Source organism: Mytilus californianus, unplaced genomic scaffold (genome assembly GCF_021869535.1).
Source record: "Mytilus californianus isolate M0D057914Y unplaced genomic scaffold, xbMytCali1.0.p SCAF_2, whole genome shotgun sequence".
NCBI lineage: Eukaryota > Metazoa > Mollusca > Bivalvia > Mytilida > Mytilidae > Mytilus > Mytilus californianus.
In genome coordinates, this window is record NW_026262668.1 from 65,907,405 (window position 1) to 66,051,583 (window position 144,179).

Here is a 144,179-nt window from a genome sequence, read left to right on the forward strand (position 1 = left end):
TGTTCTGCCAAGCAGGCAACATCTATGAGTGGTAGGAAAGACTAATCGACTCGGTTTCAGAATAATGAATAGGATGTGATATGCCAACTGCGAACTGATACACGAGTATCTTGTAAGGTAGCACGTAAAACTAGAGGATCTAAAGAGCCTGTGACCCTCATCTAGGTCTATAAGCATCTATTTAACAATGGACTCTCTCCAACATTGTGGACTAGAATAGAATTCATGAAAAAAAAAAATTTTTGTGTTGATTTTGTAATGCTGGTCATTTTTTCTGTTTACAGTTACTATTTTCTTTAGTTTTTGCCAAAAACAAAATAAAAACGGTAAAAAAATATCAATTAAGGCAATCACCCCTATAAAGAGTAAACCAACAATTTCTGCAAAGTTTTACTTATTTGTAGATCTTGTTTTGCTGATCATTTTTGCTATTTAAAGTGTCTATCTATTTTTTATAGTTTTCAAGATAGTAGTCAGAAACCATAAAATAATGGTAAAAATCGTCATTAAAGAGAAGTACTCCTTCAAGGAGTTGATTGATGATTTCGGCTATTTGACTTATTTGTAGATCAAGTCTTGCTGATCATTTTTGCTTATTTAAGTTTCTATCTACCAGATATTAAGCAAAAACGCAAAAGGTGGTAAAAATCTTGATCAAATGGCAATGACTCCAATAAAGGGTCGTCAGACGATTTCAAGATTGTTAACGTATTTGTAGATCTCGTCTTGCTGGACACTTTTGCTACTTAAGTTTTTATCTATCTATAATAGTTTTTTTTCAGATATTAGGCCAAAATTAAAAATAATGATAAAATCGTCATTAAAGGGCATGAATTCAAATAAGGAGTCGTCTGACGATTTCGACCATTGAACTTACTTGTAGTTCTTGTCTTTTTGGTCACTTTTGGTATATAAAGTTTCTTTCTATCTGTTATAGTTTTTCAGATATTAGGCAAACATGAAAAAAAATCGGTCAAATTCGTCATTTAAGGGCTATAACTCCTATAAGAAATCGTCTGACGGTTTTGATGTTAACAGACAATATGTAGATCTCATCATTCTGAACAGTTTTGCTAATGACAGATTTTCTTAATTCATAGCGGTTTTCAAGATAATAGACCAAACATGCATTTTATATTTACCCCTATGTTCTATTTTTAGCCATATCGGCCATGTTGGTTGGCAGGCGGAGTCATCGGACACATTTGTTAAACTAGATACCCTAATGATGATTGTGGCCAAGTTAAATTTGTCCCAGTAGTTTCAGAGGAGAAGATTTTTGTAAACGACGACGGACGCCAAGTGATGAGAAAAGGTCATTTGGCTAAAAATTCATACTTATCGTGTCGGTCTAGTACAAAACAGGATTTTTTCTTTCAAATTATTTCATATTTATTTCATGCCGGAATTTTTTTATAGCTTACTAGACGATATGGTTTTGTTCATTGTTTAAGACCGTACGGTGACCAGTAGTTGCTCTAGTTCTGATGAAAAGTTGTATTATTGGCAATCATACCACATCTCCTTATTTTTACATTAAAAAAAAGTTTATTCATATCTCAGCATTACGTTATCGGTTTGTATTCAATGTTTTCCACTATAGACGATAAGCGGCTATGATAAACCAATTTGGTTGTTGTACCCAGTCTTATGTCTTTTAAGCATCTGTCCAACTTTAATTCGGTAAAGATAAAATTATGTGTGAATTCAGTAAGGGCATATTCAACTGTTCTGTAGCATTATATGAAATTATCTTTAGTTAATCATTATTTGGCATAGTTTGGTATCAAACATAAATACCGTCATGATTGCTTAACTATAACAAATCTACACCTGCTGAATACTCTCTGGTTCCCGTAGATTATATTCTCTACATCAAAGAGCTTTACGTCATCAAATCTGGCAATTTAAATGTATATTTGTATTCTAAGACAAATTGAATAATTTTTATATTTAAGTTGCTGTTGCGAAACGACTACTGCAAGCTTTTAGAATCACGGCAGTTCACATGCTGTTATCTTAGTACGTTATTGTAAATTGAAAATATTTCTTTTAAATATTCTGCGAACAAAAATATTACATCAAGGAAACACTTATTATTTGAAAAAAATCAAATAGCTACGAATATGCTCAAATTCTTTCAGAAACGTTTTTTCCTATACATGAGGTTAAAAGGGATCTACAATAACTGCCTTGTAAAACATAAATTATTGGCATTATTCACACGTGAATTGAAATGAACTCAAATGATCTCGTGAACTTGACACAGTAATTACTCTTAAAATCAACTTTGAAAACTTAATTCTTCCGTTCTTTATACCACAAATACGTATAAGTTTACAAATTGTTTGAAATAACTTTTTCCCAGCACAAATGCAAAGTTTTAGAATGGATCTGCTTTTTTTTTAGTTTCTTGGAGAGGCCAAACCAAAAATCAATTTACACATATATACAGTGATCAGTACGCCTGACGTTTTTCATTAACATCTTTGTTATATTTGAGACAGATTTTTTCAATAAATAGTCAGAAAGTACTGATTCTTTAATAACACGAATCATTTATTCATTAGAGCATAATTCTGATGGAAGCTGATAAAAGAACAGAAAATAGTATAGGTTTAATTATTATATGTCTTACAGAAATGTTGAAATTTTCTTTTTATAAAAAAAATCAAAGATCTTAAGATTGAATGCAAAAATTAGCATATCATCCAGATTTATAGAAAAATACGAAATGAAAAAAAAAACAGTAGACTTATTTCTGATTCCTTCAATTCGTTGACAGTTGCCGGCGACACTTTTCTCTAAAAATCTTTTGAGAAATTTTTTTCGATAGACATAAACATTTTTGTATTGTTAATAAACTATAGTTTATTATAAAACATTTGACCTTCTCCATATTTTCGATCGTAAAATAATTTGTTTCATTTTTAGCTTGTTTCATTGACGTACTGTTTCGTATTGAACATTTTTAGTGATAAACATTGTACGAAAATAGTATCATTAGATTATAATATCGCAGAAAGGGATTTTAAAGTATTAAGAAAGTAAATTGAAATAAATTTCCCCTGATATTATCTAAAGAACGATACTAAGGGCAAGACAATATTAAATTGCAAACTCATTTCACAGCTGAGCATATATAGATTTCATTTCAAAATGGATAATTAACTCTTTGATTGATATAATGTATAAATATGTAAAAATCTCTCATGACATTAAATTTTCTTTAAATAGGGTAAATATTTAAATTTGATTAGAAATGAAAGATCGACTGTGTGTAGGTATCGTCGGTGGACATTCATTATAGTGTGCATTTTGGTTGATCTTATATTTATGATTGATTGTTGTTTGCTAAACGTTCTGTGGCAAATATTTCATGCATGTTCATGACGAGAACATGTGTCAAATTAACAATAAATTCAATAGGGATGTCATGATATAAGTGTCGACGATGTGAACAGCAGGAATTTTGGACAGTCACGGGATAATAAGGATAAATTGAATAGCGATATAAATTTAGCCTTGCAACAAGTCGCATAGGGCTCCTCCAAGAGCGATTGCGCACTCTCTCTACATCGAATTTAACGTTCCAATTCTGACTGGACGTTGCTGCGTAATTATACCTCCCGCAAAACCAAACGGACGCCCCATTTTGGCAAGGGTTATTCTGCCGGTCGGAAGACGACAAAAAGTGACTATATTTCTATTCCTCAGTTGCCCTTGGGGATCCTATATATATAAGAACGTAACCTTTCGTTGTTTTGTCCGTACTGTTTTGTTATCTATTATATATTGTATCGTTATTCAAGAGTTAAATGTGAAATTCTTTATGAAATATGTACTTTCAAAACATCCACTCCAGGAAGTGAGGGTTTCATTTTCTAGCCCTTTTCCTTTTTAATTGCAAGACACTTTACAAACAAATAGACATATGGCATTATTTGAATGATTGAAAGCGATTCAAACCTGCGTCATCACACATGTAAGCTTTGTTGTAGCAAAATCTTATCTGAAACAAATCAAAATTAGAATTCAAGAAAACCTCATATCATATAAGTTTAATCTTTGTTTAAACATAACAAAACAATTTTTCGCGACAAAAAGCACGGTAAAGCAAAATTACAAACATAATACAGATCAAATATTATTTCAAAACTGTACAATAATTGCGCTAGGAATAACATTAGAAATATAGATTAGATATATTTACATATTTTCACTAAAACTACATTCTAACCCGTTTATAAAAAGTTGTATACTGAAAAGTATACATTTAGTTGGTATTTGTTTTAAATATTATGGGTTTTCCTAGGGGATATAACCACCTCGTTGAGCTCATGGTTTAGCGCACTCTCCTCGAGTGCGGAAGGTTATTGGTTCGACCCCCGTTCGTGTCAAACCACACTTAAAATCAATATTTGCTGCTTCTTCGCTAAACCCGCGGTATTTTGGAGTAAGAGCAAAGACTGGTCGCCTGGCTGTCAGAATAATTTGTTTATGTAGGCTGAAATTAATGTCTTCCTATGCACACTTTCAAATTATCCTGTGAATTTGTACTTTAAAAGTCCGGATCTGGTAGTCTATACTGGTAAGGATAATACAGAATAGGACGTGAGAGAACATGATTTGTGTATAACCTGTTATTGTCTTTGAACTAGCTTTAAGTAACTGAGTGTACTCTTAGATCGGCAGTTAGTGTCTTTTGTATTTATTTTACTTTTTTGTGCTTCGAGCCGATCTAATAATTCAAGCCATTTTCAACTGATTTAAACAATTTGATCTTATGTTGTGTTGTCCTAGGTTTGGGAGAGAGCTTAACGCTAACAAACTTATTTAATCCCGCAATATTATACATGTGCCTGTTCCAAGTCGGGGAGACCCTAATTCAATGGTTGTCGTAGGTTGCTTTTTTTATTTTTTCGTTTATTGTTTAGTCATAAAACATTTCTGTATGAATTTTTTCCCCATTTTGTCATGTCGGGGCCTATTTTAGCTGACTATACGGTATGTTTGATAGTTGTTTCATTAGCAGTCATACCCCATCTCTTTATTTTATATTTATATGATATGTTCGTGTCCCGATATGAATGTAATAATTGCCACTGGACGTGAAAGATCGATCCGTTTTCATCCATAATTTATCTAGACAACTAGAGATAACATATAGTCTTGACGTATTTAAAATTTTCGGAAACAATTTATCGATATTTGTTCCTAATCCAAACTTGTAACGATTGTTTTGCTCCAAGCTCTGTTGTTTTTTTTTCCAAATGCAGACATATATCCCCTGCTATAAATGCAGAATACGGTATACTGCATTTAGATTTTCATCTTTTAAAGAATGTTTTGCTTCCTCGTCTACAACTTTGTTTCTTTAGATCTTTATTAAAAATACCTAAATTACGTATATTATATAACATCATAAATTTTCTATATTAATGGATATTCAATTTTAATATCATCGTGGCCTGAAGAGAGGGCTTGGAATCCGAACAAAACATGAACGTACTTAAGTCTGTAAAAGCACATAAATTGCAGAACAAGCAATATTGCTATGGCTTTTTGGGGAAGATAGAAACTGAAGACGCCGCGTAATAGGAATAAAGGTAAACATGGGCATTCGGTTGACTTAGGCGGTATTTTAAGTTTTACATTATTGTCCACACGTCGGAAAACGATGGTAAACTATGCACTCCTTCCCCTGTAAGACTATAATCTTCATTTCTTAGTCGAATATATTTAAATATTCCATTCAGAAATGACTCACAATGAGAGATGGTAAACATGAAAAGCTTGAATAATTTCTTTTTTAACAAAATAAAGCCAATTATAATAATACCATCAGCAGACGCTACTTTATACTTCAAACACATCCTTATATGAACCAAATAAAGCTCATAATAACAATCCCATCAGCCGACAATACTTTATACCACAAAAACATCCTTAGAAGTATCAGTTCATACTCGTATTGTTGAAAAACTTAGCTTTTTGGATTGTCTGTACTTTCTGCTTAATTCTATTGAATATCACTTGAATAAGCATCAGCTTTTTTATGTTTACGAAGGTTATGAAATGGTGACCAGTACCGGAGGATCTCAAAGAGAACATTTTGAAATTTAAATCGGGACTAAATATTGATATAATTAAAATGAGGTTTCATAAGAATATCAAAAAAAGGGATTTTGTTTTTATTTTTTTATTCAAAATTGTTTAAAGTAAATTTGAAGATGAGTTCACATACTGAAACAGTTTATCACATTTGTACCCAATTCAAAAATCAAGACGACAACATACATAAACAACTTAAAGCTTCATACTTAGCTTACCTTAATTTTTTCTGTTGACATCTTTTGATATATGGCGATGGTAAAGAGTTTGTTGTAGAAAAGACAACATTTTAATAGAAAACGAAGTGGTTATAACGGAAAGAAAATCAAGAACAAAAAATCAATTTAAAATCAATATACATGTACTACGGTGAATCAAAGATCGTTGTTTTTATTTATAACAGTTGTACTTGCACAGTCACTAAAGGCTGCCATGTATTAAAGCATAGTTTTAGCGAATTTGTATATTATACCTGAATACAAAAATGTATCGCAAAAATAATACAGACTTCGTCCTGTTACACATGTAACATAGCTCTGATTCCTTGTGTTTGGCTTTACTTTTGGTCTTTTTGGTTCTATCAGGTCTTCAACGTTTGTATTTAGGTATTAGACTTTCAAGTATAGTTTACCTCCAGCTTCAATGAAGAGAAATTAATTGTAGAAATGCGCATCTGGTGCAGTAAAATTGGCACCGTTAATGTAAATAAAACACTTGCCTCATATTACAAAAACAGTTTTAACAGAGTTGTAATAGATACACCGTTTGACTCTCGTATTGAAATTGAGACATTTTTAAAACATTGAGGACCCTTCAGATATTGACTGTTTGAAATATAGGTTTCCATTCTCAATTTTATTAACTATTTTTTGAAATGCAAGTTGTCTTTAAAGAAATTGTAAAATTGGTATAATTGAGAAAAATAAGTAAAAAAAGTAATGCATTGATTATAAACGATGTCATTAACTACTGACAAACATGCAAATATGATTTTAATTGCATTAACTCTAATGGTCTGATTGTATCGCAAGAAACATAAGTATGCTAAATACGTCTGACCATTAACTTGTTATGAAACAGACGTCGGAAAATTGTCTGTAACCACTATCAGAATGTAAGTGATGTTCATATCTGCGATAATGATCAAGCGCTCCATTGATAATGTTGAAGTCACGTGGCATTGATTATCTAAAATTCAAAACAAGTACGGAAGTCGAAATGATAAGTTGTTGTATTTCCCGGAGATTTATGATTGATATTTGATTTTAGATGAACTAAGATTTGTTTAACACAGGACAAATATAGGAAATATTTTATTAAATCATATGGCAGTGCTTACCTTTTTTGTTTTGTGAAAACAAGTTTTTTTACTTTCACCAAAAAGAAAGATGATGACTGGGAACACAAACTTTACGGTAAGGATTTTATATGCCATTAGTATTATTTGTTTAAAAATATCGTTTTCTTCTTTAACATTTCGTAATCATTCATTTGATATATACACGATAACTTTTGATTATATTTTAAATATTTCGACCATTTTGTTGTTCATTGTTGGTTGTCTTTTGTTGGACGTCTGTTTTCTCGGAGGAGTCCGGTGTTGTTGGTTGAGATGGTCTGTTTATTAATCGTGGTTATTAGGGGGGATGCATTATTTGCTACGATGCGTTTTACTGTGTGTTTTTTTTTGTACACATATTTCAAAATTCATCAACAGCTTTTTCTATGAATAAGAATAATTTGATATAAAGTACATTAAAAGAATACGGGTACATTTACATGAGTAAAAGGGTTATCTGGATAATTGTCAATGAGACATAAAACCCTGCCACCAGTAGCTCGAATCTTGTCTAGTGCATATATTACGAAAATCTGAAGAGAATGAAAACCTTGATCGAGTTTTCACTAAAAAAAAAACGACAAAAAAATAATAATGGCACCAAAGTTTGTCTTGACAGTGAATTTAGAAACCTTTTGAAAATTAACATCGCGGGCAATAGCGTAAGTTTCTCATGTTTATATATTAGATTTAAAATAAACCCAACACGAGATACAATCGATGTGCTTGTTTAAACGTTTGCAGCTTCTCAGGACACATACAACTGAACCACCAATCCAAAAGGAAATTTTATTCTGTATTATCAGCAATTAATCGCCACTTCACCCAAACTGAATCGTTCACAAGCAAAACAAGACCAACAAAAAGTGAATATCTAGTCCTTTAGTCTTCTAAAAACGACATGCGCTCACAAATATTATGCTTAATGTCTTTAATATAAGTGTCAAACAAAATCTGACATCAACCCACCCAATACAAAACGAACAAGGAGTTGGCTACAATAGACGATGACACTTCTGATTTAGTGAATGCGCATAAACTATATTTTATAATGGGGTGTTTATTTTGTTTTATGAGTAATCAACCCTCTCCAGTTTTCTTCGATATGTGGACGAAAAAATAGTGTAGAAAAAACGCACAAAAACAATTCAATTTCAAGTAAATTACCAAATTACAACTTCATTAAACCCAACCCCAAAAATATCGCACCAAATTAAACGTACAAAAAAAATGGAACCTTACCCAAGATTTACAAAGATTTCGAATTACTTAAAATTAACCAATACCATAATTCACATCAGTAAAATGTGATAATGAGTTCCTTTAACGATAATGATGCTCGTTTCTGCATGTAAAAATCCGTTTTGTCTTTAATTATAGAAATAATTATTATAAAAAACATCTGATTCAGTAACATGTACATCGCATTAATACCAATTGGTGTCACTATAATTATTTGAGATTATGACACTGTGACAGGTATTGTGCCTCATAGTTTTCTCTTCCTTTAAAACTTTAAACAAAATATGTAAGCAAACCGAGCATTTTAAATATAAAATCAACGTCTTTTTTTATTATCCCCTTTTTTGGTATCTATAGAAAGTATATAAGAAAGAAAGCCATTCCCGACTGATTTTTAAAAAAGTTTTAAGTTGGGTTATTACACCACTGTGCCAGGTAAAGAGGAAGTTAAGGCTGAGCGCACACAAACATGTCAAACCCCGCCACTATCTACATGTGCCTGTCCCAAGTCAGGAGCCTGTAATGCAGTGGTTGTCGTTGGTTTATATCCGTAATTATTAGATTGTTTTGTCAAAAATAAGGCCTTTGGGTTTTTCGTTTGAATTGTTTCACAGCTTGTAATGTCAAAACCTTTTCTAGCTGACTATACTGTATTGATGTTTCTCATTGTTGAAGGCCGTGCGGTGACCTATAACAGCTTAAATCCACGTCATTTGGAGTTTAACAATGTGTGCTGGTCATTTCTCTTTTAACTTTATGAGGAAACTTGTTTATTCGTTTATGTTGTACCATGAAAAAAGAAAGCTTGATTACACAAGAGTTATTTGTATCTTACTGTGGATTCATTATAAATTGTGGGATACCAATTTTCGTGGATTTCGTGGGAATAGGTGAACCACGAATTTAAAAGTTCAACGAAGTAGAAATTTTCTATAGGTTTGTATACAAACTTTGGCAAAACCACGAAATCCAATATCCGCGAAAATTCAGGTTTTCCTTTTGGTACCTACGAAAATAAATGAATCCACAGTATTTGTTTAAATTAATGGCTTTTGGATATATAGAATGAATAGTTTAATACACATTGATTTTTTGTCGAATTCATTTAATCTAAAAGTAAAACATGCCTCATAATTAAACACACATGCTTTTTTCACGTGTCACTTTAAGTTATAATAATTTTGCGTATTCCACTAGAAAAAAAGAGGCTGAATATTTAAGGGGACATTCAAAACATAAGTCGAGAGAAAGAGACATCGCCATGGCAAAATGAAAGCCAACAAAAAAAACAAACAAACAAGGTCGCAAAACACTATTTTAAAAACTAATGACTGAGCAACACAAACACCACCAAAGACTGGAGTTGATCTCAGGTGATCGGGAATAGTGAGCATATCCTGCTCAATTAATGGATAAAGTTAATCAGGTTTTTTGCCATGGCTATATTTAATAACATCCCAACTCCTTTGTTCTAACAGGGGTGATCTGAGTCGGATCACCCCTACCAGATCACCCTACCTTGAGTTTCTTTCTTCTGCGTGCTTTCATTTGTTCTGTTACATTTTGGCGGGAATGTTGAACACACAATAAAACTTAGAAATATTTATGTGGAATGAAGACTAACTTTCAAAATTTATGTAGAAAAAATCCACGAAATTTCCAGTGTCTATGCGGGGAATCGAACTCAAGACCTTAAGCATATGAAACCATGATTCATTTTTTTTAATCTTTATTCATACCCCTACACCAGGACAGGACGACTGGATACAAAAACTGTAAATTTAACATATTTAAACATTGTATCCGGGGCTCATAAAGGGTATATGCAATATAGTAATATATAAAGTATATTATAATTATTGTATGGCATTCTGATCTAGATGTTATGAAACGTTAAATGTTTTTTTCATATAGTCTAGAAGAGATGTAAAATAGTTATCCCACTCGGACTTGGTGTGTCAGTGTAAGATCACCCTCTAGCCTCTGGCCTCTGTCTGTCCCAAGTGATCACGAACCTGTAATTCAGTGGTTGTCTTTTGTTGCTGTATATCACATTTTTTTTGTGTTCATTATTTGTACATAAATCAGGCCAATAGTTTACTCGTTTGAATTGTTTTACATGTCATTTCGGGGCTTTTTATAGCTGACTATGCGGTATGGGTTTTGTTCATTGTTGAAGGCCGTACGCTTACCTATAGTTGTTAACTTCTAAGTCATTTGCTCTCTGTGGAGAGTTGTCTCATTAGCAATCATACCACATCTTATTTTTATATAGCAAATACCCCAATTGGATGGGAAAAGAACATGTGTTTGATAGTGGCCATTTGAAACATTTTATACTACTATCGTTGTTTGTGTGTGTGTTTGTACCTTAAAAAAGGTGGGTTTTTTTATTGATTTGTTGGGTTGTTGTCATTGAGCTTTTATGAGGTTGCGTCAATTTTTGTTAAATTTACACAATCGAAAAGTTGCAGATATATCAAATATGAAGTGTATACTACACAACTGATTCGCTATGCGGATTTCAATGTATAACTGGTAAATTATCGGGTCAGGAATTAAGTTTCCACAAATTACGTTCAATCTTTACTTAATTCTTTCATAGATACATATATTTGGTTTGGAAGATTGGCTTAACCTGTAGAAATTCTATTACAAAAGAAAGATCACATCCTACTTTTTACGTTGATGTTGTTGACAGAACCCATACATTTAGATACGATCCTTGTTATATAATTGGTCCTTTGAATAAAAGTATTCTTAAATGTTACCATTAAACACTGTAATAAATTCTTTGAATATTATCTTCATCGGTATTTACCTTGTTTTTGCATATTTTATAAATTTAAAAACAACTTTATATGTATGGCTACACAGTTAGGAACAGTTTTACGTGTGTGTCTTACAACCTGTCGATACATATATGTTGGCATTGCATATGGTCATACTTTTTCAGACTTATTCTGACGTCTTTATACTAAATCATTTGAATGTATACATTTTGAAATTGTTATCTTTGAAAACATGGTTTATATATAATTTGGATTTGACTTTGAACTAGCTTTTAGTAGCTGCGAGTACTCTTAAATCAAAACCCTGTGGTTTTTGTCTTTTGTTAAGGTTTTTGGTGTGCATTTTGACTTGGATGGAGAGTTGTCTCATTGGCACTCATACCACATCTTCTTATATCTAATTAATGTCGATCTGATGATTCAAGCCTTTTCCAACTTATTTTTATGGTTCGCTCTAATGTTTTGCCGTTACACTACAATCCTAGGTGTTTAGGTTAGGCGAGAACTGAGCGCTCACACATATATTTCTGTCAAATTCTTTTTGTGCCTGTTTTAAGTCAGGAGCCTGTAACTCAGTGGTTGATATCTGTCGTATTTTTTGTTTGTTTGTTGCTTAAACATAAATCAGGCCGTTGGTTTTCTCTTATGAAATATTTCATATTTTTCCATGTCGTTGCACTTTGTAGCTTACTTGAAGAATAGGTTTTGCTCATTGTTGAAAGATGTATTGTGTCACGGGTGTTCGAGATCTTTTTTGTAATCGCTTCAGAAAACTAAAGAAGTGACCTCCAGATATCCGCTTATTATAACGTAAAAATTGCAAATGCAGATGTTAGCAATTCCTTAGGAGCCTTTACAAGGACATGCTGTAGCCTGTGTTTTTAGACTGTGACTTTTTACACGAGCTAGTTTACATATATATCAATTCCATTCATTGTTATGTAAAAGATCAATTTTAATTTTGAATTTAGGTAGTGTAGACAATCTTATAAAGATCTTCTTTTTTCATAGTTTCATACTTGATACAAAAATGAGGAGAACTGATGTTGTATGATTTCCATTGAGACAACTATACATTAAAGATGATATGGAAAAGTCCTCAAATAACGAAAAAACCAATACAATATAAAGCTATATTAAAGAAACCGGCAGGACAAAATGAGAAAAAATTCAAACGAGAAAACCGACGGCCTGATTTCTAAGTGTCAACAATAAACGAAAACCAGTTATGACAGACATTTGAAATGTATTAAATCTTGTTCAGGATAAACTATTTGCAAATCCTACCACCATATTTGTGTGCGTGGTAACCCATTGCCAAGTTAATTATACGACATAGTAAGAATGACTTTTTTGTCTTTGACTAATGTCTCAGAAAGTGTAAAAAAAGAAAATTATACAGAATATTTCATATAACAACATATTAAATTCTCATTGTTACATTAAACTTCTTTCGTTTTTTGTCAAAAATGATTCGATCTTCAAACATTGAAAATAGACAAATAGACAATTACAAAAAAGTTATGACCATTTCAAACAAATCCAAATAACAATCCTTATAAAATAAGTAATTACAGAAAGTCATTTTCAACAAGTACACCATTAAAAAGATGAAACTCGAGTGTTAAATAAACTGTCTCCTTATAAAAAACAGAAGTGATCACACGACAAATAACTGCGTTGCCATAAATCGGATTCTTAAACCTGGCGTAATGTTACATAAAACATTATTTCAGCTATGGCTGTAGATCGCAATTATTGAATATGTCTACAAAAACTACGTACCGTTAGACCGGCACGTGTAGTTCATTGATAATTTGCTTCGTATACAATGATCATACTGTATAATTTTTAAACTTGAATCAAACAGGGAAGTAAGTAGAAAATTAAAGGAAATTAATTAATGAGTAATGAGTTATGGCCAATCTCCTCTGCATTTTCTTAATTCATAGACTTTTTGTTTGTCTCGAAGTCAGGAAGTGGATAAATATAAAAAGAAGATGTGTTATGATTGCCAATGATACAACTCTCCACAAGAGACCAAATGACATAGAAATTAACACATATAATAGGTTACCGTACGGCCTTCGATAAAGACTATTCGTAATGAAGCTTGGAGTCAAAACAATATTCTCCAAGATTTTTTTTTCGAGAGGGTCACTACTATTCATAAAGTCATAATATTATTGTCGATGCTTTACATTGTTGTTAAATGATTTGTACTCAGTAAAATGTAGCATGGAAAAACTTTCGAAATCAAAATAAATAAATTATTTGATTTGTAACAAAAAGGAAACTTTTTAATTCGGATTATTATGTGTGCATGACATGTTTTTTCTCAAATGGATGTTCAAAATTTACCCGAATCTAAGGAAAAATTAATATTTTGAGCAATCTTATTGCATATAAAACTCGGTTACATGTTCTAAGAACCTCAAATTCAAGTACAAACATAATATTTTGAACATTCAGGGATCATAAGATATTTGATTAATAGAAGAAAAATTACCACAACTTCTTACAAAAATAAAGAGACGAGGTATGATTGCCAATGAAACAACTATATGCCAGATAACGGAGGTTACAAGTCACCGTACGGCCTTCAACAATGAACAAAACCTTCACCGTATAGTAAGTATTTTTCTCTTTATAGCAATTGCATACATAAGTATTTATTATATTTTAAATTATCAAAAACGAAATCAATGATAGTATCGATAAAGTCAATATTAAAAGATCTTACAATGTACTACAATTTTAAGTTGATACAATTTTGGAATAAGTTTATTTAAAGGATCAATAAGTTAACATAAATATTTTTTATTATTATAATCAGGGTCCCATAGGGGGCATTTACAATTAACAATTATAATCAGATATAACAATATAAGCAACAGATATGATACATTGTACAGCATGTAAGTTCTCTTGAATATTTTTTCCTTTTATTATTTCTATGTCCAGCAGTGCACCTCGTGTTCACATCAGCACAATTATCATTTAAGATTTGTAAGGTTAAGATATATAGTTTGTTAATCTGCAGGAGACACCAAGGAACGATGCTTATGGATATACTGTTGTAATAGCTGCAACAGCAGTCTTCCTCGTGTCAAAAGCAGATGAACAAGTAAATCAAATAACAAAACCCAAAAAAATTTGAACATACTTAAATTATTATTTGTTAAAATTGATATTTGTTCATCTGCAGGAGACACCAAGGGACGGTGCTCTAGGATATACTGTTGATTGCGGTAGGCAGTACATGTCCCCGTGTCAGAAACAGATGAACAAAATGAATAGAGAAATTGAATCTGGTCAATTTACAAATAAATTAATAAATAACATATATAATTGCTAATTATGTGAAACATGTCATATAAATCTGCTATTTGCAAAGTTTATTCAGGAATATACACAACTCTTTTAACACAGTAGCGTTCTCACAAGACAGCAGCCATAGTAATTTCTTTTGGGAATTTAAGTTAATAAATTTAGGAAATGACTCCGAAATAATGTTATATAAGTGCTGTCTGTCTTCGGTATATTTTGTGCAATAAAAGAGAAAATGAACTTCATCTTCAATATTACCCGAGTTACACTGCTGGCTTAGTCTAAGGTGTGAAGGAGCACACTGGTATCGTCCTATTTCAATCTGCAAATGGTGAGGTGACACCCTAAATTTTGTTATTGATCTCCTAAGCTCAAAATTGCTTATATACATGTATAACATATATCGTATCTAAATTACGAGTACTATTAACAACATCACTGCAAACATGACCAATACCGGATCTGGACCTGCGTCGCTGCATGCAATTGATTAAGGTAATATGTATACTGGAGCATAACTGATCATTCCCTTTCACTGTTGCCAAGAAAACTTTGACAAACATTTTCCTTGTACAATGATCGTTGTAAAATTTCAAACAATCGTCAAAAAGGAACTCGCATCAACTCAACATTACCAAGCTGCAGACCAAATATTAAATCATGCCATTCAATAGGAGCCGAGAAAACTTTGACGTGACTTTTCCACCCTTTGACAAACTGTATTGCCGAAGCATACATAGACGTTGTCAGGGAGAAAATTAACCACTTTATTCATCCCATCACAGTTTCAGTATAATGGCTGGCTGGCTGGGTGGCTGTTTAACGTCCAGTGAAATTAAATGCATATTCAGGACGAGAACACGATTATATGATATAAATATAAACACCGCCTTCGCTGAACCGGATTTTTCACATGCTAGTTCACAAGGTCTACCAGAAGACATGTCACCCTATCCGGACACATTATTCTGACTCTTTTAAATTCCGCGTGGTTAGCGGAGAAGCAGTAATGGCCAATTTTCAAGTCGGATTGATCCGGCCGAGGTTCGAACCCAATACTTCTTGCACTCGAGGCGATCACAAGACCACCGAGGCGGCTCAGTTCCTGCATGGGTGTCAGACCATCAATTACTCCCTCCAATTTATAACGTATGTAAAAGAAGGCCTACTCGGACAAAATATAGTGCATTTGATGTCATTGTTTACTTAAACTAACCAACACATTTGCAGAAATGAAACTTTTGGTGAAAGAGAAATATATTAAGACCATTTTGAGCCAAAATTTACTTGTCTATGAGTTTTCATTAAACATTGAGGATAAATGCGCTCCATAGTATACTAATTTAAGATTTCCAGAAAACCAGGGGTTATTTTTAGTGGTACCTCAGTTCGGGAGGTTTCTTCTTTCTTATAAGATTTGAAAGGTATTTTGAAAATTGGCATGTAGAAAGGTGATACCTGTACAATTCAGGATATACCTGGTTTCTATAAAGTTAAACTTAAGGTAAATAATATTTAAAAAGCTGTGAAAATTGCAAAATTTGGTTGAACAGATAGGGATTTTTAATTGGTGGTCTGACACCCGTATGTATATTCTGCGTGTTTACCTATTACATTACAGAAAAAGGCTTTATATAAGATGTAGCATATACATTTGCACTCAGGTGTTTCAAAAGACTATTCGATTAAATAAGAAAACTTCTGTTGGATAAGATTATGTTGAAATGTTGCGTAGAAAAATTTCAACCGAATTGAAATGACCATTAACCGCACATAATCTATCAGAAACTTCCAAAGAGTTTTTTTTTACACTTAAAAAATGATTAATTCCATTATTTTCATAAACCTTATTACAAATTTTAATAAAAAGTTTTTCTAATTGTAATTAGGAAACTAGTGTAAAGAACAGAAAAGTTTATTGTAGAACATTTACTACAGGCCGTGATGAAACGATATTTGAAGGAGTTTTTGGTATACTTAGAAAAATCTATGATAACTTGAAAAGTTTTTTAATGATTTCGACTCACGTCTACGTGATGGAAGAGAAAGTTATGGTACGGTTGATATTTGATTTTCATTTTTTTTCTTTCAAATTTTAATTGAATAAGAAGGAAAAACAATAATTGCCTTTCTCATTGATTTATATTTAATCAGTCAAATACTTTTCCAGTGTTAAACCTGTTTTTATACTACCATTATTCAAAATAACACAATCGTTCATCTTTAATTGTTTTAGCTCCTAAATAATGCAGGTATCAGGTGCCATGTCTGACAGATAAAAGATTTTTTTGGTTAAGAGATTTTAAATCTTTTCCCCAAAATAAAATATTATCAAGTTTTAACGGTTAAAAACTTTAATGTACTATTAAGTATATTTATATCACTGAAACGGCCAGAAGATGCCAAAGTAAAATTATTATATCATTAAAATCTTGATTTTGTGAGGCAATATTTAAGTATAAGAAGAAGATTAAGGCATTTTTTGTTCTGTATACTACTGCTGTGATCAGAATTCATGATAAATATTCTTGTTTGTTATAATGGCTTCGTGCAGCTTTGAGCAAACAAACAAACGTAATAAAAATTGGAATCTTTTATGTTTTAATATACTTAGGGAAAATCACTGTCTAAATGAGTAAGGAATCAACAGCGAAGCTATTATCCATAACATAATATTTTAGAGATATAGGAAAGACTGCTGAGATAAAACAAAGGAATGCATCAAAAGTAAAAGCTTTACTTATCTCTTTATTTGCATTGGAAACAAATGGAAAGATTTGGAAATAAGATTAAACTAAGCTGGATGGACTTAGTCTTTTTAAAATTTTTACATTAACTAATGTTAGTTCGGATTATCTGAAATATATATGAGGAAGAGCTTAGCTTATCCGAATATTCAGATGTTGACTATATAACACAAGCATTAAATGATACTTGATAACTGTTCATTAAAAGTCAGGACTTTGACCTTTAAATTTAACTCTATATTTGTATAGTTGCATTTCTAATGAAACACTAGTGATGTCTTATTTGCATTGTTCTTTTGCTGTATCATAAAGATAAACTTAACATACCCATTTATTAAAATAGAATTCCTTTGTCGAATAAAGTTTTTCTGATAGACTATTTTAATAAATATTGGTGTAAAAATAACGCCGTTTTGCCTGGTCTTGTGAGAACTGGCTTTCCGATTTTATTTTGTTTTTCATTATCTAGACTGGGAACACTTGTAGTAAATTCCCTAATGACGATCTCAGCAATATTTTGCTATCAAATGAAATGAAACTCTAATGTGATCAGCTTTTAAAGATTTTTTCCAGATCGAACTTAAAATTATACAAAAGTACATATAGAATCAATTGAATGATTTTCGTATGCATGTGACATTTTCTTTCTCAATCTTTGTTGACATATTTGTTAGTTTTTATAGTGATTTAGATTATAACACGATGTTGACTGCTGTACCCCTATTTTTGAAATTTTTACCTATTATGTCTAATTGTTTTGTTCACACATTGTCGTCAATATAATGGAATTTTATGCGACTGTCATACAAGTGAGAGGTTAAGCTAGCTATAAAACCAGGTTTAATCCACCATTTTATACATAAGGAAATGCGTGTACCAAATATGACAGTTGTTTTCCATTCGTCTGATGTACTTGAGCTTTTGATTTTGCCATTTGATAAGGGACTTTCCGATTTGAATTTTCATTGGAGTTCGGTATTTTTGTTATTTTACTTTTTACCGTCTGTAAAAGTATATTAAATTTCTTTCATATTGCATTCATAGTCGATTTTGACCCAAAAAAATAGCAGAACAACCAAATCTTTAATGACAGAAAATACATACGAGCTTTTTGAAAATTTAATACTCATAATATCTCTTTTCATCTGTTCATTTTTAACTCAATAATGCTTTTTGCGTTCCCTTCTCCTATTTCCCCCCGACTCATAATTTGCAGTTGTGTTGTCTTGACAATTAATTAATTTGTGTTATGTAATAAGAAGATAAATTTGTATTGATTTTTATTGCCTTGAAGTTTGACCTTAGTGCAGCTGTTATTTTTAGTAGCCTTTGAAGTGTTTTATTCTTCAGTTTTCGAAGATATTAATTCTATTCCACATTGGAATGGAACCGAATTAATTCCGAAAATATAATGTATTCTTGGTAAATTTGCTCATTTAGTGCCAAAAACAAGTAGAACCAAAGGTAATTGGCAATTATGCATTATTTGCAAAATGTTTATTACTAAAATATTGTCAAATGCAACAGGAAAAGGGAAATACTCTTTTGAAGCAATATATGTGCGGTAAGAGAGTTTGCAATCTCCGTAGGTATTTTCAAGTAAAAGGCACTGTATCATTCACCATGCTTTGCTAATTACTTGCTAAACCGGCAAAAAGGATCATGCTTCTGGTCCCTCATATGAGCTTTTATAAGTATTTACGATGATGTTGTGAAAAAACATGTAAGATGTATTTGCCAAAGAAGTATTGTTCCTTCTTCCTGAATAATACATCTGCTAAACTGCAAGTACAAACTAAAACAATAATTATTGTGATTCCATTTTGGTAAGGACTCAACGAAGACAATTTAAATCAATTATGATTTTCTGCAGCACAGTCAGTGTTTCCGATATGCTTTACACGCTGGCAGTTTTTTTAAGCGGATTCGTAATTTTCAGAAACAGGATCAAGTTTTGTAAATTAACCAAAACCCCAAAAGATCAGACCCTTCATGATGATGCAAAAGTATTAAGAAGCAATAAACGATCGTTATAAACTTAAAATGATTACTATCCATCTCCATCTGCAAAGTCTACTTTCGTAGCTTAACAATATACCTCTAAGATTATTTTTTCCTTGGTAAGTAGATGACAATTGTTTTCATGTGGAAAAGGATTACAAGGAACTCTCAAGTTTTGAAAAACAATTAGTGCCTTGGACGTGTTTGATCGATGTGGTATTAGATTCTACAGAATTAGGATGTATAATTCAAAGGATTCAAATATTTTTCAATTTACTTAAGGTAGATCATTTCCAGAATGATAGAAATTTCACTGTTTACTCGATAATAAACTGAGATTGATAAGATTTTGTTAGGTGAATATTCACTCGAGCTTTACTATGGGTTCGCGTTGGAAGATTCAGACGAAATACCGTAATCCTTATCTGGATTTTTTTAAGTCCGGAGACTGAACCAACTTTGTGCCGGGACTTTATGTGGCTGATGTCAGTTGTTTACTACACAGCAAGTAGCAGACTTAAGACTTATTCTCTAGTCTCTGTTTGCAAATTGACAGATGTTTTTGTAATTATAATTACAATGGTCCACTTGTAATTTTAAAGGATGTATTCTTCTGACGTTTCAGTCTCTTTGAAATCTCCTTCTGGAATTATTTCCAAAACATGTGATACAAGTGGAAAATAGCAATGAATTTAATAAATATCATAATCAAACTGAACTCTGTGAAAAAATTGTGTATTTACAATAAGTAGTTTTTGAATAATAAATTTTTCAAATTTTACTACCAATCAAATCAGTCTTTTTAGCCAAAATTTTCAGAAATTGGGTGAGGGGTACAAGAAATGATTTTACCAGAAACATGTACATCCCATATTACTTTTTTCTTTTCAGATTTCTTAGATATGTATTTTTTCAATCATTTATAACAAAGAAGTTGAAATAATATGCATTTTGTTCTTAAAACAGAGAAAAACCACAAATTGACAAAATTGACAGCATGGTAAATTTGACATGAAAAAGCATCAAACTATGATAAAACTTTCTTATATTAATAAAACACCTACCTATGTTTTTTTTAAGTTAAATTTATTCAGATTGGTCCACTTCATCTTTGTTGAAAGTATGAACAAAAGTTTAATTGCGGAACTGTGATTTTTTTCACGATAATAGCCCAAAAATGGGCAAAAACTGATGAAAAATTGGAAAATCATCAAAATTAGATACTTTCGAAGGGCCGTATCAAAAAAAAGAAGTGCACAACCATATGATTTTTTCTTCACCAATTATTTTTTTACAGTCATATAGACCCAAAAATCAGGTTAAGAAAAAAAGTTTAATTCTAGAAATTTTTGTCTCCTTAGAGGTGTACATCCTTAAGTCATCAGACATTTATGTTTTATTATTTTGTGTACAGTATTGTCAACAGTTCCAAAATGGTTGCCTATTTAAGTAAAGACGTAATGCGGTTTATAGCAGTGTTCATGATCTAAAGTTTTAGTACTTACCTGGAGCTGTGCAACATACTTCCAGCTTCTCAAGCTATAACAGGATTAGACGCGGCCTCTTCTTTTTTTTTTTTGCATTGGTAAACAAGTCGGTTTATAAGGTGTTGAAACAAAACCAAAAAGTGTATCAAAATTTGTCAAATCTAGCAGTTTTAGATATTGACACGTCTGTTGATTTGTGAATTCAATAAATATTCCTCGCTGATTTTTATGACCCAAAACCAACGTTAAATCTATGTACATGCGGATCTCCATGCCCAGAGTGAAAAGGAGTAATAAATTATCTAAAGATGATTACTTGGTGAAAGTTCATCAGAGGCATCATTCAGACAACAAATTCTTAGAGTATGTTTACCAGATGAATACTCGTATTGCTAAATTATCACTTAAATCATCTTTGGAATATGGATGGAGAATGGAGATACCTCTTTATGTCCATTATAACTTAAACGTCCTTTAATTATCATCTGAACCTTGTATGCACATGCACATGCAATCGTAAAATTATGTTGGTAGCAAATCTTGAATATGCTACTCGCAAAATTTGTCTTGCACTAACAAATATTGTTCTCGGTTACATAATTATGTTGTTTGTTAATCCAAAACTTTGCAAGCTTTCCAATCGGTTTAAATAACTAAAAACGAGCTTCATCATTTGTTAATTGCAACTTGGATCGGGTGTTTATATTACTGTACCCTTTCCCCTTTGTTATAATCATTGGATGTTAACCAAACTGTTTCTGAAAATGTCTATATATATTGTCATATAAGATTGCATATGTAAATCTAAAATTTGTTTTTGAGTTTAAAAGTTGAGTGGATGAAAAGTAAAATCACAAAAATACTGAACTCCGAGGAAAATACAAAAAGGAAAATCCCCAATCAGATGAAGTTAGATTTGGTTATGTCATCTGTACTATTATTTGTCTGTTTGTCTTTTTATTTTTGGCCATGGCGTTGTCAGTTTGTTTTCGATCTATGAGTTTGACTGTCCCTCTGGTATCTTTCGTCCCTCTTTTATCACATTTTCGAAGCGGGGATATAAGTCACCAATCTCTGGCAATCAGGAATGAATGTAACAAACTAAATGTTTACAAAATTTCCAGAGCATGATCCCATTAAACGTTTTTTCGTTATCATGAAGGATATCCGAAAATTGTCCAAAATTTAAAATTATTGTGATTTTTGAAAGCCCGCCCCCCCCCCCCCCCCCCCCCCCAATCCCCTCTTTCTGTCCTTTGTACACAATTTTTCAAAAATCTGCACCATTTTAGCAATTTACAACAACAAGGCTTAATCGAAGGGCACTATATTTATCTTCAAATGAAGACTAAAATCAGCCGTAAGGTAGGTCTGTCAATTAATTTATTTTTAATTTACTTTTGTCACTGTACTATCATGAGTCTCATTAACAATGAATTTCCAACATCAAAAGAATAAAACTTGACAAACATTTTCAACCATACGTGCTGATATTTTATCCTGCTCTCCTTAGCTTGTCCTGATTGACTTTTATTAGAACGTGTGTCGGAAATCTTCGTACCAATAATTACACACGTGTTCATCCTATTGCATTGTTGAAATCATAATTTATGGTCAAAAGTTTTTTTTTAAATCAAGCAATCTTTTGAAAAAGTACGTATCGCTTTCAAGAATTCAGTAAATGCTGTAAATTTTAACTCAGGTTGCTCATGGTGGTTTTCTGATTTTCTTTGGATATTGCAAAAGATTTTTGTTTTTCTTTATTGTATTCATGACCTTGTTGTATGGAATTTAACTGGAGATTCAAAGGCCGTTAACTGCGTATAAGAAGTTATAAATATTTCGTAGATTTAAGTACTCTGAAAAAGTAAAATAACAAAAATACCGAACTCCAAGGGAAATTCAAAACGGAAAGTCCTTTACAAAATCAAATTCTCAAACACATCAAACGAATGGAAAACAACTGTCATATTCCTGACTTGGTACAGGCATTTCCTAACGTAGAAAATGGTGGATTAAATCTGGTTCTATACCTAGCTAAACCTCTCACTTGTATGGCAGTCGCATAGAATTCCATTATATTGGCAACACTGTGTGAGCAAAACAAACAGACAAAATAGGTAAAAATGTCAAAAATTGGGGTACAGCAGTCAACATTGTAATATAATCTTAATCACTATAAAACAAATAACTATTTCGAAAAGGAAATATAAATAAGAAGACGTGGTATGAGTGCCAATGAGACAACTATCCATCCAATTCACAATGTGTAAAACGTAAACAATTATAGGTCAAAGTACGGCCTTCAACACGGAGCCTAGGCTTACACCGAACAGCAAGCTATAAAGGGCCCCAAAATGACTAGTGTAAAACATATCAAGCAGGAAAACCAACGGTCTAAGCTATATAAAAAAACGAGAAACGAGAAACACTTATGAACCACACCAACAAACGACAACCACTGAACAACAGGCTCCTGACTTAGGACATGTGCATAAAAATGCAGCGGGTTTCAACATTTTAACAGGCGCCAACCTTCGCCCTAACCTGAAACAGTGGTGTAACATTATAACATAAAGTTGTTTTCATTAACTGCATTCTTTGAATCGGTATTATTTTACTTGTGCTTAATGGTTTATGTGTAAAATATCAATTTATTGAGTTATGTGCATTTCTTAACTAATTGTAGTTGCAGGCTCTCCTATCATAATGTTTTTGTTACTCCACCGATCAGGATAGAAAAAAGAGTGAGGTAGGGTCCTACGAAATAGAATATGTTTTTATTGACTTATCTATTGTACCGTCTGTTAAATATTTCGCAGCTTATTTAGACTGGGAACTACAATTGACCAGGTATTGGCAGTATAGACCGTGTGTAGACATATGGAATATATTTATACCCCAGGGAACACAGTTCCGTAAGGTTAATGTTGTTGACCCGTCTGTCCGTCTCAGTCCGTCCGTCCGTCAGTCCTGTTTTGTCATCGCAACTCCTCTGAAACCACACAACAGAAACTTTGTGGATAAAAAGGACATACTATGTAGATGTGCATATCGACAGGAAATTATGATTCATTTTCTTCTGTAGGTTTTATTCCCCTTTGAACTTAGAATTTTGGCCTAAATGTACTACTGCAACAGTTTGTCACTGCAACTCCTCTGAATCCACACAACAGTATTTCATGAATCTTTGTAGATAATTAGGACATACTATGTAGATGTGCATATCCACAAGAAATTTTTATCAGTTGACTTTTGTAGGAGTTATGAGTCTTTGAACTTTGGAATCTACTAAGATTATGTTTTCCAAGTGACAATGTTGGGCCGTGGGGTATGTGAGCGTGCTCATAGAAGTTCTTTAATCTTTGAATTTTATTATTGTTTTCTTTCGCTGACTTGTTGACCCTATATGTATCACGTTTACTCTTATTAAGATTTATCTACAGATATCAAGAAAATGTTTCTGCTTAATTACTCTCAAGAATTTTTGCATCACTTTGTAACATAATCTATCCTCTCGATAAATTGCCTCCAAAATTATTTAACTGTCAGTATTAATTCATAGTATGTGTAAATATAATTGCAGTATCATAACACTACAGTACAATAAAACGTTATTAAGTGCAGTTTCTTTTCAAATGATTTTTTCAGTATTACAACATGTTGCAAATAATAATTATTGATAAACCATGTCTTAATCATGGCTTCAAATCCATGCTGGGACAGGGGATGGTTCTTTACTTGTTTCTACACAGAAACCTTTTCATTTTTATGTAATTTTTCATTAACTATCTTTATGTCAAGCTTCGATTATCATAATTGTTGAGTTCGTTTTCATGCAGAGCTTATGAATGATATCTAAAATTTAAATTTCGTCTGTTTAATTTATCTATCTAAAGAGAAAGTGAGAGAAAATTACATTTGAGCAAGTAGGTTTTTTTAATCAAATCTCACCAAACATAGCTAGTAGACATTCTTTTTCTTAGTATTATAAAGATTAGCTCTTATATTTGTCCGTGGCAGTTTTATTACTGCATTTAAGGATTCTAGAAGGGTCCCAATAACACAACTTGTGTGCTCTCTTTCACCTAGAGGGCAGTCTCCATCGTTATTTACTGCGACAATAAACTACTTCCTGCTTTAGTAGAATTCGTTTTGCAGATTTTATTATCACCAGATTATAATGATATTTTTTTTGTTTGTATTTTAAATACCGAGGTAAAAAACCCATTGCATATGTGTTATATTTGGTATGAATTCATATATATAAAATATTGGTTAAAAAGGTACTACAGCAGGTAATTTCAAGTATCAATCTTTCTCTAAATGTAGGCATCGTAACACCAAAATGTACTCACAGAATTTTAAAAAAATCTTTGAAACCATTTCAAAATAAAGTTAAACGGATGTAAAATGAATGTATACATTGTAAACTAATTTATTTTATTAGTTTGAAACAAAGGCCTTTGTACGAAATGTAACCGTGATATTCAAATGTTCTAAGCTACTTGGGTGATGTGTTACAGGCGTTGTTAGGAAGGCGTAAGTTCTGTTAAAAAACAACACAAATGTTTCAATCAGTCAATGCCAAATTGAAACCCATTAAAATGTAACATAACAAGATAGAGTTATAATAGTGTATTATCTTAACTTTCAAAGCACCATAGGCTGTCTGTCTGGTTAATCCTCTTAATTCAACATACATTGAGTCAATGAGAGTTGTACAACATTATGTTATCACCGTTCAATGTTCTGTTTTATTTTATAGGTAACATGATTTGAAAAGTTTATGAGCATATGTTTTATTTTATTAACGTTAATTTGAGATGAAGCACTAAAAAAATGAAGTTCGAAGATAGAAAATAAAAAAAAACATAAAAAAATAAATAGATATACATGTATACGGTTTTGATAAGGCGTAACGATAAGTTCATAAAGTTCACAAATGTTGCAATCAGTCAATGCCAAATTGAATCCCATTCAACTGTAACATAACAAGATAGGGCTATAGTGTATTATTTTAACTTTCAAGATTTTTCTGATTAATCCTCTTACTAAACTCAAATCCAGTCTATAAAAAAGTATGAACAAAAGTACTGAACTCCAAAGAAATTTAAACTAGAGGCTCTAAAGAGCATTTGTCGCTTACCTAGGTCTATGTGCATCTTCAACAACGGATACTCTCCATTGTGTGGACTAGAATAGAATTCATGACACAAATCTCTTCTTTGTTGATTTAGTCTTGATAATCATTTTTGCTTATTAGACTTTCTATCTGTCTAATATAGTTTTTTCAGATAGTAGGCAACGATGCAAACAAAATGATAAAAATCTTTAAAGAAAACAACTCGAACAAGGGATCATCAGATAATTTAAACTATATTGACTTAATTATAGATCTTGTCTTGCTGATCATTTTTGCTTATTTAAGTTTCTATCTATCTATTATAGTTTTTTATATATAAGGCAAAAACGCAAAAAATCATTAATGGGCAACAACTCCAATTAGGGGTCGTCGGACGATTTCAACTATTCAATTTATTGGTAGATCTTGTCTTGCTGATCATTTTTGACCATTTAAGTTTCTATCTATCTGTTATACGTTTTCAGTTGGTAAACTTCATCATTGAAGGGCATTAACTCCTATAAAAAGTAAAATAACAAAAATACCGAACTCCAAGGAAAATTCAAAACGAAAAGTCCCTAATCAAATTACAAAATCAAAAGCTCAAACACATCAAACGAATGGATAACAACTGTCATATTCCTGACTTGGTACAGGCATTTTCTTATGTATAAAATGGTGGATTAAACCTGGTTTTATAGCTACCTAAACTTCTCACTTGTATGACAGTCGCATAAAATTCCATTATATTGACAACGATGTGTGAACAAAATAAACATACATAATAGGTCTATAAAAAAGTATGAACAAAACGTCGTCTGTCAGACAGTTTGGAAGTAAAAGTACAGTTAGTAGATCTCATCATTCCAAACATTTCTGCCCTTGTCAGATTTTCTCTATTTATAGTGGTTTTCAAGATAATAGACAAAAATTGCATTATACCCCTATGTTCTATTTGTAGCCATGTCGGCAATCTTGGTTGGCAGGCGGTGTTATTGGACATATTTTTTTCAACTAGATACCTGATGATGATTGTGACCAAGTTTGGTTAAATTTGGATGAGTAGTTTCAGAGAACATTTATGTAAACGTTAACGATGGACGACAACGGACGCCAAGTGCTGATAAAAGCTCACTTGGCCCTTCGGGCCAGATGAGCTAAAAATAACAAAGGTGTAGAAAAAGTAATTAACTTAATATATTTGAATGACATCTTTTTCATAGCAGAAATATAGCTGCTTGTAAAATGATTACCAAAAAGGATTAATGACATTAAGAATTTGAAATTTTGTTAGTTTTATTTCAAGGAAAACAAGGAGTCAACCAATTCCCGCCATGTTGAATTATTTTTATATCTTGCTTTGCTGGTCATTTTTGCCATTTAAAGTTTCTATTTATCTATAATAGTTTTCAAGATAAAAGGCAACAATAAAAACAATTTTGTAAAATTCGTCATTTAAGGGAATACTTTTAAACAATATACCCCAATAATGATTGTGGTCAAGTTTGGTAAAATTTGGCCCAGTAGTTTCACAGGACAAGATTTTTGTAAGATATTATGCTAAAACGCAAAAAAAAAATGGTAAAAATCGTTATTAAAGGGCAATAACTCCAATAAGGAGTGTGACGATTTCGGATATGTTGACTTATTTTTAGATCTTGGCTTGCTGGTATATTTCACAATTAAAGTTTCTCTGTTTCTATTATAGTTTTTAAAATAATTGGCAAAAATGAAAAAAAAAAAAGTAAAATTTGTCATTTAAGGGCAGTAACTCCTATAAGAAGTCGTCTGAAAGTTTTGAAATAAATGGACAGCAGGTAGATCTAAACATTCTGAACATTTCTGCCCCTGTCAGATTTTCTCCATTCATAGTGGTTTTCAAGATAATAGAGACAATTTGCATTTTACCCCTATGTTTTATTTTTAGACAAGTCAGCCATGTTGGTTGGCAGGCGGGGTCATCGGACATATTTTTTAAACTAGATACCCCATAATGATTGTGGCCAAGTTAAATTTGGCCCAGTAGTTTTAGAGGAGAAGATTTTTGTAAATGTTAACGACGACGACGGACGCCAAGTGATAAGAAAAGCTCACTTGGCCTTTCGGCCAGTCAATTGTCGGCCATGTGAGCTAAAAAGGGAGAATTCCATAAAAACTGACAAAATCAAACGTTAGACTATATCAACCAACGGAAAGAATGGAAAACAACTGTCATATTTCTGACTTGGTATAGACATTTTCAAAAGAAATGGTAGGTTAAACCTGATTTAATTGCTAGCTTAACCTCCCACTTGTATAACAGTTGTTTATAGTTCCATCATTTGAGAGTTAGACACATATTTGTTATCCCCGTTCAATGTTTAAGTTCTTTTTTTTTATTTTATAGGTTACATGATTTGAAGAGTTAATGAGCAAAAATATATTTAAAAAAAAAACATTAAATAGATATAAGAAGATGTGGTATGAGTGCCAATGAGACAACTCTCCATCCAAAAGTCATTAATCCATTAAAGTCAATTTGAATAGTACTAAAAAATTGAAATTCGAAGATAAAAATAAATAAACAAAAAAAACATAAAAACTAAATGAATATATACGATTATGACCAGTTGCTTCAAATAAAATAAGGCACTTCTGTCTGAAAAAGACTAAACATTAATTTTTTAAAATTAATTTCAAAGAATAGTAAAACTGTGATACTTCCTGTTTTTAATTTAACTCCTAGGTTATAATATTTGATGTTTTATAGACTTGGCCATTGTTGCATATCGATGCTTATCTTTTTAGTGTTCAAAGATGTAACAGAGAAAGTAAAAATTATTCTATTAGATCACACCCTTCTACATTTCTGACGATGCTAACTATATAATTATACGAAACACTTGATATCTGATAAATTATTCTCATTCATGTTTTTATACAACAGGTGCCAAAACCGACGCCAAATTTTATTTCAATTTGATATTGTATTGAAGTATTTACAAATTAGTATAATTTACAGACTTCTTGGGAATATATATCTCTGCCATTAAAGTGCTAGTTCTTCGGCGTAGAAATTTTATAAATTGGGAATGAGGTCGTATGTGAAGTTACGATTAAAGTAAAATAGTATAATAGTAAAATAACAAATATTCTCAACTGCACGCAATGGAATTAAAATATCTTTCTGTAGCCTTGTACAAAAGTGTGGTCATTTCATCCAGTTAAGAGGTTTGCAAAATACTGAAAACTTGTACAAAAAGTCTACAAATAATATAGTATCACAGTCTATATAGTGTCCGGTTGGGAACGTGTTTTTTTCGAGTGATTTGATCGGGTTTTTTCGAGTGTGACCATGATAAAAAATGTAAACAAACAGACTTCTTTTTTCGTAAGACGTAAAATAGATGCTTAAACTTGATATACAAGATCATACAAAGGTTCAAATAAAGTACTTTTCAAAGCACGAAACCAATGCATTTAACCAGTTTGTAATAATACTGTAGTACGTAACACGTACATTCGTAAAAAGCATCGTATATTTGTATATATTATGTTTGCCACATCTTATAAATTGCATGGACACCGGCATTGGTATACTAGAATTTGGATAGATCACACATGTCCAAGCCCATGTAAATATTGTGGAACTATCTAACAAGTCAACGCCCAGGTACACATGTTGTATCGATCCAACCATACGTATATCGATGTCGATTCAATTAAATATGGATAAAATACAGTAAATATACGTGTTGTAAACAATATCAATGTGAGCACAGACATATATAAAGAAAAAGAGATGTGGTATGAATGCCAAAAGACAACTATACCCAAGAGTTCAAATGACGAAGATAAAAGTAGATGTAGGTCACCGTGAACCAACGACAACAACTGAATTACAGGCTCTTGACTTTGGACAGGCATATAAAGATTGTGGCGGGGTTAAACATGTTTATAAGCCCTCGACCCTCCCCCTAATTTTGGACAGTGGTGTTATAGCACAAACAAACCAACTAACATAAAAACTATAGATACAAAGTATCGATATAAGAGTACTCGCGGTTACTGAAAGCTAGTTCAAAGCCAAAGGCTTGTCTTGATGATAATTTGTTTTATCGTTCTATGAATGGAAAACAAATACTACTACTGTGATGAGGAGTATGATCAAACTTATGTTATACTTGGTCACACAGCAATAAAACACCATGATAGCTTCCTTTCCATCAGTTAGCAGTGCTTTCAAAAATGAAAAATACGGATCTCTATCTAGACATTACAATTACCAAGGTATATCTACGGAACTCTACGAAAGACATGAATTAAATACACGAGATGTACGCTATTGTATACATTTTTTTCTTATTATAATTTCTAATATATCTTAATACGGCAAGGTTATGGTTAATGTTATCAGAACAGAAAATTATCATTAAATTGAAAAGGGTTAAATTTTATCAACATAGTAATATGTTTTGTTACTTATTAGGAATATATAGTACCGATATTGCCCTTCGCAAACTATAAAAATTGTGTTTTTAAGCCCAAAGAATGCCTTCTTTCATATTCACATTTTCTTTGAAAAACCCGAAACATTTGTTTAAAAACCCGGACGTTTTAAATGTTGCTCTCGAAAAAAACACGGACAATCTAAATCCCTGAATTATTAGTGAACTACAAGGAAATTGTGCGTCGTTTGTGCTAAAAACATGTTAAGTATTCAGAATAAGATGAACAGCAATGAATTAAACTGTTATATAGCAAAATAGCAGTAAATTGATCTGATCGCATGTAATATCACTCGAAAAAACCAGATCTACACTCGAAAAAACATGATCTCCGCCGGACACTATAACTACCGTGAGTATGTAAACAATTAAAATATTTACATATTACATACATGTAATAGGTACATATAATTTGTAGGATTTCTTTTTAAATCTTGCATTTTAGAAACATACGAATTCTTATTATGTTGGGCTCGTAATCTTGAACATTTTGGCAACATGTGTGATTATTTTGTACCTGCTGGAAGCAAGAACAGGTGTAAATCTGAACCCTCTGTTTGCTGTTATTTGAAAAAAGATAAAAATATATTACAAAATTCTAAACAATTACGTGTGCGTAGATGTCTTCTTTCATTTGATATCATGTGTTTTTCTTTAATTATTTTCATTAGTACAACGGCAGGTGTAAAATATATAACACTTTTATATTTCATTTCATTTAATTTGCCTATTTAAAATTATATATTGAATTATCAAACTCATATGTTGTCTTAATAAACACACGTAATCTTAACATGTACTGTATCAGTTTGTTTGTGTAGCATCTTCCGTAAAATTGTAGCTTGAAACTATCGTCTAAATGACAGTGACCACACATGTGTTCCACTAAGCATATCCACGATATTGATGTTAGGTATTAATAGAGCAGTCGCTGCTTATCTTTTCCCGTGATTGCCATTCTCCAACCAATAACCTAGGATTATAATAAAGGGCTCATACTCCTATGTTCTGGAGACAAACAACTTCTGTTAGTTTACCGCAAAAAAAATACTTTTTACTGACTTGATTTCCGTCCACTGGTTCTTAACCACAGATGTTGGTGGAATGATAGTTTCTATGAAAATAATAAGTGAATGTTCTAAATTCGTCTTTTGGTTTTTTTATGCATTTCTGTAATTCTCAGCTGATAGATTTTGTAACGTTTAAAAATTCTCAGGTCTCAACTTCTCTGGCAGTGTTGATTTTATGAAAAAAAATACATGTACTATCAAAATAACATTGTACTGTAACGTAAGCGATTCAGTTTTTAAATTATTTAAATTATTGAAAGGCAAGTTAAACATTTCCTTGAACGATGTGATTAAAGAATTGCACTAAAAAACTAGAGTATTACCAAACCCTAAAGAAGAGACTAACATAAAACAAAACAGAGGACAAGTTTAGATTTAAATATAACAAACAGCAGATGTTCCATTACAAAACCAGCACAATAACTTTGAAAAAAAGTATAACAAATATTCCGAACTCCAAGGTAAATTTAAAAAGTGGAGTATATAAAAACGTAGGCTAAGACAATTAAATTTTTCTATGAAACGGAATTGCTTAGAATTGGATATATATAGCTTAACTTTTAAGTATATCTATCTTGTAAGAAGGATTACAAAACTGAACTTAAGTTCTGCTAACAGATATGAAGAAAATAATAAAGTAGTAAAGTAATTGACAATTTACTTGACAGGAACAACATATAATTACATTTAGGAGGCTAAAAGCTCCTAAGAAGTTTCCTATATGGTTTCCGGTAGTCCATGCTTTCCACTGATACATTAGCGGTGTATGTATATTTAAAAAGGCTATTGATATTCGATGAACTATATTAGCCCATCAAGGGATTGTTTTACTATGTTGGAAAACGTACTTATTGTAACTATTATGACATAAAAAAGAGATGTCTCAGACATTGTCTTTAGAGCCATTGTAGTCTATGAAATCACTTTAAACATATGACCGATAATATAAGATAAGTTTAATTTATCAATACGCAGTATCTTTCTTTATATTTGCTTTATTTGTTTTTTTTTCTGAAGACTACGTATCTTGCGGACGAACAAAAATAATGCTTTGATGAAGTACTATCGACTTGGCAAGTCTTTTTTTTGGGTAACACCAAGCCAGATTTTACTTCATTTATTAGTTTAAATGAAATGACCGAGGAAGAAAGTTCAAAATGCAATTTTAAACAGAATAACTCGTTCTTAACTAACATGAACATTTTCCTCATAGTAAAATTTCAGTACTTAAATGTTATCTTGACAAATTCAAGGTGATAAAGTACTTGTCATAACAATGTCATAATAAAACAATAATTTCAATAAAATTCTCCTACAAAGCTGTTGCTGGGGGACTAAGAGTAGTTCGCTGCGAGTGTTGGTCGTCCGTCAATTAAACGTCAAAAATGAAATCATACAATTAATTAGGCTTCCTTTTTCCAAACGCAATTAAATAAACAAGCGATTATCCAGAAAGAGCATGCTTGAAAGTCTTATTATATATTAAAGCAAAAGTACAAAGTGGAAGTATTCGGATTTAATCAAATTGCACTTTTTTGTATTTTATAAACGCTGTATTGATTGAAGATTAAACCTATCTTAATTAACCGAAAACAGACTATTTGACATCAGAAGTATTGTATTTTTAGCATGATCATTCAAGGTCAATTGATGAAACTGAATTAAGTAATTTTTTGTTGGTGCCCTTTACATATGTCCTATAAATCACTTTTTCTGTGTTTAAGTTGACTGGACATACCTATTAAAGGTAATTTCATCTGGAATCACCCAGTGTATTATGTGATTATGCAATGTCATCTTATGAGTGCACATCTCTTCGTGGTTGGTTTAACTTATTACCACAACGACCGTTTTAACCTGGTTGGTTAGGATTTATTTTTTACTCAAGATTAATGGAGCATACGACCAAGCTTTATGGAGCATAAAGAATAAAGCATTCCTTTGGTTTAATCAACATTTGTGACAAGTTCAATGATTGAAAATAGTAGATGAACAACATATTATGTGCTGCCAAGTTGTTTTTCTTTTCTTTTATATAAACAATCATAAAAACCGTTCATAGGAGATTAATAGCTTTCAAGATTTATCTTTACCATCAACGCTCACGTTCAAAAGTTTAACCAATATTGAGACTTAGTCGTAGCGTGGATGTACTTAACTGTAGTTCCATGGTACAACGTTTAGTAATCATAAGATCCTGGATAGAAACTAATGAATGAGTTCGTTTACATAATATGATGAAAAAGGTCATCAAAATCTTAAAGAGTAAGGTAGCGACATTTTGGCAATCACGAAATATATTATAATCGTTATTTTTTATATTTAGTGCTTTTTTACACAATGTTACAACAAAAGAACTCGGAATTGTTATGTTTATTTTCTTGAACGATAGGCACGGCCTATTTACACGATTTGCCAAAAAAAGATTTGAAGGACATGATATATTTTACGTCAAACAATCTATATAATGGTAACCACTTAGAGTAAATGTTTTGATCCTTAAATATATGATATATTCTGTATAACACTGTTATAAACATTTGTTTACAAAGGGGAAATTCAAACCCTCTACGTCGAGAGAGAAACTGACAAACGCCATGGCAAGACGGCAGAAAGTTACACTACATGGAAAACTAAAGACTGAGCAAAACGAACCCCACCAAACTCAACAAAAAAGGGGGGTTAAAAATGAATTTCACGTTCATTGAAGTATGAGACGTCTTTACAAACACGTTTTGTTGGTTAAATCACTATAATAAAATTTTAAATACTTCAACAGAAATAAATTTCCAATAATTATTAAAAGGCAATTTGTTTTAAAAGGACAATTTCTATTAATAATACTATATGGCAGTGTATTACACAGACTAACCCTCAAAGGAACACAACTTATCCAAGACTTCAAAAGAATGTTGATACAATTATAGTTTTGTAACAATTTTTAATAACGGTTTTATGGAAAGATTTCGAAAAACAGAAATAAATGAAGTTGAACATTTAAAACATATAGATAAGAAACGAAATTAATAATGTTTCTTTTAGGAAACCAATAAAATTGAGAATGGAAATGGGGAATGTGTCAGAGAGACAACAACCCTCCCAAAGAGCAAAAAAACAGCCGAAGGCCACCAATGGGTCTTCAGCACAGAGAGAAAATCCCGCGCCCGGAGGCGGGCTTCGGCTGGCCCCTAAACAAAAATGTGTACTAGTTCAGTGAGAATCTATATGGACCTTGTTATGTGCTATTAGGATGCACATATAAATAAAACGGTTGAGCTCACAATGTTATCAAATTGTTTACGTGGTATATATATTTTCTTTGCTGAATATGCATTATCGGTTTTCGTCTGGAATAGTTAAGAGATTAAAGCATTTTTGAATAACTCGATGAAAATAACTAAACTCATCATAGATACCAGGCTTAAAATTTTGCCCTGATACACATATATTTTTGTCAATATTTATTGTATTGAAGTTATAATTTACTCGTAATTAGTTTACTAAATCTTATTTTTCGTTTGATGATTAAGCATCAACATGAAATCATTATGTCATAATTTTTCAAAAACATTTGATAAGTTGGCACAAGAAGTAAAACTACATGAAGGGTATCTGATCGTTTTCAAAGAGAATATAGAGACAATCTATCAACATTGCATCAACATTGAATCAATCAAAACGGAATTGATTATTAAAACGCAATAAACACAGATATTTGAAATCTAATAATTTTGTTCATGTATCTGCAGCAGATCTAATGCATCTACAAACTAATACACATATTCTCCCAAATGCGAACATAAGTAAAGGAGAGGCGAACGATACCAAAGGGATATTCAAACTCATAATTGATGACATTAAAGACGACAAAAAGACAAACAGTATACAAGATACAACATAGAAAACTAAATACTGAGCAACAAGAACCCCACCAAAAACGAGGGATGAACTCTTCCCACCATGCAATTCCACACTCAGTCAAATTGTCACAACCGGAAATAGGAAACAATCGGTAAATTTACAGATCAGAGAGATATTCTTGTATAAAGATATAAGACAGAAAAAAGAAATATCGCAAGTGAAGATACATTTGACAGTAATACTATAATCCTAAAAATTATTATACTCCATTGAACAAAAGTTCCGTAGGCTATAATGTGTTGACCCGTCCGTCCGTCCGTCCATCAGTCAGTCCTGTTCTTGTCATCACACAACTCCTTTGAAACCACACAACATAATTTCATGAAACTTTGTAGATAATAAGGACATACTATGTAGATGTGCATATCGACAGGAAATTGTGATTCAACTTTTTTCTAGGAGTAATGCCCCTTTTAAAGTAGAATTTAGGCTCAAAATATACTACTGCAACAGTTTGTCATCTCAACTCCTCTTAAACAACACAACAGAATTTTATGAAACTTTGTAGATAATAAGGACATAATATGTAGATGTGCATATTCACAAGAAATTTTATTCAGTTGACTTTTGTATGAGTTGTGAGTCTTTGAACTTAGGAATCTTGGTGAGATTTTGTTTGTCCAGTGACAATGTGGGGGAGGGGGGGCGTGAGGTATGTGAGCGTGCTCTCAAATGTTCTTTAAATATTAATATCTTAAGTACGATAACTTGGTAGCTTGTCTAGAACAAAAAACAGATTTTTATTTGAAAAATAACTTAACAAATATAAATGAAATGTTTAAAAAGTAATTTTGAAGATAATAGATATTTATGGGAGGGAATTAACTTTGACGTTGAATCCTGTTGTTCATTACAGCTATCATGTTTCAAATTAGTTGTAAATAAAAAAAAACACTTTCGCAATATCTGTAATATGCCAAGTGATACTAATTGATATTTAGCGAAACAGTAGTAATTTATTTCTGTTCAAATTGAGATAATCATGTGAACTGTTATAATCTAAAAGGAATATTCTTCAAAATTAACTATTAACTGATATATGGAATCTTATGCTTGCACCTGTTTCAGTTGAAGTTCTATTAAATAGTAATTTTTTCTGATCCGTAGTTAATCTGTGCAAATTTTCCTAGTTATATTTTATAATTTGACAGTTACACACTGATTGGCATGGCTGTATTTCACATTAAATTTATCGTTAGTTTACTGTTTTTATAAGTTCACGTGCATGAAACCTAAATGAGTAAAAAGTTTTTAAAAGATGTAGGGTATTTAGTTATGTCTCTAAAACAAAATTTTTATTTTATTTTCGTTGTTTATTATCTTTGATGAGTTTATTTTTTTGAAAAGTGAAAAAGTCGCCAACGTGATTCATCAAAAAATATTGAAAAACTGTTATGCATATACATGTAGTAACAAATGTAATAGCATATTAAGTGAAATTCAAATTTGTTTACATTGTTGCGGATTTGTGTTAAGATTTATTATAATAATTTTAAAACAATTACAGCAAATGTCTTAAAGATGATTGAAAAAACATTTTCATAATGTGCATAAGCATTCTCGTCCTAGATTTTCTAGCTTAAACAACCAACTGGTGTCACCTATACATTCGTACCATTCTAGAGCATAGCATTCACAACTTTAGAATATGCAATAGGAAGAATTAATAGTTCGTATTTTCCAAGTTATATTTATGAGTATTGTTCTATGCTTAGTTGTGCATACCTTTAAGAAGTTTATATATTCAAGTATACTATCATGACACCTACCAAAGAGGAAATCCTAAACGATCATAGCAAACATAAGTTCGCTAATTTAATCAAATTGTCCTTTGAAAAATCTGATTGCAGATTTATATATAGTGTTCTTCTGTAAGGGTATTCATATGGCCACCAATTCGTGTTAAAACGGGATATCATATCATTTTTTAAGGTGATGTTGTTTATTTAGCCCGTTCACTTAGATATTACTTATTTTGACTCATTGATCATTTAATTAAACTTATTTTTAATGGTTATAAATTTTAATTGAACACCGTAGTAAAATATTATATAAACTACTATAATGTTTAGAGCAAGAACACATTAAAACGTTTAAATAATAAAGAATATTTACTGAACAAAATTAGACACAAAACATGAAAAAGGTGTTCAATGACCCAAGTGCATGCCTGTGTTTTGCTCTAGTATTTCTATTTCTTATTATAACTAAAAAAAAAACAAATTGAAAGAGTTAGTTCAATTTTGTATCATTGTGAAATCTTCAAGATGCTTGATTTTACAATGGAAAACATATTTCTTACGTTTGGTGGACGTGGTTTTTTTTTACAGAAAATTGGTATTCCTATTGTCGACTTGTTTCTTTATTCATATAATTGTAAAAGTAGAAAGATGTGGTGTCATTGCCAATGAGACAGCTTCCATACAGGAATTTCTAGAAGAACGAAAAGAACATAGCATATTACCTTAAAACTTCACATTCCGCTACATAGATGATGACCGATCACTAGATAAATCAATTATTGAAAGTTTGGTGATTGTGGAACGCACTTATCACAACAGATACAGTTACGTTTGCTTCATATCTGTATTACATATGGAAATTGACCAGGAGAGACGGTGGATTGGGAACTAACCTTTACGACAAAAGAGATGATTAAAGCTTTCTAATTGTAAACCTTCCATTTCTATTTAGCCACATTTCATCAATGCCTGCATATGTAGTATCTATCTTCCAGTTGATATCATATTCCAGAGTTTGCGTTTCCTATTATTTCTTTGATAGAGGGTTGTTATCTACAAGGAAGCTTTTTGGCCAAGGTTCCTAATAGTAAAGTTGAAGTCCCCTTGATTTTTTTGCGGCTACCATCATGATTTGGTGGACCGTTATGGAAGATCTGTGCCGTAGATGACCTCAAATATGTTCTTATTGTCGTAGCAACTTCCAGTCGTATTATTCTCGATTTTAACATCATCGAAAGCGACCTATTACCGAATTATACTTGCCATGAGCAACACAAAAGGCGTCACTAGTGGCGAAGGATATGCTTACCCTTACGGAGAATCTGAAATCACTTTCGATTTTTGGTTGAGTTTGTGTTGCGCAGTCAGGTTTTCTGTAGTTTTTGTAAACTTTTATTTTTCTACTTTTTCGAACCCCCTCGGTGGTCTCGTGGTAGCTTGTTCGTCTTGACTGCGAGAGTTCGTTGGTTCAAACCCTGAACAGGTCAAACCAAAGACTTTAAAATTGGTATTTGCTGCTACTCCTCTGAAAACGCGGCATGAAAGAGTCAGAGCAAAGACTGATCGGCTCCGAGTCAGAATAATATGTCCGAGTAGGGAGACATGCCTTTGTATGGGACTGTTATCTAGTAAACTAACGCGTTCAAAATCCGGCTCCGCATGTCGGTCTAATTAAAAAAAGTGTTAATGTTCATATTATACATTAGCATGTTCTTGTTCTTTGTATGCATGTTCATGATCTTTTAAAACACATCTTAAAAGATTTTCTCAGATGAAAACCAAAAGACGCGCTATCGAGGAAAGTCGTTTTAAAAAAGCAAAAGAAAACTGTTATTTGAAAAAAGATTTGTTTATGTTCATTCCGAAAAAAAAAATCTTTACTTTTAATAAATATTTTACAAAAATTATACGCCAGATAAAGTCGAAAACGAACGATTCCATTCGATTAAACATTAACTTGTGTCCACAATATGAATCGTTGCTATCGGTTTACTATCTTAAGGCACCAGTAGTAATTCAATTTTACTTTATTTTGCCAACTACACGGTAAAATTCCGTAATAATAGTAAATTAACATCCAACAACATAACGAATTAGAGAAAAAAAGTTAAAATAAAAGCATCATTTTCAAATTTCATATAACAAAATATATGAGAGAAAATAAAAATCAATGAAAAGTTGATTTTTGGTATTCCTTATGTCTTGTAGGTTGTTTTATTATGCTACACTTTTTCTTTGAATGCACAGAAGTTATTCGGAATGCAGATTTGAAGATTTGCTATATATTTCAACAAAGAGTTCTACTATGGTATTAAAAGTGAAAAAAAATAAAAGTTAAATTACAATCATCATGTTGGTATATTGATGGGTCAGTATTAAAGATTTTTTTAATTAATGTATCGAACAAAAGAGACCTTTTGAGTAGGCCTCAAAAGGATGTTTTAATATATTTTAGCATTTTAATGACGCATTCTGCGGTTTTGTTCAACATACTTTATTTACTCTAGTAAAATGAATTGGACACAAGTAAATCATACCCATGTAGTCCGCTCCGAATTACAATATATAACAATGCAATGTAAATAAGAACATGCATTATTTCAAAATAAATAATACTTTACGTGTCTATTTCGTGTTAGTGAAAAAGGATGACAAAAATAATTGCTGTAAAATTGATAATGATGATGTAAATATACCATAAATGCACTTATTCAGTATTATTAGACAAGAAGTCTCTCAACCTTGTTAACCGGGATTAAAATGGTGAAGTACGGTACTGGCTACCAACAGTTACCATGCAATATCTTATGAACCGTTCAACCAATGCTTTTCAGTTTTAATATGTTGTTTCTTTGCGTAAATTGTAAATTGAGGTCAAGTTTGATATTGGCGATATTGATTTTTACTTCTGCCGTTCAAGATTTATGGTCCCTGATAAATGGGAAAATTGCACTTTATGCTGTTACCGTGCAATATCTGATGAACCATATAACCAATGCTTTTCAAATTTCCAAAGGATTTGCTGATGACAAAATGAAAGTCAAGTTTGATATTGACATTTTTCATTTCTACCGCTTAGGACATATATATGCCGTGATATATTTGAAAAAATACAAAGAACGTGGCAGGTCTGAAAGATCAAATTTTCTAGATACTATATAAATTTTTCTAAATGTAACCCACATAGTCGGTTCTTAAGTTTTCTCGGTAAATTTTAATGTTTTTTTTCAATGAATATCTCATTGTCAACATTGCTATTCCGCCGAGCATCAAGAGCAAAACGTTACCTTAAAATATATGTGACATAATGTAACAAGGATGTCTTTATCATTTAAGGAGTATTTAAAAAGATCTGGCGTGTCATTATTTGTAAAATCATTTGTTTCTGTTTTATCTTGATTAAAAGGCATAACAAGTATCAACAACAGTATCAAACTCAAAGGTAAATTCAAAAAGAGGGAAGTTCATAAAAACTGATAAATCCAAAGTAAGACTACATCAACCAAATGAACAAATGGAAAACAACTGTCATATTTCTGACTTGGTACAGCCATTTTCCGAAGAAAATTGTGGATAAAAATCTGGTTTTATAGCTATCTTAACCTCCCACTTGTATAAAAGTTGAATATAGTTCCTTTATAATTGAGTGACCAACCGAAACAAACATAGTTGGTTAATGTAACAATAATTGGGATCTAGCAGCAAGACACTGTGTATAAACATCCATCACAGACATACAAAACAAATGACTAAAATATTCAATCATTCATACAAATAAATCTGACAAAAACACCAACAGAAAAAGTTATTGTAGTTGATGGTAAATCGACAAAGACGCCAACAAAAAAAATTTCGTAGTTGATAGCATATAGAACATAATGACCTACTAGTCACCTCCCTAACAATTCGTTCAGCTGCCTCGTGTTACATTCTGTGGTTGTACAGTATTATAATTTTTTCACATGTGTCTTGTCCTTTTAATATATGGTGTTATTTCAAACTTAAATAAGTGTTCTGTTGTAATGTACATATTTCGTGAAAAAAAACCAACATTGAAATTCACTGAGAAAACTTAAGAACCGACTATGTGGGTTACATTTAGAAAAAGTTTATATAGCATCTAGAAAATTTGATCTTTCAGACTTGCCACGTTCTATGTATTATTGCAAATATATCACGGCATATATATGTCCTAAACGGTAGTCAGAAATGAAAAATGTCAATATCAAACTTGACTTTTATTTTGTCATCAGCAAATCCTTTGGCTCATAATTCGACATTTTGGCTATATTCAAGCTTTTTAAAAGGTCAGTTTGGCTTTGAAATATACATTTTGAGATGACACAAACATAATACAAAATTTATTTCTCACTTTCATATACAGATTTGATATTATTGTATCACACTCAAATGTTGTAGCAAACGCATTGAGACTTGAAAATCTTTCTCATTTGATGTTTTAAATTGAAAAAATTCACAGCACTTAAATGAAGCCAATAGAAAGATTAAAATCATTACTTTTCTCGTAAAAATATGTCAGAAGGGCAAAAAAAACAATAAGTAAAAGAATCCTATGTGACAAAAAGGAAAACAAAGTCCGACACAGCTTACTTGAACTATGCCATGCAAGAGAACTGAAAAGTAGTGAAATCAGACTCAGATTTAACGTATTTGATTGGTCGAATAACTACGGTTTGTCCAACAGAACTAATTACCGTGTTAAAGATTTTTCTGTTAACTTTCAATGATTTATAAAATAAAGTAATATGTTCTCTCAATTTTTTTTGTTAATTACATTTATAATTTATAAATTTTAGTTTTACATAGACACATAGCTCATATCATAGAAACAAAGATATAGTTTGCTTTTTAATATCTTCTCCGTAGATTTCGCCATATTGAAACATTTAAAGTTAAAAGCAATTAAACCTTCGCGACTAATCAAGCATAAAAGTACATCTACCAATCAAACTGCATAAGCAAGGTGACTGGGTACAACAAGTTTCGTAGTTCATTTCTGATAGTTAATATCCAATAAAGTGAAAACATATATAAATGCGATAAGCGCAATAGAACTTTTAAGCACCAAATGTACCTTTTGTGCAATGCAAGTATTTCTATGCCTTCATGGTAAATACGACATTTGCGAGTGGTGTTTTTTTTAAGATATACCAAACAATTACCTCTCTTTCTATGGAGTAACAAGGTTTCTTTGCACACTAGGAAATAGTCATATATAATAGAACTAAAAAGGGAAATTAATATCATAGGAAACAGATACCGATGGGAAATTAAAAACCATAAGTTGAATAACAACAGACAACACCGTGGATAAAAGAAAAAGGGCGAACAGAAAAAATAAAAACATTTAATAAAAAAAAAAGAAGACGTAATACGAACCCTTCGTTCTTTCGCTGAAGAGTTAAATTCCGCATTGAATTGTTTAGAAAAGCTGTTATATAGCCACAGCTCTTTTAAAGCATTTTAGAAGTAATTAATTGTTATTTTATTCATAGTTACAGATTACATTTCAGACGTCAAGGTCACTCCGACAATTTGAAATATCTCTAAGTTACTTATTTAATCTCTACTCTTCTTTTTTTGAATAGGATGACATTATTAATTTAAGAGTGACATCGCAATACGAACGAAAGTTATATAAACAACAAATTGACAGGTTCGAAGTTCGTTCTGTTTATATCGAAAGTTATATAAACAACAAATTGACAGGTTCGAAGTTCGTTCTGTTTGTATCATTTTACAATGTAAATTAGCGGTTACACTGTCAAACATTTCCGATAATTCCTAGACCTGTTATCCTGCTTATATGTTATATTGTTAGTAGCAATTTGCTTCTCATTGATTTACTTAGTGTATACATGGTAAATTAGTATTCATTTTTTTCAAGGGATCGTCTTCCGGTCGTATATTTCCTTAGACTACCTACGTGTGCAGACCTGATAAAGTCTTGCCAGGATTTCTTTTTAATTAAGACAAATAGGCAGGAACCAGCCGCTGACATTAGAATAAATGACCGACACACACCTTCGATTAAGTTCCGACAGAAACTAATGACCACGAAGATTGTATAACTAAAGAAAAAACAAAGCCGTTAAATTTATTTTTTATTCATAACAACAGTCAAAGAAGTAATAATGCTAAAATCAATAAATCCAATAGATCTTTAACAGAACAGAACTATGAGATATAAGTCTGTATAATTATTTGATGTTTCAAGATAAGTTCTTGTTAGCGCTTCAGTAACCGTTCAAAGCGAGGCTATATGATAGTTTCTCTTCCAACTGTTTTCATCTGGTGTGCCAAATTTTGCGCAGAGTATCTTTGATGAGGTTTTCTTATCTCTTTATGCTTTACGCTGTTTATGAATTGATACATGTTTCGAACCAATAAGCTTACGGTACCTATGATAGTAGACCCGCTGTTGTCTCGAGACTAACCACTATATATGTAATATTGTTATATCAGGGAGTTATTGTAGATTGCAAAACAGTTTAGACGTGGTTATTTATTGGCTTGTAGAAACTCTTAACAATATTTTTTACAATCGTCATTAAAAAAAAGTTGAGTCACCAAAATATATAAAAAAATAATGAATGTGGTATGATTGCTAATGAGACAACTATCCATCAGAGTCCAAATGAAGAAGATTTAAGGAACTATGCGGCCTTCAACAATGAACAAAAGGCATACCAATAAATCAATCACATTTTTAATATACAAAAAACTAATAATATAAAATAAGGAGATGCAGTATGATTGCCAATGAGACAACTATTCAACATAGTCCAAAATGACATGGATTTAAACAACTATAGGTCGTGCGGTCTTCAACAATGAGCGAAGCGCATACTGTATAATCAGCTATATATATACAAGTCTAAATTGAAAACAACGTTTAAACCTATGATTGCGTTATATATATATAAAGGGGTCCGACAAGACAAAATGCGAAACAATTCAAACGAAAAAATAATAATAGGCGCGATTTATGGCAAAACAAGAAACGAAAAATAAATATAACAGACAGCAACCATGCAACGACCACCACTGACTGACAGGCTCCTGACTTGGGAAAGGCACTCATATAATGTGGTGTGATTAAACATGTTTGTGAGCGAATTAATCTTTCCCAAATCTTTGACAGCACAACATATGAAGACACTGGACAAATTAAGTGCAAAGCTAATGATAACTTATAAATAAATCATGTTCTCACAGACTAACAGACTAAGGTATCAAGGTATCTAAGGTATACAAATTTTGTATGAAGACGTCACAAACAATATGTCTAAAACAGGAGATAATATAAACCTATGACAGCGTTAAGCCTTTAAGCGGGCAAGAATCAGGGGTTGTGGTTTTGGCAATCTTACAATATTTCTATCCATTCCAAATTGACAGCAATGGATTTAGAAATTGTGTTTTTTATGTATTTGTGTTATGGAAATATGAGAAGATGTCTTTTGGTCATTTGTGTCGTTCGGATTACGTCTCATGGACGTATTCACCAAATCTTTCATTCATTTTCTGTCGCAATCAAAACCTAAGTTACATTTCATAAAAAGGTATTTATAATACTAGTTATTGCTATAATTAAACACATGGTAAACTGCAGTTTGTGTTCACACATAGCATAAACGTAAAATGCAAGAATGAAATTCCCACGAGATAAACTCTGCTAAGGTGATTCATGAATAAATCAGAAAACCTGATCGTTGATATGCATCATTTAAATTTTGTGCCATGCAAAGTAATATCTAGCCAATAAGAAAATAATTTTAATCAAAATCCGGAACCTCTTTCACAAAAAATCTTATTATGACTTAACTTGATTGTAGGTTACTTTTAAATTCTCACAACGTACGCCTGATTTACTTTTTTTTTACCAAAGAGTATCCCTTTAATATTTAATGAGCAAGACATATTATCTTGGGGGATTTAAAATATCTTTCGGAACATTAACCCGATTGTTTTTTTGTGAGGTATAAAATTCTTTGATCGAGATTAAAAAAAAATCCGTTTGTTTATTTATCTTATTGTTATCTATAATTATTATTATGATTTTTTTAAATGACCGAGATTAATTTCAACAAATAATGAACGAGATGATAAAACCGTTGATGTCCAAATAAGGTAAAGTGATAACAAATAATCCGGTTTATCAATCGTCAAACAAGAATGTCAGAGATTGTGAAACAATATTATCAAATGGTTCGTAAAAGATTGCACCTACCATTAACTCGATTCTCTACGACTTCAATACACTCTTCCATTACTTCAACCTTTTCCATCCATTCATTGCTTTGGACTTTACTCTCGAGGTATCTAACCTTCATTTCCAACTTACTGCAACAACTTACCGTGCTGTTTCCCGTTATTGCTATCTGACAAGGTATCCAACCGTTAACCAAACAAAAGAAATTGTAGAACATGTGATCGTTTCACATGAATTTTCTATTTTCTGTAAACAAAAATCGAAACGTAACGATTTTTCCCTATTATTTGATGCCATCACATATGAACATTATTCTTTTAAATGTATAAAGAATATTAAACAGAATAACCTTAATTTTTTATGCCAATAAAAACCCTGTTATTTTATAAGTGAAAACATGTATATATAGTGTTTTTATCCCACTGTTATCCCCCTATAAGACTGTATTTGCGTAAAATCATTGATATCGATAGTCAACGACAAACACGGTCAAGGTAAACCGTCATGTAATATTAACGACATGTTTGATACGCAGATCTAAGCTGTTTTGAAATTCATTCTAAAACGTAGGCATTCATTTTCGGACTTAAAAGAAAACAATTAGAGAAAACAAATTATGTCAAAAAACCATGATAACTAAATCTCAAATTCTACTGCAAAACATCGATGCTCCTGCATCTGCCCGAAAGTTACACAATAACCTCAGTGTACATAAAGATCTTATAAACATTAATTTTTCCAAAAATAGTTCAGATACTTTACAAACAGTTTCAATTGTAAATTATAGAAAATGAAGTACAAATGTAGCATTTGTGATTTACAAAAGAAATTCCAACCACTTGAATGTATTATAATTTATAAAATACTACAGAGTACCGAAAAGTGAACATAACACATAAAAACATTCAACGGTCTTCTTATATTCATTAACAAAATGCCCCAAAATAATCTACTTTTACATGATTTATATTTTGATTGATAAAGTATTTAGCCGTTAAAACGTACTAGTACATGTAGTTCATGATAATTTCAATCTACCAGGAAATTCGTTTTTTGAAGTAACATCTTTTAATCTATCCAAGAGGAAAGTAGATATAGGAAGATGTGGTATGAGTGCCAATGAGACAACTCTCCATCCAAGTTACAATTTATAAAAGTAAACCATTATAGGTCAAGGTACGGCCTTCAACACGGAGCATTGGCTCACAACGAACAGCAAGCTATAAAGGGCCCCAAAAAATTACTAGTGTAAAACCATTCAAACGGAAAAACCAACGGTCTAATCTATATAAAAACGAGAAACGAGAAACACGTATGAACTACATAAACAGACGACAACTACTGTAATCAGATTCCTGATTTAGGACAGGTGCAAACATTTGCAGCGGGATTAAACGTTTTAATGGTACCAAACCTTCTCCCTTTTCTGAAACAATAGTATAACATCACAACATAGAAAAACACACTATAAAATATCAATTGGAAGGCTTAACTCAATCAAAAAAACGTAAATTAACACACAATGAACGAATAAATTTGACCTGTGACACCTAAATGCAAATACACAGTTAATAAAAAATTACAAGGGATAAATAATTAAAGTCAAAAGTAAATAAACAGGTTTAAACAAAGTTAAAGTATGATATTGCTCTGAAATTTCAAACCATTTATAGAAAATCATCACTTTTGAAGAAACCTGCGTCATATTATACACAGGTAAATGAAAATAATTCTGTGTGTATAAAATCTTCCGTTTAGGAATACCAAGAAATTTCTTTAATATGAATAAAACTAATCTAACACTTGGTAAATATGGGGTGAATATTAACAATAAAAATATACAATTAGTGCTAGATAAAACTTCCTGTACAGGTCCAAGAACAGCATCTAAGGAAAAATGAAATAATTTTGATGTTCATAGTACGAAGAAGTGAAAATTTGTAGTAATTAAATACCAAATAATCAAAACTGGTATATAGACAAGATCCATGTTAACGTTAAATAACAAAAAAGCATTACAAATAGTATCAAAAGAAAGGTCTTCTTTGCAAGGTCGTTATTCAAAGACTTAATAAGTCGAAAACTTCGACATTTTTAGTAGAGCGATAATGCTGATACAGAAACCATCACTTGACGTGTTACATAGTGCCCTTTTCTTACTGATCTACCCCACACTCTACGTGTATTATACTGCACACTTATAGAAAGCACTAATTGTAAGAAACTTTATTAGACAAGGGATATACCCATGAACCATAAAAAAACTGCCATGTTGAAAATTTAAAATTTAAAATTTTCAGCGTCAACAGTTTTATTGGTAATAAGCATGCATATGCTGTGTTGAAGATCCATTGGTGGCCTTGGGCTGTTTTCTGCTCTTTGGTCGGTTTGTTGTCTGTATGACGCATTCTCCGTTTCCATTCTGAATTGTATATGAAGGTTACTATTGCGCATACATATGCACACTTAGACATTAATCTTTAAATATAGATAGAAACTGTGTAATCAAACAAGTGGTGCTGTCTTTTAATAAACATTTCCGCGTCTTATACTAACTCTATCTGTATTATACAAATAAAACTATGCGTTTAATATGTTGCCACATTTGAGTCTGAATATTGATTGTCCTTTAAGTGTCAGTCGATTTTGATTTCATATTTTAATTAAGAGATATCAGGCATTTCTTCAATCTAAAAAAAAGTTAAGAGTTCTCTTTTGCGTTTCATTTCGAATTATTTCAGGAAAAGCATGCATATAAAACTTATTAAATGTCAAAGACACAAAAATCACGACAACCTTAGTGTTATCCAGTCATTAACGTTGTAGAAGAAAGAAAATCGTTATTATCAGAGCATTCATAGCCTGCCAATACAAGCTTTCAGGGGAAATGATGAATGGTTTGTAAAGCATTTTTATCTTGCTATCTTTTTGCGTTGTCAAATAAAACATCCTGAAAGGAAATACCAGTTTGAGATAAGTCAAAGTTAGTTCATCAAAGTTAGATTAATGGGAAAAAGTAGTAACCACCGACTGATATCATTATTAATAACAATCATACCTGTAGTACAACTCACTGCCTGTCTTGTATAATTAATATCAATAATGAATCTATTATCATACATCTGTAAGCATGGTCATTAAAACAGAGATACTTTATCATCTGTATCCATTAAACGGTGAATCCATGTTAATCTATACCCTCAAGCACAAGGTGCAATACGAAGAAAATTATTTTGCTTTGATTAAGATAATGTTTCCAAAAACATGTTAGAGTGGTCAGTTACTATTTAAGTTTTCTAGCATTTTATAGATAGCAAATGCAGAATATGTATAGAACTCAGTCTGCCTTGATTTACTTTGCATATGCAAAAATCAGTTAAATAATTTGGTCGCATTTTATCATCTGATTTCCCCATAAGCGACAGTGTTTTTGTCATTACAAGAAATGCTATGAATGAGCACATCGATTGACCATTAGTGGACAAGGTGGCATCATTATTTCAATGCATGAAATACGAGTTTGCGCATCCATTCCTGCCAATCCAAAATAATTAGATAGAAAAAATAATACATGTGTTCATATGACCCCATGACCCGCTTACACTTACACATGAACTTCGAACTGTGCTCTAATTTGTCACGTATTTTACAAAGTTCACATGATAATGAACGTGTGCGCTAAGTTTCAAGTTGATATGACAAGTTTATGTTGAAATTCTTCGAACCAAATCTTTTAAGTAATTTTACATTCTTAGTTAACCGAGATAACTTGATTTAACCCCTAAATTGGCAAATATATATATATTAAGTTCGCACGTCTTAAAGAACAAGTTTATTAAGTTTCAAGTTCGTGGTAATTTTTCTTTAACTAAAATTTTAACTTGTTGTTGGACGGACGATTGCACAGATGTTTTCGGAAAACATAATGCTGCTCTTCTTTTATAGACGGAGTACAACATGTTTTTTTTTGTGTTCTTGTCATGCATATTATGCGACATGCAGTTGGGCATATACATGTACTACTAGTATTCGGTATCTGCTCGTACAATTGTCCTGCTAAAATTAAGTTTGGTTTTAGGAAGTTTGCTATGAAGAAGATGGACAGAATTAAGTCAACTAGAGAATATATCTAGAAGTTAACCAAATTCAATTGTAGTTCAAAGGATGCCTAGTTAAGATATTAGTTTCGTTTTAAGTAACGTGTCGTTTGATATCAAAGAAATGTGATACATGATGTGTTAAGATGTAAATTCACCCGTTAAAACATCAAGATATGAACTATTAGTATCTAAAATAAAAATCAATCGACGGTGCGACCCTGATATCATATGGTTCCAATACATTGTTTTATAGTTTGTTTCATTTAGTTGATTTGAAGCGGAAGAGATGTTGACGCATGATTTAACTCTATAAACGAATGCATATAGAAAAAGGTTATTTTTGTTTTTCATACTGACTTAATTAGTAAGAATATCAAGCGAAAAAATGTAACGATAGTTCGTAGTGTATGAATGAATGAAGTCATGTTTCATTTCAATGATAATTTAATGCGGGTGGGTATGCATAATATAGATTTCCTTGATTGTTACTTGACGTCATTGCCTAATATCTTCGATTATCATGTCCTGTCCGCGATCCAAGAAAAATATTAGGATCAAAGGGAAAATGAATTAATTGCAGTTAAACCGAGATATAAACTGTAAATAATGTAATTCGAATGAACGAGGTTTCTATCTTATAGATCATTGATTAAGTAGTTCGATTTAAAGGAAGTGTTGTACCAATATCCAACTTCATCATGATAAAGGATCTCATTAATGATGACCAAAATCATATAACTACATTACATGTATGTTTCATAAGAGTCCGTACTTTTCATTGGTTGACAATAATCGCAAGGAATTCCAAAATTAGATTTCATTTCCTCATAAAATGCAACATCCATGACAGCACGTGCTTCCCATGACAACTTCACAATAAGGCATTAGAAAACAAACGAAAATTTTGATTTAACTCTAACTTCATAGTTGACGAATGAAAATGCATGTATACGAATTGAATGTTTCTATTTTTTTTTTATAGAGTTGTAAAATTGTTGATCGAGCGCATATTTATAGTATGAAACGATTCCGAGCTTTATACGAAATGTGATTCGGTCAACACTTTAACATCCAAATAAAATACAAAAAGAAGCATTTAATTCTTAAGTAAGGACCATTATTACCGTAAAAAATCAGCCTCCTCAGATTTGTTTTTTCTTTGCTACCGGAAGACAAAGCGGACTGTCTGCCAGACAACTTATCAATTGGATACAAAAGATGTACACATTTGTACCATATAATTGTTTGTTCTTGTATTGGTTTATAGCCATGTGTTTATATTACCAGTCATATTTTAAGCCCCTTTCTTTCTTTAGGAACAAGTAGTGAGAGCTAATTATAAAAAACGACATTTGTTGAACTCTGTTTTTACCATGTAGTAAATTCACCTCGATTAACAAATTTTATTTTCCTATTGAGATGGTGATAAAAAAAAGCTTTGGCATGCTGAAATTAATTAAAACTTTTCCTACAAATCCGTCACAGATAAAAACTAATGCTGAAAAAGGAAAAGCAGTTATCTTCAAATCATGTTCAAAGATTTTTTGGCTTATCTTCGGCTTGAGATTCAATAAATATTTGTAAGTCTATGAAGCTCTCTAGATAACAGACAAATAATTAATTTGCTTGTGTCAGCAGTTGAATTATGCCTATTTCAGTGTCCTGTTGACATTATAATTATTTTCCCATCCTACAGAATATCAATGTTTATATCGTTATTTCTGTATTAGTCGCGGTGATTACTTTTGATTGAGCTATTATCAATCTTAGTGATGTGGGTCATTTCTTTAACTATTGTTTCGATAGCGCAACATTTTTATGATCAGGAGTGCAAAAAAATCAAAAAATTAAATGTGAAGGAACGGCTAATGCATCTTATTAATGGTTTTGTTATGATAGTTATGATATAACTAAGAGGGTATCATGGTTAGAAAGTAAATCTAAAGTAAAGAAAGTAACAAAAAGGTTGAGAAAAAAAAGTATTTATAAAAAGAAATTAAAATTGATTTTTTCGTATTGTAGAACGAAACCAGATGACATATTTTTATAAGTTCGTATTTAGACATAAACAGAAAGAAATCGTTTGTCTGTGACTGGAGATTCTTTTATGGTCTGAATGTTACATGACGTGCTTGAAACAAATTAGTCTCTAAACTGTATTTTATTGTGCAAATTGCATTTAATGGCATACGGTATTTGCTTATCTGTTCTCTTCAAATATAAAATTGTTACAATCATGCATTACTAATATGTCTATACAGTTTAATTGGCCTTAATGGGTGGCAATACAGGAATGATTTAATAGAAATTCCAAAAAAGTGTACTCCGCCATTTTTCTACAATACTCCATACAAAACAATTACAAACAAACACTCTTTTCTGTGTTTCCAATGTGCGTGTTTATCATTTTTTTGGAGTGCTTTTTTCCACAACAGTCGAACAAATAACGATTAATTAAGGTAGCTAAACTGATACTTTAAGCTTTTACGGTCAGTCTGAATCCAGTTCTATTTTATAGGGAGATTATATATATATTCAGTTTTATTCTTGCTTAAGACTATTTTGGTTTCATGAATATGTATTTGGCTTTCCATATTTAACTTTTTGATAGTACTTAAACAGAATAAAACTGAAAACATGTTATTATAAAAATTAATATTTGTTCGCTTTAGTTTTTTTTAAATCGTTTCAATATTTCTCATAGTCTTAATCAATATCCGTTCAAAATATTATAATTCAAGAGCAAAAACATTTCAAACAGAACAACCAAGAACATCATGTGAGATCACATGTGGAAGTAAACCTAAGTTTCAATAGCACGAAAATTTCACATTGAGTGGGGTACGTGTTGCGCAGTCGTTAGTTTTCTATGTTGTGTTTTGTAGACTGTTCTTTGTCTTTTTGTCGTTTTTTGTTTTTTTGCTATTTGTGAATACAAAAATAAGATGATTTGGTATGATTGCCAATGAGATAAACCTCCGCCAGAGACCAAATGCCGTAAAAATTGGCAACTACAAGTCCTCGTTCGACCTTCAACAATTAAGTTTTCTTAGACTTGTGAGATTGAACATCCCTTTGGTATCTTCCACAACATACAGTTTACCAGCGTTGGTATCGACCAAGTGGTACAAAAAATAACGTAATTTGCTTCGAAAAACAGTTCTTAATTAATTGTAATCAAGGGCGAGCATAACCATAGATATATTTAAAACGTACGCAAAATGAAAATAACTCTTTATAAGTTGATGCATCAGTATGCTTACCTAGATTTTCGTTCATTGTTTTTTACATAAATTAGGCCGTTAGTTTTCTCGTTTGAATTGTTTTACATTTGTCATTTTGGGGCCTTTTATAGCTGACTATGCGGTATGGGTTTTGCTCATTATTGAAGGCCGTACGGTGACCCATAGTTGTTAACTTCTATGTCATTTGGTCTCTGGTGGAGAGTTGTCTCATTGGCAATTATACCACATCTTCTATTTGTATATTTACCTTTCCTAGGAACACTCAAACCAAGCATATTTTGCAATAAATTCAAACGGACCTAATAAAAGTAACCCAGCAATCGAATTTGCCCGAAAATGTTTGCAATAGTCACAAAGGTAAAAGAGAGGCGAAAGATACCAAAGGGACATTCAAACTCATAAGTCGAAAATAAACTGACAACGCCATAGCTACAAAAGAAAAAGACCAGCAGACAAACAATAGTACACAAAACACAACATAGAAAACTAAAGACTGAACAACACGAACACCACCAAAAACTGGGGGTGATCTCAGGTGCTCAGGAACGGTAAGAAGATCCTGGTAATCAACATGTATAATAATACATGTATAAGTAATCAGGCCGTATTTTTTACATCTACGTTCTTTGGTCTCTGGTGGAAACTCTTTGGTTGGTAATTATACCACACCTCCTTATTTTTATTTTGATCAGTTCCTATTAGTTACCGAGTTGCTAATACACTTGGGAGTAAAACCCTACTTACAGTCGTACAACCAAGCAGTAAATGGGAATTGGTGCAAATTCTACGGACTATTAACATTTTAATGCTTGTTAATAAAATTGCATTACAGGTTCAGTCTACTAGTTTATATTATTAACATTCGCTTATAAAAACGTTGGTTAATTATTACTGATCTAATTATAGATATACACATATCAAAACGTCTGTTTGGTTACAGCTTTTTAGAATTTTGAAAGGACAAGGAACATTATGGGTTTGAATTTGCTCAGATATACGTAGCTTTAAATCTTATAACAATTGACAATGGGATAGTAAATTCTGTTAGGATGCAAGCAATGCTCTTCTAGTGAGTGAGGTTTGGCAGATTATACATTGAGGTAATTTGTCTAGCTGACATCTACAAGGCATAATGCAGATTTATAACAGCAATAAAGTTTTTTAATGATTTTGAAGAAAAACTGCATTGTCAGAATTGCACTGACTGTTTCAAGAAAAACACGTTTCATTTCAAGCCAGGAAGTTACTAGTACTTCAGAATCTGCATGGTATGAAGATAAAAAAATGTTTCTTCGAATTCAGTTCATAATTTAAGCCGAATATAGAATTCGTTTAGTTTATGCAGAACACATTTTGCCAAGCAGTTCATTGTAAATTAATGTACATAAATTTTAAATTTTGCTTGTCACCTATAAAAATAAGGAGATGTAGTATGATTATTGAGACAACTATCCACCAGAGTCCAAATGACATGAATAAAAGCAACTATATGTCAACGAACCTGTACTTCCTTCAACAATGAGCAAAACCATACCGTATTGTCAGCTATAAAAGGCCCCGACATGACAATATGTGAAACAATCCTAACGAGAAAATCAATGGCCTGATTTTCACATAGTTCTTTGACAAATGAGATATGAGCTAGAGTCATATCTTAATATCAATGACAATCCATCAAAGAGAGTCTATATTAGCTGCAGTGTTTTTAGTTTTGAATTAAATATCCTAATGCAAGTTTAACATTATAATAAAAAAAATTATTAATATTGATATCTAACAGACATACCGTATCTCCTTATTTTTTGTAATCTCTTAAAGAAGAACATTCGAAGGATTCTTCTGGATATCTTTACAAAGTTCATTTTTATTTCTAAATCTATAGGATAAAATACGTGCCATCGTCATTCATTCTCTTTTAATTTTTATGTGTAAATTTAACGATGACTGTACGGTACCATGATTATATCTAACGAAAGTAACCATACATTTCTTTGTAAAAGAGAGGCGAAAGATGCCAAAGCGAAATTCAAACTCATAAGTCGGAAATAAACAGACAAAGCCATTACAAAGAAGGACCAAAAGACAAACAACAGTATACAAAACACAACATAGGAAACTGAAGACTGAGCAACACTAACCCCACCAAATATCGTAAGTGTTGTATCTGTTTGTACTTTTAGTAAGTTAGTAATGGCAAGGCATCATAATTAATAATATTGGGAAAGTTTCTCTGTGATTTATTAACACAAAGTAAGTGTAAAATTTGTACTTTCACATCTTTTATTGCACTTTCATAGTAGTCATCAAGATAATTGGTTATGGCATGCTGAATAATTAACCAGAAACGGTATGTTTGTTTTTGTAATCAAAAAATTAAATATCAAAAATGATTTTTGGATGGTAGCCCTAATTCATCTTTTAATTTACTGCTTGGTAATGAAAGACCAGTTCCTTTGATTTCAAACCTCAAAACACACATTCCCACTTTCAGATATTTGATTTGAATATTTAATCAAAATGAAAATAGCGAAAGAGAAACAAAAATTTTCAATAATTTGTCTCCATTAAACTTAATTTCTTCGGTTGTCATTGAGAAATGATATGGAGAAGTAACGAAATCATATTTCTTCTTCCGCGTAATCTATTTCTGCTACCTGATTACGCATTGTAATTGATTTGTCTGCACGAGCAATTGTCAACTTTACACTATAACTCAGAAATAACAAGCAATTTAATTCAATAGATAACCTGCAGTTTCCATCTTTAATTGCCAATGTTTTTATAACAGTGTCGAGTTCTATATATCGACAACATAACAATATTGGACCACCTACATGATGGACACAGTTTGCCTTGGCAATTTAACACAGGTTATGCACTAGTACAGTTTGTTCAAACGAAGTCAAACTACTAAATATGCTTCAGCTTTGTACTGTTTGATAGGGTTTGAACGCTATAAAAGGCCCCGGCTTTATAAAATGTGAAATAACTTTAAAGAGGAAACCAACGAGCTGATTTATACTGCAACTATAAATCTTTAGTTAATTTACGTAATTTTTGTAATACATCCAAAGAGCTTATTCACGCGCCAAAATTATAATTAATTTCATTACTTTAATATGCTTTATTACAACATATGGTAATACGTTCTGTAAAAGTAGTCCATGAACAGACAGAACAGTTGTACATAAAATAACCAAAAGACAGCAAGAGGTACAAAATGTAACATACAATCTTCAATAGCCTTTTTGATTATATCAGATGCATGTTTACAAGTTTTATCTGTAATTTGGAATATCACTAGATCATTTGAAATCAAAATCAAAATCTTTCTGGAATTATAATAGCTTATCCTTTTGAGATGTATGTTTAGAATTACATCAAATCATGAACGCTTTGATTATTTTTAGAAATGAAATATCTGTTCATCTCCGACATGTAAATGCCAGATTCTTATATGTTGTTTAATTCATCAGAAAGATACAAATACTTTATAAAAAGGCTAACCAGAAAATGAGGATAATTCTCTATCTTAAAAACAACATAAAAATACAGTTACAAGCAACGCATTTGACTAGACACGAACACACTTTCTCAATTACAGATTTTTAAAAATCCATGCAGTATATTAAAGTATTCATTTCCTGGTAATATATTTAACCCCCGAGTAAAATATTTCGAACCAGACAGTTAGTTACATTTTATGCCTGACTATCTTTTGATTTTTTGTGTCGTTGATAGATAATGATTACAATGTACCATTTCATTTATATCATAGAAATAGCAGGCAATGTTTCTAAGATATATTAATTGATTGGTTCTCGTTTGCCAAACATCGAGTTACAAATGTTTCAGGCATATTCAGGACGAGAACAAATTCAAAAAATGAATAAATTCAATAGGTAAATTCGGTAAAATGGGACGATCGTGTAGACGGTCGGGAAATTCAGACTGCCATTTCTATTGATATTTTATTGTGTGTCTTTTTATGTTGTAATATTATACCACTGTTTCAGGTTAGAGTGAAGGTTGACGCCTGTTAAAACGTTTTTATGCACCTGTCCTAAGTTTGGAGCCTGTTGTTCAGTGGTTGTCGTTAGTTGGTGTGGTTCATAAGTGTTTCTCGATTCTCGTTTTTTTATATAGGTTAGACCGTTGGTTTTCCTGTTTGAATTGTTTTACACTAGTCTTTTGGGGGCCTTTTATAGCTTGCTGTTCGGCGTAGGCCAAGGCTCCGTGTTGAAGGCCGTACTTTGACCTATAATTGTTTACTTTTTACACATTGTGACTTGGATGGATAGTTGTCTCATTGGCACTCATACCACATCTTCTTATTTATATATTCAACTGAAAAAGAAGGTATGTTGGAAAGGGACAGAAATTTTGCATTGAAACAGATCACATATGGACCCCTTGAAGAGTTGGTGAAAAAAAAGTTTCTCATTGTTATAGAGCGTGGTGCTCTCCCTACACAAGGCTACGGATTTAACGTACCCATTCCAATCGGACGTGGATACATATTTATACATCCCGCACACCATATTTAGCATGGGTTCTACTGCCGAATGGGAAAAGTGCAGTTGAAAATATTCATTAACCCCAGTCAATCCTGGAGGTTTGCATAAATTCTATCAATTACCATTAATTATTTGTACAACTAATGAAACGATTACATAATTATATTGTAAACATGAACACAAATAATATTGATAGGTAACTGTGATAAAACTTCTTCTTGAAAGTTTCAGGATAGATCAATGAGATGTTTAACGCCATGCTAAAGTAATAAAAATGGCATAAAATAAAATAAAATCAATTGAAATAATGAGGTCGATGATGATATTGATTCAATCTCTTTTAATTTAACTGCCATGTCAAAACATGGTTTTATTTACAAACTATCCACATCATACGGAATAACATGCTTGCCAAAACACCTATTCATACGATATTTTACCGTATGGTACTTATGTTGTACTGTGAAAACTTTGTGAAGGTCAACAGAAACTAAAGTTATTTCCTTGATTGCATCCATCTTATTGCACACTTTAGATAAAGACAGGCTATCTGTTTCAGATGTTCATATATAACGGCACCAAATGGTGCGAAATACGTCACATATACGCGGAATTGTATCGTTTCTATAATCATCAGACAAAGAAGTAGTCGAACAAAGCTATTAAGAAGCCATCAACCATTGTATTTGACTAAAACAAGACCATATTTAATTTGCAATGATGAAACGACGGTGTGCAATGTATTATTAGAAAATAGCACTCCGATAAACCAAAGTGTACAACTTCTACAGACATATCTATTAACTTTGATACTGCACTACAATTTCCATTTTAGAAAATATTGGGTTTTTTACATTTACGAGGCAATATCTTATTCTCTAATATATCAATGTCTTACTAATTCTAAATAGCATGTTCCAGGTTGCACGAATGTAATTCATGCTCATATGCTCATACATGTAATAGGATTAATGTCGGAGGGTGGGTGAAAAAAGGGTACTTGTTTTGTGTAGTTTACTCCTTCTACTGCTTTCAATTCAGAATAATATACAAAAAAGGAATAACAGGAATCGCAAAAGAAGAAAACCCCTCAAAAACACATCAACCACCAACACTCGCATCACACGAACATACAGATGCACAAACAAAGACAAACAATGACGAACAACAATTGGTCCAGATTGTCTGACTTGGTACAGACAGAAAAATATTGTTGGTTAAAAAGTTTTTAAAAAATTTCCTAATATTGCTTGTATGTACGTGTACATTGCAGATATACATCTCACTTTGTGAACATATTTTTGAAATATCGTTTGTATATTTTACATATGGTAAAATTTAGTTGATTTACACCCAAACTTTTGATAGAATTCAAGGTATTATATATTTTGTGCAATCGACACGTACTACAGTTTGCCAACTCAAAGCCATCACATTCACATATCTGCATGAATTGAAGATGAACACGTCATATAGGTTACACATTTGGAGAGGTTTATTTGCTGATTTTCGTTATGATGGAATTTAGTCTATTGTCAGAAACATTCTCAATGGAAGATACCTTTTATTTGTATATTCAACTCCTTCTACACGTATTGAACCCGACCAGTTAAGCATATGGTTCTTTTCATCTTTGAATAATTTACCGTAAATGTTTTAATTAGGGATTTATTATCATGCAAATGTAATAATGTATTTTGCAGGCACCTAGAATGAGCGAAAGAATGAGAACAAAATTTGAACAGCTGATGAGGTTTAATGTTGAAGAACAGAAATGTGAAGCCAAAATAATCAACTATACTGCACCACAAACAGGTTAACTAAACACATTTGAAGTAGACTTTGTCTTTTTTTATCCTAACATTAGATGAAACAATATCCATTTTTAGTTTACCTATATACCCTTATCAAGAAGTTCATCTTATTTCCCTCTATTAATTTCATTTTTGAATCAGTTTGTTGTTGCAGCAACATTTCCAAAACCCTTATACTCTATATTGTTTTGGTATACTTTTGTTGGTTACTTTTTACTTCTTTTAATATTACAACACATTTTGAATTTGATAACACTTTTTAGTGAAATTGGTTCAAACTACGTAGAAGCGAAGTGCTGTAGAGGATAATTGATGTACAAAAAAATATGTCTAATGTCAAATGTTAGGATGCATGTTCAAGGAAATTCTTTTTCATCTTACTTATCAATCAGTGCTATTCTCAGAACAGTACTTTCCCTGCACCAGCGGGCTAAAATCAAGTTAGATATCTAAATAGTAAATCAAATTTTAGTTACTTGTTATTCCAGAAGTTGTTCTAGGTTTCCAAGGAGTCTGTATTTCTCACGTGGTGGCAAAACTAACTGCTTATTTTGTTTAATTTTACACACAAAAAAATCAAGGAGATGGGGTAGGATGGCAAATGAGACAACTATCCACAAAGGACATGGATTTCAATACTTGTTGGAGATACAATGGATAACCGTTAGCTCGTTACAAAGATACCACGAGCCCAGATGCCTTTAACAATGATCAATAAGAAATAATACAAAAGGGAAAAATGGTGCTATTCTTCACTATTCAGGCTGTTGCTATATGAAATTTACAATGGTCAGGTTTGTCGTGAAAGAAGGTCATGATTTCTTTGTCGGGAGGTTAAATATATACTTTGAGATTACATAGCTTGAGTTTGTTGAAAAGGTATGATTTCCTTCCGCTTTTCTTGTACCTTTGGTTTTGTCGTCTGTAGTACTGTTTTTTTTTTTGTTTCACAACTGTTGCCATATTATGATCGTCTATGTACCTTTTTGTTATTTTACTGATCGCATTCGAAATAGCTTAATTTTAGGTTTTATTCGATCACGATTATCAATTAATTCGTGTTTTTTATGAATTCTTAGAAGCCTTTTTTAAATCGTCGAGATTAAAATGTATGGTTTAAGTGTTAATAAATTGTCACCCAATGTTTTCCATGGTTCTTTTTTCATTTTTTTCATGTAACCCATGTAGAAACTTTCTTATATTAATCAATATTTTAACACTCATATGGTAGCCTACCACATATATTTCTAGTTCCTCGTAACGATGTTAGTTGAATACAATGTTTACTAATTTAAAGCTTTTTGGAATAAAGGCTTTTTCGAATTTTAATTGAATACAATTAAAATTGAGAATGGAAATGGGGAATATGTCAAAGAGACAACAACCCGACCATAGAGCAGAAAACAGTCGAAGGCCACCAATGGGTCTTCAACACAGCGAGAAAATCCCACACCCGGAGGCGGGCTTCAGCTGGCCCCTAAATAAAAATGTGTACTAGTTCAGTAAAAATGGAAGTCATACTAAACTCCAAAACATATAAATGAATTAAAATTAAAAAAAACCATACAAGACTAACAAAGGCCAGAGGCTCCTGACTTGGAACAGGCGCAAAAATGCGGCGGGGCTAAACATGTTTTGTGAGATCTCAAAACTCAGTTCTAAAGAAGTCCGAGTCTGATGTCAGAATAGGAAACAAAAGAAACTAAGCAAAATGACAATGATACATAAATTAACAAAGGACTACTAGTAGTTACTGACATGCAAGCCCCAGACTTCAATTAAACTAATTGAATGATTATGTCTTCATCATATGAAAATCAAGCACAATCCCTCCCGTTAGGGGTTTAGTATTATCCCATCATAAAATATATGAGAAGAACATAACCCGTATCATGCCAACAACTGGTTTTAGAACAAATATGTTTATTTCCGATGCAAAGACCCTATGAGTGAATCAATATAAATACCAAAATATGCCATCTTCAATGACCTGATAACAGTATCGTAATTATATTCCTTTTGAATAAGTCTGTTTAAAGGTTTGGTTAGCTTTTGAGGCGAATGCAGACATTTTGTGCTTTGTAAAGAATATTACCATAAAAGATTGGATGTGAAATACCTGAACGTATAAGATGTCTGCATGTTGATTTATATTTACGAATAATGTCCTTGTACCGAGGGGCCAGTCGAACTATTGTATCACTAGCCAGTCAACACTGTGGTTGTGAGTTCCAATCCCGCACAGGGCAGGTGCACTCGACTGCAATCTTAATTGACTAGGATTTTCAGTTTTCCTACTGAGGTCGGTGTTTCTCTCCGGGCACTCCGGCTTCCTCCACCAATAAAAACTGACCGTCACGAAATAGCACAATAGTGTTGAAAGTGGCGTTAAACACCAACCAATCAATCAATCAATCCTTGTACCGATGATAAAATTTAGTAAATGTTTTGACTAATTTGTGATATCGAAAACCCTGGTGTAATAATTTTTCAGTAATACAGAGATTTCTTTCGTTAAAATCAAATGCGTTACATACACGAGCGAATCGAACAAGTTGAGATATATAAACACCATAAGATGTTGACAAGGGAACGTCACCATCTAAAAATGGATAATTAACAATAGGAAATGAAAAATCGTCTCTTTTATCATAAAATTTGGTATTAAGCTTCCTGTTAAAGATAAAGATATCAAGATCCAGGAAAGGGCAGTGTTCATTGTTATTGTTAGTAGATAGATATAAGAAGATGTGGTAGGAGTGCCAATGAGACAACTCTCCATCCAAGTCAAAATTTATAAAAGTAAACCATTATAGGTCAAAGTACGGTCTTCAACACGGAGCCTTGGCTCACACCAAACAGCAAGCTATAAAGGGCCCCAAAAATTACTAGTGTAAAACCATTCAAACGGGAAAACCAACGGTCTAATCTATATAAAAAACGAGAAACGAAAAACACTTGTGAACCACATCACCAAACGACAACTACTGAACATCAGATTAGCTTTGTTTAAAGTCAGTTCAGCAGGATAAATCGCTTTAGTGTACATACTGAAGTCGTCATTATTGAGAGCCAATATATCATCCAAATATCTAAAAGTGTTATTAAATTTTTGTATCAGATGTTGTTTCGATTGGTCTTTGCTGATTTTAGTCATAAATTGTAACTCATAACAATGCAGAAACAGGTCCGCAATAAGTGGTGCACAGTTAGTCCCCATTGGAATTCCGATAACTTGACGATATACGGAATCTCCTTATCGAACAAAAATGTTATCTAGTAAAAATTCAAGGGCAGTTATAGTATCAAAGCATAGTTCTTTTGTTTGCTGTTACTAAAAAATGATCTAAAAGAGTTTGAACATATATATCCGCATTCTGACTTTTTTAATGTCCATTTAACTATGTGTGTGATATTTTTCTTAATAATATTATGAAGCAAAGTGGTATATAGGGTAGAAAAACCAAAACTTTGAACAGATTCGAAATCACCAATATAAGCATGCAATTTATCAAGTACTTCCAAAGAATTTTTGACACTCCAAAAGAAATTTTATTCCACTATTTTCAAAGGCCTTATTTGAACAATTTATTACCAGGTTTTTGATTGTACTAAGTTTTCTTGTAAGTAAAAAAGACAGTTTAGTAGTGAAACAATGGCTTGAAGACGAAATAAATCTGTATTTGTAAGGTGTTTTTTGCAGCTTCGGAAGCCTGTACATAGTTGGAACTTTCATTGTATTTGGTTCTGCTCGTAAAGAGGTAGCTAAAGTTTATGTTTGTTACAGATGTCATTTTCCGAATATGGAGTCAGTTTGAATGTTGGTGAATTCGTGATTTCCTTTTGCAGAACCTCAATGTAAAATTTACGTCAAACAATAATGATATTTTTAGCAGCCTTATCAGCCAGGAGAAAAACAAATTCCTTGACAAGTTCTTTTAAATTATGTTTGATACGAGAAATAGGGCTATTATGGTTGTTGTTAGGAATAAAATGTTCCTTAAAATGTTGTATACGTATATCAACTATGTTCATTACTGAATTAAAAAAAGAATCTAAGGATTTCTTGTCAGCTTTTTCGCGTTTTATCTATTTCGAGCAGTAAGTACGGAGTGAGTCGTGGATGATGTTACGACACTCATTCCAATTAATAATTGACGGGGGACGATATTTAGGTCATTTACTGAGGAATGATTTCAACGCTCGGTCATGAACGATTTTAAGCTCTCCTGTTATAACATGGGAACTGGGGCCATAAATATATTCGGAATTACTGCAATTTCATGACGTAGGTGTATTGTCACTGATATTTACATCTTTACACACTTCGCTATAATGAAACACATATTTCCGGGTAGATTTTTTGTAAACATAACAAACAAGAGGGACACAGGAATGGAAAAAAGTTAAAAAGGTAAAACTGTTCGGCAAAAGACGTCAAACGCTATCCGTCATCAAGTAACCAGAGGACAAAAACAAAAGGCAGGGTATATCAGGGTAGCGCATTGTTCAACTTTTATGATGTGATTATTTATATATGGTCTGTGAAATGAAGACAGGTTTAAAAACACATTTCAGCTTTCAAACTGTTATATCATATAATGCCACAATGCTATATATTGATTTAAGCATTGGATTAATAATTTGTATTGTATACTTATTCTAAGCTTTCATTACGGCAAACCATTGTAATGAATGCTGCAGACTGCATGCAAGTTGGACATTGTAGTATTTATTTCTATTAAGCTATAACAAGGTGTTTAAGAAAGCATTTGCTATAACACAGCTTACATATGAGAGAAAAGGTGATAATAATGTACGTGTCTTTTGGAAATAAAAGGCGGAAGATACCAAAGTGATACACATAGGTCGAAGACAACCATTGGAAAAAAACGAAAAACAATGGTAACCAAATTGATTGATTGATTATTTGATTGGTGTTTAACGCCACTTTCTGCACTATTGTATTATTTCGTAAAGGTCAGTTTTTATAGATGGAGGAAGCCGGAGTGCCCGGACAGAACCACCGACCGTCGGTAGGAAAATTGACAATCCTAGTAAATTCAGATTGCCAAGTGCGGGCGATGGTCACCAAAAGACAAACAATTGTCTAAAAACACAACATGGAAAACAAAATAAAGACTGAGCACGAACCCCAACAAAAACCGGGGGTGATCTCTAGTGCTACTCCACGTGTGACACCCGTCGTAAGGCTCATGCAAGTATATTCGGTGATAAGTATAATTAAGGTGATTTCACATTCGAGAAAAAGAGTACTGGATTATGGTAACGATAATTTGGACATATCAATCGTCATCTGTGAAACAGATTTTCCATAACAGTCAACCAGCTCGTGATAGCGTCTTTTAAATTTTCGAAGAGATGACTTCATTTTCACCACTTGGAACCCTTGTTGAAATAGCTTCCTTGAGACCAGCAACCCCTTATCAAGGAAATCATGATTGGAAATTCAAGATCTGGAATATCGCATCAACTGGGAGATATATATAATATATTCCCTGTGCATGCGCTGCTGGAATGTTGTTAAATAGAAAAGGAATTCTTGATTTGAAAGCTGAAATTTTTGTGTTTAACGAACCCTCATTGTCAATTTCTAGATGTAAGTCAAGATATGAGGCAGACTAAACTGTATCTGTTGTATTGTTTATTTCAAGTTCGACTGGATAGATGCGTTCAACATAGTTACCACTTTGAATTATTAAGTGAGAGAATATTCTCTACATGTATATAGCGACACGTGAAGTTTAAGGATAATGGTAGCTTGTTTGGTTTTTTTTAGTAATTGTCGTTAATATAATCATGTACATAATTATATTTGTTATAGTACATTGTAACTATACTAATTGAATGTTATTATTAAAGTAAACAAGATATATAATTAAAAGGTAAAAGAATAAAAGCACATAAATATAACTTAGGATAGTCCTAGTATTACCATTCTTGCTATGACATCTATAATTTACAGTACCTTCATATGCTGTTCCTATCATAGACCACGACTCAGTCATAAGATTTGAAAAAAAAACAGGCTGAGAGGTAGAAGCTTCAATACCTTTTTATTTGTCAAATAAAAGTTTCCTCTGTTGAACCGGCGCGTTGTGCTAAAATGATACCACACAAAAGCAATTAAAATTAATTCTCATCCATTTCCCATCATTTTCATTTTTCGCTAAATTCGTTTTGTATTAATTTTCGATTGTAGACCTTATTATTTTTTATTGCATACAGTTTTGTACTTTTACATCGACATTGAGTAAGTAAAAACTTTTAATGAGAGATCTAATTGCTTTAAACTCAAAGACATGACAGGAAACACAGTACATATAATAAGCATTTTGTTGACATTATACTGCCTTATCGAATAAGTCATTGAAGGAGCTTTCAAGCATAATATTCATGATTGAAGCTCATTTGAATGAATAAAAGTAGGCAATTCAATATCAGTTGTTATTAATGCAACCTGTTATTCCTAACGCTGCAAAATCTCTTAATTTATATTTAAGCAGAAGAATTAGCTGTTTCATCAAGCCAATTTACATGTAAATTAAAATAATTAAACACAAGAAACAAATATGGTGGTCGTTACAGGAATATATAAAACCCATTCCTAGACTTTATATTTACAATTTACAGTTTATTGTTTATTGAAATTTTATAGACAATATATGATATAGATACACATAATTATGTTCATTATTTAATAATGAGAAGATGTGGTGTGCTTGCCCATGAGACAACAATCCGCCAGACGCCAAATTATGTCGAAGTATCCTTCATATTGTGAATTAAGCATATATATTTTTTGTGGTACATGTAAAACAATGTATAGTCAGTAGTAACATTCGGACATTTGACTTACAGTCAACACCAAATTATTTTAGTGAAGCGGGAACGGTGACTGGTAATTCATCCGGAACATCTTAGACTCGTAATTTTTTGAGGGGTTCAAGTTGATCAATCTTTAATTTTCTGCTGATGCTTTTCGCTAACCTCTTGGGAGCTTTGGCTTTGATCCTATTAAGTAACTCTAAAGTGTTTTTGAACAGTACTTAGTTTACCGCAGTGGATATGGTTGACAATTGACTGAGAGCCTTCATAAGTTATAACTGTTTACAATGTTATAAGTTTGACTGTCCCTTTGGTATCTTTCGCCTCTCTTTTATGCTTAAGGCCTTCATAAAGCGTGACAAGATATGAAATGTATACATGTACAAATTTCTGAGCCAATTCTAGAAATAAATATTTCATGTCATTTATTTATACCAGGTGCATTTTGTGATATGGTATGGGATAACATCATGTGTTGGGATGCAACGCCAGCTGGAACTACTGCAAAAATGAAATGTCCACATTATGTAGAAGGCTTTAGTAACACAGGTATACATGTAGTATGTTTTCAATATGAATATACGATTCAAAATTTATATGTTAATACATACAAGTATTTAAAGTTCAAAATGCATCGATATTTGTTTCATGAAATGATTATGTTCATTATCATACTGTAGATATGAACAAAAAGAGTTACCAATAAAAACAAACACGAAAATACACGTATTTATCTTTATGTCCCTCAATTTTGTTAGTAATATAACTTCCATTTACTCTCCAATAATAAATCACTTTCATCAATATTCTATTTTTGCAGGGTTTGCAACGAAAACATGCACGGAAAATGGTACCTGGTATGTAAGTCCGCATACAAATGGTACATGGACAGATTATACAAGGTGCCCTCTTGTAAACCTTTCTCTGATGGAAGTAAGTTGATGTATAAAAATGCAAAAGGTCATGAAAATTTGATTGGAGGCTATTTGTAATACCCAGCAGCTATGATTTTTTTCATATATTTATCGACACATTAAACTTGCACTATATGCATACACAAGTGCACTTGGCTCGTTTTGTTAAAATTATTTTAAATATTGATGTTAAAACATGTAAATTGACAATATGGTTCTTTCAATAATGGTTGCTACTAATGGAAATCTAGAAGAAGGAAATATTTGTCTTTACAATTTGTCAAGCTATAAATCACATAGAGTCTTTAAAATTTGATGTATCTGAAGCTCTTTCTGGATTTGCCATTAACCATGAAAAAATAACTCATCATAGATATCAGGATTATAATTGTGACGCGCGTTTCGTCTACAAAAAACTCATCAGTGACTCTGGAATCAAAAAAGTTAAAAAGGACAAATAACGTACAAGTTGAAGAGCATTTGAAAGCTCAACCCCCACGTAAAAAATAAAAGCCTAGAATGTATATTTATATTTATATCTGAAAGTCAAATTACGTGCAAAGAAATAGGCAATTTGTTTTTAAATATATGATGCATAAAACACGTAGAAAATTTAAAGGCTGAGTATCAATTTAAGTGCGCAAGACAGTGTTTAGCATTCATTAGGTACACTTATCGTTTTTATTTTATCCAGATACATGTACATGAAATATTTAAGAGTCCCTTATATTGTATAGCCACACAAAGACTAACAAAACATACCATTCACATAGACATATAAAACGTTCGTCCAATGAGTTTACATCAACAAAATCGAAAAGTTTCCACTTATATAAAGACTTATTTCAAGAAAAATATTTTAAAATGCTTTTCTCAGGAACATCTTCCTAGGATAAAACTGATGTATAATATTGGATATGGTTTATCCCTTGGTTCACTTCTGGTTGCTGTTTTTCTTATGTGCTTTTGTAGGTAAGATTTTTAACATGATAAGAAACTTAAATGAAATGCCATTAAATAGTGTTGTCACTTACTTGTTTCGATAGTTATAAATCCATAAACTTTAATGGAGTTCATTATTCAGTACGCATGACCTGTTTAACTGGACAATTTTCGTAACTTAGTATGCATGCTAATATGTTTAATTGGACAAATAAAAATGGCATATATGAAGGTCTGGATGCGGTTTAGACAAAGATTTTTTTATAGTAGGAAGGATTGTAATCTCATGGACATTTTGCATACACTAAACGGAAATATGTTGCATGGCCTAGAGATTTCCCGTCATGTATTTCAATCATTATTTGGCTTGCCTGTTAAATGACGGACATTTTCTCACTTCTAAATTTGAGTCCGCATTTTGTGGGTACATGTATAATAAAACATAACAACAGAACGTGACACTTTTGTGTTCAAGTTTAAGACAGTTCTAATAAAAAAAAAAAACAAAAAAAAAAAAAACAGTTGACATTGTAATGATTCTCAATATTGTCCTTAAAAAAATTCTCAAATGGGCGGAGTAAAAATCCTAGGTTACAGAAAAAAGAATAATGGGAAAAAAATAGAATATAGTGACAATGGACAAAAAATAAGGAATAGAGAATAATTTAGAACTAGAATGAATTCAAAACAGATGTACCGATATGGTATACTAAGCATATTCCGCTTTACATGCATGATCTTTCGCAAGATACCAATGTAACATGCAGTAAAAGGTCAAGACCAGGAACATGACAAAACCCGTAACAAATAGGACTTGTGGAATCTATGAGTTAAAGTGTCACATATGACAGATGAGAAATTGAGACTCTGCAATGATTCACCAATTCATAATGGCGAACGTAGAAGTTAAAAGTGAGGATTTCTGTAGTTTTTCTCATAACATTTCTAGAGTTTTTGAATTAAGTGCATACTTAAATAAATATGGTTAATAATCTATTTAGAATCGTATTAAGTAATGAACGATTTTATATGCTATTATGAGTTTACGCTTACTGCGGAAGAACTTTTTAGTGTAAACGATGAAATAAAATTTAACTACTCAAAGCCTTTGTCAATAAAGTAACATTAAATATTATGGAAATGTAAACATCTTTGTCAGAGTAAAAATTTCTTTCATTGTTAGTTTATTGCACATTTTAAAAGTCATTATTGACAACAACGTCTATAGTTTAACTAAAAGGAAAATTACAATTCAAATATCATTACAGGGAGTTTTTTACTGAATTTATACGTTGAACGTTGTCATTATCATTACATTTTCCTGTGCAGATGAATTTTGAGAACAACCAAGAACTGGTTCTATTTTTCGGACTTATTAAACAATTTATGGAACATAACATGTAGGACTTCTACAAGAGAGGAGAGAGATATCAAAGGACATTCAAACTCAAAAGTAGAAAACAAACTGACAACGCGATGGCAAACATTTTAAAAACGACAAAAAGAAAAACAACAGTATACAAAACACAAATCACAATTACAAAAATGTATCAACACAACATTTATTTATACAGAAGAATAATAGAATACACATTTTGTAGATTATTTTTACAAGTGCCACCAGAATCTGCAACCTATTCGTTCATAATTAGATGAAATTGATTACAAATACACGAGACAAAATAGCTTAAAAACATAATGTAGGTATCAATTGAAATCAGCTTCAATTAATTAATTTTATTTATGTTTACTTATAGACGGCTTTATTCTAAAAGCAACACGCTACATATCAACTTATTTTTTGCCTTCATTCTACGTGCTTCCATGTCCTGTATACGGGATATTCTTTTTGTTGATGGTTTTGGGTTATCAAAAGATGTCAAAAGAGGAACAAATGGAGGCATAACATTTATACAAGAGGGATCAGTAAGTATTAGGAAAGTTCATATATAATAAAATTAATTGATTAAGCAAAGTTAAAAACGAAAAAAAACTTATGTTTCGATATTTTTCTATTTTAGAAGAAAACAAATCCATTTATTTCATTTCGTCGTGAAAACCTGGATAAGTCTGTATAGGGTATAAAAGTTTGTCTTCTTCTAAGCCACGTCTTATTGTAATGAATTTTCATTTTCTTTTCAAATACTGACATAATGTGAGTTACATTGTAAAATTTTCAACAATATATAAAAAGTAAGAAGATGTGGCATGCTTGCCAATGAGACAACTCTCCACCAGATACCAAATGACATAGAAGTTAACAACTATAGGTCACCGTACGGCCTTCATCAATGAGCAAAATGCATACCGCATAGTCAGCAATAAAAGGCCCCGAAATGACAGATGTAAAACAATTTAAACTACCTGATTTATGTACAAAACAATATAAATAAGAAGATGTGGTATGAGTGCCAATGAGACAACTCTTCATCCAAATCACAATCTATAGAAAGTAAACAGTTATAGGCCAAAGTACGGCCTTCAAACACGGAGCCTTGACTCACACCGAACAGCAAGCTATAAAAGGCCCCAAAATGATTAGTGTTAAACAATTCAAATAGGAAAACCAACGGTCAAATCTATATAAAAAACGAGAAACGAGAAACACTTTATGAACCACACCAACAAATGACAACCACTGAACAACAGGCTCCTGACTTAGGACAGGTGCATACACATGAACGAAAAACAAATATGATATACCGTGAGCAACAAACGACAACCACTGAATTACAGGCTCCTGACCAATTCATTTTGTATTGAACTTTTTTTCTTCTTTTCATAGCACTGGGAATGTAAATTAATCTACTGTTTACTTCTCTACGGTGTTACAGTAACATGTACATGGATTTTTACGGAGGCCTTATATTTACATATGTTGGTATACAAGACACTTTTCACGGAGAGACATGGTGTAAAACTGTATATGATCATTGGTTGGCGTAAGTATTCTTTATTGGAGTATATGAAACATAATTTGATTTTAATACTTGTACTTGAATTTTACGAATCTACACATTTCCAATGTATACATGTATGTCAGAAGCTTTGAACTTTCTTTTTTTTTTCTTTTTACTATTTACTTTGCGTTTTACTTGGTTTTATTGTTTTCTTATCATTGCTGACCTTTTCATGTAGCATCACCGTTAATCCCACCACATTCCATTGTTGTAAAATAAAACAAGGAATAAAACATTACGTGGTAAAACTTATGTATGTTTTTGTTTTGTAACCTTCATAAGAATTGGTGAATTATATTGCTGTTTAATATATTTTCCATCTTGTTTATTCTTCTTTGTCGATTAACTACATTTTTAAGACATTATATGTGGCAGACCTTTTTCTCTGAATTACAATTAAGTTGTCTAAAGCCCTGTTGTCACTATCAAATTTTTTATCGACAAAAACTTGGGTCAAAGTTATCTGTTTTCACTATCAAAGTTGACTGGTGATTGGCCAAAGAAAAGTGGGAATTTTAGGCTTACAAAGAGTAAAATGGCTCTTGTAAACTTGACTAACTTTAACATAAACATCACATAAAAAGCATCCAATATACCATAACCAACGTATCTAGAGGGAAAATATCTCATACCCTAAATCACAGAACTATAGTTATAAATAAACATATAATTTATTGGTTATGTTGAATTAATATATTAAATTTTTTTAATTAGGTGCATGATTTCCTTTGAACAATTGAGTGCATATACATAAATGATTTCCTTACGAATATTCAAGTTGAACGTTTCTTAAAAACATATTCACCATACATAAATTAATCCAGTAGCCAGTAGTTACGAAAAGCATTTCATAACCTCATTTATTTTCGCCTAAACGAAAAGGCAATCGGTTTTGCAGGGAAATAGTTTAATGAATATCCTATTTTCTGTTACAAAGAAAGATTTTAACTGCAAACGACGAGATTATTTAGCGATTTTCTGCGTTTAAACTATTATCAAGAACTTTAAAGGAAGCATTTAAATGGGTTTTAAAATTATGTAACTCCTTTCTGTACAATGTACTTCCGTGCGCTTTCTACATGTCCGGTGTGGTTTGCTTCTTGAAATAAATTTCAATGACCTGTATTAGAAATCCATGAATTTTGTTTTGAAAATTGGTCTGTTTAACGAGTATGTCTTCTACCCTTTGTACGCAAATTTGTGTTGGAACAAAATTAATGATCTAAATCTTATTTTGAAAGAAGTTTTACTTTAAAATGTTCAGAAGTGGTATAATAAGAAATTATAATCCATCCACATATCAATATATTAGATGTCAGACAATTCTTTAACATCAAAAATACATTGTGAAGCAGGATCTGCTTACAATTCCGGAGCACCTGAGATCACATCCAGTTTTTGGTAGGGTTTGTGTTGCTCAGTCATAGGTTTTCTATACTGTGTTTTTTGTTCTGTTGTTTGTCTGTTGGTCTTTTTCCTTTTTAGCCATGGCGTTGTCAGTTTATTTTCGACTTATGAGTTTGAATGTCCCTTTGGTATCTTTCGGCTCTCATTTATACTAAAAGTAAAAATGAGCAGCCAGATACCAAGGGGACATTCAAAACTAATGTCAAAGAAAAACTGACAACGCCATGGGAAGAAACGGAAAACGAGGAAAAGACGAACAATTCTACAAAACACTACATTGCTTTTCAGTAGATTTGGGAATTTATAAAAGTTTGAAACTAAATAAAAATAACATGTACACTTTATAAATGTTATGCGATCTAAGCGATTTTCTGGATATACCTTCATCAGGAATGTTCAAAGCTAAATGTTTAAAAGCCAAGAATATAGAAGTACTGAAATAAAAATAAATGTAAAATTCTTTATGATAAAGTGTATTCAAATATGATAATTCAGATGCCTTGAATTGATACTTTTTTCATTGTGTTGATAATACAAGAATATGTGACAGCGACAATTTGTGTAAATTGTGCATCTTCATTTGGAATTATTAAAAAAGATTATTTTTCTTAAATCTGATATTTTTTAGACTTTCACTGACAAACTTCTCGATCATAAATTGTCATTATATTGTTAAACTAATTATTATTTTATCGAAATCATTTTATTTGCAATATTTGTCCGTCATAGTAATTTTATTAACATGTAACTATTTTTCTTTATAAAGCTTTTTGTGTTATAAGTAACAATTAAGTGTCAGTATATTTTCACAAAGTCGGAAATTTGTTTCTAGATAATTCTTTTTGTAAATAATAGATAAAGTCACAGCTTTACATAGTTCTTAAGTTTTCTTACGTAAAGCATAATTAATCCTTTAGTCATTTCAATTATCGCTTATTCAGCCTAAAACTCAAGCGACAGATTTTTCTTATATTCTTTTGTTAATCTTTTAAGTGCTAATTGTATGTTTTGTTCATTGTCATTCGATAATCTCGTTTCTATAATGAAATTGTAACCTATCAAAATTCTTGATTTAAGTATGTTTTCTGAAGTTCTTACTTCAGTGAGAGTCAGACATTCGAACTGACAACATCCACCCAACTTGTAAAACTACATGTATTCCATCCTGAAATCAATGAATTGTTAACTACTGCATAGGACTTGTGTCTAATTATACCAGTGGAGTTAAAGCGATTATTCTCAGGCAAGTGACTAAGTCCTAGTCATTGTCCATCTTTGGCATCGCCAAATTCTGCAATCGGTCGTGGGTTGCAGCTCGTTATCATCATCAATCCAGTAGCCAGTCACCCGGTTACAAATACTTCAAGAACTACTGAAAGCAGGGATTTTCTAATTCAGTTTAAGGTTTCTTGAAGTAGGGAAATTATTAAAAATGTATCATGATATATTGACCTGGAAAAGAATGAATTTGAATTATTTATATGTATATAGTATGTTTATTTCTCAATAAATTGTATACAATGAAATAGTATAGAGAATGAAATATAGCATAATGTAGACCGTAGACCAAAGAGGAGAGGTTGGCATCAAAACAAGTTTCGAATAGCCATTGAGAAATTGTTATTATGATATAAAAAAAAACTTATAAAGAGGAGCTTCATGTTGTAGAACCGGATGATGTAATTGAAATTGTAAACTTAAAATAAAAAATAAAATAAAATTCCGTCCTGCACACTGTATTGTATAGACGTATTCAAAACATTTGCAAAATTAGCTACGCATCGAACACAGAATAAGAAGTTATAAACGGCTTTTATTAGAAATATTTCAATTAAAATATGCAAAAGATACCAAAAGGACATTCAAACTTATAATTCGAAAATAAACTGACAACGCAATGGCAAACACAGATTGATTGATTGATTGTAGGTTGATTCACGTCCAGTGGCAATGATGGAAAAAAGACCAAAAGACAAATAACAGTACACAAAACACAACTTAGAAAAATTAAGATTGAGCAACACGAACCCCACCAAAAACCGAACTTGATCTCAAGTGCTTCGGAAGGATAAGCAGATCCTGCTCCACATATGGCAACCGTCGTGTTGCTCATGTAAGTACGAACCCGGTGATAAGTCTAACTCGGTAGGTCACATTCGAGGAAAAGAGGACGGGATTGTGGTTGCGACGATTGGAACATATCCGTTGTCATCTGTGAAACAGATATTCCATAATGGTCAACCAACTCGTGATGGCGCCCATAAAATTTACGAGGGTTGATTTCAACTTCACCACTTGGAACTCTTGGTTTAATAGCTATATATCTTGTGAGCAGCAACCCTCTATCATGGAAATCATAACAGTTATTTCAAGCCCTTGAATATCGTATCAAAAGGAAGATATATACTCCATATGTAGGCGCTGCTGGAATGTTGCTAAATAGAAATGGAAAGTTCATAATTGGGTAGCTGACATCATCTCTTTTGTCGTAAAGTTTTGTTTTCAACCGACCCTCATTATATAGTGAGAAAACATCTATATAGCGGAAAATGAAGTCAAAGGTTAACCATCTTATCACTGGATTTCAAATTTTTATGATAGTGCTAGAAATGGAGCAGACACTACACTGTCTACCTTCCGGGACCAACCCGGAATTTTCTCTTGTTTTAGTAGGACCTTCATTACCCACTGAATAATGTATTTTCACCTTTTCTCTGTTGGCTATGCATCCTTTGTCGTCATTTTTTACAATGAAAAATAGAAAACTTTACTGCTCGTAGAATTTTACAAAGAAGATATTAGAAGCTGAACACATAATTAACCTTCACAAGATATGTATGCAAGATTCCCAGATTTAAATATTCGATTGTAATTTATGACTTTTGGATATATTTCTTTATTTCTTGGTACTTATTTCTACAAACTTTAAAAAAAACGCGTTTCAAATTACTTACATTTCAAATAAATAAAGAATGATTGCATATCTATAACATAAAAAACAGAATTAGAAAAATCATTAAAGGTACATTATATAATCGTACAAAAAAAAACCGAAAACAGTTTATGACCGCCCACCACACATAAAAACAAAATTTAATCATTCAGCCTTCTATATTACCAACAATACTTATTAAATAGGACATTTAAAGGTATCTGTAGAGTGTTAAACAGAAATTAAGTTATAATTTGTTGAGTATTTCAGAGGTTTCCGGAGTACAAAAGGAGAATCACGAAACTCTGGGAGACTTAAAGCCTATAAATTTGCTCATAACCTTTTAATAAACATCTAATTCAAACGGTATTAAAAGAAAATCAGTTCGCACACCAGGTTTTTATTACATTGATATCCAATATTGAGATTCTGGTTAAAGTATGAAGATCTGAGAATGCAATCTCATAGTGTAAAGAGGCATTTTGTATATTTATATATGTATACGTACTCTTGCCATTTAAAATATCTCACGCATTTTTTCTTATATCAACCTATAAACCTAACACTGATTTTATAGGAATTAAATTGTTTCAAAGTTACTTACATACATTTTCTTTATTGCCCTTTTCTTTGTAAAAATAATTGTAAGATTGACCGTTTGTATAGGTTTTGAATTTTCAAATATTTTGCCTTCGAGCATCACTGAAGGGAAATTTATTATTGAAATGCGTCTATTGCAATGAAATATGTACCTTTAATGTTGATGAACTTCGTTAATTTGAAATAATACATCCTACGTTTTGTCGGAAATGCATTACGTAATAGCGTAGGATAAAATTGACCAATACTTGCTCTGGTCTTCAATATAAACGAACTATTTTGCTCGTTTGATTTTCTAAATCAAATGGACTATTGTTGACTTATTCTTAACTGGAGTGTTCAAACGCTTCAGTCGAACTATGCTTAAGTCAACGCTTTAACACCCCAATGCCATTTCAAAATAAAAAAAAGGCAACAGTAGTATATAAAGCAATCATTTCTTAATTTCTTAAACTGTCAAATTGAGACAGTTTTTAAAAAAATATGATTTTTATAAATAGGTACGTAATCTATGAAAATCAATGTAGATAATCTGACGCATTATTCTACTCTGCTACAATGTACAAAGTTTTTTGTCGATAAGGGTTTGGATGACATCAATATTAGCAATATTTCTTATCAAAAATCTGTCTAGAAAACAATATCTGATTATTTCAAAGAAAATAAATGGACAATGTGTCCATGGGACACATATGATGCACCCGCTTGCATATAACGTTATAACGAGGCATAAATCGAAAACGGTAGAAGTTACGCCACCCAAATTCAAACTTGATCTGTGTTATGTAGTAATAAGCATTGTGTATAAGTTTCATAACATTTGATTGATGCATACTTAAGTTAGAGAACGGAAACCAATTTTGGGACGTACGTACGGACGGACAAGGGTAACACTTACATGTACATGTAATGTCAGCTTCGGTGACGGCAGGGCCATAAAAATACACCTGTCATTCCATATACCTACACCGAACCTATTGCTTCAACTACAAGAGGGTATTAAAGACCTTTACGGTTAAGGATGAAAAATTCAAAGCTCCCGATTGCTGATGTGCATCGCTCCTAATACAATATTGGTCCCGCTGGTCATGTTTTAACTGGGATCCATGACATCGTAAAATAATGAACAACTTAATGAGTTTTTTGACAAAGACCCAAATTCATCCACTGAAAGAAGAGCTTCAGGTTACTGAGGGATACAGTTGAGGAATATGTCAGAAAATGGAGTACAACGCAAACTAGATGAACCAAAAATGAACACTTTGTCTGAATGGATCAAAGCTGTTCGTTCAGGCATTCAGAAGCGCTTTCAAAATCTACGATTTACAATGAGCTCACGGATTTCTAACCCTGTCACGAGGTTGCGGATGCTTTATCCTGTCTTCTCTTCACGACAAATATGTTGTTGTTCCAGCAAAGCCTCAAATATTTTTTTTTTATATGCACAAACCATTACTTGGGATGTATCACAAAAGAACTTGGAATTCACAGCAAAACTAGGAATCCCGCATATACCCATACATCATTCATGTAGAAGGAGATTTTAGAAAATCACAAATCTGTACTTCTTTCATCCGTTTTCAAAATGAAAAGGGATGATGAAAATCTCCCATCTTTATACAGCTCGATACCTAAACTTCATACAAAGCTTATAAAGAACGATCTATAGCCTGGTCGTCTAGAAGTTGGACTAATTAGTTTTACCACCATAATGATTTATTTTATGGTAAAATATGGCCTTCAGAAAATATTGCGATGAGGTGTAATCAACCAGCAGTGTCAATTAGAGGTAGATTCCTACAATTTGTAATGATCTACTCAAAATCTCCAATCACAATCTTTACAATTTTGCAGTAATATCGAACTTTTTTTATTTTTTACCCTTTACAATACTATTCCCGATGCTCAATTGAAAGATCGACTACATCGTCTCATTAAGCAGAGTGTTTTTCTACAAAAAAGGGAAATGTTGATACAAATTTATTGTTTTAGGTCATGAAAATGTTGTTACTTTGTGACACCAACACTGATTCTATCAACATATACGACGAAGTGGATATCAACAAAATGCTAGGCTTTTTGATCAACAACATATTTGTTGAATTTAGCGAATTGGTATTTCAACAAACAGTCGATATTCCAATGGGTACTAATTGTGTACCAATACTGACCACTTGTTTTGGTTTCACACGAAGCAGAGTTCATACAAAACCTTTCCAATGAAAAAAGAAAAAACACATCTCGCAAAGTTCTTTTATTTCACTTACGTATCACAGTAATTACATTGTGCTCGTGTATGTTCACACTTTACGGACTTTTTTTAACTGAAATGTGTTCAGTACATTAAAATTGTTCCAACGAAGTTATGAGGAAGACCGACTGAAATCAACACAACATAAGTTGTACAGTCACCATCACGGATAGGTTTACCGATACAATGTGTCGGTGTTTCAACTCAATAGCGGTATGTTTTAGCAGTCTTAGATCTTTAGACACAAGAACAGTCGTCTCATCTGTAATTTTACCGATTGTGTCCTAAACCCGTTTTTGATATTATGACTGCGTGTAAATTCGTACGGCGAGTGATGCATGCATATCAGTGGACACTTCATATCCTGTCGACGCATCTGGTATTGCTTTTTTGTAGTTCATTCGATTCCCCCCAGTGTTTGTTTGTTATCTTAATTTGCATCTTAGTAAATGATTTTCGATATTTGAACATCGGTCAGATTAATTCGCCACTATTTATCAAATGGCATTATATTTTACAGTTACCCCGCTGTTATTTGTAATACCATGGATTATTGTAAGAATAGAGCTTGAAGACGTGTAGTAAGTGATAATATTTATAACATCGAAGCCACAAAAAAGAAATCATTAAATTTTTATTGAACACACATCTTTTAAAAGCAAGACGGAAGATATTAAAGGGACATTCATAGATGTATAAACCCATACATGGTATGGGTTTATACATCTATGGGATATTCAACTCATAAGTCGAATTTTTTTAAGTTTTGAATATAAACAACAAGGTTTTATTTGGAATATTTCAAGTAATTTATTTGTTCATATGTATAGTATACATCGATGCAAAGAACTTATTTAATCAAATACAAAGTTAGTGAGTAATATACATTTTAAATTCTAAATAAATTTGATTTTGTTTATTATACTTTTTATCTTTTAGTTGCTGGAATTGGACTGGTAATACTGACTATCAGTGGATCATCACTGGACCTGTTCTTCTTATCAATGGGGTAATCCTAAACTTTTTCTTTTGTTTTATAGAAATATGCATATTTCAATATACTGCACAAAAACCACAAACAGCCATTTTGTTTTATACCAGATCTTCTTATTTTTATATTTGAACTGTTAATAAATGGATGGAAGGATGTATATAATAAACTATGATTTGTTTCAAACAGAATTCTTCAGCACCACATGACTTTATGACAACGTTTATTTGAAGTCACTTTGTATCCATTTACAGTCATAATTTCTTTACTTTGTATACTACATTTCGTATGGCGTTGTCATTTTGTTTATAACTTTACTAGGTTAAATATCACTGTTGAATCTCCCTCTTTTCTTCTACACAATACAATATCAAACAGAATGTTTTTGCTAGTTGTTCACACTGACTCTATATTTATTCCAGTCATTACAGTTTCTCTTACATTAATAAAACTTTCAAACAGGTATATGCAAATAAGAATCTAAAGCCATTTTTGTATATTCAGTAGTATACTGTCAATGGCGACTAACAGTGTAAAACCTATAGTGGGTGTATTCTTAATTTTTTTGAAAGTTTTTGCTAATCTTCACAAAGATCCGACAAAACATCGCTTACAGACCTTTTCTCTGTAAAGGAATTTTATTATTATGCTCAAAAAGAATTTACCCACCTCAATACGTTTAAACAGAGAACGTCAGTGTCTAATTTTAGACCCTAAAATTTCTCATGAATATCTTTAAACCAAAGTTAATGAAAAACAAGACGAATTATCCTTTTCTTAGGAAAGTTCTTGTCTGTATTTAATCGACTTATTGTTTTTTATTGCCCACTTGCAATTGGTATCTCATCCCTTTTTTCTCTCTTTATTTGCCTGTTCACATACTTCTCCGAATTAACCATTTATGTTGCCCAATTAGTGTCTTATTGCATTACATACTGAACTGGTTTGAAACCAATACATCACTTAGAATATAAGTAACGACGCTACTCCTGTCTTTGTTGCGTGACGGTCATGTAATGTCATTAGCATTCACTGACTTGCAATTTGCATTTTTTACAGGTGAACTTTATCTTCTTCGTTGATTTAGTGAGAGTTTTGTATAAAAGAGTACATACAAATAAGCGAGTAACTGGCAGTAGAAAGATTAGGTAAGTTATTATATCCCTATCTGAGAATGGAGGCGATATTGCATTCACCTTTTCCGTTCGTACGTTTGTCCGTTCGCCAAACAAACATTTCCGTCACACTTTTTTCATGAACTGCTGAAAATAATTACTTCATATTTGATCAGTAGCTTGACACTGATGATTTGTAACGTCTGTGCACTTTCTGATCTGGTAGACATATCCTGTCCGTTTACCGATACTTTAAATATTCAATATGTTGAACGAGCTTAAATTCATCGTCACAAAAATCTCCAGTACTACTCAACAGAATAACTTAGTATGTGTTCTGCAGCTTGACAGTGATGAGTTGTAATATTTGAGCACTTTTCAGATTTCTTCCTATTTGCTGATGCTTTAAATTTGCTAATATTTTTAATGAACTTCTAAACATTTTTGTTATACATTGTTGTCAATATAATGGAATTCTATGCGACTGTCATACAAGCTAGCTAGCTATAAAACCAGGTTGAATGCACCATTTTCTACATAAGGAAATGCCTGTACCAAGTCAGGAATATGACAGTTGTTTTTCATTCGTTTGATGTATTTGAGCTTTTGATAAGGGACTTTCCGTTTTGAATTTTCCTTGGTAGTTCGGTATTTTTGTTATTTTTACTTATTTTTCATCAATACTACCGAACATAAAGACTTTTTTGGTCAGCAGAATGACATTTGTTACATATATGAAAGCGTGTTCAAACGAGAAAACATGTTTAGATTTCATGTTAAACAGTACTCACATCATTTTCATCGCATGAAGTATAACGGGCATTAATTGTCTTATGCGATAATTCGAAGGCGTAAATTTTTTGGCGCGAACAATTATTGTGAAAAGTGATATGTGAATGAATCTCCAATTCTAGCTCTGCTTTACTTTTGTTTTTCTTTGTTGACATATTTGTTTGTTTTTATAATGATTAAGATTATAACACAATGTTGACTGCTGTATCCCTATGTTTGACATTTTTACCTATTATGTCTGTTTGTTTTGTTCATACATTGTTGTTAATATAATGGAATTTTAAGCGACTGTCATACAAGTGAGAGGTTTAGCTAGCTATAAAACCAGGTTTAATCCACCATTTTCTACATAATGAAATGACTGTACCAAGTCAGGAATTTGATAGTTAATGTGTTTTAGCTTTTGATTTTGCCATTTGATAAGGGACTTTCCGATTTGAAATTTCTTTGGAGTTCGGTATTTTTGTTATTTTACTGTTTACTAAAGTGAACATTATTTTTTTTACATGTACATCATTTTTAATAAAAATATGATTATGTTCATTTTGCATAACTTTTTTGTAAAAGGTTACCTAGTATGGTTTTACAAACGTAATCGGATTGGCTTTTTTCGTTGAGATTAAATTCAAACTAGGAATAATTTGTATTATCGCAGTCTTTAAGCTGAAAGTCGATTTCCCATTAAAAAAATATTGATTGCTTTTTTGGATGTTCATTCATTAAGTGACTTTCTACTTTTGAGTTTCTCTTGGCATTGGCAAAAAGACACATGTTTCTGAATTTAGTTTTTCCTTGTCAGTCACGAAACAATTTGAGTATCAATTTATACAGATGCCATTATATGCTAATTGATTTGCATTGATTTGTATAGTTTGAGACACATTTTTGATTTAAATTAAATATACTACGACAGCACAGAATGAATAGAAGCAGGAAGCTAGTCGACAAACTTTCGTTTGTATTTTAGTTGCCTATTTCTGTTAGTTCATTGGGCATTGCATACTACAAATGACGTGATAACAGAAATTTACAGAGTACAACTGTATTTGCTCATACAAGATTATAAAATAGACTTTTAAAAGCACACTTATTTTTTTCATGTTGACTAAGCACATTACAACTTGTTCCTGTATGAATAACAGTTAATGGTCAATCTACGGAGATGGAAATATTCGTCTTAATTTCTGTTAATAAAAAAATATATTGACACATATCGTTACCTTGATGATTACTGTGCTTCATATAACAAAGAATTCTCAAATTATGCTGCGGAAATTTACTTCGGAGAACTGGCTTTACATCATTATAATATGAATAGCACAATTGGAAATCTTCTTAGTATGTATTTTCAGATGCATCCGGGGAAAATTATACTATGATTTCCGACTTAAAACCTTTCCATAATTTGTTTTTACGGAGATGTTTGTTTGGTCCTTTTTTAACTCGTGTTTACGGTTTGTTATTATGTTGTGTTGTTATGCCATTGTCCCGTATTAGAGAATTGAACGCTAACAAACATTTTAACGCCAACTCATTATGTGCCGGTCCCAAGTCAGTAGCCTGTAATTCAGTGGCTGTCATTGGTTACGGCCTGTTGTAATTTTGGCGTTTACTGTTTAATAAATGAGGCTGTTTTGAATTTTTCACGTTTGTCATTTCGGGGCCTTTTATTAACTTTCATTAGAAATGGAATAAAAATTTTTAATGAAGAACCATTGTTACGTTATTCCAGTCACGATGGTTTTTTTTTTTATCTATTTGTTTAAAAATTTATGAATACATACGGTTTTGGGTTTGCTCATTATATAGAAGAGTGCGTACTGACTAGTACACCAAATCCTGAGCAATATTTTAGATGTTGCAAAGTGCTTATCGAATTTGTTTCATGCCATATGATTTTTCTTGATAGTCATCGAATATAGCAGGTTGATAATGACGTAACAATTAATATAAGAAAATACTATATCTATTGAAGTAACAACTTTATGAGAAGAAACATCACCTAGTCGTTTTCTCAAAAGGAGCTAATTTCACATAGTGCCCTTTGATGATTAATTATATACAAATCTCATTAATACTGGTCGCGTTGTCTTTATTAAAATGTGTTTCTTTCTGAAATGTCTATATTTTACATGAAAGATAAAACATTAAAATTGCTATCATGTACCATAAATTCAATTAGCTATTCCCTATAAAGTGATGTCTGGAACGGTAATGTGATTAATTCTTCAGGGAAAGCTATGCTTCGGTAGTCGCCTTGCATATTCTAAATACCACAACTAGTTTAGATTGTTGAAGTAGAATGATGTCATTTACTTATGAACAGCAATATCTCTGCTAATCGATCACATTATCATATTGTATTATTGAATCAAAGTGCCAAAGACCTCTTAGAAAATTCTTTTTGTAATACAAATTCACCGCAAGTCTGCCTGTTAGTAACTATATTTTTATTCACAGGTCAAAAGACACAAAGTTAACCAACAAGTTAATCTTTAAACCAGGACAATTGCACTTTTCATTTTCAAATATAAGATTTGAATCTTCATGAAGCTTCAATCCAAAATTTTTAATTTCAATAATGTCTAACAAAACAACCCAAAAGACGGTCACTTGAAACTTATTCATACAAGAGAAACAAAAATATTCTAAAAGGAAACCCGTAATGTTACAATTCGACGACAAGAACAAGAGAAAATTGTTGATGTTGTAGATTTCGAGAGAAGAAGAATTAAAATTTATCAGTCATAATAATAAAAAAAGAATCATGATGTCTTGTATCTGACACAATCAGCTGAACAATGGGATTCTTTGTAGAAGTTTTTAAAATCATCATTCATAGAAACTTCAACTTCAAGAAGATTTGGCAACACAAAGTTTCAGATACATTTAAATATAATAAATGAAACCTTAATAATCTTGTACACTATATTGCTAAAACGGATAATAATAATTTTTGATCTTCCTAATTTTAAATCATCGTATCTTTATTTGATACCCAAAAGCTTAAAGAATTAATCTCGTTGAGTCTCTTGTAAGATTGGGAACTCAAATCTTAAATTGTGTATGCCTTTGATTGGTCAGGGCTATCTATTTGTTTAAACAATTATGAATATTTATTTCCTCCAAAGTTCAGTATGATTCTAAGGAACAGTGTGGCCACCAGATAAAAATATAAAAATAATAATTGTAATCAATCAATTCAAGCAAATTGAAAAGTATTCTTCATATAGGCCCTTCTAATCAATATTGCTACCATGGAATTGCTTTGTTTGGTGTTTCTCTCTCTCCAATCGTAGCAACAATAAAAAAAAAACTGTAGTAGGCCAATAAAGTAAAAAAAAATTTTATAATTTATTTCAAAGTGGAGCATATACGTATTCATTACCGCCATAGCTGATGATGCGTGCATATAAGGAGACGCTTACTTAGTCGACTGTTCCGGTCTGGCGTCATTAGGAGTTAATAAGATTCCCTGAGTTTCTTGGCATTGGTTTATTCCAAATAGCTTTACGAGTAAAGAACATTGGTTAACTACTGTCGCCTCGTATTATATATCTATCAATGCCGCCATGAACGAAACAAACTGGTTTTTTTTGTAAGTGGTTAACCAAATCGTTATCAATATAAAGTGAAAATAATATTTGGCCTTGTACTTTCTGCCAAAAAGAAACGATAAAGACAGATTCAGAAGATTGTTCAATCAGATAATGAAATTGTAACCGTTTACGCCACTCAATTAGCACACCATTATCATTCTTAGCAAAAGGTCTACAAACGATCAAGTTGATATTTGGTTCATAATTACAAAGGAGGAAATATCCTATTGGTTATTGCTGAAATGGAAGTGAATGATTTTTGTTTAAATGTAAAACCTTCCATAACGTATTCCTGTCATATATATAAAATAAGGAGATTTGATATGAGTATCAATGAGACAACTATCAAAAAGAATCCAAATGGAGCGAATTCAAGCAACTATAGTTAACCGCACGGCCTTCAATTATGAACAAAACTCATTATATCGTATAGTCAGCTACAAATATGACTTTGTTTCAGAAGAATTGACGAAAACTTGAGAAATTAATAGCAATGGGTTATGTATGTGCTAGATACGTACCATTAAGCTTACGCATAAGATTAAATTTTATGGTTTTCTATAAAACAATAGTAGTAGAAATCCTCATATTTGTTTGTTTCAAATTCAATCTGTTTATGTTACTAAGTCTTTAGTTTACGGTGTGTTGGATGAAATGTTGTTTATCTGTTCATGTATTTTATTCATGTTGTTGTCTGTTTTTCTTCAACTAAGAGTTTTTGATTGCGCTTTGATATTTACTTCCCTTGTTTGCTTAAATATACTACTGGATTATTTTTTATTAGGGATAGGTTTAATATGGGGGGAACGGGGTGCTATTAATACCATTGTTATAACTGATAATGTATAATCTATTTTTAGTGCATTTGCTTTTAAATCATATAGCATCATATTATTAATCGAATTTTTTTAAGGATTTGTGATTCGTTAAAACTTGATCACATGTACATTTGTATTTGCTCAGTTTGCACGCCAATACTGTTGTGTTTAGCTTTTCGTAGGTCAAAAACAGCATATTGCACAGGGCATACAGCATGTTACTAAAAATAGATTCTAGAAATCCCCAATTTTACATTGTTCATGCAATAGTTGTTGATTAATAATATAACAATTGTAGCCTTTGGTTGAGGTCAATACGATGTTATATCGACCCAGAGAAGCATATCGACCTCGGACTTCGTCCTCAGTCCATATGCTTCTCTTAGGTCGATATAACCTCGTATCGACCTCATACAAAGGCTATAATTGTATAATATGATTTTGTTATTAATGATTATCATACTTAAATGTTTAATATTACTTAATTAAACTTTTAATTCTAGGAAACTGTCCAAGTTCATAGTTGTTCTGATACCGTTGTTTGGGGTCCTTTATATTGTATTTTCATTTCTGTATAATCCAAAGTTGAACGAAGAAAGAGATGTAGTAGTTATGTATGCTGAAATGTTTTATAATTCTTTTCAGGTACGTTTATTTATAATTCCGTACCCGAAATAAGTCTAGGTTAATTAAGATATGATGATTTATTATAAGAATATATAAAACATACTTATTCTTAAATGTCATGGATTTAAAAACGTCATCACTACAATGACCAAAATACCTTACTTTTCTAAGTGTCAGAATATTCGAAAAGAGCAATAGATATAGAGTTAAACTGAAAATGCATTAAGAACCACTACAACATTACATCATACTGTCAAGGAAAGTCAAACTGTTTGATTAAATCTTGATTAAGTAATCTTTTTAAGATTGAATAAAAAGTACATCGAATGCAGATCTCTGTCTTTAAAAGAAAAACTATAAATCTTTACAAAGTTATTTGACGTAAATTCATCCTTTTTAATTATCTATAAAGTGGTACTTCATATTCACTTTTATAGATTCATCTTAAATACTGACTAATGGAAGAGTTGCGTTTTGTTGTCATGTTAACTGTTTAAAAAATGCATTCATCGACAGTACTTGTTTTCGTTATTTTCTAATGTGTCAACCATATCATAGAAACAAGCTTAAGAACAGCGATTTGAAATACCATATAAAACTGACATGCTAGAAACACATTTTTTTCATGAAATATAAGAGATGCTCACTCATCACAAGATAAACGTGAAACATACCCACTCCGCACACCATAATGTGAAACATACCAACACCACACACGATAAACGTGTAACATACCCATTCCGTAAACGATAAATGTATATGAGTTTAAAAATTGTCAGTAATACATAATGGGGTTGTTTAACCTAATGATTTCTATGTATATATTATAGTCTTTTGAAAAGATATAATTGTTTTGTTTTTCATTTACATTTCAGGGTCTTCTGTTGGCCATTGTATTTTGCTTCCTGAATGAGGAGGTACTTGATTTATTATGCTGTCGTAAAGGCAAATATATAGTCTATTCTTGACTTGTAGATAAGTAAATGGTTATTGGTTTTAAAAGTATGCCGTTACGAAAGATCTTGAAGTAGACTCTACAATAATTGTTGGTAACAAAATTGACCAGAGGATTGTATTGTCAATTAAATTATGTTTCAAAACACAAAATAATTGTCAAATAAAATGTATAAATTAATTCATAATCAATTTTTTTTGGTAAACAAAATAGTTTGTTTTCCGTTTATAAGTATAAGTATATTCAGACCTAATTTTTTGGATCGTAAATATACAAAATGTAGTTATACTGACAACAGCTTACAATATTGTGGTCAGTTCCTCCCCCAAGACATTACATATAATCAACACCAGTAACTTCAAAATACACTAAGATCTCGATCGGGATAGTTATGTGATTACATACTAATCTGTTTAATATATACATATATATTCTTTGACAAAAGCATTTAACATGAAATAACAGGATTTGATATTAATCACTTTTCTAATATATTTGAAATATCATACTTGTTAATAAGTTTCTTGATTTAAAAAAAAAATTTTGTCAAACCGTTAACCAATATAATGCTACACTAAAAAGTCGTGGTGAGACAGATTTGAACAGTATCTAACAGGGAAAACAACCCTAAAATACAGGTTTGTCTGTTCAAGAATGCTGGTTTATTTTTTTGCACTGTCTACGCTTCAAAACAGAGTTGAAAATAATTATGGAAATCACAAATATTGCCTAAATTTTGTATTCATTCTGGTTATCCTGTCACTGAGCAATAATGAATATATGAAAAAAAATATGAAAACAACACGTTATGAATTCCATGCATCCGACGCTCTTTTCTGAATGTACCATCACCAGAAACGCTCAAAGCCGAATATTTGAAAGCCAAGGATTTATAAGAACCGAAACAACTGAAAAGCTATATAACAAAAAATGGAGAACAGTGAGGATATAATAAACAATTTCGCAAATAAAGGCTAATCAAACTATTTAAGAACTATTAGTATATGGTATATACTAAATTTGTTTTGTAAACTTCATTTTCAGATTCATGTAGAGATCCGAAAATGCTGGTACAAATATGCCTTAAGTCGAACAGACAGCACTATGTACACTCGAACAGCTATGCTGTCCACATGGCGTCACACCGGATCACAGAGTTCTAGAGGACACTCAAATATTGATAATACACAGTCAGATATTTGTCTCAATGACAATGTTGGAGGAAGGAATTACAGAAATGGGGTTAAAAAGCCTAAATCTAAAATGGTGCCTAATGTGAGAATTCGATTTCAGTCTTCAGACGTAAGAAATTCACGAAGTTCAAGTAATTCATCCCCAACAATGGACCGAGAGAGTCGTTACCTAAAGTTAGAAGAGGCTTATATCACACGTACTTGAATAAAAAAACGCTCAGATAAAATTGCTGGAAGAGTGAATGCTATATACAGATAACTTTACAAAAAAATGTAGGATTTGATAATAAATTTCGATTCACAGAGCAGTATTTATGGAATAAAGTTATTTCTCTGTTGAAGATGATAATTATGTTACACGATTACACGTATTTGTTTTAAGAAAATTGTCAATTAGAGTAAAACATATAATTATATTGCTTTCTAAACAGATTGAATTATACTAAGTGATTTCTAGATCTTTTATAGTCCACCGTAAAGCAGTTATCTTGTGAAAAATAACAAATTAAATGAATCACTGTAATTCAATTACATGAGTACAAATGTAACAACTAAAATATTTATCGGTTTAAGTCATGCAAGGGTGTGTGCTTAAAATCTTGCAAAATCTAGTGTACGATAAACTTAAAAGCATATTTTGTGAACAAATGTTTTGAAAATAAAGTATACAGAAGAGTAAGCTTTCATTTTTAAGAAAGGTTTTATGTTTCAGGGTAGACAACTGATCATAACAATGATTACGCCATTCATGTGACCTGATTAGCACAAAAAAGGACTATACAAAATTTACAAACACGCAAGTACGATGTTTGTAAATTAAAAAAGAGCAGAAATATTTTACAGATAAGTTGTATGACAATTACTGCAAAAATATGTAAAATTTTCTGAACAGCTTAAAAGATATTAGTAACATTTTAATTTTCGAGTTGTACAATTTGAAGTGATTTAATTACATGTAGTTAAAACGTATAATAAGATGTACCCTTCGTCAACTCTTGCTAATATTTGCTATTTAGCGATTGAGGGGATGACGAAAGAAATGAATTCAGGTAGGCTTGAAAAGGAATGAACAATGTCACTGTAACTGCTGTGTTTATCTATAGGTACGAAAATGATACGTTTGTGTGTCATGTGTACACGAATGTTCAACAAGAACATATGATGTATATATATATAAAACGAATTAGATTAATATTTGAACTTTTAAATATTTGTGTCAAATGGAAAGTATTTATTGGTTTCATTTTCAATTCTTACTTTGTTGGAAATATCCTTTCTCGTTCTCTCAACTAAAAAACTCCGGAAAGGTGCATGCAGGAATTAAGGGTGTTATGGTTCTTTGTTTATATTTCATCCTGATTGGGGACATTGATTCAGGTATAAAAAAATTACTAAATTAAATCTCAATTACTCAGTTATATTGGCATCTTGTTTATCTGATCAGTTTTACTATTTTCAGTTTCTGTCTTTTAAAATAGTTTGCAAGTTAAATAAGCAAAAATTGTAAAATTAATCGTCATTTAAGGACAATAACCTCTATAAAGAGTCGACTGATAATTGGTCACGTTATAGGTGTTGATAAAGCTCGATTCTGGAAACATTTATTTTTGTTTTTGTTGTACATGCCGATTTAAAGTTTTAATGAGATAAGTTTTCGAATAAAGCACAATAATTGACAATACCGCCCATCATCCTACCGGTTTCACAAACGACCACCATCGATAAGCGTCGTTAATGACGACAATGTATTGTTCTTTTAATTTTTATTACTACGAATACGAATAAGATCGTCATTGTTACCGGTTAATTAAAACATATCTATAGACATGCTATAGAGTATCAGGAAAACATGATCTGTCAGATATATAAACTTATCTCATTAATTTGACAAACAACCATGTCAGTTTAAGCACTACATTTTGCGTTATTTTTCTCTTATATATTATATAAGATACGTACTTATATTTTGATTTCACGTTAAACTAAATTTTAAAAGTAACGTGGAGGACTAGCTTCATGATGAATACAAACGCACCTCTGTATTTCCTTTGGGTTTTGTGTCGTTTTGTTGCTTTCTATTTGACGTTTATCTCGCATTTCCTTTTGTATAGGTGAATTTTCATAAAATTGGGTAATTACATCAAATACTTGAAAAGGTGCATAATTTCTTAAATACTATGCAGCAGTAATCCATAAATTTTTAAAATCCTGTCACTGTTACTTATATCGTCATTTAAACAAGACTCAAGTTTCACATTTTTCATGTCGGAGCCTTTAACAGCCGATTATACAGTATGGGTTTTTCTCATTGTTGATGGCCGTTAGGTGGTACATAATTATGCTTACTTCCACTTTATTTGAACTCGGGTGGATAGTTGTCTCATTGGCAATCATACCACATCTCCTTATTTCTATATTAACACATGACAAATTTTAAACTCTTCCAAAATATAACAGAAAAGCAAAATAAACAATAACTAAACTAACTAAACAAAACAATAAACAGATCGAACAAACAAACAGAAACAACTAAAAAAATCATCCGAAATTGTTTGACGAATCTTTTCCATCCATGAAGTCATCCAAGATATTATTTGCAGCATTCGTATACAATCATACCGAAGCATATAACTAACTCGATTATAAAGTTTACATATTTTTGAATATTAAATATTAAAGTTATGAACAATTATATCAATGTATCATAACTTCTCCTCAGCATTCTTTGTAATTCTTACGAACGCATGCATCTTGTAGAGAAAGATTACTTCTATCAAACGATAATCTCGAGTTCAAGCTTTCAAAAACGACTTCGAAGAAAGGATTACACATGAAACATTGTTCGTCTGCCTCACATAACTTCACCCGGATTGTCTTATATTATTCATATTGGACGGCTTGTGTCAAATATGTAGTGTGTGTTTTTTGTGTATCCAAGTCTGACTGTAACATCCTTATTGAAATGGAAACCCACATTGAAACAATATGCGGATATAGTGGTCTAATCCATTAAAAAGCTATTAGGCACATCGAAAACAAACAATGTTTAAAGCAGGGGTGGTCAGCGTGTTTCTAGGAAGAGTATTTCATATCGAAGTTAACCGCTCCTTTATTTCGCTATAACACCGATCAAGAAAGATTCGATTCATTTACAGTCTTCGCCATATTTTCTAAATGAAACGATATACCTTCCAATATTGACAATCACTTGATATTCGTTTCTGTAAATTCTTCAATTTGTCAATAAAATTTAAGTTACACAATAAATGACTTTATCAGACTGATTAAACATTAATTTTGATAACTGAAAAACGAGCATTCAACTGTTGAAATCTCACACCTTAAATCATGCGGAGACAATTATAGAGACAGTTATAGACTTTCCTGTCAATTTATATATAAGTACACTTTACCTAATCATCAAAGAACTATGTGTGATTTACAACAAAAATTGCTACTTTTCTTATACTTTTCTTATAATTACATCAAACCATTCAATTAGATCCAGAGATACATTTATAAATGAAAAATAGTTTGCACATATTTCAGGTCTGTCTATGTGTATACAAGCAATATTACTATTATTGTAGCAAATATTATATTGTACCACTATTGGAACCGGATTTGCTTACACTCCCGGAACATTACTTGATATTACCCCGGTCATTGATGGGGTTCATTTTGCTCAGTCGTTAGTTTTTTGGTGTATTGTTTCGTAAATTATTGTTTGTCTTTTTGGTCATGGTGTTGTTTTTCTTCGACTTATGATATCGGTATTGACCCCTTGATATACATTCTACCTCTTTTCTACTATGTCAGTAAATCGTTTTCCTTTGAAAGAAAAATGTAATTAGGATATACAGGTTCTAAAACATAAGCTTTCTCATGAATATTCCTCACATACTAATAATCATGGCTGTACAAATAAGGAGATGTGGTATGATTTCCAATGAGACAACTATCCAGCAGAGAAATGACCTGGATGCATGCATCTATATAGGTTCATAGATATACGCTGTTATAGGTCACCGTACGGCCATCAATAATGAGAAAAACCCGTACAGTAAACTAGTTGTCAGCTATAAACATGAAAAAATGTGAAACAATTCAAACGAGAAAACTAACGGCCTCATTTATAACAATGACTGTCTATCTGGAACCAGACAGCAGTCGCATTTACTGTAATCTCCTGTTATGTAAGAAAACCTGAAAATGAAAAAGGTAAATTTTTTTTTTTTAAATCATTATCGCAAATATATGTTAAAAAGTACTCACAAAAGTAAGTAACCCTTAAAAAGTTATTGACATGCACTTTAACTAAGTTTTTGAACTGAATGAAATAGTTGTCATTTGTCAAACATGGTACTTGATGTTTAATCGGTCAAATGTGTGCCAATACTGATGCATTGCAGCTGATATGCATAATATGTAATCTTTTATGTAATTGGTACGTGGACCTTCTTCCGGTTTTTTTTTTTTTATTTTTTTTTTGTGGATGTATGCAAATGCGTCGTTGCGTCAATACTAGCTAGACCTCTGAAAGGTATTGGTCGTTTTTTAAGGTGCCAATAATTATGAAAAATTCGGACGAATTATTTAAAACAGAATACATTGTTTTTAAAGTTCGTGTATAATATCTTCAAGAGGTAATGCTAATTTTCCTTGAATATATTCCAGAACAGGGCCATTTTCTGAAAGTTCTTCAATATTGACCAAAATTCAAAGTATTATACATTCAAATGCAAACTTTTAGGTTTTAACATATTTTGGGCTATTTTCGAACATTTGACCAAAGTATTTATGCCTGAACATAGATCATAACTGCAATTTTGAAAGATTTTGGCAATATATAAAAAGAATAATCTAGAAAAATCATGTATAAGAAGGTTTTATTGTGATTCCACTCCCAAAATTTTATTTAAGGAAGGCTATACAATGTATATTGTCATTATTTCATATTGGTTAAAGATGTCCTTTTCGATTCAATATTTTATAACAACTTGACAAATTTGCAATATTATATTCAATAGCAATATGCAGCACCAAATAACACTAAAGATGATATTTAAAACATCCGAATTCTAGTGGGTTAACCAGTTTTCTGAATTTGACCTTATGAGTGCAATAAATACGGGTAGAATTGACCCTACCTCACATATAATTTAAGAAAGTAAATTCTTTAATAAATCTTTCTTAACAGCTAAGTATACTGCACTTCTAAAACTGTAAATAATACCGATTCATGACAGTAAACACTCGGAGGGCATGTTAGTTACATGTCTCTGTGACATTTTACATCCAGGAAACATTAATGTATTTTATCGCTGTCCCCATGTTTAGTACAAATATGTCTTAAAAAGCTATATAACGACATGGTCGAGATTGACTTCTTAATAAACCTGAGTAGTCATTTTGTAGACAGCACTTATCTACATTAAACTGTAATGAAAGTCAATAAATATTAAGTTGTATTGACTTTTATTTACGGGGATGAAGCCGCTATCAGATGGGTTGTCAGTCAATAAAACCACATTTGACAAATTTTCAAATGGGATAGACGGTCTCATTATTGTATTTCATCCCAAGAAAGCAAACACACCAAAACCCCTACGTTAAAGTCTTGTGTGTGTATTTATGCAGTTTAATAATCAGTAGATTCCTACAGTTATGCTTCTATTCAGAATTTCTTATCTCCAAATTTGGAAACAATGTTGTAAATTTTACATGTTTTGTAACAAAACAATGCACCGAAGTACATTCTTAACTAAACTATTGTTTGAATCTGAAAGGCAATGCTTAGTCTTACTTCAAAAATAATTTTTCATAATTTGGTTGCATGATCGGAAATGCACCAAAATGTTCTTTTAAAACTTAAAGTACATATATGAAGCTGTAATATCGTAAATAAGTATTTACATATGTGTAAAGATTGAAGAAATTTAAACCTGATATCTATGATGAGTTATTTAGAAAATGTGCCTGGTGTGAGATAATTTCAAAGTAAAGTGAACAGTACCTCTTAATTTTTATTTTTATTTTCATGTGATAGGTGATACATCACTGCGCATTACTGTTTTCTATCAAAGTGCTGGCAAGTTATAATCTGTATTGTTTGAATATGATCCGATAAAATAAAACTCTGCGGTTCAATAATGCACATTATTGTTCTTTGCAATCACAATTGGAAATTCTGCTACGGATTTGTCTATATTTGGCCGAGCAGCATCCGATTCTCGTAATGATTAAAAAACAAAATTATGAATGGTTGAGAATGTTATCTTATCAGATGGAATCACGACTTCGGTTAGAGAGAGTGAAGTCATCTACCAACAAGGAGCTTGTGCTCTCGACCCCACAACTAAAATGTTTGAAAAATCTTGCATATGTATATGTTATGTTCTAACCTTTCGTTACAATATAAAAACTGTTCATATATATATATATATATATATATATATGTGCAGATCGACTTTTAAAGACATACATGGATAATATAGAGAAAAATCTGATTTTGTTAAAAAAAAAAGAGACAAAGTTATGCACAAATTATCTGTGGTCGATCAAACGGGTGTCGCATGCGGGGAAGGATATGTCAAATATCTTTCAATCCAAGAATTATATGGAGATCTTGTTGTCCAAAATTGAGTGTTCATGTGTTCTTAGTGAACTTATTTCCGTTTTCCTATTTTAACTGTCGTATTTTGGCCTATGCATATATTGTGGCAAAGTTTATCTTTCGGTCTTGTATTGTTAGTTGAGATTTCTTTATTCTAGCAATGTCTGAGTTTGACGCTTTTTTCATTGAAGATTACTAGCAAATATTGAAAGCTAGTATTTTGATACCTCTTTATATTTGCGTAGAAGAAATAAAAATGATACAGAATAAAATACAACTGTATTTATTGGATTTCTTAATAGTGATGTGCGGTGACATGTCTGATTTCATTTCACTTCAATCGCTTTATTTCCCTTTTAGCAATTTATGTGAAGTATTTTCAGTTAAACGACCATCATTTCAAAAATGAGTGTGACTGATAGGAGTGATCTATTCTGTAAAATGAATTTAAGTAGTACGCATAAGTTTTACAATTCGATTGATTGATTGATTGATGGTTGCTTTACGTCCAGGGCAAATATTTCATTTTTACAATTCGGTAATATAATATATAGAGAAATACATTCAGAAAGTAATTAAGAAATTCATAGATTTACGTAAAAAGTATCTATTAAATCACACGGATTCAATTTATATCCATTATTTTTTTTAAAGCTATCAAAATTTCATCACTTAACACAAATGTTTAGTAATAAGAAATTGGGAAAGACGAAGGGTATAACTTTTTCACATTTTGTATAATTTGAACAACCCATTCTGATCTTATTTCTATCTGCTACTAATAGAAATTAAACACGGGGTGCATCAAAAATACATATTTTATGGCCGTTTCATTAAGCCATTTAATTTCTTTCTACAAATATAGCACTTTTTTTCAATGAAAGGAATACCCAGGTAGCAAAATTCTATGCAAAACTAACTGCTATCTGTGTCAAAAATCAACACAATGATACATCATAATTATCTTTTTCTACTGAAACTTAAATATATGTAAAATTAATGATAAAAGTTTGTAAAATTCTGGAATAAGCAATTATCCAAAGTTTGTTTCTAATAATAGATTTATGACGACTAAATGTCAGTTAGTACTTTGTCTAGTTTGTTCATCGTATTGTATCATTATTCATTACTGACATTATATTATTAATTTTGTTTAGTCGTCAATTGTTCATGTTTTTTTTTTGGTGTTCAAAGGTGAATATTCATTAACCAGATGTGTTTGGAATAGACTTCATAATCTTTTGCGCAATAATATAAGACATTTTTAACTTTCTGTCAATGAAACACTAATAATCAATCTGATGTGTAAAGCTATTTGCAGCTGATTTTTATAGTTTGTTTTTATGTCACTGTCGTTGGTTAGGGAGATGTTGAGGTTAACCCTTCCCATTGTTTATGTGCCTATCCTAATCCTGGACTTGTAATTCAGTGATTGTCTTTGGTTGCTGTCTGTCATATTTGTTTTGTCATAGATAAAGCGGTTTGGTTTTTACGTTTGAATTGTTTTACATTTGTCATGTAGGGGTCTTTAATAGCCGACTATACGGTATGGGTTTTGCTCATTATTGGATGCCGTACAGTGTCATATAAAGTACACTGTATCAGTAATGAAATGATCACGAAACTATGTAAAATCTGTTGTTAGAATGATCACATGCTGAGATCAATCCCATTATTAAATGTTTATTTGATAAAATACTAATAACATTTACAGTTGCTGATAGGTAATGATGGAATTTTATCACTTTTCTTGCAAAGATAGCAAACTAAAAATGAAAGAGAAAAAAATAACAAGTTTCTTTTTAGCAAACTTTACAACTCATACTTCACAAGTAAACTCTTTTTATTCATAACAAAGCAAAGATTAAAACAAAATGTTAAGTAATAAGAAATTAGGAAACACACTATCAGTAGAAATTTACTTAAAGAATTAAAATATGAATTATTGCATGCAATCTCAAGCATGTCATAAAATTTTAAGGATTGTATTCTACTCGACTACTACATTGTGCTATTACAAATGCATATATCTAATCTTTTAATATATGCAACACAGCGTATATATATATATATATACTCTGTTACATAATAATTATCTTTCAAACTGCATCATCCTTTATCGCTTGGCACTGTCTCGTGAATTCTTTTAATTTATATTTTCAGCAATATTTACTACGTAAAAACAGGCAAGAGAGAAAAAAGAAATTTCTTTTTATCAGCCTTCTAAATCGCATCTCCTACATGTATATGTTTGTATCAAGGACAAAGGATATAAATCACAAGCTTTAAAATCACTATTAAAGCAGATTATTTTCCATTTCTTTGGCAAAGGGACATTGTTCTTATCAAGTCGACAAATGTAGATTTCTTCTACTATTTGCATTAAAAAATAATGCTGTAATAAGAGAAAAGTAAATGACCAACTTCAAGATGTTAACAAAACGGAGTGTCTATTGTTTCGGCTAGCCGGAAGAATAGTATAACATCTCTATTTTACAGGCCGTCCGTTTCCGCATGGGCAAATGTTTAATATCGACAACTGTGTCATGATGCGTGGAAAGTGTCCCGGATTAGGAGTTGGATTGCAAACGCGCGTATGCAATGGACGTTTTGAGAATTGGAGATCGTGATTTATATTCAAAGATGTCTTACAGAAAATTAGAGAGAATGTGATTGCTTTAAAACTAAATTTCTATAGGACAGACCCCAGAACAATAGTGTGTTTATTTATTTTCTCAATAAAAATATTATGTTTTTGCTATCATTAACACAATCTTTAATACTTTTGAGGCAGTTTACATGTCCCTACCCTTTTCTCTTATATTCTATGTGTAAAAAATCATCGAACATTTTAAATAAAAAATCATGCAAAATCATTTGACGACTTCAATGGAACCAAACTTCAAGGAAATAGTTATTATGCACGTTTAATTATACTTTGATAGTTTTGTTTGGGTGAAAATATTGTTCCCGGCAAATTTGACAGTTTCCTATTTTGCGTAAGAAATTCCGCCAACTCGTTGCTTTCAAATGACAAATGATGTTTTCAAGCTTGTTATTCTTCATACATTTCATTAGTTACTGAATTTACCAGCTTTATATTCCTAAATCAGTGTTCAAACGGATGAAATCGTGCATACTTTTCATATACTCCAATGTTTATGTACTCGCTAACTTCAATACACAAAAATAACCTTGAACGTTAGCGACCTATTTTCTTACACGCAAGGATAGGTGTTCTAAGTCGTATAAAAAGAGGATTTCGAACTTTCAAAGCGAATTTGAACTCAGCTTTACAGATAACTATAGGTAAATACTTCACACACCAAAACTACAGAAAACCGTTAACTTATATATTGTACTTTTATTTATTGTAATGATCTAATAATAATAATATAATTTCTATTCCCTAAAGATAGTTTAGTTGTTATTTTCCAAGAAAATACTGGCAAAGCCAAAGGTATTATTCATTGATTCAATTTAAAAACTATTGTTGTTCAAATAAAGGCAACAATTATAACATTGGTAGCAGCGTACTAAATTTTCTTTTTTAAGAAAGTTTTAAGAATCTACGAGACAATTTACTTGGCACACATTTACATAAGTAGAGTTATTTTGAAATTGTTACTGTCCATATTTTATAATATTTGGTAACACATAAAAACAAAACTGAACATATAAAAAAAGACACTTCAACAAAAGTTGAAAGGAAAGAAAAGTACAGTTGGTGAGATTACTTTAGCTTATAGTATGTATTTAAGTAGTTTTATATTCAACAAGGATAAATATAAATCCAAGTTGGAGAAAAATATTATAGTAAATTAAAATATACATCAAAAAGGATAAATATAAATCCAAGTTGAAATGATATAGTAAATAAGTATACGTCAACAAGGATAAACTCTAATCCAAGTTGAATTTTAAACTAGAAAATTTTATAAGTAAAAAAGTGTATAATTTAAGAGGCAGATCTCGTATACCACAGGGGTCCAATTCACTTGTTAGGGGAATTACAATATTAACAAGTTCAACCATTCCCACTTGGTCTTTTGCATCTTTAAATATTGATACCTTTTCATAATTATTTAAACTCGAACCAGGCTATTAGTTTAAATCAGGAGGAGATAAGTTCCAGGCCGTTTCTTAGTACTGGGAATAATACAGAAAGAGAGATAACTCACCGATTTGAACAAAAAGCTAGTTCTTTGGGCAATTTTAGTCATAATTTACAAGGGAATAATATTCAAAGGGAAGTAAGCACAAACCCATTTCTTTTCCCAACTCAAAGTAGGAGTGATATTGCTATAACTACTATGACAAGAGCGACATCATGTGAGAGTGAGGAATTGATAAAGTTGAGACAAGAATTAGAGGCATTAAGAAATGAAAACCTTCAGATGAAGAACAATGCTCAACATTTCCCTCAGATTGAACCTGTTCCGCAACCAACAGCATTATTACACCAGAATGTCTACACATTAAGAGTAGGTTGGAGGTTGCTGCAACCTCCAAACTACTCTCAAACTAATACAACAATGCCCGAGATCCAACAACGTCCAAACTACTCTTACACTGGTACAATGCCTGAGATCCAGCAACGTCCAAACTACTCTCAAACTAATACAACAATGCCAGAGACCCAGCAACGTCCAAACTTCTCTCACACTAGTACCATGTCAGAGACCCAGCAACGTCCAAACTACTCTCAAACTAAAACAACAATGCCAGAGACCCAGCAACGTCCAAACTACTCTCAAACTAATACAACAATGCCAGAGACCCAGCAACGTCCAAACTTCTCTCACACTAGTACCATGTCAGAGACCCAGCAACGTCCAAACTACTCTCAAACTAAAACAACAATGCCCGAGATCCAGCAATGTCCAAACTACTCTTGCACTAGTACAATGCCTGAGATCAAGCAACAACCAAAATACTTGCAGTATCCAAACAACAGTACCAAACTGGTTACCTAGGCAATAGTATAGTGGCTTACAGAATTTTAACGGAAACATACAGACAAGAGCTTCATACTCTGAGAAAGTATGATAGAGAAACTATTCAAGAGTATGCTTCAAGGGTCGAGATGTTAGTCAGGAAGTCTTTCCTCACAATTGACACAGCAACACACAGTACACTCAGTGTTGAGTATATGCTCAGAGGACTGGCGGACCAGAGTATTGCAATTGAACTGCTGACTTAAAGGATTACCAGTATCACAGAGACAATACACCAAGTTACCCTGTATAAAACATATAAGAAAGGTAAAAGAGATAAAAACATACATAAGCTTACTACACAAGATTCAGATGAATTTGAAGACGATGTAGAAATAAGGAAAGTTGTTGGAAAGAGATATCTCAGGAGAGACTTACTCAAGTTGAAAGAGGGATGAAAGAGTCCATCACCCTGTCAGTAGGGGAGATAATTCAGAAAGAGATGACAAAATATAATAAACCTGATGTAAACCAAAGTCATTGACAAAACCAACGGTATAATAAAGACAACCGAACAAAATCAAGAACAACTAGATGTTTTAACTGCAATGAAGAAGGTCGTTACATAAAAGACTGTAAAAACAAGAAAAACAAAAAGCAGTACAGAAAACAGAGGTTTTACCCCCAGCAATGAGACTCAGAAGGGTACACAAGAGGAGTCTTTAAACTAGTAAGGGCTGAGACTGTCGGCCGAGTATCAGCCCCTGAAAAAATATTGAAATTAAGGATACTGGATGTATAACTACCAGGAATGGACCATGTGCAGATGAATTAGATGTATTGAATCATGATCTGAGCTTGAATTTGTTGTTTGAGGGATTTGGGGAATTACAGAAGAGTATACATCGTGATGTAAATGGAAGTGCTGAATCGAGTCAGGCAATACAGAAAAATATCGTCATTGATCGGGTTAGGGAAGCTACCTTTACTGTTCCTTTGGTCAATAACAAGGTTGAAAACAAGGCAGTTATTGACACTGGAGCAGAGGTGACAGTTTTGAGTGAGGAACTGTATTCTAAAATTCCAAAAGACATGCGACCAGAAATGAAGAAGGTGGCACGGAATTTAGTAGTTTCAGAGGCTGAGAAACATATGACGACAAGGGGAATTGCACAGATAGAGATGAAACTAGGAAATGAGATTTTCACATGGCCCATGTTTGTAGCCCCTATCGGAGATAATATACTTTTAAGATGTGATCCGACTGATGAAAAGGACATAACTATCTACTGCAAGAGAGGACTTCAATTGAATGGTGAATGGATAGAATGCCAAACCACACGACAAATAGATGGTATAGCTAGAGTGAGGATAAAAGAATCAATTACCATACCAGCCAATTCTGAGATCATTATTGCTGGAGAGAGGTATGATAAAGAACAATTGTCCAGCCGGTATTCCATACTTGAACCAGTTGTTGAAGATAGTAGAAAAATTATTATAGCAAGGACATTAGTCGATGCTCACAGTTGTAAAGTACCTGTAAGATTAATCAACCTTGATGAACACCCTGTCAAATTGAGAAAAAATATTATCTGCTAGAGGAACTCCATCCTGTTCAAGATATATCAGAAGTCATTGACCTGGAAGTAAAGAAGAGAATCCGGTATGGTACACCAACCAACAGTTGCGGTATCATAGTAAGAGCAGTGTAACTCGTCAAGATTTTTTGACAGATCAAGAAAATAAGGAAGCAGTTAAAATTCCAGAGTCATTGGCTTAAAGCTCAGAAATTCGAAAGATCAGTGGTGCAGAAAATAATGGTAACCAGATGAATAAGGCCAATATTCAAATGATTCCAGAATTTTTGAAAGATCTGTATGAAAGAAGCTCAAAGAATCTTACAGCTGAAGTTCACCGTCGGAAATTAAGAAATCTATTGCTGACAAATAAAGACGCATTTGCTTCAAATAAAACAGAATTAGGAAATAAAACAGAATTAGGTACTTGTGCCCTTGTCAAGCATAAAATTGATACTGCTTAGGCTGCACCAATAAGACGTTCTCCCATTAAATTTGAGGGCGAAGAGATGAAAAATCTGAAAGATCAGTTGGATAACGGAGTCATCAGACCATCCACATCACCTTGGGCATCAAATGTCTTCCTGGTAAGGAAGAAAGATCAAACCGTTCAGTGGTGTCTTGATTACAGATTCTTAAATGAACTAACAATTAATTACGCCTACCCCATTCCAAGAATAGATATGTGCATCGATTGTCTTCACTCAGCTTCTGTATTCTCCTGTTTTGATTTACAAAGCGGTTACTGGCAGCTGCAGGTTGAAGAAAATGATATCCCAAAAAACAGCATTCATCACCAAATATGGGTTGTTCGAGTATACCAAGATGCCATTTGGATTATGTAACGCGCCATCTACATTTCAACGGTGTATGGAACTTATTTTCCATGGATTACAATGGCAAACCTTATTGATTTATCTTGACGACATCATTATTTTTAGTTCAGATATAGACGAAAATTTCCAACACCTTAGGGAAGTCTTTACTAGGTCGAAGAAACTCAGAAGACTCAAGTTTAAACCTTCCAAATGCGATTTGTAAATGAAGAAGTTTTGTATTTAGGCCATATTGTTAGTAAGCATGGAGTTAAACTTACCCTATGATTATAGAAAGAGTACAAACCTGGAAAACACCTAGCAACACCAAAGAAACCCAACAATTCCTAGGACTCTGTAATTATTATAGATAATTTATCAAAGGATTCAGTAATATTGCAGCCCCATTGAGTCATCTGACTAGAAAAGATACAATTTTTGAATGGACAGATGCAGTACAAAACAGTTTTGACCTACTGAAGACAGCGCTATGCACAACACCTGTACTTGCATATCCTAAGCCAGATGGGAAATTCACCTCAGATACAGACGCTTCAAACATTGGTATAGGTGGTGTCCTCCAGCAGATACAAGATGGAAAAGTCATCGCTTATGCCTCCAAAAAAATAGACAAAACCCAACAGAGATATAGTGTGACAAGAAGAGTACTTTTGGCAATGGTGGCTTGTATACACCATTTCAAACACTACTTGTTAGGAAACAAGTTTACCATCAGAACTGACCATGCAGCATTGAAATGGTTGTATTCCTTTAAAGACCCTCAATGTCAATTAGCAAAGTGGATTGAATTATTGGCACAGTATGACTTTGATAATGCTGTCCGTCCTGGCATTAAACATAACAACGCTGATGTAATGTCAAGACTGGATTACAATGAACAGCTATGTGAACACCAACAGAAGGAAGAATTTAATGAAAATTGCAAATGTTGCATAGGGCTATTGAAAGACTGGCAGAAATTTAAGTCAGAAATTGACAATATCTAAGAGTTGAGTAGTAAGTGTGATCATAGTAAAGATACAGAGAGCAAAATAAGAGTTATGACAAGACAACAACATGACAAAATAACAATAAAAACCTGGTTGACAAAGTACACCAATGAAGAGATAGCGACATTTCAAAAAGATGATAAAGATATTAAAATCATTAATCATTGGCTGAACAAAGGATCCAAGCCAGATAGAGATAACGTAGCAAGTTTGAACCCTGCTGTACGCCGGTACTGGTTGAACTTGGAAAACATTGTACGTTTAGATGGGGTTATCTACCAAAAATGGATAACAGGACCAGACACAAAATACAACCTCCAACTTATAGTACCAGCTGTTTTACAGAAAGAAGTATTGATAAGTTGCCATGATACACCATATGCTGGACATTTTGGTATTGGTAAGACTAAAGAGAGAATGAAACAACAATTTACCTGGTATCAGATAGACAAAGATATAAACATCCGTATAAAGATATGCCCGATCTGTAACAAAAGAAAAAACCCAAAAAGAAAATCTAATGCACCCCTGATGGACTACCCTGAGTGGAATGTCCTCTAGACCAAATAGGCATAGATATAATGGGACAACTGCCTATGACCAGGAAAAAGAACAAATACCTTCTAGTGATTGGAGACTATTTTACTAGATGGATGGAGGTATATCCAATTCCCCATCAACATGCTGAAATTGTAGCAAAAAAGCTGGTGAATCAATTTATCTCCAGATTTGGAACACCTCTAGAAATTCATACAGACCAAGGGAAAAACTTTGAGAGCCAACTGTTCTCAGAAGTTTGCATACTTCTAGAAGTACTTAAACGAGGACTACCGCTTATCATCCTGTCTCGAACGGTATGATACAGGGGTGCAACAGGACTTTGGGCAGTATGATAAAAAGCTTTATCAATGCAAATGCTACAAATTGGGACCTGAACATAAATCTTTTGTTATCTGCATACAGAAGTTGTCCCCATCCAGCTACAGGATATACTCCTAATTTCATGATGCTTGGAAGAGAAATAAATATTCCAAAGGCTATATTATATCCATGTCCCACAGATAAAACATTTTTTAACTCAAATGACTATATTGTGCAGTTAAGAGCACAATTGGAAGAAGTGTATAGTCTTGCGAGAGAACATTTGAGAGTAAATGCGGAGAGACAAAACATGACCATGACTCCAGAATTTTTCATTGTCAATATAAAGTTCCCAAGTCTATAAATTAAAAAAAAATATAAACAGAAAATTCAAATCTCCATGGGTAGGACCATATTTATTTCCAAAGTAATAAGCCCAGTGGTATATGAGATAAAAAATAAAAACAAAGTGGAAAAAAATCATTTTGATCGGCTGAAACCCTGTCATTTAAATGACGAGAGTCAAGGGATTTAACAAATGTAAAAATTTAATTGAAAACAAGTAGCTGATTTCATTAATTTGAAAATAACAATTACTTAAATATTTACAATTATTTTTACTTTCAGAAAACATGCTGTATGTAATATGTTCCAAATGTCCTTATGAAGGAAAACAAAAATATGCAAATGATCACTATTTGAAAAGACGTGTTCACCAAAATGATGTGCCATATTTTTTGCTTATTATGTCAATTTAAAGCTTCTTCTCAAGCCAAATGAGATAAGCATATCAAAAATATTCAAAACACCTGGTTACAGCAAGTTTGTGTAAAGTGAAACTATCTGATACCGCTTATTGCAAAATTAATAATAACAAATTTCAATTAAATATTGGTAATGGTGGCCAGCTAGTTCCCATTGAAAACCCATATATTATGTTATACTCATAACAATACCAGTGAAGTTGTAAATGCTTGTCACTGTCAGTCAACAGTAGATGCTGAATTAACAGTTTCTGATTATACAGAAGAAGTTATCATTGAGGAGGTAATGGTACAGTTCTAAAAAGTACACTGGATAATGAAAGAAAAAAATTTGAAACTTAAGGTAAATTGGAAAAATGGAAAAAAACAAAGAATCAATTAAAAATGAATTATTAGAAGATATGAAAATTGAATTAGAGAAAGTTAAAAAAAAAGACAAAATACAAGAAGAACTGAAGGAAACTGAGAAGGAACTAAAAGAATTAAGAGATAACCGCAAGAGGCGGTACAGTGAAACTTCAAAAGTGAGGAGTGAAATTCATTTGGTTCCCAAAAGACGACATTAAATTGATGAATATTTGGAATATGACTGTATTGCATGCTGAACAATTTTCATAGATAATATACTGAATACAATAAACTGTGCATGTGAAGAATGTGATGAACCGCCAGACGGAACTTTCATATTTATAGACTGTTTCCATATTTTATTTGCATATGAACATTAACTGAACATTTCATTGTGTATTATAAATTGTACATTTTTATTTGAAGCAGGTGTCCGTTTTGAATATTCCTAAACTTTGTCATATTTATATTTTAATTTCGAGACGAAATTTTATTTGATGGAGGGCAGTGTTATGAACGTTTAATTATACTTTGATAGTTTTGTTTGGCCGAAAATATTGTTCCCGGCAAATTTTATAGTTTCCTATTTTGCGTAAGAAATTCCGCCAACTCGTTGCTTTCAAATGACAAATGTTGTTTTCACGCTTGTTATTCTTCATACATGTCATTAGTAACTGCATTTACCTGCTTTATATTCCTAAATCAGTGTTAAAATGGATGAAATTGTGCGTACTTTTCATATACTCCAATGTTTATATACTCACTAACTTCAATACACAAAAATAACCTTGAACGTTAGCGACCTATTTTCTTAAACGCAAGGATAGGTGTGCTTAGTCGTATAAAAAGAGGATTTCGAACTGCCAAAACGAATTTGAACTTAGCTTTACAAATAACTATAGGTAAAGACTTCACACACAAAAATGACAGAAAACTTGTATATATTGTACTTTTATTTATTGTAATGATCTAATAATAATAATATCATTTCTATTCCCTAAAGATAGTTTAGTTGTTATTTTCCAAGAAAATACTGGCAAAGCCAAAGGTATTATTCATTGATTCAATTTAAAAACTATTGTTGTTCAAATAAAGGCAACAATTATAACGATGATAAATTCAGGATCTTCTTTAGGAATCATTGATATCGATTGAAGCCATTAATTGGTGGCCCGACTCCTAACCTTGGAGGAAATTCATAGGTAGAACATTAAAAGAGGATAGGGATTTTTGCCCCCGTTCCCTTAGAATAAAAAATATCTGAATATGCTGTATACTATGAAGTAAATTTATTTGCATTCTGATTTATTTTTTAGTGAACGGAAAATGTTTTGCCATGTGACGTTAATGCAAAAGTATATTTGCTGCATATGAATCGATGTTGATATTCTACTTTTGATCTCATATGACAAGCTGTTTATATTTACGGGGAATCAGCGTGCCCCTAGAACAGCCAGTAGAAAAATAAATCAAAGTTGGTACTTTGAGGTGTTAACTCCCATGATAATTCTGTTTTTTTTTGTTTTTGTTTTTGTTTTATTATTACTATTGTCCAGACCTATTTATCTTGAGTATATCATCAGAAACGTCCGCGTGGAGAACGTGCAAAAAATGAATAGTTCCAATTCTCAGTGTTTGCATGGGAGGAAATGTTTTGCCACTATATTCTCCTTTGGATGCTACAATAACCACATAACCAAACACATGTTCATTATTCACTGTTGTGTATGGCCGGAATAATTGCATGATAGCAGAGAAAAGCTGTTCTTCCGGATGGCAGGATGAATAGACATTTTTTACAATTTTTCCGGCTACACGGAAGAATAGACACTGCCTTAACAAAATCATCCTCACTTTTCTCTTCGATAATTCAAGATTGAAACATTGAATATTGTTGTCTGATTATCCCATTTATGACTTGGCACACTCACTACAGTGATAGATTACAGCACTTTACCTTCAACTGTATGACAGTCATATCAAGTTCAAGTTGATAAATACATCTTCAGCGGAACTGTAACAGGTGTAAAAAGTTGTCCTCCAGTTACAAGACTTACTAGTAATCATGAACTTTATGCACCTTCAAAAGTACATCTTACCCTCATATGACTTACATGTAATAATAGCATTATGCTCCTTCAAAAGTACATCAAACTCACATATAGGGACACAATTTAACTGAAGTTCCTTGTCTTAGATGCATTTTTTATTAGTTGTTATTGGCTTTGAACTAGCTGTCAGTAACTGCGAGTACTCTCAAATCTGTACTTAGTGTCTTTTTTGTTGTGAGGATGTATAAGTACCCTGCCACGTCCGGTCTGTGTCTTTGTTAAATGTATTTCTGCTTCGTATCGATCTGATGAGTTGAGCCCTTTTCAACTGATTTTTGTAGTTTGTTCTTATGTTGTACTATTACACCACTTTCCCAGGTTAGGGGGAGAGTTTGCTGCTTCAAACATGTTAAACCCCGCCACATTCTGTATGTGCTTGTCCCAAGTCAGGAGCCTGTAATTCAATGATTGTCGTTTGTTGCTGTATATCATATTTGTGTTTTTCCTTTATTATTTTGTACATAAATAAGGCCGTAAGTCTTCTCGTTTGAATTGTTTTACATGTGTCATTTCGGGGCCTTTTATAGCTGACTATGTGGTATGGGTTTTGCTTATTGTTGAAGGCCGTATGGTGACCTATGGTTGTTAATATCTATGTCATTTGGTCTCTTTTGGAGAGTTGTCTTATTGGCAATCATACCACATCTTCTTATTTTTATATTATATGGTATTCCAATAAATAAACCCATCATAGATACCAGGCTTGAAATTTTGTAAGCCAGACCCGCGTTTTGTCTACTAAAGACTCGTCAGTGACGCTCGAATCAAACAAGTTAATAAGGCAAAATAAAATACAAAGTTGGGGATCACCGAGGACCTAAAATTCCGAACGATTTTGCCAAATACAGCTGAGTTAATCTATTCCTGGTTTATCAGTTTAAAATTTTGCTGCTTAAAATAGTTAACATCTTCAAAAATGTCGCTCCTAAATTAGTATTAGCATGCGCGCGCACTCAAACGAATGCCTAGTCACCAAGAGTTGTAGAAAGTAATCTTTCATATACATGAATGTAAGGCGTAATCTCAACATGGATCATCGGACAAAATTTTCCCATTCGTTATAAAATTACCGCCTTTCTTCAAATTTCTTTTCATAGGTACTGCTAACTGTGTTCGCTGCGCATACAAAGCAAGTGGAACGAGTGAACAGTATGCGATTTGACAAAAACTTTTAATACACACATATCTATGTTAGAAGGGCATGACCAAAAAGTAGGTTATGGAGACAAACAGGCTACTGCCACAACATTTGGAAGTCTCTGATTAATCTGGCTTTTCAAGACGCTGGCGATTTATAATTTATTTGATCTATAAAGAAGCAATTGTCTATTGCTTGTTTTGTTGACGTACATGTGCAATGTTTACACTAAATTCGAGTTGTTTTTTTTTTTTAAATTTATTCGGTTCTGTAAAATTAACCCCACTATAAAAGACATAATATGTTTCTCCATTTTGATTTGAATGTTATATAATTTGTTTCTTATTTGAACAACTGCAATAAGTAAATTCTGAAAGAAGTTTTTCAAATTACTTGAATAAAGACTTGAATTTTATATATACACACGTATAAACACACTGCAGGCTTTCAGATATGAAATTTAGTCTTACAACAAACGTACCTTTCTTTACAAGAATAATAGTAAAAAATATCACGAAAAGACACAATTTAGTGTTTTCTTTTTTCTGTGAAAATTACCATTTGTTTGTCCTATTACTTACTTACATACAATGTCTTGAAATAAGGTATCAATTATGTATCACGAGTTATGCTAGAAAACTTGAATGAGGAGTTTTACAAATATTTATTATTCCAACAAAAGTGTCGTAATTTTTTTATGTTCATGATGCGAAATTGATCAGGATTAATGTGATACAGATTTAGAAAGGTTTTTTTTAGGGGTAATATTTTCTTCTTTATCAGTAAAATTGCCATAATTCAATAAAGCATAACAGTTGATTTGTTTCATTTTTATGAATTTCATATCATAAAGAGTTAAACACAATATTGAGGTAAACGAAACCATTATATTTGTTGAAAATAATGCACGATTTGCACTTGAACATACACATTTCATAAATATTTATTGTTCTTGCACTACAGGATTTAAAATTAGATCCGTTATGCTCTTTAGGAGTTCAATTATATAACTTTATTTTCATTTTGTCGTGCACGTCTTTGAATAGTCTAAACGTAGTCTGTTATGAATCTTTATGAAACGTAATTTCATAAATTTCATCTTTTGCGAAGGACAACCAATCATGCGATCATGACACAGCTGATTATCATCTTTTCCTAAACTCTATCATTCATACATGCTTCAACGTTTGTGTTCCTTGGTTTTCAATATCCTGGCTTAGAACATCACCGAAAGGACGCCAATTGTTGTAATGCGTATCTTGCGCAGAACAATTGGTACCGTTTATATTAAAACTAATTACCTTGATTTAACTGGATTAAACTAAATCATTGAAAATAAAAGTCAAATGAAGAAAGACGGCTATTTGTGTTGCCTGTTATAGTCCTATTCGTATATTAATTAAGATATTTTTAATCCCTCTGGGCAAAGAGGTAGGGCCAACTTCACCTATATTTGTTTCACTGACACTGACTACTAAAACTTGAATTTTTCCAAAAACATTTTCAACAATTTTGCAAATTTTCTTAAAAATAATATGTTTTTAGCTTTATAAAATGCAGTCGAAGTCATTTTGATACAACATTGCCACAATGTACATGTTAATATAGAAGAAGGTAGGAATTCAAAAATCAAACACCATTATAAATCTACCAAAAAGCATTCTTCAGATGATTATTTGACATAAGCCTGTTAGAAATAAATATTGATATTTTTAGAATGTTATCTTCCATTTTGGCATTAGGGCTTAAAACTTGTATCATTCAGCACAAAACAGCAAACTTGCCAAATATAGAATCATTTTAAGATCTTCTCGTTTATATTTATGTATGTGCAAGAGCTTTACCAAAAAAGATATTTAATACAAAATGGATTTTACAAAGATGTTAATGCGTGTGTAAAATATCTTTTTGAGTAAAAATATTGCTGATATATATATTTTAATCAAAAAGTTGCGTAAAATGTCAATTTGTGGACAAATACATACATTTCGACACATTTATGACGTCAAAGTAACCGGTCGGCACTAAATTTTCCAGGTTAAAGCAGCTGGTTTATTTCTCACAAATTTATCATAATTATAAAATGCTGATGAAGTTGCAATTGTTGCAAGTTTAAAGGCTACACATGGCTCGTATAATACTTTTTTGTTTAGTTTTGGTCCTTCTTTTACATTTTTTGAGGAATAGATACTCGATATTTGCCAAATTAAGAATAGAAAAACTTTTGGAAATAACCGTGGTTTAAAAAAATCAGAGGAAATTGGCTTTACTTCTTTATGACAATGAAAGGAAGATGCAATGTAATTGAATTCAATCAACCAAAACAGTTGTCCTCTTTCTACTTAACTTATTTTAATATAAGAAAGACTACTACATTGAAAAAGCACGAACTCCTCAAAACGAACGAAGCTGAACACAAGTGTTCCTCAAGAGTAAACATTTCTGCGCTACTATTGGTACCCATCGTGTTGCTCATGGTAAGTAAAAATATGATGATATGCTGTGATGTCATAAATTATGAAAAAAGAGGACGGGATTGTGGCTCAACCAAACTATGATTACGACCGTAAACCTTCGAAAAGATTTGTCAACTTAAGCACAATGAACTTTGTTCCTTTGTTGGCATCCTCGAAAACCGCAACCCTCTATTATGGAAATCATGATAGAAAAACACAAAACTGGAAATATTTTATCAACTGGGAGAAATAACCTCCGCATATGTTTTGTTTTTTTGGTCTTTTTTTTTTAATTTTATCACCCTCTCATTGCAAAATATCCCACATACCATTTTTTGCGGCGACGTTACATACCGAGATACCATTGAGAAACTTTGGATTAACAAATTACAAACAATAACGTTCTTTTTCCCGAATTTAATTTTTCTAACTATGACGTTGTTCATTGTAATGATAGACGTGTAACTATACCAAAAATAAAGTTCCGATGAGGAAGACGGGAATGACCGGTCATAAGCTCCAGATTATTTTAAAGAGTTTTATTTACCTCAATTTGAGATGCAGGGGTTCGAATTCCAATGAGGAAAGAACAAATAGTTGATTACGCAAATTTGCCGTTCTAATATTGTTGGGCTAAACTTGAGACGAAGTATATAGAATTTATTGTGTTTAGCCCTGTATAACCACAGGTTATCCGATGGAGAACGTCTGTCGTAAAGTTGTCACATATTACGACGTATATATATATATTTGGCACTGTCTCGTGCATTCTTTAAATTTATAATTTCAGCAAATTGTTTTACTACGTAATACAGAAAAGAGAGAAAAAAAAAAGCACTCTTTATCAACCAACTTAATCGCATCTTGTATGTTTGTATCAAAGACAAAGGGTATAAGTCACAAGCTTTAAAATCACGTTAACAGCAGATCATTTTCCATTTCTTTGGCAAAGGGACATTGTTCTCATGAAGTCGAAAAAATCTAGATTTCTTTTTCTATTTACTAAAAATAATTAATGCTGACTAAAAAGAGAAAGGTAAATGAACTCAACTTCAAGATGTAAACACAAATTATCGTCAATATTCACTTTCAAATTTCTCTTTGATAATTTATGATTTAAACATTGAATATTGGTGTCTGATTGTCGCATTCATGAATTTGCTCACTCACGAACTTTGTTATTACACTGATAGGTTGAAATAGATTTTACAGCGCTTTACCTCCCAACAATATGACAGTCATATCAAGTTCAAGTTTATAAAAATATCTTCAGCGGAACCGCAACTACTTATTAAAAAATGTCCTCCAGTTACAAGACTTAATCATGAACTTCATGTTCCTTCAAAAGTACACCTTACCCTAATATATGGACATTCAACTGCGTTTTCTAGACTAAAATATTGTATTCCAATTTAATTAGCATGAATAAAGACTTAATTTTATTTAAAAACACGTTAAAACGAAATTTAGGAAACGTAAATGAGAATATGGTCTGGATGTCATTTTACTATAATTTCTAATATTGAATTTAGTTGCACAACAAAAGTACTTTTCTTTCATTTTCAAGATAAATGGTTAAAAGTATGTAAAAAAAACGACAAATTTTAGTATTTTTGCTTTTTCTGGCAAAATTACCATAATTTTGTTTTGTCCTATCACCTACACTCTGACAATGCCTTGAAGATCCTTGAAATTAATATATCATATATGTGTAAAGATGGTATGAAGTTTATGTTCTAAAACTTGAATGAGGAATATTATAAGATTATTCCTATTTGTGAAAGTTTCGTTACCTTTTTTTATATTGATGATGCCAAATTAATTAGAAATATAATGATACAGAATAAGACAGTTGGGTTTTTTGGTGAATTTGTCTTCTTTAGCAAAAATAATACCATATTTCAATAATGCATAACAGTGGATTTGTTTCATTTTTATGAATTTCATGTCATAAAGACAATGAAAGAGTTAAACACAATATTCAGGTAAACTTAACCATGATATTTGTTGAAAATAATGCATGATTTATGCAATGAACAATGCCCGATGCAGTTGAAGTGACCAAGCAGACAACTTTTCTCGTTTGTATAAGATAATTTTTTAAATTTATCTTTGCATTCAGTTTATAATTAATCTTTCTAATAAGACAACTTTTCTCGTTTGTAACAGATAATTTTTTTAATTTATCTTTTCATTCAATTCATAATTAATCTATCTATTAAGTATTTTATTTAAAGTCCTTTATTTTATGTAATTTGATAATGAAAAATAAATCATATAAGAAGGAAAGTTGAAAGAGATTTGTCATTCTCTCAAGTGATGATGATGATGAGTAGCTGTTTAACGTTCATCGGCAAATTTTAATACATATGCGATATGAATATGAACACTGCTTTGTACTAGACAGACAAACTGAGCCGGATTCTTAACCAGCTGCTTCACAAGCTAAACATCCACTGGAAGACATGTCATCATACCTGGATACATTATTCTGACTCCGAACCAACCAGGCTTTTCTCTCTCCTTATTGCCCCAAGCTAAACGCACATGATAAGTGACTGCCGTTCCCTGTACTAAAATGTTTTCTGGTTTTCATACATTGTTTTACTATTCAAAAGACATTATGTTCAAAAATGCTCACATTTTGAAAAAATAAGTTATTTTCCGACCTTGACCTTTGATACTGTAAATTCAGAAATTATTGCGAGGTTTTTATCAATGCGAATAATGCGAATGAATGAGTATCGCAATAATAAAAATTCGCATTCTGATATTTGATACATATAACTGTATGCAGATTTTCCTGAAATCGCAATAATTAATCTCACATTTTAGTCCATTCTTTAAAATTCGCAATAATAAATGCACGCAATAATTTCTGAATTTACAGTATTCATTTAACAGAAATTGCACCGTACGAATATTTGTCGACCGGACAAAAACGATAGTAAAAATGATATGCTTTTGAATGGTATATATTTTTAGCCATCTGTTAGTTGGGAACGTTAAAAATGAACTTGTATGGATATAAGAATATGTGGTTTGAGTGCCAATGAGACAACTCTCCACCCAAGTCAAAATTTATAAAAGTAAACCATTATAGGTCAAAGTACGGTCTTCAACACGGAGCCTTGGCTCACACCGAACAGCAAGCTATGGTTTATATCAATCGCCTATTGGCACACTCACGAACTTTTCAACAGATAGGTTGAAGAAAAGTAAAATACCAGAAATACCGAACTCCAAGGAAAATTCAAAACGGAAAGTCCCTTATCAAATGGCTAGAAATATTACAGCGATTTTCCTCTCAACAGTATGACAGTCATATTATGTTCAAGTTGATGCATCTTCAGCGGACACATTTACAAACTTGTGATCAAGCTATAAAACTTAATCATGAACTTTATGTACTTTCAAAAGTGCACCTTACCCTCATATATGGACATTCAACTAAGGTTTCTAGACTAAAATCATGTATTCCAATTTAAGAAGCTTGTATAAAGACTTAATTTTTGTTAAAAACAGATTTAAACGAAATGCAGGCAAGCTAAATGAGAATGATTGTAGTCTGGCTGCCATTTCACTATAATTTCTAATATTAAATTAAGTTGCACAACATAAGTACTTTTCTTTAATTTTCAAGATTAATGGTGAAAAGTATAAAAACAACAACAAATCATTTAGTATTTTTTTCTTTTTTTCTGGCTATTAAATTTACCATTTGTTTATCATATCACCTACTATCTGAAAATGTCTTGAAGATAGTTGAAATTGAAGTATAATCTATGTATAAAGATGGTATTAAGTTTATGTTAGAAAACTTGATTGAGGAGTATTAGAGATTTCCAATAAAATGACATACGTACATAACTTGACGTACGGACCTAATGGGACTGCTTATTGCCAACCATTGAATTTGATAAAATACGTCGCTGAAGTTTAAACAAAGTATTCCAAGATTTTTAAAATCACATACTGGAATTTTCGTCCTTATAAATTAATTTTGTCATGACGGAAAATGATAGAAATCTTGCATTTTTTTTTATTACGTTGTTCTCCAGATTCCTGCCTTTATTTCCATACATAAGATCACGTATAAACACACGTATCCCATCCCTATCATACGATCGATTTGAGTTGTCTTTTATGGTTTTGATTATGACCATTATTTTTCAATACACTTTGCAGATCATTGATCGCCCCATTATGCTTATTTTTTCGTTATCCGATGTTTTTTCTTTATTTCTCTCTTTTTCGATCTTTTTATTATGTTTGTTTGTTTTTCTGACAATTTCAGATATATCGAAACCAGTGTTTGTCAGAATCTGTCTCTTTATAAAAGTTGAAAATTGAGATAAAACTATCGCGTCCATTTAATTCTAAACAAAAGTATTTTTCTTCATTTTAAAATGTTAAATGTATTGATAAAAATTTCCCTATATAGGTTGTATTTTAGAGGGTGTGCTCGATTAATGATTGTTCTGTGTTATTTTGTTTAATTGGAATGCTATCGGAGTTCAAATACAAAAGACATTTCAAGGCAATTTTTTTCTTCATATCCCTGGAAGTTAATTAAGTTATAGTATTTAATCCATTTTATTGATAAACAATTAATGGGGGTCACTGAATTAGTTTTACTGCATAAATCATTAACGTAAATGTGTTAGGTAAGAAATATAGAACAACATAAGATAATAAGATGCCAGATGCGGATCCAGGATTTTTAAAAAGGGGGAGTGGGCACCTAGGCAACGTTAGAAGTGGAAAATAAAATATCAAGTATCAATACGATGTAGGGCCATATATATATAAGTGTTCGTTGCATATGAATTTAACATATGCATATGCATATTTAAGACGAGAAGATGAATATGAACCAGACTTTTATATCGGTATTATACCGCCAGAAGACATGTCACCCTACAGACCGACCAATCCTACTTCTGAATATTGCGTGATTGGCAGAATGGCAGCCAATCTTTGATTTAAACCGGGCGAGGATTTAGCCCAAGACTTTCCGCACTCGAGCACTGGTGTAGCTTCCATTGAAGCAATGAGGCAACCTCCTCACCAAATTTTTGACCATTGAAAGAGAGATAAAGAGAAAATATATACCATATATTTCATAGTATAGAGTATACACAGTGAGGACGGTTCGAAACGTTGACTGTTTTACTCACCGTCTTGAAAAAAAATATGCGTCCAACTTTCTTTCTTAAAATGAACAAGGTAGATGCAAATATCTTTTTTAAGGATCAGACAACCTTGCAAAAAATTGATTTAAACAAAAAGTCATAACTGTGAAACTGACATGATGTTTGATTTTTTTTTGACAACGAACTTGTTACTTTTACAGTTTTCAACAGACACTTTGCATTCTAAAATTCACCCAGTTATTATATTCCATGCATTTTGAAAAAAGCTAAACGTATCAAGTTAAATAAAACATAGTGGATCTTAAACTTTATTATCCGCAAATGTGTACAAAAGCATTTTGGAGGAGGTCATACATATAACTTTTTTTGTTTTGGTCATGACCTGTTAAAAAGTGTTTGTAATTAAATACTGAGAATTAGACTTTTAACCAACAGTTTCATTGAAATATATTGATTCAATGCGCACTAGAAATATTATTATTTCTTGATAAAATTCCACAAATCTGGATTTTTCATTGTGCCAGTGTGTGACCTATCAGTATCAAGAGTATGGTCACCTATTTTCGTGAGTTTCCCTAGCGTTGCGGGATGAACCAGTATGTACTATATACAAGATTATATTCAACATTATAACATGCTTAAAAGGGTTTTCTTTTTGATTGTCCGGGATGTATAAATACACAGCCATGTCCAGATGGAGTGGGGACGTTTAGTTAAATCTAATGTAGGTGCGTACATTAGTTCTACCTATGTAATATGCTCTCTTTTTCAATGTACAATTGAAATTTACGCTGTTAGCATGGTCTACCTAGTATACATATCTATTGTATTATTTTTTTTTTCGTCTATTAATGTCCGGCATCAACTATCAATTAATCAACCAATCAACGTGTTTAAAATTATGATTTTTCTTGCATATGTAAATGCTGAAAAGTATTTTGCGATTCAGATTTTCAATTAACCGTCCATTCCCTATTGACATTGACGTCTTTTAACCAAGAAAGGACTTTGAATGCTAAGATTCAAATCATTTGCCTCACCAGAAATAAAATTTAAGTTACGATACTGTCGATTGATTGATAGTTGGTTGATTAACGTCCAGTGGCAAATAGTTCATGCACATTTAACGTGCAGAGATGGTGACATCTACAAGAGGCATCGGATTTAACTCTGACTGGACGTGACTGTGTACTTGTACATCCCGCACAGCCAAACGGACGCCCCACTTTATCAATGGTTTAACTGCCGGTCGGAACAAGACCAATAGTGACCATATTTCTATTCACCGGTCACCCTTGAAAGGTAACTGTCGAGGCGAGCACGCTACCACAAGACAAAAAGACAGTTATGAATATGGAAGATACATATACGTGTACATGTATTAATCAAAACATTTGCATCAAGAATATGTGGCCTTAATAAACCGTGCCCCTTCAAATGATCATATTTCAATGTTCAGTGCACCACTTATTCCTGGTCAACCACTTATTTGATATAATTTTAAACGTTTTATATTTTGAACGGAACGGAAGAACAGATGGATGCACAGACTAGTAAATATAATATATTTATGATGCTATCGTAAGTTGGTCATGAAACTAAATTGATCATCCTTCTTAAAAAAACTTCAATCAAATATTCTGTACATGTCCGTTTTTAATACGTATTTGCATATTAAGTTAAACGCCAAACATTTCAGAAAAAAACAATGACGTTAAATTACGCATCCGTTTGTACGGACTCTTACTAAAATCCATGCATCATTATAATTAAAGACAAGAAGTAAAAACATTAACTTATTCAGTAAAGTGTAATCAAACTTTTCTTGAAGATGCGTCCTCATAAATTCCATTTGATAAAATTCTACGGAAAGGTGACAAAAAAGTATCAGAAAGATGCATCAGTGATCTGAATTTCTACCACTGACAAAAGTATCTTGAAATTAATATAGAAGTATGCTTATAAAAAAAAAGAAACAAGTCGTGTACACCTTTTACATTTCGGCGTGTTTGAAACTCTTGTTTTAATCTTGTAATTTATAAATCTAAAATGAGAATATTATCTCGCTTCAAATTCCATTATTTTTATTTTTTCAAACTTAAATTTGATTAAGTAGCTTTAAGAATTCACCGTTTGAGAGATAAATATATGGGTCAAGTGAAATGACGAAGTAATGATTAGTGCATTTGACTACCGGTAACTGAATTAAGTATTCCCTTGAAAGGTTGTTGTCAATAAAATCATCCGAATTTAATGACAAAATTTGTAAAGAATTAAAATAGCAGATTGTGCTTATTCTTAAATAGCATCTATTCCAAAAAAAGTATGTGTATTCAACGAGCCAAAAAATCATGCAGTCTATGCTCCCCTCCGTCATCCTTCAATGCAATAGGCCGAGATACGGTCAGATATGTTGGTTATGTCGAGTAATGTCATTTTATTGGAAATCTCTATTATAAGATTAATATTCCTATCTGTGAAAGTTTCGTTACTCTTTTTATGTTTATGATGCCAAATTGATCAGAATTCATAATATGATACAAATTTAGAAAGTTAATTTTTTGGTAAATTTTGTTTTCTTTAGCAATAAAATTCCCATAATTCAAAAATGCATAAAAGTTATGTTAGGAAGATTCAATGAGGACTTTTACAAATATATATTATTCCAACAAAAGTTTCGTAATTTTTAATGTTCATAATGCCAAATTGATCAGGATAAATGTGATACAGATCTAGAAAGTTTATTTTATTGGGTAATTTTTATCAGTACAATTCCCATAATTCAATAAAGCATAACAGTTGATTTCTTTCATTTTTATGAATTTCATATCATAAAGAGTTAAACACAATATTCAGGTTAACTTAATCATGATATTTGTTGAATATAATGCACGATTTGCACTTGGACATACACATTTCATGAATATTTTTTATTATTTCTCTGCGGGATTGAAAATGAGATCCATTTTGCTCTTTATGATTTCAATTGTACACCTTCATTTTCATTTGGTCGTCGGTTCGTGCCCGTTTTGCGATAACCTATGGTAAAAGTAGTCTATTATGAATCTTTATTAAACGTGATTTCTTTAATGCAGGCATCACACTGTTTCGAAATTGACACCAGATGGCCAAACGAATATGGAATTTGAATTTCACGAAAAGATGGTCTCGAACTTGTTCAAAAGCTAATTACAAGCCAAAGCAAGTACGATGCCTACAGAAAGTCACACGATAGCACCGAACCACACACGAAAGCAACGCAAAGAAATTTGTTTTACGATGTTTACACGCAGGACACACAAAGGCAGCACGATGACTATACGATGTCGTATTGAGAGTATGATGCGCTCGAACTTGGTCACGAAGGCGTCACGAGACCTCCCAATGGTATAAAACCTTCTGCCGGCCGTGATAAATCTAATTCATTTACTTAATTTTTTTGTCCTTTATCCTTACTTTACAAGTTATTTCAATATCTATGTTAAAGTGATTTCCAATCAAAATCTTAGAAACAAAATTTATTACTTCATACACTTTTTGCATTAAGTTACAATTCAATAGGTGAAAATAATTTGTTCATCATCACAATGTTAGTGTCTATGTATTGATTTTACTGTCACTTCATTGTGGGAATAATTACTGGAGCATCCTGTCCTGCTATGGCACCAAACAAGCCTATAAGGTAAAGTAGTGACCCAGGTATAATCTAATTTGACTCCAATCCTGGGTTTCGGTGTTCCTTGCCCTCTAATGGTAAACATCCAGAAGACTTTGCCATTTCTCCATGCCCCTGGGATGACATTCTGGTTCTAGTCATCCAAGTCCATCAGGTTTTTGTCGGTGGCTGGATATCTCTGTCTGATGAGATTTTGAAGGATCACACAAGTTGTGATGATTTTTCTGTATGTTTTTGGCCTCTGGTTCATGGTCCTCGGCAAAACTCGGAACTTGTGTGCAAGAATACCAAAGGCATTATCCACTATACGCCTGGCTTTGGAGAGTATATAGTTAAATATTTTCTCGTGGTGCTCCATTTTTTTCAGATTGAAAACGGGTTCATCAGGCACTTGTTGATCCCAAAAGCATTCTACTATGTAGTATGGGACAAGAACTTCATCACTAGGAAGAGACTTCTCTTCAGGGAGATTGAGTATGTTGTTCGGACTTTCCAGGCCTGCCTTCAGCTCCAACCCTTTGTAGATACTGGCATCGTTCCTGGAACCATCAGAACCGACATCAACCCAGATTAACTTGTAGTCTGCGTCCACAAGGGCAATGAGAACAATGTAGAAGAAGCCCTTGTAGACAGAGCCAGTATTCCAAAAACAGGAGACCGAAACATGCTTGCCATCTATAGCACCACATCAGTGTGGAAATTTCCATTTCTTCTCAAATTGCTCAGCAATGGCGGTCCACTCCTCAGCTGTAGCAGGACACTAGATCATCTCAACAGCAAACTCGGCTTTGATTGCATCGCACACTTCATTGGTGATAAGGGAGATGGTGGTTGGAGCAACTCTGAAGTTAAAGGACATGCTTGGATAATAGTCAACGCATGCCAGGGTGTCGTAGAGTGATGACAGCTTGAGACGAGGAGGAGATAGAAATAAGAAGATGTGGTATGAGTGCCAATGAGAGACTGTCTGTACCATATGTCCTTCTTTATTCTACCTTCGCAGGACCTCAGCGTAGACGCATCTGGCAAGTCATGTGTAGTTGTAGGAGGAATTTATCATCCTCTGTCTTCAGCATCTTTATAACAGGGCTATTTTTGCCATAGCGTTCTCTTCTTTTGTCAAACAACCATTTTCGACCCACATACACCTCGGTTTCCTACTTTGCCTCAGTTTCTCCCTCCACTGGAATGTAAAAAGCAAAAAAGTAAGGACATTGTCGAATATTAAAAAAGGCAAATAGCAAGCATGACAAAGATATGCTACCTTCTTTTTCCTAATTGTCTCATAATCAAAGTATGCCATATTGCAGAAACTGAATTATGAATAATTGTGATTGAAGCTTTGGGAGTTACAAACCCATCTGTTCTGTAGAGTTGCTGAGGACTGTTCGAGAAAGATGCTCTGATGCTGGCCTTTTATATGTCCACGTTACCATGACACATGTAAAACGCTTGAGCTACTCAAATTCGGCTGTCTTCGTCGACACCGTGGTCCTATCTTGTTGTCATCGTACTTTAATACGATGGCTACATGACGGCACTTCCAAAGACAATCGGGCAGCTTCTTGTTTCCTCCGTATTGTCTTCGTGAGGCGAAAACGACCGATAGCACCGATGATCACACGAAGAAAAGACAAAAGATGACACGATTTAACAAGATGCCCAAACGATAGCCTCACGAAGGACAAATTGGACATACAAATTCAACACGAAAACGAACCTTCGCAAGGTCTTTTGGAAATGTTTTGGCATGCCAAAGATTTTGCCACCGCTCACAAAGTTGATGCCGGAGCTTGAAAACTCAACCGACGGTCACACGATGGCTTAAGATGCCCGCACGAATGACCCGATGTTTTTACAAATCACACCCGAATTTGAACATTTCCTTTACCGTGTGTCCATCTGGTGTCAATTTCGGGACAGTGTGACGACTGCATAAATAAATACAAGTTCACATGCGATTAAATCGGCTGAAAAATCCTTGCAAGTTAGACAAGTTCTGACCATCTCTCAATATAAAAATAAGGAGATGTGGTACATGTATGACTGCCAATGAGACAACTATTCTCCAGAGACAAAAGTTTATTTTAACGAATGTAAATGAAAGTCTTCAGTTTTTTTAAAGACAGGTTTATCCATAGACATATATATAAATGAGTATGTGTACATGTCTCTGGCAATTCCACAAGTACTCATTTTCTTCAATGGATATATCTATGGAATATTTGATATCATGAAGAGTTACTTCACTTTCATTTTTTATTTAAATTGTCGAAATTTAATATGAGTTTTGTGTTGTTTTCAATTCGTTTGATGCTGTGTTTGAGCTTTTGATTTTGCCATTTGATAAAGGACTTTCCGTTCTGAATTTTTCTTGGAGTTTGATATTTTTGTTACTTTACTTTTGTCGTTGAATTCGATGAAAGAAATATAATATCTTATCTCAAGATAGTTAAAAAAAAAGACTTTCGCGAGCCTAAAAAAAAACGCGAATATAAATCGTCGCGAGTATGTAAAACTTGGATTTTCATTCATTTAAATGCTTCAAGTAAACTTGTTAATCGCGAAATTAATTTACTGCGAAGTTGGATAGAAAGGGTTATACGCGAAATAAAGTATCCGCGAAAATATAGTATTTAATATTTGTGAAGATGGTTCAATTATGTTCGTACACTTTGTACTTGAAAATAAGGAAGTTTGTTTGGGAAGGACAGGACGCATCATGCGATTATGGCACAGCTGATTATCATTTTTCCTATCATCACCATGCTCATGCATGCTTCAACGTTTTATTAGGTTCGGGATTTCCAAAACTCTTGGCCTCGAGCATCACTGAAGAGATGTTAATTGTTGAAATGCGCATTTGGTGAATTAAGATCGGTACCGTTTATGTTATTACTATCTTCCTTGATTAAACTGGATTAAAATAAATCATTGAAAATAAAAGCCAAATGAAGAAAGGCTTCCTACCAATTTGTCTTTCCTGATACAGAATTATTCATATATAAAGATAATTGTAATCCGTATTTGCGGAAAGAGGTAGGACCATTCCACCTGTATTTGTTTCACTCTAAAAAAAAAAGTCTAATTTTGAGATATTGTCGTTTATATTTATGTATGAGCAAGGGCTTTACTCAAAAAGATATTTTGCTACAAAATGGATTTTACACGATGTTAATGCGTGATAAGTATCTTTTTTGTGTAAAACTATTGCTCATATATATTTTATTGTATGACGGAAAACGTCAATTTTAGGACATTTATGTCGGGAAAGTGACATCACAAGTAACCTTTCGGCACTAGTTAAATTAAAGTTTCCAAATTAAAGCAGCTGGTTTATTTATCAGAAAATTTAACATAATTATGAAAGGCTTATGAATTTTATCAATATTTGCCTCTTCAGGAGCCAAGTAATGGTTTTAATACTTTCTTGTTAAGTTTGGTATAATGTCCGTTACATTTTTGGTGATAAATACTCGATATTTGTCAAATCAAAATTGAATCACTTTTTGAAAATAAACGTGTTTTGAAGAAGAAAAAAAAAACAGCGGATATTGGCCTTACCTCTTTATGACATTAAAAGGGAGGAATAATGTATCAGAATTCACTCAACCAAGAAAAGTTGTCGTCTTTCTACTATTTTATCTTATTTAATAATATAAGAGAGACTACAATATTGGGATATCACGAACCGCACAAACCAAGAGTTTCTGCTCTACTATTGGTATCTGCTGTGTTGTTCGTAGCAATTAAAAATCCGATATTTCGAACTCTGGTGTGTAATAAATGAGGAAAACGGACAGTGGTTCAACCAAATAAGAATGACAGTCGTAAAACTTTCGAAAAAATGAGTTCAACCTAACCGGAAAGACCCTTTTGTTTATTTGCACCCTAATCCCTCTATTATGGAAATCATGATAAAAAACACAAAACCGAAATAAAAACCTCCGTATATGTCTTGGTTCTTTGTTTGGTGTCTCATTGCCGAGTATCCCACATATCCGTTTACTCATGGAAAAATGTAAATATAATAATTTCTTTTAAATTATGAATGGATATAAAATTGAAGCCTGATATCTTTGATTTTTTAACAACTGGGTGGATGCCACAGATGTTGGGCGTTTTGTTTCTGATGGTATCAAAAACCCAATAGTCGATGATTCTGTGCTGATATAGAATATCATCGATACGGTCTGTTTCTGTTGTTGTTAAAAAAAAACTTTGTAATTGTCAAAAAACCAGGTTCAATCCACCATTTTTTTCTTAAAATGTCCTGTACCAAGTCAGGAAAATGGCCATTGTTATATTATAGTTCGTTTCTGTGTGTGTTACATTTTAATGTTGCGTTTTTGTTGTGTCGTTGTTCTCCTCTTATATTTGATGCGTTTCCCTCAGTTTCAGTTTGTAACCGGATTTGTTTTTATCTCTATCGATTTATGAGTTTCGAACAGCGGTATACTACTGTTGCCTTTATTTTTTGTTTAATTTGGGGGAATTTTTGGTTTTCAAATGCTTTCCGACTTCGTAATAGTTTTTGCCTTCATACTGTTAAGATTACAATGTCAGTGATGAATCTTATGTGGTCGAAATAGAGTCTGTCGTGATCAATTATTAGACTGGTGTCTTATATAGCTCTTCTTTAAAACATCACTTTATTCCAGCAGCGCCTGTATATACTGTATTATATATCTCCCAGATGATACGATATCCCAGAGCTTGCGTGTCCTATCATGATTCCTAAGATAGAAGATTGCTGCTTACAAGAAAGCAAGATCCCAAGTGGTGAAGTTGAAGTCATTCCTTCGAAAGTTTTACGGACGCCATCACGAGTTTGTTCACCGATATCGAATATATGTGTAATAGATGCCAGGGATATGTTCCAATTGTTCTAAACACAATTCCGTCCTCTCTTCCTCGAGTACAACATCACCAAATAAGACTCACCCCTGTTCTCGCCAAGAGTAACACGACAAGTGCCACTAGTGTAGCAGGATCTGCTTATCCTTTCAAGCCCCCACCTTTCAACCTGTTTTTGTGATTCGTGATGCTCAGTCTATGTAGTAGTTTGTTATCTTATTTGCCTTTTCGTAGTTTTTCATTTCTAGTTGATGGCGTTGTCAGTTTCTATCTTCTTGCGAGTTTTTAATGTCCCTTTGATATCTGCCGCCTCTTTTTCACTATAAGACGGGAATGTTTAAATTTTCAACAAAATGATTTACTAAATAGTTTTTAAATGTTTCTTGTCGCAGTCTAAACCTTCTATTCTCATAAAGGTAATCCAAATTTGTTGAATGATATCTAACTGACTAATTTTATTTATATCCTTACTGGTATGTCAAACATACAACAATCAATTTCGTTGTAGTGTTGCAAGTTTTAAGGCTGGTTTTGCTCACAGATAACTAATGAAGAATAATCTACCAACTGAGTATTAAAATATTTGATTTCATTTGTTCTGTTCAAAGAGCGATAATGCACATTTAATCATAAGAACTTAGAACTATTGAAATAATACCTTGGAACTGACATTTGTTTTAGAGTAATAAGATGTTTCAAACAGAACCACGTTGCAGTATACAATATAAATATATGCTTTATTGTTGCACTGAAATATTCCACTTTTTGCATATTAAGTTTCATGTCTTCAACAAACAAATATTCTCCCTGTTTTATTGAATTGAAACTAAGTTAATCTTTCATCGATATCACTATATTACACTAACTAATATAACGGATTGAGGATGTATGTCGGGGGTTGTTTCATCATAATAATCACCATTATTGCTCGTATCGTATCGCGGCTAGGTCAATTACGAGTCTTACAGAAGGGGCTGATTAGTTGCGTTTCCTGTAAGAAAGAGGGTCAAATGCCAGAAATTTTAGACAATTGATAGAAGGGGGTATAGGATTAAAAATTTTGATAAGACTCGAAACGAAAAACATAAATTTGAATGTTGGTGCCACAACTAATTAATGATTGAGGAAAGCTGGGACTATTATACTAACTAAAAAATAGCCCCAGAGGAAAGTAACCTTACAAATTTTAACTTTTAAAATATAGATAAACAAAATATAAAAAAAAAATACCTACTGAAAATATCTCAAATTGAGGACTGTCTCTTCGTTTTCACACCTACATCAAAGGAATCATTGTATAAACATACAGTCATGTCAAGGTATGTGTATTTCACCTTGAGGTAAGTAATGACAACTTTATTACCAGTGGTAGACAAGTACAAAAGTTTTAAATTCAAGTTCAAGTTCAAAAGCTTTATAAATAGACGAATATTTGTATACAGAACACATAAGCTCTTTTGAGATTGTATATCGTCTTATTGCAAAGAAAACATTTATAACAAGCATCTTTAAAACAAAGCAAGCACACAGAACATAAAAGAGCTATATAATCAAAGCAAATCTTGAAGCATCCACATACAATATAAATGACACGAAGAAGTTAATTATGTTATACTAGGCAGAGATATCAAAAGTACTGTAAGCAATCATTTTTAAAAGCATATAAAGCAGTTTAAAACACATTATCAGTTGTAGCACCTTAAGCAGAAAAGCACTATAAATTGAAGCACTAATAATTTGCAGACATTGTATTTGCATGAAATATCATTCAAGGTAACAATAAGTTAAAAAAATGTGGTTAAAATTGTTTTCTTCTCTAGGACTGGAGTAGTTCATTCCAAATTTTTGCAGCTGTGTATTGAGAAGAATTGATGCCATTGCTTGTTGTTCAAATAACCTGGGGCTGTTCAACAACTGTATTTCTCTGAAGGAATATTTGTGATTTTTGATATTAATCAAATCATGTAAATCTGATGAACTCTTTTTGTGTATATTTTTATAAATTTTTATAGCTATTGCTCGTAATCTTCTGACTTTAAGAGATGGAAGTTTTAACTTGTATAAAAGATCTGTATATGAGCTATTATAATCCTCAGGACCAAATCTCGAGGCTCTCTATTGTTTTTTTTCCATCTTTTTTCACTTCATAAATGCCAGGTGACTGGATAATAATTAAGATTAGACAAAATAAAAGAATAATAAATTGTTAAACGACCAAATCTATTTACGTATTTACCAATACGTTTATGACCATTAAGTTTAGGGGAGACCTTCTTATAAATCTCAGACATATTTTATCAAAATTTTACCTGTAATCGATTGTAATTCCTAGAAGCTTGACATCATTTTCACATTCTATTCTATTTTCCTAAAGGTTAAACACAATATCATGATTAAAAGTTTTTTACCAATTGCCAGAACTTATCTGGATTAGCTTTAAATTGTAATCAAACTAGTCCAGCATTTTGAGACTATCACTTTCTAAATTTTTAAATATCTAAATCAGCATACGATAAGGTGTTGTCATCGTCATAATTATATATACTAATATTAAAAAGCATAGATCCAAGTATGAAACCTTGTGGAACACCTTTGAAACATAATTTCAAAATTATTATAAATATTATTAATCTTTACACATTGTTTTCTGTTTTGTAAGTAGCTCTGTAATAAATCTACAAAACTTTTTGATAAACTACTAGTAATAGTTTTCATTTTTGATAATAATAACCCATGCGGCGAACAGTTGAATGCCTTTGATAAATCCATCAATATTGCTGCGACAAACTTGTTATCGTCTAGTGCCTTCTCCAAACCTTCGATAAGTTTAAGGAGAGCAGTTTGACATCCATATCCTGATCAAAATGCAGATAATAGTGGGTTAAAAAGTTGAGGTTTTTTTTAAAATACTATGCTAGTTGATGGAAAATAGCACTTTCGTAACAGTTGGAAATACTTGGCATCACACTATCTGTACAATAATTTCCTTTGCCCAGCATATTGTTTTTCTTAAATAGTGGTCTAACCTGGGCGACCTTTAGCTTATCTTGAAAAAGTGAAAATGTAAAACTCTTATTGATTAGTGTTTCAACAGGACTGATAATTATAGGTTTAGCAAATTTTACAACATCTTAGAAATACCAGCATACCCCGTAGCCTTTTTAGCATTAAGTTTATATATTTGCTTTCTGACAAAAGTCATCTGTAATAGGCTAGAGGGTTATTTCTTCGCCTTCCTGTTTACAGCTTTTAATTATATAATTAACTCAAAACTAGGATGATTTTCATCAATGACAGTATTAACATTACCAATATTGTTTGCCACATTAATGAAGAAACTGTTAAAAACCTCAGATATTTTATGTGGATCATTTATGATTTCATCATTTTCGCAGATTGTAATGCAATTATCGCTCGAGATCCTTTATTCAAAAGAAATGACTGGATAGTAGGCCAGAAATCAGATGATTTAGGTCCGCAAGCACATCGTTCAAAAAAATAATTTTGCACTGACTTCTTTTTTTTTTTTTGTTACCAAGTTTCTTTGCTGTCTGTTATTCTCTCAACTTTTGACTGGATCTATGTTTTGAAAATGTCGTATATAGCATTTTTGTTTTGTCTATTGCTTGTTGTAAGGTTTTGTTTCTACAAGAGTCAGGATTTTGTCTAAGTTTCTTGTTTTAAAGGGGACGTGCTTATTGACCACTTTTAAAAAAGATTTTTTCAAAATTTTCGTATGATGTATCAGTGTCGTCATGTTCAATGATAAGTTCGAATTGTTCTGATTTAAGATCTTTCAAAATATTTACGTGATCACAATTCCTAAAAACATCTATATTTATCAGAGTCATTTTGTATCTTGGAAACTTGTCTTTTTATCTGTACTGATATTACGTTGTGCACATCACTCAAGCTGCAGTTAAAATTTGTTACAATTTGACGAGTTTTAGGATGGTTTGTATTGTTTACATCATTTAATATTGGCAATGCATCTTTATTAAAGCAGATGGCATTCTTTACTAAGTTTGAAAAATCAAATATGTCACACACATTAATCAGGGGTGTACTTTTACCGGTATTTAATATGTTGTAATGAAGATCACCAATTATAAGAATGTTATCATATTTTACTGTTATTTGGTCTTATGTAATTAATATTGAAGAAAATGTTGATTTAAATGAAATACTTTTACTAAAATTATTGCAGGTAGTCATACATATTTCATACGTTATAACATAACTGATAAACATGTAATATAGATTACAAATAACAAATAATCTTTTTTTAAGTGAAACAATTATCCGTAGATAAATAAATGTATACAAAATAAAAATACTATATGAGTTACAAATGAAATGCAAATTTCATATACCGGTCCTTTACCATCAAAATAAATATAAAAGAAAATGGGTGGGAGGGTTTTTGAAAAAATGAACAAACGACGAGATGTTCACTAAACAAATTCCATTAGACTGATTGACGTTTCAACTATAGAACAAAACAAACAAAAAACAAAATAAGATTACAAAATTTTTAAGTCATTAAAAATCCGGACAACCTGCTGTTATGGTGTCATATGAAAGTGAAAATTACAATTACTACTATTTACCTAAAAGTTAGTCCAATATACAAAGTAAAATAACAAAAATACCGAACTTCAACTAATATTCAAAACAGAAAGTCCTTTGTCAAATGGCAAAATTAAAAGCTCAAACACATCAAACGAATGGAAAACAACTATCATATTCCTGACTATGTACAGGCATTTCCTTATGTAGAAAATGGTGGATTTATTTATTTATTTATTTATTTAATGACAATTTGTCGCATCTGGGACCTACATTTGTTTTAAATATCAAAGACTACTAGCCAATTTTATTTTGAAATAATGCATTATTTTATTTAAATGCTTATTGTATTTCGATACTATGCGAATAAAAGTCTTTAATGTGTTCATCAACATACAAATGTTGTATTATGGTGTATAACAAGAGTGATTTATATTGTGCAGTGTGCAAATGATTACTTGTTTTACTTAGAAATATAATCTTTACACTATAACGATAAAATATTTATATAATTTGCACTAGAATGGACCATGCATGTATCTGTACTGTATTTTCTTTTCTTTTTTTTTTTATGAATAATATCTTTTATTTCAAATCACCTGGATACATAAACGCTATGACGTTACGCACGTTATTGCGTCAATACCGTGTAATCAACCAGTCCACACTAATAAACAGCTTTTCTATAAAATCATAACAGTGAAGTTATATAAATTTTTTATCCATAGACTAGACTAGTAAAAACTATTCCGAAAAAAACAAACTGTTTTATCATATTTTACAATAGTCTAAAATAAGGACAACATATTGACAAAACGTCCAAAATATGCGTGTCAGACGTAACAGACTATACGCATAATAACTTTAGCAGGGGTGTTTGTGTTCTTCAAAACAGTGTTATATCCGTGAAAATTCGAATGAATGATATGCTTTATATATAAAGTATTACAATATTACTGAATATGCGTTCCTGTAACAACCAACGCTATTTTTTGGCAAAAACAAAAAGTGTCCATTATGGTCAGATTTAGGAAAATCTTAAGTTATCAAAATTTATAGGTTTCAAAATGTAAGATTATAAGAAATTTCGTTTGTGTAAATTATGCTCACAAAAGTACATATATAGACCATATCAAAATCGAATTTTTGCAGCACTCACACCACATATAAAAAGGCAACGGCTTCTGGCAAATGTCTTGCAAGATGTCCAATGTCGGATTTCGCCGCTTTTTACAAATAAACTGTCATTTGCGACGTTATTTATTGAAAATTGAGATTTGTTGCATGCTAAATATTGCTTTTCCGTAATTGTACTTTAACTCTACGAAACAGCTACATACTTTTTGATAATTTGCGTAGTCAAAACGACTTTGTTTTCAAAGAAATGAAATGTCTTGCAAGTTTGTCCACTGGACGATTTTCATACGTTTTGAACGTTGTAAATTCGGGACGCTATTTATGGTGGATCATCTGTATATATTTCCTCAGATAGAATTTTCTTGATAGTCAGATACTATCAAAAAGACCACAAAGTATAAAAAAAATCCGATGGTTGGGGTTGTTCCGTTTAGATGAGGTTCTTTAGTTGTGAAAAAATTGTGTATTACGAGAGGATAAAAAATAATCTTTTTCAAATTTTCAAATTTGGGGAGCGTAAAACTGCGATTGTTTTTATTTCTCTGCAATAAGATTCATATGTATAGAACTTGAAAGTAAAAATAAAATTAGACTTGAAGCGTGGTTATATACCTCTCCATATCATACAAGGCTTGTAAACATATGAAATGAATAGAATTAACCTTTTTTCTGACAATCGTTTCATCTCTTAATCTAATTGTTCCGTTAAAGTACAGTGAATTTTATAAGCAAGACCCGTTTAACTTGTAATTCCCGACAAACATTTTTGAATTAAATCAAAATATATATCTTCTTCCTTTTCGGATCAAAATGGGGAAACATTGCATTTTACTACGTTTTGTGTCAATTGGTCTCTGGAAGAGAGTTGTCTCATTGGCACTCATCATACCGTATATATCTTCTTTTTCATATAGACTTATGCATTACCCAAATACGATATATTTTGTTGTTTGTTGCTTACGTTACTTTCAGTGGGAAATATTTCATGCATATTCAGTACAACCAAACATTAAGAAGTATCAATATCGATGTGCAAAACAGAAATTGCAAGCGAAATAAAAAAAATATCCCCAATATAATCATGATAATCATTAATCGCCGTAAAACGTAAAAAAAAATGACGTTACCATTTGAGACGCAAAATCGTGCGTAACGTCTATGCAGTCCAGGGCAGCTGACAGAGGGGTCCCTGCTTTTATTTTACATATCCCATTTGCCAGGTAAAATACAAATGGGTAAAAAAAATTACTGTCTACATAATATATTCAATATAAAAAACCAGTATCTGTTTTCAATTAGTTTCTGTATTCTACACACCTTGAAATCTTGCATTTTCATATAAATTTATCCTTTTTGAATACCATTATAAAAATACATATAACTGGTTTTTTTTTCTGTTTTTTTTGTTTGTTTTTCTTTCTAACCATCTGCACTGTTTAAAGTTCAAATCCTATCTCGTGTAAATAAAAGATAACCAATTATGAACATTGGGATTGCCGCGTATCCGTTCTGTACTTCCTTGCATATGACGTAACAGACAGAATTTCAAGAGCGATAATGCCATTATTAGTACAGATAGCGAGCACATCGCAGGCTATCGTGGTTTTGTTTATGTCGCATACGTGTGAATCTCCTTTATTTTCGGAATAAACAATAGTCAAACTGCATAATATTTTTAATGAATCAAGTCGATAAACCATTTATTTAGATAACTCTTCATTTAAAGTAACATTTTACACGCGTTATTGACATTAAAATACCCCCCAAAAGATTGCCCAACGTATTTTACAGACTCTGTCCAAAAATATGGAGGGCAAAACCAGCCTCTAAAAAAACTGACACAGATGCATCTACAGGCTCTTTAAATGTAAAAGTTACAAATATAGCCAGAAAAAGGGCTAAGCTTTCCCCTAATCACCATAATAACCCATATTCGATTTGGAATGATGCAAACGAAGCAATAATAGGAAGCTGGAATTTCATCCATTACTTTTGCAGGAATACGGCAAATGTCACTAACAAATCACTAATATTTTTAATTTTAGTAGTTTTCCCACTAAGGATTAGTTTCTCACAGCTCATATAGTTTGACCAGATTTTATTTAACATAATAATGTAGTTAATTTTCAAGATTCACAGAATGTGAGCCATCATTGGCGTCCCATGCTTGATCTATTGACCTCCAATTTATCTTTATCAATTGCCATTCCAGGTTTTTGAATTATCAGCATAATTTGATACTTACAAAATGCATGTGCACTGTATTGTTCTCCCATTTGCACATTGATTAGCACCTGTACTAGTGAACTTGTTTTTGCATTTTTTACTTAATTATTGTAGGTCTGTAAATAAATTACAGTAAATATTTTCCTTTTATAAAAATTGTTTGGTTGTTATATTAAAACAAATAATTACATGACGTTATTCATATCTTTGCTGTGTTTTTTTTATATTAAAAAATGAAAACAACACTTCTAAATATTTCATGCTTCCGAAGCGCTTTTCTGGATATACCTTCATTATTACAGTTACATTTCTCAGCATGTACGTAGTGACATTCAAACGTTTGAAGCCCATATTTTTAACTTAAATGTTTCATGAATATCATAGAGATCCAATTATTATAATGGCCAACCGGATCAAGCCCCAGGACCAGTAATTGTGGTCAGGAGGATATCGCCAAACATAATGTCCATCTTATACACAAAAAAATCAGATAATCCTGGTTTCTGTAATCTTATTCAAGAAAATTATAAAATTTCAGATGTTTCATGCATTTGTAGGAAATGTGAACTCAAGTTCAAATGAATATATGCTAGACCATCTGAGGACATCCAAGGTCAATTAATGTCGAAAAAGTCATGTACAATTGAAGAAAAAAAAATCTAATGAAAAGGGTTTGTGTTTTTTACAAGAGTTTTCAATATGTTACAAGACATCAGATCACAATACTACTGTTGACCCATCTATATTTCAGTAGGTCTTTGATATAAATCTTGAAAATTTACAACACACATAACAAGTATCACTTTGTCACATCCACTACAACACTTTAAGTAATTGTAAAAGGGAACAGGTCCCGACCATTGTACTGTGTGTGAAAAGATTTCCCGTACTATAAGATTTATTTGTATTTCGGATTGTACAAATGACCTGTTTTTACAGTATCTTAAATAAGAATTAAATTTTGAAGCAGAATTAGATTTTTCAGAAAAGATGTATTGCTGTTCTGTTAAATCATCATCTTAAATGGTTGTTGACAATGCTGAAGGTTAAGTTAGGGAAAGGTCTGCTACATTTTCTTCCTAAGAGAAAGATGGTTGTTTGATTAACAGGAATGGTGCTGATATATTAAATTCTTTGCGTGCAATGACAGTTAATGTTTTCAATACATTAAATGAAAAAAAGGACGAAGTTACAAAATTAACTTACACTAATAAAAAATTCATTTCAGAGAAAAACACAAAGTTGTTTAACCATGAAATTTTAAATGAAGCTGTACAAATTTTAAGGGCATTTGTCAAGCAGTACACATAAGAGAATTCGTAATTAACTGCAATGCCTGATATCAAAAATGTTGACCCAGGTTCAGAAATACATAAAATTCCTCCAAATTGTGTTGCCGGGTAAAAGCCTGTTAGATATTGACATCGACAGGACACGTGTGTTATACACTTATCCGGGAATTACATTTAGCCCGATAATTTACTCTTACGAAATACTCTTATCCTGGAAATTTCATGTTTATCAAAAAAATATACTTACAAGTATTAACAAGCGGTTCTATTATTTGAGATCGTAAGTTATATTGATGAATTGTATTTTTTATGCATTTACTATTAATTTACTTACAAATTCATTTAACTAATACCGAAATAAGAATCATAGCTGCCGAGATCTAAAATGATGTCTCCCATGTATCTGTTACCCCTTAGAAAACTTGAAATAGGAACCAGCTCTAGTTCGCGCTATTTCCGAAGTCCGTTATCAAGATGAAGTTTTCAACAATATTGATGTTGTTTAACTTTTTATTATTTCTTCTGATGAAAAATGTCAACACTCACAGAAATGAAAAAGAAAAGGTATGTATTAATTATTTGTGGCTTTTTTTTAATTGATAAAAAGCTTGTACACACAATTTTAATCATCATAGTGCAAGTAATATGCCGAAATCTTTTTAACATATAAAATTCTTTCATGTCAAAACAATTAAATCCAAATGATAAAGAGATAAACAAGAAACTTTTTTTTTAAACTTATACCGCTCCAAACATAACCCAACTTACCCTATTTGATTATATTGACATGTTCTCAAATACCGAAAATACAGAAAATATAGTGTGAGGGTTCAAGAAAAAACTTTAAGGTTTGTCGAGGAAGAAAAAATCGTAAGATATCTTAAGTTTAGATAGGTAATTGTTCTAAACCTCATAACTCATTTAATCTATGATTTTGAACATCAAACTCTTACATTTATATGACAATGGGACGATAATTTTATTTTGCGAGGGTGTAAAAGGGGGAGGATTCACTTGAAAATTTTTGTAACTTAAAACTTCATTCTTTGTGGATAAGAGAATAGGTGTGCATACTTTTGTAACAAATCTAACACAGGTGATCCCACAATACTTTATACTCTATATTTCAATTTTGCCGGTGATTAAACATTTGCAGTAATTATTCAATCGGAAAGTACAGCATCAAATACTGTATCACAAATCAAATTTAAATATTACTGATCCGACAGAAATAAAAAAATATCATATTTTTTTGTTTTTGTTCTGGGATTTTATAATACTATTTAGAGGGTACAACGTGTATACATATAATACATAAAAAAAAAGAGCAGATCGCTTGGTTTGAGCGTGCTCGTATTTAAATGAAATTCTGGTAAGCTCATACTAGTATATTATTTATTTTTTCCCCTTCTCAATAACTCTACAATATGAGTTTACAAATACGACCGATTTATTTTACTTAAAAAAGTGTTTTCTCATTTAAATGGATATTTTGATATATATGGACATTCGTATTTTCCTGGAATAAAATTCAAGTAATTTAATTGATTATTTTATACACTAACAGTGTATACAAAAAAATCTTGAGCTATACTCTAAAGGTACCACCGCTCTAAGCCCTCTTTGTTTGTTTTAATGTATCGAAATAAGCAGTATATGCAACTGAACCAACCATTGCAAAATTAATAAATCTGTCAACATTCAGTCATTACCGTCTCTTCGGACTGCGGCTTTCTTACTACCTGATTGGAAGATATTACCGACGCTGTAATAATTAAAGTTCTTTGATTGGTTGGGACAATTCAAACCTAGTAAATGTCTTTTCATCCCGTAGAGTGTCGGATCTAAACTCTTTAATTTAGTAAATAGATTTGCCTGGTTACCAATCATGTGTGAGGGGATGGTTCTGGATACAGTGTATGGGGTATATTCCAAGGCACTTCAAATAATACTCAAAGCAGCAAAACAAATAACAATTTAATGAAAAGAAAGTAAAGACATATTCAATTCAATATTTAACACATCAAAACATCTTAATAACATTTAGACAGAAACACTTCCAAACATTAATGCCTAAACCAGGTTAGCTTAGCCATCATGACGCCACAAGGCTTGCACATATGCAGCTTAATTTCAGACAGGCAACCCGTTTTATCGTAGTTTGTTTTAATGTGCATCGCACTCAGACAAGGGAACCCGTGATTTGGCAATTAGGTCATATTCAAATATTTTAATTATTTCATTTAAATAACTTCTTTCAAAATGGTAAGCAAAAATAAATAACATTGTAAAATTATAGCAAACGCCAAATAAATAAAGGAACTCAAATGTCAGTCTTGCTCAAAATATGAATACTAAATAGAATAAGTCAAATGTAAATGAAATATTATCAAGCAAATCAATTAACAGCCTGAATAATTAAGTTATGAAAAGGGAAATAATCCATTCCTATTACACATGGTTACAAGAGCGCAATTATTCGTAATGCATTTTCCATAGGGTACCAGTGGTGTTCCGTATTTTTTTCTCGAAGACTACACAAACTAGCAAAAAACGGGTAGCAGTTCTTGTTACTGGAAATGCCAGTGTTGCATAACAACCAAAAAAATACATATGGTCATGCGGCAAAAATTGACTTAAATTGCAGTTGAAAAACATCGTCTATTTTTTTTGCTTAATGAAAAGGGCATATTTTTAATGGCTCCGACGTGCAGAAATGGAAGATATTTTCTATACTTTGTAAAATGTGAATTTGATTTTCTGGACTTTTTAAACCTAATTGGATAAGCTTTCGATTAAAAGTAATTCCAATCCTGTATCATCCAATCAGAAGCCGTACAAGATTCTATTTTGAGTACCATCTTGTGGTAAAAACCTTGCCGGTAAAATGTAAACAAATAATTGCGCTCTTGTAACCTATAGCATATCGGTACAGCACAGGTAACACTTATCTATAATAGCCGAATCTCCTGAAGATTTGTAAACACACATGTGATTATGTCAGTCCAGTTGCTCACTGTTACGTACATTTTATACGTGAAAACATAAGAAAACTTTTAGGAAAATGTTTTTTTTCTTAGGTTATATTTATCTATACTCAGTAAGATAATCTAAAGGCAACACAAACATTTTAAAACGGAGATATCAAATAATTTCTTTTCGATTAATATTAATTTACACGAGAATTTTTATCTCAGGGGGCGGGGGCGGCGGTACTTCGACCTTTCTATGGCAGGGGTGAGCAGCTGAGACATCCAATACCCCACCCTTTTATATATATATATATTGAATGATAAAAGAACATACATGTAGTTACCCTAGCTATCATATATTTGTTTACAATAAGTATATATACCTGCTCATAGCTATCATTGTTACGCTATTTCATGGGGAGATACTAGTAAATAGATTTGACAAATATCTTAAACATTTACGAAAGTGATTTTAGAGACATATATACACAATCTCTGGTGATTTTAATTGCATCTGTAAAAAAAAATATCGACATCTGATTAGTTTCAGATTCAATCATCAACCTTGTCTTATATTTCACCTAAATTTCTCGACCTCATGCAATATCATGAAACTTCAAATAGTGATCTATCCCTCATCCCTCATCCCTTCCACTCATTACATAATAACCCAGCAAACACACGACGTACTCCCAACGTCAGTTAATGGTCGTCTGAACGTCATGTCTTGAGTTTACGTCGTACCAACGTTGTGGGAACGTAAAAACCCAACGTTGGATGCAGACGTACAGACGACGTTATAAAATTACGTCGAATTTACGTAAATTTAGTACCCTGTCAGGACGTAACATTTTATTACGTTGTGACAACGTGCTTATAACTGTCATAATCCGACGTAACATTTTGTTACGTCGTATCAACATTATAATAACGTAGTGAACAAACGTACCCTGTGAATACCAGTGACACATTTAAATCTGGTTTTATGGGACGAATTTTGTGGGTATGAGTCTTCCTGGATATAACATTCACCTTCACTAGAATATATTCACGATTTTTTCGATTTTCAAAATATCCCCCTTTTTTCCCGCACAGACATAATTTGCACCAAAATGTCCAAGAAAATATTACAAATCCAATTTTATTGTTCTAATATATATATTTTGTATGAATATTTATTGTTTAATATATCATTAAAGTTTTGCCATCATTTATCGTTTTTTTACGATTGGTTATAAATAGTGGAACGTTCAGCAGTACTCGGGTTTTACCGCTGCATACTATGAAAAGTCTGAGCATGCGCACTTTCACCGCTTGATTTTTAAAAACAGTGATAAACAAACTTGCAGTGAAATTTAGCTCGATCCAGAACAAAGAAAAAGGTAATATAATAATTGCACATACGCCAAAAAGTTTCTCCATGATAAAAACAAGTATGATTGAAAACAAGAAAACATCTGTTGCCGTGTTGGGCGCCTCTTTCAAGTCTGTTGTCCGTGACCGTGTTGAAATATGATACTTCTTATTATACTGTCAATATATTGCACTGATACAAGATATTTTAGCCAACATTTGTGTTATTTGAATCCATTTTTCAAATTGCTCGATTAACTTGTGTTGTTTTTTTAAGATATATGAAATTAACTGTAGAAAGTAAAAAAAAGGGGGTGCACAGCACAGCCACAGGCACTTGTTTTCTACAGGTCAGGAATAACCACCAATTGGTGGATTATACCTCAATTGACGTATAATCCACCAATTGACATATAATGGTAAAGACCAATTGAAGTATAATTCTTTGTATTTCAAAGCAAGCTATACAACTAAAATGGAGCATTGTTTTCTTATAACCATATTATGGTATGAAAACATGTCAAACATTCCTAGTTAAGTATAGTGACATAACATATTGCATTTAATCAATAATTGTATTTGCAGCTTCTTCTATTGTTATCTTGTCAATTCTTGATTGGTAAATTTTCCACTAATCACCGGTCAATGGACATCAATACTGTCTTCAGTCATGTGATTATGAGTACAACTCACCAGGTGAATGGAGCTCTTTGTTAATACTTGACTTTCATTATTAAAAGTCAATCATGGTCAATAGTACAGATGTTTTAACAAAAGAATTGTTATACACATGCATTCTCAAGAGATGCAGCAGGCTTTGACAAAACTGAAACTTTAGGAGGATTCAATAATGGTTATAAAATAGGTTGCAAGTTGCAAAATGATGCTCCTATCCCAGACTAGCATTTTATTACAAAAAACTTGCATTATACGTCAATTGGTCTATACCAATATATGTCAATTGGTGGATTATACGTCAATTGAGGTATAGTCCACCAATTGGTGGTTATTCCTGACCTGTTCTATCCATGCCAAGAGCTACTATCCCTATATATTAAGGCTGCAAGTGTCTTTTGCACTGTTATTTTTTGATAATGTTGGAAGCATAAAAGTCTTATCAATATCACAAATGCGAAGCTAGACATCTCGGCACATTACAAACTCGGCCCATTACAAACTTGGCATGTTACAAACTCGGCCTATTAATGATAATACTACATGTATCACTGGTGGTTGCCTGAACATGCATGAAATATTTGCCACTGGACGTTAAGCAACCAACAATCAATCAATGTATCATTGGGTCTGACATGCATGGGAAGAAACAATTGTGCCAATAACGACTGTCGTAGATAGGTGTCACAGAAAAATTAAAATACTCTTCCAAGACGTCATAATTATTTGGGACTAGATCGTCGTAGATAGGCGTCACAGAAAAAAATTAAAATAGCCTTCCAAGACGTCATAATTATTTGGCACTAGGTCGTCGTAGATAGGCGTCACAGAAAAAAATTAAAATAGCCTTCCAAGACGTCATAATTATTTAGACTAGGATCCAGTAGGGAAAAGTTGGGTAAAATCTTCCTGTTTTGAGGGTAAAACCAAGTTTACTGGTGTTAGAAAAACCAGTATATAGGGACGTCTTTTTTGCTGTTCAATTTATGGTATGAAATCTAAATGTTTATCAATGACGAGCTGTATTCAACTCTCACTAAATATGTGATCAGAAACAATGTCGTAATCAATCATAAAACTTATGAATTTTGGAATGCATGTAAATTTGTCACTTACCTAGTTCTCCCAAAGATTTGTTGGACTGACACTCATGTAAACAGACGGAGGAATATAGAAGATAATTGAATGTATTTATAATTTTTTTTCCAGAGTCTTGTATAAAAATTCACAGATCCAATGTGTCTGAGGTTGAGGAATGCATTGCAGTAACACTTAAGCATGCACCAGCTCAAAAAGATGGACCAAGATATAAAAAGGTAAACATCAGTTGATCAGCTCTTTTTATGCCCTCCTTCACTGAGTGATATAGTTTTACTCTTGTTCTGTACGTACATACATTGAACTCAAAATTGGTTTCTGTTCTCTAACTTTGGTTTGCCTGAACGACATGTTATGAAATTTATACACAATGCTTATTATCATAAAACGCAGAGTTTGAATTTGAAGAGCATCTGTTTTACTGTTCTTTAGTTATCTCCTTTAATAACATCATTTGTGGCTCATAGACACATTCTTCTTTTATTAATTTTATTTATCAAATTATAATTTGATGATTTTATAGATTGCGTTCATTGGCATATGATATAAGGTCTTGCTGTATTGCCAGGGGCGTAGCTACCCGGATGCATGACAGCACGTGCAACCACGTCGTTTTCACCAACAACAAAAAAACAGAGAGAGAGAGAGAGAAAGTAAACTTATTGGAATTAGTCTTTCTATGTATGCATTTTAAAAACTACACAAAGAATAAGAGCAAGAGGAATACACATGCAGCAAAACTTTTAATCCTGTAAGACATGTATGTGTATGATAAATACATACAACTGGAGTAAACATGGCGGAACTTTTTATATTACGGACATTGTTTAGGGGAAAAAAACAGCTACATAGTTGTCGGTACCACCACCATAACGTATACTCGACTTGAGTGCAAAAAAACAACCTAATCCCTTTAGGGTTAACAAAAAAACTTGAAAATTATTATTTTCCGCTTCGCCCCAAAACACACATCTTACTACAACGAAGACTTCAACTCGTATCGATCCGGGAATAATGACTGTTACCTTGTGAACTAGTTCAAAATTGACCAAGTATGGTCTTGACAACACGAATGCTTAATTTTCACAACACGTAAACGTATTCCCGTCCTGGTGTGCATGTAATATTTGCTACTGGACATTAATAACCATTCGATCTATCAATAGTTTCCGTACACTAATAGATGAGAAGTTGGAACTGCTGTTATTATAAAGAAAGTACACATTTTCCAGTACATGTATTATGTTTTTGTTTATTTTACAAAAAAACATCTTGTATATAGATTCGATAATTCGAAGCCGTTTCTATATGGGCCGGCTATAGGAATAGTTGATTGTAAAAGCATTTAAATAAATTGTTTATTCTAACTCGTTTTACTGGATTATTTGGTCATTCAATTTTATAATGAATTTTCTGTCCGAGTCGGACACTAAACTGCTAATTCGTGTTCAAAAGAAACACCAAACTTTTAATACACGTATCTTCACTGTTATCATCTAGATATTGCCATACAACTTGTCGAATGCACATGTATTTGTTAATTAGCTGGATAATTAACAAACGCAGATCATGAAAAGATCGTGATCAAAGTACCATTCCCTCTGAAAAAGTTCATTAATTTCAACTTTGAGAATTCCTAACTGCGTAAAATTAGACATTCCTATCTCTCTCTTGCATGTAGAGTTTACCCACTGAATTTTTAAACATCTAAATCCATATGTTCAGCAAAATATTGTAGAATGTGTCCACCAAGTATTTGGTATCCAAAGATGTTTATTCTAACAGAAACTCTACATATAGTATTGTGTTTTGTTTATTGTTTTTTCTTTCTTTTTTTCTACTTTGCTCAATACCAATACTAGCATATGGGACAAATCTCCATGATTTTAAAAGCTCTCACGGCGTACAAAAAACGCAAACGACAATGTTAAGTCTTCATTCGACTCGAAGTTAAACAAATAGTTGACCAAAAAACCACAACAAAAATGTACAATTTTTATTACGGTTGTGATTGTTTTGAAACGCTATAAATGCGGATCTTCCGGGGGGCTTCGCCCCTGGACCTTTGGACTGGACCTACTGGGGGCCTTAGGCGGCCCCCAGACCCCTCGCCCTTTAGTTTGTGATTCCACTTCATTAAGAAGGTAGCTACGCCCCTGATTGCTGTAAATTCTAAATGTATTAAGGTAAAATCCTATGAATATCTAAAATTAATTGATAAATAACAATTTTGAGAAACCAAACTTCCTTTTTTAATTTGGATTCATCATTATTTGTAGAATAACTACTGGTTGTTCCAGAAAATACTATGTCCCCCCAGGGAAGGCTCTTTTTTTAAAATTTTATGTGGGGGTGGTTGTATTTGAAATACCAAAATGCAAAGGGAGTGTTGTTCTTATTTATTTTTATACGCCCGTTTACGGGACGTATTATGGTATACCGTTGTCCGTCTGTCCGTACGTCATCAACATGTTGGACATTAACTCAAAACCGCTTTAACCAATTTGCATAAAACTTTGGTGAATTGTTTAATTCTATTGACGTGAGCTCCCTTTCGTTTTTCTATAAATTTTAGATTTTACGTTTCCGAGTTATGGGGTTTTATTCATTAAAAAAAGGGGGATTTTCCAGTTTTCGGAAAATAACTCAAGAATGCTTTCACCAACTTGCAAGAAATTGTGGTGAATTGTTTATATCTATTGACATGAGCTCCCTTTTGATTTTTATAAATTTTAGATTTTACGTTTCTGAGTTACAGGGTTTTATTCATAAAAAAGGGGGGTTATCCAGTTTTCGGACAAAACTCAAAAATGCTTTCAGCAGTTCTTATGAAACTTTGGTGAATTGTTTATATCTATTGATATAAGCTCCCTTTAGAATTTTATAAATTTTACATTTTACATTTCTGAGTTATGGGGTTTTATTCATTAAAAAAGCGGGGATTTTCCAGTTTCGGACAATAACTCAAAAATGCTGTCAGCAATTCTCATGAAACTTTGGTGAATTGTTTATATCTATTGATGTAAGCTCCCTTTTGATTTTCATAATTTCTAATATGACATTGAGAATTAATTGAACTTTATTTGTTTATAGTCTGACAACAGATTTACTAAGTATTGCGCAACAGCACAGTGTATTGCACAACAGCAAGAAAACTCTATATTAATTGAATATAAATTCAATTCATATAACCAATTTCAAGTTCTTTGACTACATTTATTCAGAAACCTATAATATGTCAAATATTTAATTTCAATCCAAATTCAGACCTGTATCAAGCTTGAATATTGTGTCCATTTTTGCCCCAACTGCTCAGGGTTGGACCTTTGCGGGCGTATCCAGCTTCGCACAGCGAAGCAGTTTATTAATTCTGTCGGTGCTGGGGGTTAAAAAATGGCCGTCCCTGGGGGGCGGACATAGTATTTTCTGGAACAGCCATAATTCCATTAACACATGTTCAATTTAACAACAAATTTATTTTTTAAATAAGAACAAAGGTTAACCAAATCGAATAGTAATATGTGTTAATTTTTTTATAGAAAAGTTGCTTTTGTTAAAAGGAAATGTGTAAATCTTGTACTTCAGTATTGCAAAAGTTAAAAACTAAGACTTTAACCTTAAACAACTGTGTGAAACATGAATTGGACAAAACTACAGGTTTAATGTAAAACATAATGCAAAGTTAGTCTTTCTATGTATGCATAGTTTCGGACAATAACTCAAAAATGCTGTCAGCAATTCTCATGAAACTTTGGTGAATTGTTTATATCTATTGGTGTAAGCTCCCTTTTGATTTTCATAATTTCTAATATGACATTGAGAATTAATTGAACTTTATTTGTTTATAGTCTGACAACAGATTTACTAAGTATTGCGCAACAGCACAGTGTATTGCACAACAGCAAGAAAACTTTATATTAATTGAATATAAATTTTCTGGAACAGCCATAATTTCATTAACACATGTTCAATTTAACAACAAATTTATTTTTTAAATAAGAACAAAGGTTAACCAAAAGTTATAAATTATTATATACTGTTGAAATTATTTTAAAATTTCTAACATACATTATCAAAATGTGTATAATTGGCAAAGATACAAACATCTCTGACTCAGTAACAGCACAACATAATTATGAATCTGTATGGAACGCCACAGCTGTCTTATGTGGAACTCAGATATTACTTTATGTTGTTTTATTATTACTTGATGATATTTTGTCTTTACTTAATATGGTTTTGACATTACGTAATGATGTTTTGATATAACTCAATATG

General features: G+C 32.1%; 1 protein-coding gene and 1 long non-coding RNA gene across 2 annotated transcripts in view; both read left to right on the top strand.

The window, feature by feature from the left end:
* The first annotated feature begins 7,251 nt into the window (after positions 1 to 7,251).
* Positions 7,252 to 88,933, top strand: LOC127730265 (secretin receptor-like). Its single transcript, XM_052238566.1, has 13 exons — positions 7,252 to 7,529; positions 59,199 to 59,310; positions 66,597 to 66,707; positions 66,979 to 67,091; positions 67,950 to 68,044; positions 69,772 to 69,940; positions 70,800 to 70,956; positions 78,685 to 78,745; positions 79,104 to 79,173; positions 80,215 to 80,303; positions 85,983 to 86,124; positions 86,982 to 87,023; positions 88,106 to 88,933. The coding sequence occupies exons 1-13, from the start codon at positions 7,503 to 7,505 to the stop codon at positions 88,457 to 88,459; spliced, it is 1,542 nt and encodes a 513-aa protein (XP_052094526.1). The 5' UTR covers positions 7,252 to 7,502; the 3' UTR covers positions 88,460 to 88,933.
* A 49,072-nt stretch (positions 88,934 to 138,005) lies between these two features.
* The window catches only part of LOC127730266 (uncharacterized), a 9,947-nt gene continuing 3,773 nt past the window's right edge, over positions 138,006 to 144,179 (top strand). Inside the window, exons 1-2 of the long non-coding RNA XR_007995014.1 lie at positions 138,006 to 138,157; positions 140,013 to 140,119. This is a non-coding gene — a long non-coding RNA (uncharacterized LOC127730266). The remainder of the gene's footprint in view (positions 138,158 to 140,012; positions 140,120 to 144,179) is intronic.

Excerpts from the sequence above, each read along its gene's own strand:
- LOC127730265 (XM_052238566.1), top strand. The coding sequence starts at position 7,503 with ATGATGACTGGGAACACAAACTTTACG. Across the intron at positions 67,092-67,949 it reads TAAACCTTTCTCTGATGGAA|GAACATCTTCCTAGGATAAA; the intron begins GTAAGTTGATGT and ends TGCTTTTCTCAG. Across the intron at positions 70,957-78,684 it reads GTATATGATCATTGGTTGGC|TTACCCCGCTGTTATTTGTA; the intron begins GTAAGTATTCTT and ends TATATTTTACAG.